The sequence below is a fragment of the Dromaius novaehollandiae genome, chromosome 3 (assembly GCF_036370855.1).
Source record: "Dromaius novaehollandiae isolate bDroNov1 chromosome 3, bDroNov1.hap1, whole genome shotgun sequence".
NCBI lineage: Eukaryota > Metazoa > Chordata > Aves > Casuariiformes > Dromaiidae > Dromaius > Dromaius novaehollandiae.
This window is the reverse complement of record NC_088100.1, coordinates 11,240,559-11,368,614: the sequence shown is the minus strand read 5'-3', so window position 1 is coordinate 11,368,614 and position 128,056 is coordinate 11,240,559. Positions and strand designations below refer to the sequence as shown.

At 39.1% G+C, this 128,056-nt stretch overlaps 3 protein-coding genes across 19 annotated transcripts; 1 reads left to right on the top strand and 2 right to left on the bottom strand.

Moving 5' to 3' along the window:
• Positions 1-9,090: 9,090 nt before the first annotated feature.
• PUM2 (pumilio RNA binding family member 2) lies at positions 9,091-81,339 on the bottom strand. 15 transcript variants are annotated; one of them, XM_026116658.2, is made up of 22 exons: positions 81,261-81,336; positions 75,144-75,278; positions 57,421-57,489; positions 51,541-51,646; positions 50,539-50,726; positions 49,720-49,892; positions 46,674-46,944; positions 46,302-46,395; positions 44,179-44,301; positions 42,940-43,079; positions 40,974-41,112; positions 34,032-34,175; positions 32,804-33,085; positions 27,944-28,180; positions 21,073-21,340; positions 20,407-20,536; positions 17,941-18,075; positions 17,561-17,698; positions 15,752-15,877; positions 14,680-14,801; positions 13,137-13,329; positions 9,091-12,040 (listed from the first exon to the last, which is right to left on the bottom strand). In XM_026116658.2, exons 1-22 carry the CDS (start codon positions 81,315-81,317, stop codon positions 11,909-11,911), a joined length of 3,402 nt encoding a protein of 1,133 aa, XP_025972443.2. In that variant the 5' UTR covers positions 81,318-81,336; the 3' UTR covers positions 9,091-11,908. The 15 variants fall into 15 exon arrangements, with proteins under 15 accessions (XP_025972443.2, XP_064364438.1, XP_064364436.1 ...); XM_064508368.1 differs by having other exon boundaries at positions 44,179-44,286; XM_064508366.1 differs by having other exon boundaries at positions 44,179-44,304; positions 81,261-81,335.
• Positions 81,340-92,002: 10,663 nt separating this feature from the next.
• LOC112993245 (b(0,+)-type amino acid transporter 1-like) lies at positions 92,003-106,589 on the top strand. 3 transcript variants are annotated; one of them, XM_064508372.1, is made up of 8 exons: positions 92,003-92,576; positions 93,945-94,142; positions 94,620-95,022; positions 96,575-96,708; positions 99,577-99,706; positions 101,124-101,248; positions 101,666-101,753; positions 103,653-106,589. In XM_064508372.1, exons 2-8 carry the CDS (start codon positions 94,111-94,113, stop codon positions 103,884-103,886), a joined length of 1,146 nt encoding a protein of 381 aa, XP_064364442.1. In that variant the 5' UTR covers positions 92,003-92,576; positions 93,945-94,110; the 3' UTR covers positions 103,887-106,589. The 3 variants fall into 3 exon arrangements, with proteins under 3 accessions (XP_064364442.1, XP_064364443.1, XP_025972454.1); XM_064508373.1 differs by lacking the exon at positions 92,003-92,576 and having other exon boundaries at positions 93,425-94,142; XM_026116669.1 differs by lacking the exons at positions 92,003-92,576; positions 93,945-94,142 and having other exon boundaries at positions 94,149-95,022.
• A 14,769-nt stretch (positions 106,590-121,358) lies between these two features.
• On the bottom strand, positions 121,359-126,332 carry LOC112993242 (ras-like GTP-binding protein RHO). The gene is made up of 3 exons (XM_026116667.2): positions 126,171-126,332; positions 124,937-125,547; positions 121,359-124,166 (listed from the first exon to the last, which is right to left on the bottom strand). Exon 2 carries the CDS (start codon positions 125,543-125,545, stop codon positions 124,982-124,984), a length of 564 nt encoding a protein of 187 aa, XP_025972452.1. The 5' UTR covers positions 125,546-125,547; positions 126,171-126,332; the 3' UTR covers positions 121,359-124,166; positions 124,937-124,981.
• Between the last annotated feature and the right edge of the window lie 1,724 nt (positions 126,333-128,056).

Sequence of the window (128,056 nt, the reverse complement as noted above, 5' to 3'; positions counted from 1 at the left end):
CGCCAGCAGCGGTGGAGCCTGCAGAGCAGATGACTGCCCGTTCTGTTGCAGTCTGGTGCTGTCTGTCCTTAGATGGTTTATTAATGGAGTGTGACCAGATGGGGCTGAGTTTGAAGCAAGCTGATTGTATTCAGGGTGCCTTCACCAGGACTGAGTTGGGCCCATGGAGTCAAGCAGGATACGTTCTCATGTAAGACCACAGTGACTTGATCTGTACACAAGCTTGTCTGAAGATATTATAGCCTGACACCTTGAGATGAAAGAGGTGAGTATACTCCCTAATACACAGGGAGAAGTTAAGAGTATACACAAAAAGTGACATTGCCTCAAGCGTACATGCTGTTGTTGGCCTGTTGGAGAAGTGGAGTTGTCAGACAGCTCACCACTAATGGGTGCCCTCTCTGGTTGCCTTGAGATTACTGGCTTCCCTGCTGATGATCTGCTTGTTTTTTAGTTGCAGCTTTTGTGACAGAGATAACTCCCCTTTTTTCTTCCTATTCAATAGCTCAGTTAACTGAACTGGGATATAAGAATGGGAAACCTACAGCTCCTGGTGTGTTCCACTTCTCTCAGCTATAAGGTGTAGCTGAGGCTTTGAGCACAAGTCTTGAGCCTGTGTGGAGACTACTTAACTCAACAGAGAGGTGAGAGGGTCCTCTCAGGCCCGCGGGGCAGTTACTGGAAACAGAGAGAATAAAAAGGAATAATGCTTTCAGAGAGGAGCCTGTCCCAGAAACTGGCTGGAGTGAGGTGGGAGAGACATCCAAGATGGTGTCTTGGGAAAGTAAGGGCTTGAAGGACTATCACAGACTGGGCATTCCCCTGCAGTGTCTATTCCCCCCCCCCCCCCCCCCCATGGATAGTGTCTCAGAACGGTGAGCTGACAACAAGTGACCTCTGATCGGTGGCCTAAAACCTAGGGATGGAACATGAAAGGTTGGTTGTCCAGGCCAGGAGGAGGTTAGGACAATGTTGCTGGTGGTCTGTTTAGAGACTGAGGACACCAGGAAGGTTTGCAAAGTTTTATTCCCTGCTAGCCTGGAACTTCTCTTCTTCTTCCCCTTTAAGTCCTTTCAGCCAGTGCTTCTATTACCTGTGACTCATACCACATCCTTCTCTTTCTAATTCCGTGCAACAATAAAAGAGCAATCCGCCTGTTCCTTAAATCAGTACTGAGTGTAAGAACAAGTCTGCAAGGGGAGCAGCCTGGCCCTTCAACCTTGTGTTACCACACTTGTTTGCCAGCATGCAGCATTTGGTATCCACTTATCCTGCTAGCTTGTCTTCCAGGAGCCCAGTCACTGTGGTCCCCAATTCCCAAGGCTGTCGCTTTTTGTTCAGGGTGGTGGTACGAAATCCATATAACTCTTCCTGTATCCTCTGATGCCTTGTTTGAGCCTTGTGCAGTTTGTTTCGGATTTCCTTTTGCACTGATGTGGAAATAACTGGGTTTGACCCTTTCAAATGCAGACTGTGATTTATAGCAGGATCACCTGAACCCACCCAGTACACTTTCACAGTGATATCTGATTTTGCTTGTTCTGTCCAGCCTTCTTTGCAGTGAGTCAGATATCTCTGAGCAATCCCATCTGCATCCTGGCTTTTACTCCCAGGAAGTGAGAGACCAAAGGAGGCTCCCCCTCAGCTCACCCCAAGGCTTTGAGTATGAATTTAGCCTAAGGGGATGTCTGTTCTGGTCTCCTTTCTTCTCCCCAATGTAATACACTGAAAGAAGGAATGACCTTGCTTATTTGGACAGGAATAAGCCTTATTGCAAAAAGTCAGTTTTGTTCAGCTTAAGCAATGCAATGTTTAATGGCCCTTGAATGGTCCAAGTGTCAGCTCAGCAGGAGTGCCAGCTTTACAGATACCGTCTGAATCAAGTCAGCTACCTCTCCAAGGATTTAGTGGCTTTTTTTCTTCTTTCCCATTGCCTTTTCCTGAGTCCTGCTAATGAGAACTTCTGGGTGGATGCTGAAAACTAAATGTGTCTGTGCCACTAACCAAATATTTCTCAGTCTAATTTAGCAGAGCTTCCTTTGGCAAAAGCTCAGATGGCAGTTGCATGCTTCTTTTGTGATAGCTTTCATAAACAGCTGTAATGAAAACAGCTGCATTTCTTTCATGCTGCATGTAGGAACCTTGTAGGAGCCTGCACACTCATTACAGAGACCTCAGAACTGGATTTCAGGCACTGGCAGATAAAAATCTATGGAGAGGTTTCCCATTAGCCTCTGCGAGGTTTGGCTGAAGTTACATGGATGTTGCCCACAAGAAAAGACCAACTCTCCCTCTCTCTTAATGAGGCCTTTTGCTGTAATACTGGCTGGTGCTTTCACTGTTCAACTGTTTTGGCCTGCCAATCTCAGGGCTTGTGGGCTAGGCAGGTATTTCTCAAGCATTCACTTAAAAAAACCACTTTTTTCTCTTCCTTGCCCAGGGAGTCTCTTCATTCTCTTCTGTATTTCTGTGATTCACTTACCCATGTGGTTAACTCAGGTCAACTCACTTGTAGTGATTAACACTGTTTTGCAGTGAGATCCCTAAACCTTTGTGACCCTAGGTCCTTTGAGCACAGAATGAGGTTTGCCTTAGCATGAAAATAAACGTGGAGAGAAGGGTATCACAGGACCATACAGAGGGGAGGCTGCTGCTGATGGGAGCTTCAGAGAAGGGGAAGAGGGACAGGGATGTTAGACAGGCACTATATCCGTGGCACCCACTGCTTAGGTAAAGCAGTATCAGTAATTACTGACTTTCTATCTAGCTGCCAGCCTGGTTCTTCCAGGTGGGTATTTCTGCTGATCTTGTGGGCCTGCAAGTGGCAGAGGCTTCTTCTGTGTCTCCGCAGGGGAAGTGATGAGACCAAGATGCACAGGTTGAGTTCCTGAGGTGCAGTCCCTCTGGCTGTGGATAAGAAGCTGGATGCTTCATAGCTGCCTGCTGTCCTATAAAATAGGGACTGTGTTTTTTAGTGCTTTTTTAGTGCCCTCATGACTATGTGAGAAAATGAATATATACAACTGCGTCTTGCAGTGCTACAGAGATACATTATTTGGCTAGGAAAGGTGGGGACTTCAGGTCAGATGAGGTACTGCCCTGGTTTGTACTCTTGGGGCTCTTGGATGCTGGAATAACTTGCATAAAAGTTCTATTAAAGCTCTTTGACAGTGCTTGTCTCTCTCTCTGACCATACCAAATATACAAAATACTGTTGAAGTTAGCTATCAATCAGGGTTTGTATAAATCTGTGCTCTATTGCTGGTTAAAAAGTTCCAAATGAAGGAGAATGTTCACAACCTTTAACCAAAACATAGAAGCACTCAGCCCACAATCTCAGAAACACGGTACTGTATGCTTTCATACAGTTGCCTTTAAAAAAACAACTTGGGTTGGGTGTTTCTACTACATGAGGAGTTTGAGTATGCACGTATAGTTACAGGAATTCTGCCAAAGCAGGTTTAATACTCCTACGTATGCAAAAACGCTGTGGTCTTGGAAGAAGCAGATGCTAGAGCAGAGCAGTTATGAGAGCAAGGTTAGGTTGCATCAGAGGTTTTGGTTCAATTTCAGTAACTACAGCAGACATAACATTTGCATCATTGTGGAAAATGCTGGGGGTTTTTTCCAGCAGGTCCATGTGATCTGGATGCAGGTCTCTGAGGAATGCTGCTCTTGGGCTAACTTAAGGTTTTATCATTTGGTCCTGCCACCAATCACAACTATCCCAAGAGTTTGATGTGACATAATATACAGGGTTTCTTCTTGATTAACCAAAAGGATGTATCTTGCTGTAATTATCCTACTTCATTTAGCATTTAGCGGCCACTCACACATTTCCGCAGGTCTTGGCTGTCTCAGCTCTGTGTTCAGTCACTCCACTGCCGTATCCCTCCAGGCAGTGCGACTCTCAGCCCTTGCTGTCATAGCATTGATTCACCCATTGATTCCCCACCCATCCTGTCTCTTCCTTCACCCTGGACCTTCTCACGCATTCATTAGGAGAACGCCTTTGCCTGGATCCTGGTGTAATCCCACTCCCCTCCCGCAGGGCCATCAGAAGGGATAACAGGTCCATGTCAAGGGGGTGTTTGTGCTCCTACCTGTGCCATGGGGATGGAGCAAGTGCCACTCCAAGGGAGAGGCTGCAGCAAAGGTGTAACACGTCTCAGCTCTGCCTGGCCTGCCCGTCAGCACGCTTACTGGTGGCTAATGCCCACCACCATGGGAACATCGGCCCCTGTGGTCACAGGGCATAGGGCAAGAGGGAGGAGAGCTGGGGAAAAGGGACATGGGAAGGGATGGGGAACTGGAAGAAGGGAGGGGAGCGAGGGCTGCAACCCCAGTTGGGCTGTGGGGCAGGTTTATGCAGTGCTGATCTGCATGTCGTAAGGTGGAGAGAGAGAGCTGGGGTTTTGACTTGAGCTTAAGCCAAGGATATGTGCATGCTGCCTGCCCTGTTCTGACGAACGCTAGGTAGCACTACCTCTGGCAGGGCAAACATTTTTATCACTTCATTTTTTTTTCCGAAGTTTGATCTTTTTTTCGGTGATTGTGAAGTTAGGTATAGTTCACAGGGAGGCCTGGAACGAAGGTTGAGTTTGAGTTTGTGGGGGGTGGGGGGGATATGTGTATTTTGTTTCTCCATCTCTCATCCCATCCTATTCTGTGATATAAAGTGGTTCTCTTGCTCCCACCCCCAATAAACCCTTCCAGCCTGTTGCTTCTTTCTACTCCCTCCCTCCCCATTTCACCACTGATTTATAAAATACTGCTTATTACTTTCTGGTGCTTTCTAGGGGAGAGGCCCATTGCCTACATAAGGGTGTCTAGTGCCATCTTATATGTCCTTTTGGAGTCCTTATATGTCCTGGAGGCTAGGCAGAGGCAAGATCCTGTGGGATGTCTTGTCTCAGATGCACCAGCCACCTACATGGGCAGTGGGACCTCTCCCCAGTGTACATGTCTGCATGGAAGTCTCTACACCTGGTAGAGTCTCACCCACAGCCTTGCTAAGGGAGCATAGCAGTGTGACTCTTGGGGGAGTATCCCTTCTTTAAGCAGACAGCAGGAGCTGTGCACCACTTCACGTAAGTGTAGCGTGAGTGACCTTTAACGTCCTGATCAGACCTCTGGGCTTTTGGTTCCCCACATGTCCAAGGGGGTGGGACACAGGTTAGGGCTGGATGTCTTACAGAGCTTCTTTCCCAGCAGAAAGCGAGCTCCTGTGACTCCCAAACTGGGACGGCTAATCAAACCCTGTGTTCTCATGAGGCACATGACATTTCAAGGAGATAGGAGACATCATGTGAATTTTGGAGTACTCAAGATAGCCAGTCTTCAAACAAAAAGGCTTTTAAAGAGTCAAATGGCCCAGCTGAATGAGGTCAGTAGCCTGGAGCTCTGACAAGGGTGAACTCTGCTCCATTCATCCCACCCCTCCATGAAGGGGGTGAATTGGTTCTGTGGCTTGCATTGAGCCTGTCCATTCTCAGCTCTTCAGCCAAACTTCAGCCCTCCATGGCGCTTGTTTTCTAAGTGTTTGCTCTGATTGTTTTATTGACTTCTGGAAGCCAGCTTATATATAAGGGTGAGGAGCAGGGAATAGCACTGAGGAAGACCCACCAGAGGTGAGCACAACAGGTAGGAATATGGGCTGAATCTTTCCCCAGGACCCTACTATCTATGAGAAGATGGTCTCCTAGACCATCTCTTCTTAAATACATACTGTGTGTAGGAGCATTGAGTATACTTTCTGGTGATGTATTTCGGCTCTCATAGACTACAAAGAAAGGGGATAAGGATTATACAGGGAAGGAAAGAAAGATGTTCATCCCTGACAGGAGAACTTCTAACATCTGGTTCTCCTGAGGTAGGACATGGCATAGGATGCTTATTCTTCATACTCATGGAAGAAGAGAATATTGCTGTGAATGTAATTTTTGTCATAATCTCCCTTGTCAGCCAGCCTGGCTGGTACTTTCTACACACCACCTTCCTATATGTTGCCTTTGCTGTAACATTCCCCTTCCTGCAGTATCCATTTGCACTCAGCAAGCAGTTACATTTCTTTGGGGATTTTAGTTTCTTTTGGGACCTACTTGAAGTGACATCTGAAATGGCTGCGTTTCTGTGATACTGTGAAAAGCACCTTAATGGGAGCAAACTGTAGCCTTGAAGCCTTGGGAGTGGACAGCAAATTTGGCCCTTAAAGAGAGGGACCTCAGCAGGCTTGGCCAACTGCTCACCAGTCAGCACAGTGACTTTCCTCTGCAGTAGTGGAGTAACACTGTGGCTCCATGCTGCTGTGGATATGATCTGTAACCAGCAAATGAAGCTAGCATTTGTGAAACCATAGTGTGTGAACATGCCTTGTGATCAGGAGCCAGGCACGCTGCATTCCCTAAACAGCCCCCACCACTTGAGCACTGCTGTGCCGAGGAAGGGTTGTCTCACTCCCTGCCTCCCTTAGGCTTGGCTAGGAAAAAGTATGGCAAGGGAGATGGGGGAGGGCTGTGGTGCTGTGCAGCTGCCAGGAAATCTGAACCCTCCAGGCAGGTCTTAGCTCAAACCAACCTTGCTATGGATGCTCCAGCTACTACCAGCTTTCTCCCTATCATGTGGTCTAGTATGTTGGCTGTGTCACCTGCAGCATGAGCCTGAATCTTCTTTGGATATCAAGATATTTTAGGGCTAGATAAGTAGTGCTCACATAGAAGAAGTAGAGGTAGAAGGCCTCTGGCACCCAGAGTACTCATGCTAGTGAGAGGGGCTGTGTTTTACTTCTGTTTTCTTAGTAATGAAATGGGATACGGTCTTTAGGAATAGGTCTACTTCTTACTTTTTTGGTTGCTCTATAAAAATCCTCATGTAGTCTCTCCAATTTATTAATGATGGAGGTACCCTGGTCCCCAGATATATTTTACATTGAGTAAGTCTCAGAGGAAGGAGTTGGAGACAGTCTCAGGAGCAGAACCTACCCACTCCCACCTGCATGCTTTAAGAGTCATGCTCCATCTTGTGCTGCTTGTGATGCAAGGAGTGGTTCAAGTTGTGCTAAAAACCCAGCCCAAATCCAGCAGAAAATGAACCCACCCAGCTCCTTGTGGTTAGGACATGGTTTTGGAAGTGAGGTGGGTTTGAAACCCTGAAGAAGGAAACTAATTCAGGCATCTCATTTGCTGGGTAAGTGCCCAAAGCACAGGGCTAGCATGCAAAAGGGGAGGCTCTGTCTGAAGGGGCTGGTGGAGGAAGGACTCCTGTACCCCCTCACTGAGAAATACCAGCAGTCTGGAAAAACCCGTATGCTTGGTGTTCCCTACTGGCTTCCTGCTCCTGATGCAGGGTGGTAGCTTTTTAATATGCTCCACATTATGAAACTTAATGTGTAACCTTGGGTTTTAGTTCACGCTCTTGGATGAGGAAGCTACCTCCCTTCCTTAATGCAGTCACTGCACTAGCAACCAGGGAACATCCCAAGTGCTGTACTGGATCCAGCCTGTGCCAGTGACCTTTTTCTGTGCTGTCACTCAAAATGACTGCTCTGCGTCAGCAGGATCTAGACCTCTGCTCGTATCTCCCAAACCTCTCTAGCCAAGTTCTACACACTATCCCGACAGGAAGCAAACATACACCACCACCACCACCCCCCCCCGCACCAAAAAAAAAAGGTGCTTGAATCACAAGTATTGCTTATGGGTCCTTCTGACATTGTTTACAAATCATGGGAAATACTTCAAATTGAAGCCCTTTGGGCAGAGTGAAATACTGTATTGCCTATACCATGCACATTGCACCAGTGTTGCCCATGGCCTAATGAAAATTTGAGATCACTTCTAGCATTACCATTAGCTTCACAAGATGTGAATCTATGTGCTAACAAACTGACAGAAGTGCCTATGCTGTTGTAGCTCAGGGACCAGCACTGGGAAACCGGAGATCAGATAGAGTAAGTATAAGTGTAGAAAAACAAAGACATTTTCAGTTTGCTGGTAAATCTGATACTGTCTTTCTTTCCTCGAGCAGCAAGTTTCCTCAAGAGCTACACAACCACTGAATAAAGCTACAAAGCATTATCTCCTGCTGTCAGGTTACATGGTGAACAGTCACTGCTCTGTGTAAAGTTCAGCATTTTGGAAAAGTGAAAGTTAAAGATGGGGCTCTAAACTGATGGCAACCTTTCAGTAGTAAATTAGCTTTTTGTAGAGTATTGGGTGTTCTCCATGATGCATGACTTAAGTGTAGCCTGAAATTTTAATGTTCAGTCACTGAGTCTTAAGATGCTTTTGCAATTTTTCTCTCATCCTTACTTCCCTGTTTACCCATTTTCCTAGTTACCAGTATGTTGAACATCAAATGTGCTAGCAGAACAGAACTGATGGACAGATCAGCTCAATTACCAGGCTACTACACAGAGTCATAAGCATCTCTTCAAAATGCCTGTTTCTTAGAGCAGAGGACAAGGGGAAGAAGAGTGACAAATCATTCTCAGTCAGCACTGTAAAACTTCTAGTTTCTGCCACCAGAAACTTCAATCTTCCAATTTGTCTGATGAAAGAGTATCAGTGGATCTAGCAGGCAGGAATAGAAGTATAATATTGCTGTTCTGTCCATAAAGAGCCACTTAGTTGGGTCAGTTTAATATTCTCTCCCTCTCCATGCTCTTACAGAACACTCCTCCTCACATCTTAAGCTAAAAAAGGTCCTTTGAAAAAAATCCTGATCAGCAATAGAAAACCCAGTGGATGCAATGACGATATGGGCAGCTAACAGTTCTAGCCCTCTCAAACACACAAGAACTCATTCTGGTCCCATCTGAGCAGGAAGAGACTGTGGTGAATCTAAAGCCTCAACAATCAGCTTGTCGACATTCTTAGCCAGCTAAATATGAAGGTTTGGCTGTTCAGGAATGGCCTCTAGAAGCTTAAATGACCTAATACAGGGTTTCCAAGTAATCAACTGATTCTCACCTGAACACTGAAGTAGAAACAAGTGCCTTTTCAAAGTTGAGCTCCGTAAGATGGCAGAAAAGTCATGTAACTGAGAATATAAAGAATGGCTGGTTTCCTACAGGAAAAACACAAGACCAGATACATTTCACACAGTGTTATTCACACATTTTCATTTTTACAGTATATACATGTGAACATTACATTATTCAATATTAGCCACCTGGAGTCAAACCTAATCAAACTGGTCCATAAACATTCTATATAAAAAAAGAGATACTTGAGCAAAAAGTCTAGTGGTTCTACCCAAACCCTAAAATAGTTGGAAGGAAAAAAACAGTGATTTTTATGTTCCTGTACATCATTTGTGCAGAATGATTTTAGGAAAGTGAGTGGATGATTATGTCCAAGCTACTGAGAACACAAAGAATGATAAGTTATCGGACTGTTTAATCCAACCATGGCATGTGTGCTACTGGGACAAAGTACTGGGACATTATCAGTTTCTGCTTGGACATCCAGAAGTCCAATTTAATATATTACACATTGAAAATAATGCCAGCTTTGTGGATTAATAACATACAGCACTTGTACACGGATAAAAATATTGAGAAGAATTAACATTTCCAAGAAAGTGTCTCAAAAGTCATCTTATGTGTGACTATGGGAAAACCCTTGTTCAAATGACAGGGCTTGTACCTCTATAGAGAGGAACTTTGTGAACTGCCATGCAAAAAATATTTGGCAATTAGAATTGTGCTTACTAAAAATAATTAGGCCTAAGACATCACTATGCAGCTATTAAGTGACAGATTCAGAAACTAAGGTAGGCCAGAAAAAAAACTTGCCCATTTGCCTCTCTGTTAATGAGTTAACGCTACCATGAAAGGAAAACAGTAGCATTTAAGATGTATGCTTTAAAAAGACTTAATGTAAATCTGATATAAACAGTAACATGACAGAATCCCTTATACAAGTTTATACCACTACTAGTTCTCCTTGTCAGAGCCCTATCATAACAGCCTTTTATTTGATCAATGCTCAAGACATCGCAGTCAACATATCTTGTTGATCAAAACTTTAGGTTATGCCATCAAAATGAATGTTTTACACAAAATACTTACTTCAACAACATACAAAGCACTTCCTTTATCTTTCAGAAACTGAATATACAAAGTAAGCTTTTTCCAAAATATTTCCATAGGCAAAGAATTAAAAAGGATTTTAATTATACACATATGGTCACAATTCTGCCTTAAAAAGATCATTGGGAAATGTACATAAGGCCGCTTGTAAATGTACATCATCTTTATGTTACTGTTACAATGTCATATGTCCAGAGAAAAAAATTGACAGTATCATACATATTTGCTTTACGTTGGGAGTAGGCTATTCAAAAATACAGTACTCTTCTGTACAAAAAAATCATGCCACATTTATTAAGATGGAAGAAGCATTGGTTTCTGTGATAACCAAATATTTCAGTTCATTTCTTTCTTACTATGCTTATTATCCCGACTTAAAATTTGAACAGATTCATTTCCCAAAGTGTCCATATTAATAGAATCAACATCTATGTTATAAACAAAACATAATGTTTCTCACAATAGATAAAAAGAAAGCCGGTTTATATTTCTGAAACCATATAAAGATAGAATTTAAAAAAATCACTCTTGATTTGCTGAAATAAATTTACATTATACAACACTATATGCCAGGAGGAGAAAAGGGAATGGGGATATGAATATACACTAAAATGCAAATTTTTGTCCCAAAAAGGGGTAAAACAAATTACATTTACAGCATGAAGGTTTACAAATGTACATCTGTACAACCAAGGTAAGCATCACTACTAAATTAGCAAGGCTTGTAATAAACATCGAAACAAGAGATTTGTTTTCAAACTGTAAACTTACACCTATTAACTACACGTATACAATGCATATATTTATAGGAAGCAAAAAAGCTATCTGAATATTTAATCAATCATGCTTAAATGTTGAGCTATCAAGTTTACTTTTCAGTGGCCCCTTTTCTCTTCATCAATACCTATTTTTTTGCATCTACAGTGAGAAAGCAAAATAAATGCTCAACACTTTCAAATCCTTACAATTCTATATGCAAAATAAAAAAATACAAATCTCTACTCTTCCTGCATTGTAAAACTGACTGTAAAGTTAATACAGGGTTCACTTCTTTTCCAACAGTGTACTTTACTGAGTGGAAGTACCACCATGATTTTATTCCTCTACCTTTTACAACAATTAAATATATAAGTATATACAGCACTTTTATTTTTAATACATTGCTAGAGAAAACCTTAGGGCACCATTAAAAAAAAGTGTCCACAGCAAGTGATGAAAGCTAGTCTTTTAAAGTTTCCATTGTTTTGTTATTCCCTATTTTAATTTGCTGTGCCCTGTTTATTATTTGGGTAGTATGTTGTGAACCACCAAAATACAACTTAACTTTTCCACATGTTAAATAATGTTTATGCAGCTGATCAATTTTAATCTGGTATAAAAGACTTCACACAAAAGGGAAAAGTAAGGATTAATTCTATATACAACTCTATAAACCTGTTGTGCTATGATGTTGGATAGACCTACCAGATTGCAAGCCAGTGTATTAAAAGAATACTGTACTTTTTCCCTTTAAAAATTATTTCAGTGACTTTACAAGGTAAAAATTTACAAAATATGTGACAGCTATTTTGATACACTTACATCATATACAGGCATTCTGTGCTTTGCCAGCCATCCAATCTGATAGGTCTCCGGATCAGGGCTGGAGATATTTTATAATTCACTCCCCAAAAATATACACAAGAATAAAAATTTTACAAATGGATGAACAAAGTCAATAAATATATTTAAAAAAATCAGAACATTTATAGTTAAGTTGTATGTTTTGATCATTCACAATAAAATTTTTCTCCCGTTCCTGTTTCTGCTCATCTTCTACAGCATCCCATTTGGTGGTCCACCAATTGGCCCCAGATCAGCACTGTTCTTCAGGTAGTACTTTTCCAACTTAGCCAGAATGTGTTTGCCATAGGTATATTTACGCAGAGTTGTGATGTGGGGTCGAATCTGTAAGAAGAAACCCATTAGTTTTTTCACAAAAACTGTAAGTCAAGTTTATACTTGTAAATAATTATATCAAAAAAATGATGAAAGCCTGTATTTCCAAATTTTGGAAGTTTCTGGAAAGATTTAAAATATGATTTTGAACCACCAGATGACCAATGTACTTTTCACATTATAAGCATCTTGCTTCAAATGCTGGCTCTCCACTTTGATTTTTAGACTGTTGTATTTCTCATTTAAAACAGACTGACTATTGTGTTCCTTTAACAAACAATGACAAAAACTCTATTACGTGATGTAACCAGGTCAGGTAGAACCACCAAGAGTGACACTTTCACATTTGACATAATCTACCAAAGCAGGTGAGATCCCACTGTCCAACTCCTGCTCCCTTCCCTGGATCTGAGCTAGTGCTTCTGTATAGCTGCAGGGCACAGTAATTCAGCAAACAGGCACAGGGGAAAGCCAAGCCCCCAGACCAAGTTTTCCCACTGGAGCAGCCTGCTGAGTTTGCTCAGCCAGGAGTACTCTGCTAGACCTAGGGGAAGGGAGGCAGCCCCTTGCGGGAGTGCCCCGTGGGTGACTGGGGGAAGCAGAGCTCCTGTAGGAATATACTGCACCCTACATTAAATAGTGTAGGCCGATAACATTTTTAACTCCACCTGTGGATATTCTTAACTAGAAAACATGCTCATATGTTAGCAAGTATGGAAATTTTTTGTTTGAGAATTGCAGAATGGATTTATACCAGCAGTTAGCAAATAAAAAAAGAAACCCATATTTCTTCTGCCGTTTTAATAAAGATGACATACTACGTTTTTTATATTAAAAATATTTTCACAGAAAAGCTGGCACAAAGAATTCAAGACACAGCTTTTAAGACTTTTCTGCACATTTTAGTTTACAAGACAATGCCCAGAGACCTGAATATATTCTGCTTGATGAACTGCCATTGAAATTAAAGAACAAAAAGTGTTTATACATCAGTATTACAGAACTAGTGAGTTTTAAGTCTAAAGGGATTCTAACAGATTAATTAAAATAGAGAAAATAGAGAAGAAATATTTCTCCAAGCCAATAAAATTATATTGGAACATACCTTATGCATTATTATCTTCCGCTGAGCGGGTTCAGCCATATCAATCATCTTCTGAACAACATAGTTGGCATACTGGTCCTTCATCATGGTGTATAAGGCACTGTGAGGACCATCATTCTGGCAACAGACCTCATCAATAAGTAAAGCTCTTTCAGCACGAGAAGCATGAGTTACGCATTTTTCTACCACGTTGCTGAAAAATAAGACAAGTGCACTGTGACTTAAGATGTAACATTGTTCTAAAGTAATTTTAAATTTATCTGAACAGTGCAAGTGTCTTAATACCACTGGAGAATGTACCGTAAATGCATGAGGTCCTGATTTCCAAACCTTTTGTCTGTAATGACTGAGATGGAAGAAAGTTAAAAGGATTATACTCATGTCAAAAACAAAACAAAAAACAAAACAAAAACATTCGCTGATACTTATCTTACAGGAAAGATTCTCCATTGGACCTATAGTAGATATACTGGACCTTGGGTTGCATATATATTCTAGTACATCTATTTTGGTTATGGGCCCGTTTCAGACTGCAAGCTGCAATCAAACAAAACTGAGAGAAAGCCAGACACAAGGCTTCCTGCTTTTTGGATGAAGGCACTTTCATAGATCGGAAAAACTGTCAAACATTTCTTTTTGTAGACAAAGTCTCTGACCTTCCAGACTCTCAAAAATTGGAAAGGCCAATTATTATAACCCAACCACAAAGTGATTCTGGTCCTGAGCTTGTGCTTTGGAAATTAAGCAAGTTCCAAGGAGAGGAATATGAATAGTTTTATATAGGCATAGAAAACTACAATCCAGATAAACTTACTAGTGTCCATATACTTTTTTTTTAAAACAAAAACCAACTGCCCCCAAAAATGTCACACTGCATTATTTCCACTTAATGTTGATGACAAGGTTAGTCTAAGTTATCCAGAATCAATTCTGAAGTATATTTTCATTAGAAACTAAGTAGCATAATCTACATTTCAGCAAAATGTATTTGAAGGCTGAGTTTTAGGTCCTAATCTTCAGATAACTGAGGACTTCTACAATAGTCCTTCAGTGTCTTCATAGTGCATAAAATCTGCGTCGGGCCGAAGCCCCACTTTTTGAAGCTAGCCTTTTTATGTTTGCAAATTGCTTGATTCAGCTGATAGAAAGCCAGGAAGTGCCAGCCCACCGGCACACTGAGCAAATTCTAGGAAAGCTTTTCATCTGGCTCTGGGGATCCTTCACATGCCCCTCCTTGGAGACTTGGAGCCAGTTCCCTGCAGACAGGGCCTGCACTTGTACAGAGTGAACAAAAAAACATTCCATAAACCAATAGACTATTGGTTATTTTACTACAGAATGGCATTTCCCCTTTCTCTTCCCCAAATCTAGTATTTCACAGATGATAAAATATCACTACTGTTCATTTCTATAAAAATATGAAATTTCAAAAAGTTATACAAAGGAAAAAAGTAACGTATCCTTTTGGTAGCATAATAAATAAATTCAATACCGCAACTTTAAAAGGTTAGTGAACCTTTAACATATGAAGGCTGTGCAATACCTGGCAAATTTGTGCTGACTCAGAGCTAGAACTTTTCCTCTTATTTCTGAAACTATTTTACTCTTGTCTTCAGGACGACCATGCTCCAGTACATGTTGAATAACGTAATTTCCGTATTGATCCTGAAAATAAGATGACTTCAATTTTCTTTTGTGTTCATACCAAGTAATCCATACAGCTTTTGTATATTTGTATAAACTTTCAAAGTACTACTTGCATGGATGTAAGGAAAATACAATCACGTCAACATTACAGAAACAAAGGGATGCAAAAAATAATGCATCAAACATTATTTATGGACTACAAAATTTAAGTCCAAAATGTAAATGATCTTTAAAAACAGCATTTTTCTAAAGAATTCTTTTTATACTCTTAAAAAAAGAAAAGTCCTCAAAATTAAGACCACCATTCTCTAACAGCTGTAACATCTTCCTGAACTTTGGTTCCCCAAGACAGATACTGCTGACTAGACATATATATACAAGAAACAACTCAGAAATAAATTAGACCTTTAAGTTAAAGCACAGTATAATTCTTGCCTTTTAGTGTGGAAATTCCTACTGAACACTAAGAATCCCTTTCTATACTTTAAATTGATTTGATTTCAAAGGCACTTATCTATAGCACTAATTTTGTTCATTCCAGACCAAAACATGAAATCATGTTGCATAAGGTCTTTGGCCTTCATTTTGAAAAGATGACCCTTCTTCTGTGAGAATATGCAACATGTATATTTTGGACAATGCATTTCTGTTTAGACATTGTTAGAAGTTATTGAAGGAGAACAGAGTGAATCAAGATAAACTACAAAAAGGTAGTCTTTGCAATAAAAAGCATATATTAGTTCTGTGCATTTACAATGCATATTCTAAGCTACAGCCAAAAGCATACAAAAAAAGGCTTTTTATATCTTCTTTACCTCCCAACTTCCAAATTCATTTTAATTAAAACTATGAGGGTGGGGGGGAAGGGACAAATGCATAAAAATTCTTTCAGACTAAGAAATAGTAACAATAAAAATAATGTAAAAACAAAGTTCTAGAATGCATAAAAAATGAATTTACACACTAACCTGCACTAGCTGTTCTGTGTGTTGATGTAGTTCTTCTAGGATTGGCAAAGTCTGCTCAGCAGTACAGTGTTCCAGAATACGCTGAATTACTCTACAACCATATGGATGAGTCGAAAGTACAAATACCTTAAAATAGGATCACAAACTGAAGTTAAACCAACTGACATTTACAGGTATACTAATAATTACCACATTTAAAATAGAACTGAATGTGCTAACTACTTTTATTTAAAAAATAAAAAAATAAAATTGCATTTTAAGTTCAATTTCCCTTAAAACTCAGGAAAAGATTATGATGGAAAATCTTTGGCTCCAGTAATCGCACAGCTATCTAAGAATCCAAGCTCTCTTCTTTCATGTCTAGCCTACTTTGCTGCCAAAAAAAAAGCTTGAAAGTTTGATCAACTGTGACACCAGTCACACATGGCCTGAAATTACGTACAAGATTGGGTTGCCTTAGTTAAGCACCGTTCACATTTCGAGCTTTCCTTTGTATTTTGTAGTTCATTTTAAAATTAAGTTTTAACTCTAGACTGACTTTTTATAAAAAGTTCAATTAGTGCAGATAATTTCCACTAATTGCACATTCCAACATACTGCAACAGGTCCCCTGTTGCAGAGATGAAGCTTGTAAATAAGTATTCAAAACATACAGTCAAGATGTTATTCCTTTGCTTACTTCCCCAGAAGCCAGATGCGTCTTTCAGGGTTTAATTAAGATGTAAGACTCAGTACTGGTCAGAACTGACCACAAAGAATCTTGACTGATTAGAAATAAGATCCAAATGATGCAGGCAGATAACAAAAATGGGTTGTTACTCAATAGTGCAAAAATGTAGTATTTTTCATTTACCACTTTACATTAGTTTATTTTAAATATACATATACACAATTAATTGCAGTAATGGATAGATGAACAGTCAATAGTCAAGGCGTTCTATTTATATACCTCTGAAACATCCACCCCATACACATTTTTTGATGTGAAAAGGAAACCTGACCCTAGACATTTCTGTATGCCATTTACTGCTGTGCAGAACAATAATTCTGGTATTGCTATTGTGTAAAACATGAGAGAATTACATTGTAGATTTTGTTAAGAAACATGTGGCTAGCCGTTAAAGTAGAATTTAGTAACACAGCCAAGTTAGTAAGATTTTTACAATTCTTCTTGAGACTAAAAAGTATATGTTTGTCAGAGTATTGAAATCTTAATTTAACTGCAGCATCTCCAGCCTACAGCACAATATTAACCTTATAATATAGCTGGGGAGGACCCCAACCTTAAATAAACAACAAAACCACACATGCACTTAACACTAGCCCAGATGTAGAGAACAGATGAATGCATTTCTTCAAAGTATTTCATTAATAATAGAAATTAATTGTGAAACACTGAAAGACAGACCTGCAAGATAAGCAATGAAAGGAAAAAAAACAGCTTAATGAACAAATACATGCTAGGGTTCAGATACGACTTAGTTAATATATCAAAAATAGTAATGGTAAAGTTGTAAAGAAAATCTGAAATGGCACATCACAAAATTCAAACAGAAAGTCTGGCCCTAAACCAAATACTTCTATTATCAAACAGGTTTTCCAGAGCCTCATCTTCAACATACTCATCTTTTTTACAGCATGTTAACTGTCTATTCAACAGTTTTACCACTCTGCTTTCCTGTTTTTATCCTGCTTAATACAAACTGACAGGGAAGTGCTAAATGCGATCTTGTTTATACAGGTGATAGGAAAAAAATGTCTGCAAGTCAAAGTAACTCTACAGAAAATGAAATGAACTATTAACATTACCTGTCCTTTGAATGCATCAATGATGAACTGGAGCGACTGTGGCTGAACACACTCAATACATTTTTGTACAACATGGTTTCCATTTTGATCTTTCACACATTTCAGAACATGACCATCCAACTCTTTCACCATTTCATTCTGGAAAAAAAGATCATCCTTGTCTTTATAGTGATTTTGCCTCAACAAAAATATCCCTTTTTAGCATTACTGTCCAATCATAACATTCACTGGTGGTCTACTTATGTACCTTATGTATGTTTAAATTTAAAGACCTATTTTGTCCCCTAGAGTATGTTGTAATGAAGGGAAAGATCAACAATTTAAGCAATTGAAAAGGTGGATGTAATGAAATAAAATAAAAAAATATTGTTCTAACTTACAATTACCTGCTGGTCAGGTGAGATAGACTCAAGTGCTTTCTGAATAACACGACAACCATACATCTGTAGGGCTAATGGCAGAACATGACCACGTATGCGTGTTGCTAGGGCTAACTTTTGATCCAGGCTTCCAAACTAAAAGAAAATAAATACGCTGTTAACAATGAAGACATATTGCAACATGTTGGGATTTATATGACTAAGAACCTTCATGATGATTACAAATTTACTCTGCCTTGCACATGATTTTTATTTTTAAATTTGATGGGTATGTTTACCAGAAACTTTTGTTCTCTAAATGCAGTATTTTATAACACATACACACTCCACATTCCAGTAAAATACCTGCTATCAAATACATCACCCTTAAAAGACAACAGAAAATTCAAGTAGTATATATCCGACTGTAAGAATATTCTGGCAAGAGCTCAGACAGTCTGCAAGAGCACATAACAGGATGTCTCTAACACCATATTTACCTGTAATAACAATAACCTACCTATTTAGGCAAATTAATTACGTCAGGATATCTCGACATACCAATCCAAGTTTATATTTTGATATAACAAATTTGTACTGGTCATTGTATCTTTCATGTGACATACAGTAAAGCAAGCTGTAAAGGGCAAAAAAGCTTTCAACCCCTAAAGCTGCTTCCTAGCAACTTCAAGTAACTTGAAGGATCGTTCCTTACCATAAGCACTTTGGGAAATCTAGAAATACTTGGACTCTGCAGAGCAAAATCAAAGCGGTTTTGTACACTAGCTGGATTAGGATACAGTTCAACTAACAGTTTTTCAGCAACAGCTAATAGTTGCCCATATTACACCCTCCACTGTGCTAGTACAACTATCTGTGCTGCTCCATGCTGTAGAAGCCAATCTGACTTAATTGTAACATATGTAATCCTGTCAGAGTTCATTTCCAGCCTGATCAGCTCCCAGATCCTGCTCGCCATGTCATGCAAGCACCTGTGCTGGCACAATACAAGAGGCAACACAAAAATGAGCAGCTGGACATCAGCTGGGTGGCATCAGCAACTTTTATACAGCACTGCTGAGAGCTGTCAAACCCCACACCCTTCCTCACTGGAGGCTATGAGGAAAACTCAAGCGACTTATCCTTCCTACTTAAATAATGAACTAAGTCCCTACTTACTAAGGGCTAATGTGGTTTTTCTTGGGAACTCTTCTGCAAAATTAAGATGAAACACACCAGACTGTCAACAACTATCTATCCTGAAGTTATGCAAAATGAACAAACAAAAACAACACCACAAAAAGAAAACCAAAAAACTCAGTAATAGATAACTTGAGTAAGGTCAAGAATGTATATTCTGTAAATAAGCCGTACCTTTTTTTTAGCACATATTATGGTTTTGTAAAAGAATATCAAGTTGGGGGAGGAGGGGGGAGGCAAATCAAGCACACTGTTTAATAGATAGCTCACTAAAAATTCCATTTCTATTTATAACAAACATATTTGTTACTGGACGTTTTCCAGCTGCACCTTGTATCCTACCAGATATGATGATTCTCTCTTTGATTTGAAGTATACTGTACTAGGTATTTTTTCTAGGTATAAATTTTAACAAGACAGAGGCATTGTTTTTTTTCCTCTGCAAGTTAGAATCTTATAGCTCTTCGATAAAGGTCTTCTTACCCCACCATTTTCAAGAAAAAGAAAGCTGTTTTAAATACTAGTCTTACTAATACTGGATGCAGAAGTACCTCATGACACTCTTTCCCTAAAATTCTTGTCTGAATACACCCATTAAGTTTTCAGTCTCTTCATTTACAGCACTGGACAAAGTTTACAACTATTTATCTGACTACATGAGCATTTTCAAGACACATTGTTTGTGAAGATGCAGTGATCAATAAATACAAGTATCCTTCAAATCTTTGTGCCACTGTCTGCTGAAAGTCTCCATAAATTAAGCTGCAAGGCTGGCAAAACTTAAGTATGCACCCTGCACAGACTTAAGAAGTCTGTATTCAGAAGAGACTACAAATGTATCATGCTGTCCTTTTAAAGTGTGCTGTATCTCAGGATGAAGTATTACATCTAAAATTACTTTACGAATTCTGTCTAGTCACAATTTTTTCAAATGATCTGAAAACTCCCATTAAAATAAGAAGCTATGTTTTGCTGTTTTCTGAAACAGTTTTTATAGCTCACATATACAGAAACCTAATTATCGATACAGCAAGAACAGCCTATGCTGTTCACCAACGTATACATCACCAGCATAAAGAGAAAACTATGCCCATTATGTTCTGGCCTGTTATGAGCAAAGCTGGGGACACAGAACTGGAAATGTGTGTGCAGTGTTAAATGCTTGGGTTCTATGGTAAAAGCCTAGGAGAATTCTGCTACTATGTTAAGAAAAAACATTTAAATTAAATCAGATTTTATAGCTTCTCATTCAGATTTCTGTTCATGCACTTGAAGTGTTATGCTTACCTCAAAGAACTTCTGTATTACATAGTTTCCAAACACATCCGTCATCAACTGATATGCTGCTTGCAGAATCTCATTAAATACCATCTGGCGCTCAGCTGGAGTAGCTCGCTCTAGCTTTTGCTGTATAAATCTAAGTGCAAAAAATACACTCCATAAACAAAAGGAAAACCTCTCAAACAGTTCCAATGAGACACCTCGATATTCTAAAATAAATATTCAACATTTATAAAAACTTATTAAAATGAAAGTAATGCTTTCAGGCAAAGGAGGCATTTTAGAATAAAGATGCCTAAAACTTTTCACTTGAAAAGAATTAAAGATGTAAAGAATAACAACAATGATGTATAGCTGAAAAACAATTTTACATTCCAGATGCCAGATTGCATTTTTCCTTAATCAATACCTTTTTTATACTTAAATACTGAGTTTAGAAGTTTAATTATGACACTGTTCCGCCACTAAAAGCTTCTACAAGGAGCTAATAAATTTATACTACTTTTATAGAGAATTCTTTCCTAGAAAGCAAAAATATCAATGTAAGAGCATCTGTCCCAATTAATGGCATGTGTCATATTAAGATGATGACCAACTCATTAAAACGTTTTATGTTAATACAGCAATACCTGAGCAGTAAAACATTACCATTAACTTTACCATAATACTTACCTAGAACCATGCTGGTCTTGAGAAAATTCAACAATATGTCCAACAAGGTCTCTTAGTTGAAGATTAGGGAAACGATTATTTCTGAAATCTTCGAGTAATCTACTACGTCCAGAAGGCATAATATCAGACCTACTGTAACGAAGACGTGAAGGAGGGAAGAGCTGACTGGTGGAGCTAAAAAGACTGGAGGTACTCGCTGCACTGCGATACTTTGCTTCTGCTCCAGGTGCTGCAGAAATATAGCGACCACTACCATTTGTCAGTCCTCCTACAAGGAAGCAGTTCTGTCAGTAAAAGCCATAACGCAAACAAACAACAATAAAATAAAAATGTACTAGAACTATGGATACTCTGGAGCCAAAGAAAGCAAAACAGTGTCATCTTGTTATTTATATTTACCTCATTTTGTTTGGAGGAGGTAGATAGCTTTATCTTCAAAGAAATAAAACCACTCTCCTCCTCATTTGTATTTTACATGAAGGGCAACCAGGAGAAGAAAACTCATTAGAAGACTATAATGGAACAGGTAAAGTGACCACCTGTTCAGACCTACAGAAACTTTAGAATTAGGTGCGCCTTAGTTTAGCGGGCAGATTTCCACTTCACAAGCATGACTGACTTATACCCTTCTTAGTAGTCTTGAAATTGGCCAATTGTTTCAAAATAGACCATGAAGTCTGAACTACCCTTCAGTCCCTACTGAGGTACCTTTCTGTTGATTTGAAGCGTGATAGGGCATTTTTGGGGAGGCATGTGTTGTGCCTCTAGTCATGCTGTCCCTGTTCTGCAGAAAATCAGACGACTTCAGCATCCCAGGCTTTCAATCTGGTACCTCTTGTAAGCACTAAATATGTCAAATTTCAAAATGGCAACTAAGAATGTACTACTTATTTCTAAAACAACCAAAGAGATTTTAAACTGAAGTTCCTTTCAGAAACATGCAGTCCTTTCCTTGTTGCAAATACATTCACTCTCACAATGCTCTGCCTTTCCTTACTTTCTATGAACAGAATTGCCTTGCTTTGTTTAACTCCTGCTCCTTTTGCTAGCGATCCTACGTATAACTATCATCTCACAGCCCCATGAATTTCTTCTCACATACTGCTCCCTAATCAGTTTATGTCATTCTGAACCTGCTCACAAGGCCTCTCTCCCTGCCACTTGACAACAGGCAGCAATGATCATCATAAACAAGCAAATATATCTTGCTAATCTGATATTTAAAAGGAATACTATTATGACACAAGCATAAATATTCAAAGGCACATTCCCACCTGAAAAACCTCAAGTCTACTTCTGCAACAAATATTAAACCAGAATTATTTCAGTATAAATTGGAATAGGAAACATTTTCAGTTTCCCCTCAAATTATCTAGAAAGTCACATATTAGCTGGAAGCCCTTTCAAGGTCAATAAAAGAAAGAAATATCTAAATTTGAATTTTTAAAACAAATTGCAGTATGTGCTGTTTGAATGGTGCTCTGTTACAAAATGAATTAAAAAAATAGCTGACAGTGCCCCAGCCAAGCCTTCTTTTGTCTCAAGTATTTACAAGGCCAGGCAACAACAGCGTTACAGAGGGCTGGTTATATATTAATGGTCAGGTATCTTTTTCAAAAGGTCAATCTGAAATAGCAGAATCCGAGATGTTAGTATTCTGCAAGACATATCAAGCATCATATTTATTGCATGGTATAGGATTATGCCTTAAAATAGGAATAATTAGTATTTATTTTATAATTAGTTTTGCAAAATTCAGTGGTAAGAATCAGCAAAGAATCAGTAAATATTTAAGTCCCAATACCTTAAAAAAACCAGTATGTTTTCTCTTTAATTAAAGCCTCTTACTTCTTCATAGCCAGAAAATTCAGGTTTCTTTAGTTTTCATTTTTAATTTCCATTGACAATCACAATTTCCAGAAAAAGACTGACAGTGACATAACAGACAAAAAAAATAGAAAGAAATCCAACATTCTGCAGGTGAAGCAGGATGCAGACACATTGGTTCTGCAGTGAATTTTCTTCTAGGAACAATCTTATGAACAGTGGAAAAACTAGGCCTCTGAAAACATGGTATTTCTGATCTAAATTATTTGGATGTATGAATGAAATCTTCTCTTCCCTGTAAATGCAGCGTAGTAACATTTAATGCCAGAGGAGGGCAGCAAAGCCCGTTTAAAAGAAAACAATAGGCTGCCTTCAAGTTACATTTGTGTACTACTTTACTTATCGCATGCCCAATTTTGTGTCCGAAACTACCAGGGTAGTTTTGATAAGCTCACAAACTGCATAGGTCTAATTAGCATAAACAATCATAGAATTGCACACATGGATTTGAATTGTTTAAGCATGATGTTTTTAAAACTGAGCTTCCATGTCAGAATGAGATAAATGCAACAATTTAATTACTGGATAAAGAAACTTGCTAGCCTTTAGCAAATATATTAAATGTATCTAATAAAACTGCATGTATATACTTCACACTCAAGAATCTAAAGCCTTTCTTCAATTCAATTTGGGGACTATCCCTTTTTAAGGCTTGCAAGAAAATTATGTTGCAACTGGGAGATTCTTGTTTAGCCTGTGAAACTATTTAAATTGATGACGTTAAGCTTGATCATAATATGGGACTGCTGAAAACAAATCCGTTGTGCCTGAACCGCTTTTCACACTTCAAAACCACATACAAAGCTTAAGCTTGTATAAAGCTGGATAGGATAAAAACAGTGATCTGATGAGTACTTAGCTTTTCTTCTGAGGTAAACTTTTAATACAGCAGCAGTACAATAATTCAGTGATAACTTAGCTGATTAAAAATAATAAAGCCCCCAAAATAAAAGCATGTTGTCATAAGTACTTATTGTATGCAGATACACTCCTGTATATCACAATGGACTATCTTCTCAAATACTATACTCCCATGAAATTCTCCGTCCAAAAACATTAAAGCATTATTATGGACATTAAGGACACCTGGTCTCCTCCCTTCTAAGCTATTAACAGTAAAAGTTTCCACAAATGAACAACTGAAATCTGAACCACAGTTTCTAAGATCCTCCTGGTTAGCCTACCCCATCAGCTGTGTTCCTCAGGAACTCAGAAAACTTTTACAGATTCTGATTCCAAACCAGAAAGGTAATAGACCATTTCTTACAAATGATTTGGGCAAGCAATTCATACCCTTTTGCTTTATTCAGTAAAGCACTTAATTTAATAAAGCACCTAGTCTAAACTTTTCTGCAAAAGCTCAAATTTTAAAAGACTGCTATCAGGTTTCAGTATAATCACACAATTACAAACGGTGCAGAGTGAAGCGCAGTTTATCTAACCACTGCAGAGAAGAATGATCATAGTTACCACTTCTGATCTCATAAAAGGGAGATATCCAATGCAATGAATAATACTAAGTTGTTTTACAGGTTAATTCAACCTCACGCCCTGTGGCTAGTCCACAGGGAAGAAAAAGCAGAGGTGTAAAGGTGATATAGGCCATCTACAACAAAGCCTTAGTAAGTTTTAAGGAGACAAAGCATGTTAAATTACTAACTCCTTAACTTGAATAACAGATGTATTTAACATAAAGGAGAACGTGACAAAAAATTAAAAACCAGATCAGGGGAAATTAATTTTTATAGTGTTAGTCTGTTAGTACTTATTATCAAAGTATTTGTTCAGGACTTTCAGACATAAAACAGATTTACTGCAAAATAGCTGTTGTTTAAACCCAGTTAGCAACCTTATTTACTAGTAAAACATATAAATGTAGTGATTAACCATCAATTTCTAGAACATTTTCATACATTTGTACAAAACAGCTCTATCTCATCCTCAGCTAAAATAAGCATTTCATCTTCACAAGCAGAACAGAAAAGGACTCTATATATAAACATACATGTGTGTGTATATATACACATACATATATGTATGTATAAGATGAATTAATTCAAGTGCTTATTATGCCTGGTTTACAGAAGTCCTACAGAGTAGGTACACAGCAGAGGCAACACAAGGTTCCCTGTACTGCCTTGCCAAGGGACCTTGAGACTCTTACCCAGAATGACCAATTCTTAAAATAAAGCAGCCTGAACTATTAACAAGCTTTGCTTGGAAAGTGCAGACAGACAATAATTATCTCTCAAAAGCCCAGATTTTAAAATCTTATTCTAGAACAAACAGTAAAAATGCTGCAATGTACCATCCAAGAAAAAAGCAAGCACTGCCAATCTAAAAGGAATCTTTATAATACAGGAAAAAATGCTTTTATTCATCTTTTTATCCCTGGGAGTGAAAGGGTAGTTCAAATTCATGACCTTGCTGCTCTAACTGTCTACAGTAAAGGAGCAGTTACCAGCAGCTGACAAATCCCTTCAGGTACAGGAAAACTGACACTAGGACATACAATGATTAGTGCATTCCTGTTTTAGGATGTTGGAGAAGAATTTGTAAGAATATATTAAAAACAGTAAAATATCATGAATTTCTTGTAGAAGGGAAATTGGTCTTTTAAGCTACAAATTGCAGCAGTGTCTGACAAAGGGGTTATAAAACCATGCACCCTTCCCTAGTACTGTGCTCTACTATTCAGGTGGCTGAAACAGGAGCAACTGAGTTTGATGCCCATTTTAAAACACAAGTTAAACTTAGCTGAACCTGTTGATACGAGCAGGCAGAACAGTAACAGCTTTGAAGGTGGAAGGAAAGCTGCATTTGACAGGCATTATCAGAATACCAGTGGAACTGCATGCAGACATGAACTTTAAAGTGTTGTTCTACTCTGAAAAGTGACTATATAAGAATCATGCCTTTCTTAAAATATACTCCCTGTTTGTATGCAGTTGTATATTGTATGGGAAAAAAGCTTTGCCTTTTCTACTTTTTTTTTTTTTTTTTAATCTGAGGAAAAAACCAAAACCTTCCAATAGTGGCTGATAAACACACCGGAATAAATTTAACAGAACAAATGATTAACTGCAGAAATACATTCTTCAACATTTTGCAATGGTGCACCTCACATGTAATTGTGCAAAGATATAAAAGGCCAGAGTGTGGGAGATGTTAAAAAAAATACTGGATTTTTGTGAAGGCCAAAATATGAAGAGCTTCAATTTCCAAATTCCAGATTCATTTGGCAAGGTAGCAATAAGTTTAGCAGTAAACAGAGTCCACTTTGTGTGGAAGATCAAGAGGCAGTCAGCATGGAAGCCAACAGTGTTGCGTCATTTTTCAGAGTACAACTGTCCATTCTGGCCTTTACACACTGATTTAGTAGATTTTAACAAAATGTTATGCTTAGTTCACACTGCCAAACAATCTAGAATAGATTAAAATCAGTATTTAACAGTTTCTGCTGATAGGGGTAATGCTTTATACTGATTGCAGCTTATTTTCTTAGAATTGGAAAGCCTTTTATTTAGCACTTAATCAAATGTGATGAAACACTTTTTTTTTTTTTTTTTTTTTTTTTTTTTTTTTTTAAGATAATGCCTTCCAAAATTTGGTTTAAGTATAGTTTTCAATAATATGAAAACTATTGTGAAAGTACTGTGAAAAGAAAGAAAGAAAAAGATTTCCATGATAACCCCATTGTCAGATGTTCAGAACTTTCTCAAAAGCCTCCATTTGGGCTGAAACTTTCCATGCTTGGTCTCAGCCCAAAGGTACACTTTGTAGACCTGAAAAAGGAAAAAAGGTAAGTAAAAAAAAAATATAAAATGTGCTGAAACATCCCTTTGCCCAGTTTTACTTCGGATATTCAGCACATAACCATGACGGGGATACTGAACTGTAAATGTAATTAAATTATTTTTAACATTGTTATATACATCACTCACACATTTTTCACTTTAAAAAAGTATATTTATGTAGGCTTTCAGTCTTTATTTTTTTCTGTTTTGTTTGTACTAAACAAAAGTATGGGGGATTAGGTTGCCTACTACATGCACAAAATGTGCACTGAAAAATTACTGAAGCAACAGGCAACTCAATCTCATAATTACCTCCAGTTTCACTGTATAACTTTAGCATCCAAATTTAACAACCACAAATATTGTCAGTGAAAAAAGGGAAAGTTTATCAAGTAACCTCAGATTAGAGGCATTGTCCTCTAAATAAATTGTAGGCTGTGGTGTGGTTTCTTTTTCTTCTTTTTTTTTTTAAACAAAAAGAATATTGAGCTACCATGTCATCCAACTGATTCAAAAATGTCTAAAATATTACTAACAATACGCCTTAAAAAATATACCTGCTAACAGAGAGCCACCACTGACAAAGCCATTGCTACTTCTTTCATAAATGCATTTTGTGTTCCTCCACCAACCTGGTGGTTAATCTCATCATCCTGGCAAAGCATCTGGGCCATAAGACAGCAAGTTTACTGATTCAAAATCACCCTTTATAATATACTGTATTGAGAGCTTTGCTCACTTTTCTATGTCTATCATAGTAAGGGGCAGTAGTGAAAGTTACTCCATTGTTAAACAAAGTTTCATCTTAAAATATCCTTAATAAAAGTGGTAATACACTGAAGTACAAACAAAAATAATGTACCTTTGCTTGTCATAAAACAGAAAGTAACATAACACAAAAAAGAGCAGTAAGTCTTACTGGGCTTTCTATCAGGCCACTTTCAGGGAAGAAAAACAGTTGTTGGCCCGATACTGCAAAATGCTGCGTGCCCTCCACTGTCAAATCAATGAGAATTTTAGTGTGCTCTCCAGCTTTCAGGAACTGGCCCACTTACTCACAAAACTGTTTAACAGCAAAGGTAATGTGACATCTCTTACGCAACATATATTTTACACATAGAAATACATACACACATACAAACAAAAAGTGTTTTTTTGTTTTTTTTGTTTTTTTTGTTTTTTTTTACCTAAATGCAAACTGGATGAGGATCCATGTGATGAAAGTGATGGCGGTGGCGTAAGTGAATGTCCTGGAGTTTGGCTTGGCAGAGGCATGCCTATTGGACTTGGAGAGGAGGAAAATCCCAGACTATTGTAAAATGGCTGCCCTACGGGTGCTAGGCTGCTACTAGATCTTTTGTACAAGTCAGAGCTAGTAGATAGAGAATCTCTCCTTGTGGCACTACTACTTGCAGAACTGCCAACTGAAGAAGAAATAAAAAGACCCTAATTACACACAGTGTCAACTGAATAAAACCTATCCCCAACTACAGCTGGGCAATAACAGATGTGATCACAATAATTACAGCAATCGCTATGACAAAGAATTACTGTGATAACCACACATGCTTTTAAGCAAATCTAAGTGGGTATAAACATACCACTAATAAGTAATTTAATCAATGCCCATGTCTTTCAACATTTCATTCTAGACTTCTCACTATAGTATTGTTGTAGTTCATTTTAATAGCCTGGTTTCAGGCTTTGGGACAAGTAAGAATCTTACAAAATTACAGATTACACTGTCACTTTATATAATAAATGGTTCTAAAAATATTCCCACTAAACTCTTTTCTTGAAGAGTTTTCCACCAGAAATTATTAGTCAGACAGTGATACATGATTTCAGGTAAAAGGCTAGAGACAACATATGTATTTTTGGCTTAAGAGTTCAGAAGATTATCTATGTTACTGTTCAGCTGTTTCTGAACTTCCTCTTGTTTGTGTATCCCTCACCTGTAGGAAAAAAATGACTACTTAAAATTCCCTGATAATTATGGTTTTCAAAGAAGTGTTTGGAAAGATGTTATAAAGTGGGAGTAGGATAAGAAGAGGATGAAGAGCAGAGTGGAGCAAGGAAAATTAAGGTGAAAAACTAGAAATGTAACTTTACTACTACCAGTATTTCTGAAACACGAATTAAAGACTAGAAGCTTAAATTAACAGAGTATTAGTGAAGGACTGGTTATCCTGCACAGCATCATTCAGCAGGGCGATGAACAGTCTAGGATAAATCAGGAGAACAACAAAGTTTTTAGAAATGTTAAATTCTAGTATCTGTTGCATACTAGTGAAATACTATGCTTCCGTAACTTTTACACTTCTCAAGTACCTTCCTACATTTTTTCATGGCGGACACCTGCTCAGGACATATTTTTGGAAAAACAAGTTCAGCCAAAACAATACAGCTGTTTCACAGAACCAGACAAGGAAAGATGCTTTACCCTTACCAAAATAAGCCAGAAACCTATTATTTGAGAAATTAATGCTGTCATGTACTCAGAACAGTGTACTAGCAACAGGGGACCTTTATTTCAGGTACTCTCATGCTGTCTATTTGGTTGAGCTAGAAATCTTAGCAAAATCACAGTACATACAAGTTCAGCAGAGACCTGCTACAGATTCACAGCTGAAAACTCTGAAACTTCTGTCCATATATGACATGTCTGAGATGGCTGAAAAAGCTTTTCCCTGCAATTGCACTTCTAGACTTCTACATATCATTCCAAAAGTGGACTCTGAAACTGCTATCCAAGATCTCATCTTGTGTTCTGGATGTCCACCATGCAGTGTGGTAAGCAAGCTATCTACTGTGAATGCAGAGGGCACAAAAGCCAAACACAAGAAATAGACCAAAAAAGGAAACCAGAACCGGGTGGAGAGTAAAGTCAGACAAAGGAGCCAATAAGGAGACTGCAAGAGAACTGGCAAGGAATTTCAAAACCAGTGGGACTGATGATGAAAAAGAAAGCAGATCTGATGAAAAGCTGTAGAAGGTGTATGCAACAGTGGGGCAAAGAGACTAGAATAGTAAGCTAATGATGGTAATATCACACAGTATAAACCAGAAATGGAAACAAACTGGGGTGGGGGGGGCGAGGGGAGAAGATAGACAGATGTTGCCTGGAACTGGGAAGGACGACATACTAGAGGAGAAGCCAGGAAGAAAGATACTGGACTAACTAGGCAAGGAGATTAAAAAATAAGAGCAGCAAATTAAGGCAACAGTTAAAGGAAGTCTCACCATCTGAGACTAGTTTTACAGGTTCTGGCTCAGCTGATGAGCCACATGAAGGTTAGTTAATATGATACTGATAGATTGTTATTTTTCCAGCTGATTTAAACTAAACAAATTTTAGATTTCTTTAGGGTTTCTTATTCAATTCAATTTCTGCAGCTTAACAAGTTACCATGAACCAGCTGAGCTGCATTTTCACTAAGCTCACCAAAAGAAAAAGCCACAGAAGATAACTGAATTAGCTTATCCCTCTTCACCATTCTCTAAGCTAATGCAATTGGCTTTGCATTTGTCACAAGCCAAAAGTTGGTTTGTAAAGTTGCTGTAGTTCATCTAATTCTCAGTTACCTGTTAAGCTGCAGTAACCTATTATGTACCTAAATCTTTAAGCAGAGTGTATATAACTTAACAATAAGATAGCAGAGGACTGTAAAATGCATAGTAATTTATGTTGTATGTTTACCTGTTTGTTTTCTACTTTACTGTTCATCCTTTCAGCTAGGACAAGCTAACTTTTGCATTTTTTGCAAAGCTACTTTTTATTTCCCTGCAGCAACTGAAAACATTAGCAATGTTTAAGGGCAAGATCTGTATTTCCATCTGTCAGTCTTCATGGATGAATTTCAATTAAAATGCAGCCCTTACACCATACTGAGAAGAGTCCAAAGAAGCTGAAACTTTGGCAAATCAAAAATTAAACTTATTTTTAATTTGTCTCAATGTGCATTAACATCATTTTATCTGTGTAATGCAGCTTATATATATACGTACGTACAGTTCACGAGCTTTTTTTTTTTTTAAATCAGGAAGCATATTTTTAAATTGCTATAAAGCAAGTACAATTTATACTTGGCAGAAGGGCACTTTCAATATACTTATACTCCAATAATACTACTAAAAATACTTTAGGTTTAGATAGCACCTTTCATCAGCACTTCTCAAACTGCAAAAGCACAGGCTTCCTGCTTCCCTGTGGAAACTACCATGCTAATTATATCACCCAGGATATTGCTGCAAGATTTCAGCATTTGCTGTCTATGCTGAGGGCTTTGGGCAAAACTCTGGATCTGACTTTTGCTACAAGAAAAAGGCTTAATCTCCTGAGCACAAAAGTGTGCCAGAAAGGACTAGTCTGCTTCTTGGTAAGTAGATACACAACTACAATTTGTACTGTTTGGATGCCTTTTTGATAATGCTGAATAAGGAGTTGTATGTTTTTAAAGTTCTCTAGAGACTTAAATAGGTGCGTATATACTTATGACCACTATCTCTCAATGAAATGAAACTGTAGAGTAAAACAGCTGCTAAAAGTTCACTGAGAGCCTATAAGCAGTTCGGGACGAACTTAAATTACAAAATACAGCACCTGTAAAGCACAATTACTTTGTAAATAAGATTTACCTTCTGCAGTACTATGGGAAATTATTATGAATCCCCTACACAATTGAGCAGCCTCTACTTTTTTTTCTTTTTTAAATTAAAGATGATATGATTAGAATCTCCTAAGCCACTCCAAACATGGATATTACAGAAGCTCAGTGTAAAACTTGGTTCTGGACTTCCTTGTATTAATTTTGTTAAAGTAAATCATTTTGCAGATTATTTTGTGAAAAACAATACTGAAAAAAATCTCTTTGTTGATATGCAGTTTATCTGATGCCACTTTTCACCTCCACTTAGTTACCAAATGAAAGGTATTATACTTTAACACTGAAGGGCATTTTTTTTCCTTCTTTTTTTCATATACTAAGCTGTCTTGTAATAACCTCCACTTGGGAAATTTCCCTCAACATTTATTTCCTGTGGGGTGTTTTACTTTAAAAAGAATACTGTTACAGTACATAAATTTTCCCCCAATTTCTATCCATCTGCAAGATGCATAAGATTGTAAATACGCTCCACTGATCCTATTTCAAAAAAAAACAAAAACAAATTAATAAGCAATTCAGTGCTGTAACTTATGGATTAATAGTCAATATTCTTCAGAAAAGATATTTCATTTCCCTTACTAACACTTGACCTGCAATACAGGAAAACCTACCTTGTATATTTAAAAATTGTGAGACTAGGAAATAACATTAAGAAAAAAATTTCTGCTGTAAACCAGAAACATGATGGCAATAAATTGTATGTTTTTTAAAAATTATTAACACAAACAGGCTGATAAAATTTGGGAGCATCTGTTGCAATAATATAAGGCCCCAAACTTGTACAGAACTAGTTATGCTTAACTGTATCTCAAGATTAAACCTACTGAAATAAACGAGGACAATTCTTGGGTATTAAAGTCTGTCCAGGGTCACAGCCTGTCCTTTAAAATAAAGTTATGAAAGAAAAACTACAATATTACATGATATTTAGTTTGTCACATATTATTTCACTTTTTCTTTTTTTAAAAAAGTAAGTTTTCCTGACATGGAAACTACAATGAAAGTATGCATATATCAAAAGTAAACAATTGTTATTTTAACACAAAATGCCTGGGGGGGGAGAAAAAAAAAAAAAAGACGACAACAAGCTTACTAAAACAATAAATAAAAGTCCTGGGGCAAAGTATAGCACTCAGCATTGAAAAATATTTTGGAGATATTTATGACTACAGGGTATTCTATAAAAATTTGTCTTTTATACAGAGGCCAAGTGAATTTAAAAAGCCTTTGGTTCTTCCCCCTATATACTTGAATAATCTGTTTTCACATTCTTTTTGGAAATGTATATAATGTATATACTATAATGTGTCTGGATACAGATACATTTTTCTCTTTAACATACCAGTCTCTCAGCATTTCCTCACTATATTAGCAACCTACCTGATGAGCCAAATCCACCAAGTGCAGAGCCGATAGCTGCTCCTAGAGAGCTGCTACTTCCAAAGCCAAGAGATGTGCTTCCTGGTTGGCCAGGACCGTGTGAAAAAAGGGAGCTGCTTTGGGAGTTATTGGTCAAAGAGTTACTGCCGTAAAATGAATTGGACTGTAGGCTACTATTTGTTTGCTGCTGCTGTTGTTGTGGCTGGGCACCAAGTGGCCGAAATAAACCGTTCGTGGCTCCCGTGAGATTGTTTGCTGTTCCTCCAGCTGAAGCAGCTGCAGCTGTAAAACATATGTTTTCAATCATCATAATCACTCGCAAATATTTCTGACTAAAAATTGACTATTCAGATCTAAATCTTATTTTCATGTATCCCTCTTAAACAAGTAGAAATGCACATATTAAAGGACTAAAAGAGACTTTGTAATACTACACAGTCTTAATTATCCAAGGAAAAAATGAAGACAACTATGTTGTACACTAATCAAGGCTATAGAATAGTTTATGCAATTGAGGGAATTTTCAGCGTAAACATAAGACATTACTGTTTGCTGAACTGTGCTTTGATAGCAGAGTTGCAGCTAAAATTTGTTCAGAGTTACCTCCATCTACTAATGTCAAGAGTGAGTTCTGGATGGAGTAAGAAGCTTGTGGATTAACTTAAAATCTAATTTTCTGAACTGATTAGTATGAGACCCTATAACTAAAAGGGGGGGGGGGGAAGCTATAAATTTTTGATATATCTAGTTCTCTGCTATCTAGTCTGTATTTCTCTCCTTGCCACACTTTTCATGAGAAAAGCATAGCAAGGCCTCAGAGCACTCCATCTTCTGCCAGCCGAAGCAATGAAACAATGCTTCCTAAAGGACACCATTTTCAGGACTGCTGGGAAGTGCATGTATATGCATGGGGAGAGGGAAGCGGAAAACGTTAATATCTGACAAGCAACAGCATTTACAGAAACATGCCTGTATGTGTGTAGGGGGCAGGGGAAGGACAGTAAGTCTGATTTGAAAAAGGAAAGCTGCATCTTTGAAAAACAGCAGTGCCTCTCAGAGAAAGGGAGGCAAGAGAATAAGACAGATGTATGGTACATCCTTCAAAACTGGAAATCTTCACAGGATGAGTAAAAACCCATATGAATAACAGAAGATATTAATCAGCTCAAATTAGCATTAAGATTCAATACAGAAGTGGAAAACTCTCAGTGGAAGGTAAAATACTTGCCTGCTTGTGCTGCCGCAGAACTGATTATAACAGGAGTTGAGGCCACCAATCTGACTGGTGCTCCAAGGCCAGTTCTTGCTCCAGGGCCTACTACTAAGGCACCAGTCTGATCATAATAAGCAGTGGGAGCTAGTACTTGATAGCCTACGCAACACAAAATACAAGAGTTAGTAGTACAAATATTCTTAAGTAGTCAGCATTTCTTCTCTTCTTGAAATTTTATGACAATGAGCTACAAGAGGTGGGGGGGAAAACATGTTTCTGCCTTAATGCCTTAGAAAGTCAACTGGACATCAAAAGGAAAAAATAGCAAAAATCTTAAAATAGCAAAGTCTTATTTTGGAATGCTTCAGTTAATTTTTTTTAGAACTGGAAGAACAGCTAAATTTAGAAGTCTAAAGTTGAATTTTATCTTCAAAGTTAATAAAACAAATTTCCAATACCAAAATTTAAAAGGTAAAGGAACAACACAAGTGGTCATATCTAGATTATCAAAACAGCTTCATTTAGCAGTTTAAAATATTTTACATTTATTCTCTTGTACTCATTTGCATATAAAATAAGTGTTGAAATCTGTGTAATTAAAGGGCTAAATTAAATGCAAGTTTGGCAATTCCACACATTCTCTGGCTAAATTACATTTAAAATCCTTCTACAATAATACATTAAGAAAGGAGTGCTCTGTGTCTACATAGGAATACTTGAACCAGAACAAAAATGATCTGCTCCCAGTCAGTTTCACAGAAAACAGATTGTAATCCAAGTATAATTTCAGTCAATTTTGACAGTTAAGTCTTGGAACTCAGAGGAAAAAAGAGAAAGAGGAACTGAAAAAGGAAGAAAAGCAAGCAGTAGGAAGAAAAACAGGCCACAAGACATGAATGAACAAGAGCAAAGATACAAAGAGAGCAAAACAAAAATATATTTTATAGGAAAAGAGCTAAAGAAGTAATTGTAAGGCTCTATTTATAATGATATGGGAGAACTGAAATAAGAATCTCTAAATGGAAGAGGAGCTCCCTTCCTAAGAAAAGGAGCTGATAATGGAAAGATAAAGCTGTCTAATGTTCAGGTTGACTATTATTAAAATACAAAAAAAACCCAAACAAGAAAAATCAAGATAATTTCTATGTTCCTCCCATGTTAAAATATATACTAATGCTATTTAAAAAAGCCAAAATTGCAAAAATCTCACAAACACCTATTTTAGTAAATGTAAGAATCAAGATTTTCCATCAGTCTCCATGCAAGTTCATCACTAGGTCCACTAGAGGACAAAACTGCTCCAGTTCTCTTTGATCCAGGTACGTGTCTGGACACAAAGGCCATGGGCTGTAATTCCAGGTGAGTACCTTAATCACCAGACTCCCAAGTCATATCCTCTCCTTTTCAATTTGTACTACAAGCTGTGAACACTCTTCTGCCCAGGTACCTTGCTTCAAAAACAAAGCTGGTAGCACCAGCAGCCTACAGTCTGGAGGGTATGGTACTCTGCAAAGAAGCTAGAGATACAGGCCCAAAATCTGTCATACTAAGAAAAAAATGAAAATATGAAGGAGGAGACTTGGATATTAACCAAACCCGAGAGGAATGACAGAAATCTAGAACCTTGTGTTCAGTTCCAGGTTCTGGAGATGAATGGACTTGTCCTGCTTATGAAAACTTGTCATTACTATAATTCCAAATCTGTTCTCACTGCTCACTACTTATTTTGCATCCCAGCAGGTTCTACCTTCTCCTTCCCAACATCATCACAGGAAAAAAGTCTTTTTACATAAAGTTCATGTGAAAGTTTGCCTAGTTAGAAGACCGAAAAAAAATGGTCTTATGATGGAATTGAGAAACCGTAGCTATAGGTGGCACCGCCAGTTCCACCTATAAATTGTGCTGTGCTGCTCCACTACCTTCACCGCTAAGACTGCTACTTTCACAAGCTAGGGAAAGGTGGGGCTGACTGCTCTCTGCTTTACTGAAGTTCTGTAAAGAATACAGAATAGGGTATTAGAAGATTATGTGACACAGTAGGAAACTCTTTAAAATACCACATACATTAGCAATATTTAATTATCATCTCTATGTACTCATATCTCTAATGTTACTCATAGCTCATCCAAATGATAACACCTTATTGGTCCTTTCATTTGTTACTGCTATATCATATAAAACCACTTTTTCAGAACTGAGAAGCGGCTAATACTTACCAGTAGTTGCTCTGTCCAACTACCCTCTTCAGATGCTCAAACACGCGGATAACGCTATAGCTACATATGATCATATATTTGCACCCCTTGTGCTCATCTGAAACTAATACACAACATTTTATATAACTTCAGGCCCACGTAATGTAAACAGGCCTATTTTTTCCAATGCCAAATACTGGGAAAGAAAAAAATCAAAAAGATAATTTGCACAGCATTGCAATAATTAAATTTACTGGGATTGGCACTAATTGGAAAAACTAAGATTAATGTATTAGACTTAAAATAATTGAATAGCGTGATTTAGGAATCAAAAATGAAAGCAATTTGCACTTGCCCTTTTGGATTACAAAATGCCAAATTCTGTTGGTACTTACTTGCTACTGTTTTATCTGTGATACTACCCACAAACTGGTGGTTTAAGATAAGTAATAAGATGGAAGGATGGAAGAATGAAAACTGAATACAATTTCCAAATCCGTATACAGAGGAAAATAGTCAGATCTTGGGAACACTGAGAAGAAAGAAGCTGTAAGTTTTCTACATAGGAAGAGAGGGCACTTCAGAGACTTACGGGTTATGCTCCTGAGTGGAGAGAGAGGTGTCAGGATGGTAGTGTTAAAAGGAGCAGAGGTCTGGTAATAATAACCTAAGTTATCCGAATCAAGATATCACCACTAACAGAAGGCCCAAGTTATGTATAAAAACCTGAAGAGTGCTTGCATATTCCTGACTTCAGAGCAAAATTTAAGTCTTCTGCTTTCCCTTTCTCCTTCATATGATATCCTAGAAAATTCTGCTTCTTCCCACCCCAGAAAGGGAAACAGACAGAAGGGAGAAAGTTGGGAAATAACATCTATTATCAAAGATATTATAGCAACTTGCCAGATGATCTTCCTCCTAATTCCTTCTCTCCTCCTGTGCCTATTCAATTTCTTGCTCAAATTAACCCCTATCAAACCTCATTTAAGTGCCTTCATATTCAAGCTTACTGTGGTCTTCCCACTGAGAATAAGAAATAAAGCATACTCTTTGCTTCCTAATCATATCCTAATCATATTTTTTTCCTAAAATTCAGTTGCTCTGTCTACATTTACTGTCTCAAGATCAGTGGGGAATATGAAAATAAACGATCTGGTTTACCAGTACTGTGCTTGCTGAAACCATTTCCAAATGTCTCCAAAACCCCACACTTTGAAAACTTTCCGGATTCTTCTCACACAAACCTTCAATACTCTTCAAGGAAGAGAGAAGGAAAGGAAGTCTGTTCTCTTGGCTCTTACAGACCTTTCTTAGTGCTCCTCTTATCCATAAAATAATTTCTTCAGTATCTTTCACTGGATACTTCATACTCTTCTCACGTATTTCTATGGAGTAACGGAGCTCTGCCCAGATCGCCTACTTCCTTCCATGCAACTTCCCTAGATGATGACAGTTTTAAGCCAAACATGTCAAAGTTTGTCACTTCTCTCTATTAAAGTTAACAACTGTGACACTTCTCACTGCCTACTCAATCATTATGTCCCTTGTTACACTATCATCCTCACACCTCTCACATAACCTGCGAGTCTCTGTAGTGCCCTCCCTATGTAGAAAATACACAGCTTCTTCCTTCTCAATATTGCCAAGATCCAACTATTTTCCTCTGCATACCAAATTGTTGGTATGTATTCAGTTCTCAACCTTCCCTCTTTCCTTAACTGCAGCAACCTTCGCTTCACTCTCCCAAGCTCACTGAAAACCAAACTGCCACAACCTTTTGTTCTGACCAAAATATACATGGCCTTATCTTTGCACCTGTCCTTTCACAAATCAAATTCAGGACTTTTTGTTCTAGCAGTAAATAATTAATTCTACTCACTACAACCACTGTCATTCTCCCAGTACTATAATTCACTGTGTATATCTGCCACAATTACGTTTGATTTCTATTTCGTATTCCCTAGAGGCATGGAATGCACAACCCAATACAATCTCACACTTCAAATTCCTCTAGGTAATAATAAAAAACCACAACGATAATAAATGGAGACTGTTGATTCTCATGTTTTATGCACTTAATTCAGACAATTCAATTTACATGTCCACTTGCATGCTAGGTGCACCGCTGTACTTAATGCTATCACTACATTTGGGTGAATTTAATACAACTAAGTTGCATCTGAGCTAGCCAATACAGTCAATGAAGCCTCCAGAGCAACTCAGCTGACCAACCACTAAGCATCTGTTTTAGGGTAAGTTCAATGGCTCTTTAGTCTCTGTACAGTGACTGTACTTGCTGTATCTCCACTGGGCATAACTGCTCCTTAAACAACTGAGGTCATATGCAGATTGCTACATGCAGACATGTCAAATTGGAGGACACAACTGAGTCCAGCCCTTTCCTGCGATGAGGACACCTTTATTGGTAGAAATGAATGTGTACTGATCATAATATGATGAAATTGGGAATACCCTCTGACTTTGCCTGGCACATCCATTTAATCAAAAACTATCTAATTCTTTTAAAAATTCTTGAAACCGAATGACGTGCTAAATTAGGACGACTGGATGAAAATGTAACTAGATAACTCAAATACAAAATGCATTTCACTTTTGATGATGTTAAAGAAGAGCCAGAGTTTTCCTGAAAATAGACTTACTCCAAAAATTACCAAAAAAGTAATCTGGACAATTTCTCTTTGCATTCAGCAAGAGATATAAGCCTCGTTTAAGTGCTACAAAAACCCCACCTCCCTAACTAATACAGAAATACTTGAACTATCAAATTCGTAGAATAAAAATATCCCGTAGTTGGGATAGTTGGTTAATTTCATTCAACATGAAGGCTGTTGCAGGGGAAAAACACTCAGCTGAAACATCCATTAAAAAAAAAAACCCATTATGGAAGAGGTGAATAATTTATTCATTTATTAGCCTGTGCTGAAGCCAAACTACAAATATGCTCTCCAAAACAGAATACTCAGAAGTTTGAAACTCAATTTGGACCTATGTCTTGCCTTGTAAGACATCCACTCTTTCTTCCTTTGAAAATTTATTTTAGCTTGAAATTAGTACTTACTAAATTTAGAAAAGATTCTCACAGAAGCCCAAATGGCACTGGCTCACTAACTCACAGGATCAGTTTTTTCAAACTCAGTACATGAAAAGTACTTCTCACATTTAAAAAAGTGAGAGTGAGTAATGGTCCACAAATTAGGTGCCATTGCATGTACAGTCTTAGCTCAAAGTTCTGTATTTGTGTTTTTTAAGGTATCCACAGATGTACACAGTTATCCACAAGCAATTCTGCAGGACGTCACTAATACACAATCATACTTCCTAGGATAAAGTTCTACCTGAGAACTGAGATTAAACTTGTTTATAGCTTTTATCATTAGTTATGTAATACCCCTACTCAGACAATTTAAAGGCAGACTATACTATTTTATGCCCCAGGAAGGGACACAGGCTTGTTACAAGACACAGTCAACTCCACACTCTTCAAGCTCCATGTCCAAAGCAAGAACTGATAGATAGCTAGAAATAAAACAAAAAACATAGCAGAACACAGCTCACCCTTTGAGGCTTTTGCTAAGATGCCTACAGCATCTCTGATATGCCTCAGTGCTTGCAGGCCTTCTCTGCTACTTTGGTAAGGTGCAGAGAAATCACTTGAAAGGTGACATGTTACAGATACCAGTGCTTCAGCACTTTGGTGATTCCTCATTTTAGCTGAAAGAGGAAGGTTCTAAAAGCTGAAGTTACTGCTGCATGAAAAGAAATAAAAATTCCAATTATAAAACAGATCAGACAGGAAAAGTACAAGAACCAGTCTGTTCTGCAGCTAGAGGTGTAAAATCTGATCGCATGAGGTGAAGTGAAGAATGTAGTCTTGGAGCATCCAGTAACAAACTATCTCTGATTTCTATAGGTTGAGAGGCATTTTCAAAGCAGTGCTGATGCCAGAGAGAATCTGTACAAGACAAACCCATCTGCAGCTACCACTGTATTTAGTTTAACTACGTTAAGATTAGAGAGGCAAAATTTAACATTCACACTGAGGAGGGGTCAAGAAGTATGCTTAAGCTGTTCTTGTTCAAGCGTACAAACGCCTGGAAATGAGGCTGAACTTCTACTCAACACATCGTGCACTTGTAACACACAGATACTGAGATTCAGAGTAACATTTAAGAACTATTCATTCCCTAGAGAAGTCAGAAGCCCTACGTACTACAAGAATCTCAGGCTCCAAGCCATGGAGTACTTGTATTTAAAAGCTCATCATGATCTTCGGTAATAAAGCAGTAATTTCCTCTTAAATGTCCTAATTTTGTATTTTGAATTCTAGATTTAGTAGTGCCATTAAATGCCACAGGCATAAAATACTTCAGAAAAACAAATTAATATTTCCAGTTGCATCAGAGTAACCATTTAGACAACTTACGATCTTTTAAGGTGGCATGTGGTTGCTTCATTATGTATTAAATTATCCTGTATGTGTAAGGGATATCACAGCTATTTTACATTTATAACAATAAATACAAAGAAAATATTATAAATCAAAAAGGCTAGAATAATTTCTTGGGCTTGGAGAACCTCACGCCAGTATTTTAACCCAACTGAACAACTTAAAACTCTACAAAACTCAATTCTAAGCAGTCCACCATAAATGTAGCAGGATTTTGTTACCTAACTTGGTATCTAATAACACCGAACAGTTTAAAAAGTGATTTTTAGTTCCCTTCATCCAATGATAACATACCTGGCATGCCTGAAGCAAGACCCTGGCCAAAAGCCAAAGCTGGATTTGCTGCTGCAGCTGCTGCAAGTGACTCTGCCTGCTGCCCTTGCTGACTCTGATTGGGAGTAAGAGGGCGTTGAGTTGCTCCAGCACGTAGAACCTACAAAAGAGCAATATGATGCCTGTTTCTCAAAAGGTGACAAAGAAAACCCACTACATGCTACAAAAGATCTACAACAGTTGCTTTATGCATTTGATGTCATTTAGCCTAAATTTAATTTTGCGAATACTCTTTTCTTATTGGTTTCAAGGATATATACATACAAGAAGTAACAAGCATAAACTAGTTTGCTAGCAAATGTGCCGATAAAATACCTCCCCTACTCTGGACAGTACATTTCACATACGTATCCTCAATGTCAGTGAGTATAAAATAATGAAGAAAATCTGCAAAAAATGCATTTAGAAATACATCATCATCCAGATTAACCAAACACTTGTCCTTCCCTGACAAATGTTTTGTTTACACTTCTTTTCAGCCAATTGAATGTAAGCCTGACTACTTCACAACTTGTGGTAACTTGACTAAATAATTTATACTGCCTTGCCAACAATGCTGTAAAAATTCATCCACAAAGCTTTAAAAAGTCACCCAACACTCCATTACCACGCAGCACAAGCTTGTTTTGTGTTCTGACAGCAAATCTTTGAGAATCAATTGGCTTGAAGAGCAATCTAAATGCTTTTAAGTACTCTATTCACCTTGGTATAGATAAGTTTTCCCAGGTCCAAAATAACAAGAAATACAATTACAATATATCCCTACAAAATATCTTACATGTGATTTTTTTTTTTAATCAACTGGATATAAATTTTAAAGACAAAGCAAAAAAAAGAAAAAAAAGAAAGAAAGAAAAGATGATACACATTCAGTTATCAATACAGTTCACTGATAAACAAGATTAGTAGGAGGGAAAGCTCCACTGGAACAGTAAAACAGTGATGGAGTGACTCAGCAACTTCTTCATGATAATTTAAAAGTCATTTCCTATATGCTGAAAATCCTATATTTGAAAATAGCACTGAAGTTAAATGTATTTCTAGTGAAGAAAAAAATTTTTTTTCAAAAATTCAAAAATGTTTCTTAAGCATCTGCTCAATGTAAGATTGTTTTAAAACCTAGGTTCTTCCTTTGGGGCAAGAGGTGATCTGTTCATACTGAAATATAGAGCGGCTCAAAAATTGCATCTAGAGTAACAACAGAGAACTAGTGTCTAAAAAAAAAAATCATTTAGAGAAAAGAATATTCCAACGAGTTCTAGCTATTGCTTACTCTTGATTTGGTTGGTGATGTTGTATTACAATTATTCTGTTACAGAAAATTATTTAGGGTAGTCCTTCTCTCCCATGAAGCAACAAATTTACTGATAGCAGCTTCATATTATTTATTTTGCTACTTTTAAAAAGATGAGTAGAAATGTGTAGTATTGCTAAATTATCGCTAAATGCAACTAATTATTAGAAGTGCAGAAAAACAATTCTCTCTCATGCCTTAAAAAAAATTTCCTCCTGAAATTACTACTCAACCTCTCCCCCATATTAGCTTGTTAGGTTAGTTTCCAGCTTTACATTAATTTTTAAATAACTGTACAGGCAGAATTAGCTACACAGGTTTAAACAAAGCACAGCAAGCAGATTCCAGGAACTGGTTTAATGTACATTTTTTAAAATTGGGATTTTAAAATAAGCCAGATACGTACTATCCAATAAATGAATTTTAAAAGACTGCAATAATTGGTAATGTAAGGAAATTGAAAAATAAAAAGAAATCAAACAGCAAATTCTTTAACATTCGCCTATTACATTTGGTAGAACACAACATTTAAATTATGTAAAATTTTCTGTATGTTGAATTTCTTTATACATGGACACACAAGATGTAAAGGAAGGACTGTAAACACACATCATCTTTATATGAAGGACATACCGGTTGCTGTCCCTGTTGTGCTTGTGATGCTGCTTGCTGATTTGCTGTGGTATTTGCTGCTGCAGCTTGCTGCTGAAATAAATTGGCTGGATACACCCCCCATGGAACACCATAATACTGAGGAGGAACCACAGCAGGACCTAAACCCAGAAAACATTATTATTCTATTTATTGCAGCTAGTTAAAATAATTGCTTGTATTGTTTACAGTATCCCTCTTTGATCTATCTTCTGAACACTAAATTTGAAAGCAGTATTAAAAAACATACGAATTCTCATACTAGCCAAAAAGATACACAAACATGAATGGGGAAATTTAAAGCACTTTTATCAAACCATACTTTCCTTATGTAAAAATAAGTATCTTTGGGAGACCTCAGGTGATAAAGGAAACTTATGCAAGTCCTGTCACTAACCAAAGCTTATCTATCATTCAAAGTCAATTTCTATTCTTGGAAAAAGATCACTTCAGAAAAATCACAGAATGAAGCAAATCCACCCTCCTGACAGTTAAATACTGAAACTTTGGCCCACTAATATTCCTCTATTTTGTATACTTCCTCTGCGTATAAATAGTTCTATAAATAGAACTACTCCTTCTGCCTCCCCTTCCTACTAGGTCATACTCTTCAGAATGGGATGAATCTTGTACACTTATCTCATTCATCCTATTGATAAAAACAACCCCTGGAAGACTGAGTTCTGTATAACATTGTATTGTACACATGTACAGCACATACATATCTTTTAATTATTTCTACTGCCTTTCCTGTAAAACAACCAGCTAGAAATCTAACCTTTTTCAAAATACTAAGCACAGCTCTGAATACTAAGCGGGGACTTGAATACTCAAGTATTGTTCTTTAACAGCAATATTTGTTTACTTTATAAAAGATTCTCATGGGTTTTGGGTTTCTCTGTTGCTAGCTTGCTTCCTTTTCTGAAAATAAAACATATTCCTAACATCAGGCCCAACCTCAATAAGGAAAAACTTTTTAAAACAGAAGAAAACGGGTTGCTGCATATAAAATTCTTGAGGAAAGATTCAGAATGCATGTAACAAGACCAGCACTCCTTTAGGCTTTACAGCAAAAAATTTCAAAACTGTGAATATTAATTTGCCTGCAAGTCCCTCCTTCCTAGAAATATATTTACAGAGAATAAATAGGATGGATTTCAGCTTTTTTCTAATTCTACTCAGTAAAATTACTGCAATGAACACTAGAAAGCATTTATTTACCTGCTAGTGTGGCTGCTGCAGCTAATCCAGCTGCAGTATACGGGTCAGTACCTGGTGGAGCAGCACTGATAATATAGGGGTTTGGCACAAAAGCAGCTGGAGCCAAGCCTGCTGAGAATACACCTGCTATATTAATAAACAAAGAGTTCAATTATAGCTAACATACTTAGCAAGCAGTATCATACTGAAGTCAACCAGATCACAAAGCATATCTGTTAAACACGAAATATTTATACTCTGGAACTAAGAGCAGACATGAGATTACATAAGTCAGCACTTTCCTCTCTTCGCACCAACCCCTTCCTACTGCTCCCAAAGCCTACCAGCTTTGAGTTGCTGGCCTACAGACCCCAAGTCCATTTTGCCGTGTATGTTCTATCTACCCTTATGCAGAACTGATTACTCAAAGTGGGGCCTACCTCATTCAAATAGCCACCTACAAATTATACTGGTCTTACAACTAAATCTCTATCAAACAAATCATCTAGTATCTTATGTGCATCAAATAGAACAAATCACCTGCTAGAGATAAAAATCCATTTCCAACGACAATAAAAAAAAACCAGATAGTTTAGACCAGATACTTGGCTTTTAAACAGCCAGTTACAAGATGTGAATCTCAATTTCAACCATCTGAACTCGATACAAGGTCTGTAATGAGAAAAGACAACTGGCGAAACCCAGAGTCATGAAACAAAGCATTGCTGTCCAGATAGTTTCCCTTACAGTCAGGTTGACGTACTCTCTACAACACTGAGGTCACCAACTGTTTAAGCAAGAACAGCATAAACTATGTTCCTCCTTCTGTTCCTCCTTCCAATAAGAAGTTTCTCGCTAAATTTCTATTAACACATATGTAGAAGGTACTGCATTTCAAAGAGGATGACTAGCTCAATCGACCTTAAAAACAGACAAACCCAACCCCACAAGGTAGGGGCTGCTTTGCAGTTTGGAAGTCAAAGAAAGCCATAAGACAGGACTGTGGTCTCACACAAGTGCCTCAGTCTGCCATGCTCCCAGCTCTAAACCTGCATTAGTCAGCTATCTAACACTGAAGAGCTGCCTCTGTATCACTTTTAACACCGAAGCTACAGGCTGCTGATCCCTGTCTGAATAGATCAGATAGCATCTAGCTAAACCAGCTGATGGGGAAACTTAGCCTTCACCTTATTACAGGAGAACACAAGAGAGGTCTCTTCTGGGATTCTGCTTTCTATTTCTTTCTGTCATCCTGACAACTTACTTTCCTCACAACCAAAGTATACAGATGCACACACTTCAGCAGCCAAGTGCTGAAAATCAAGTCTGGTGGAGAGTGACAAAAGTAGGAATCTTTAAATCTGCCCTAAGGTGCCAAAATTTGAGGAGCTCCCTTCCCTAAATGAATAACTGCTACTGTGTACCTTCCACCTTCTCCAAAAATACACAGCCTCCGTAGAGTGGCTGCTGCCTCAGTTCTGGAGAAAATTGATTCCACTGTTACTGAAATATAGTCTGTGTTGAGCATCAAGAACTTTATGCACTTAATTCATCCACTGGGCAACTTAGAAAGGACAGCAAAAATTCTTGATAAAGAGTAATTCCATCACTGGGTAGGGCTATATAGCCCAGGAATGAGCTATCTGTTTAAAAGATACTATTAACAAGTAAGAAATAATTCCTTAATCCAAACAATAAAACTCTTAAAATTCTTGCTATACAATGGTTTTAACTGGTTTATCATAAATAAACTGTGCAATATAACAGAATCACATATTTTTGTTATTTGTAGATAAAGCTGTTTCTACTTTCCATAGCAGAAAAGCTTTTTTAGTTTTTCTCCCATCAAAAGCTTTTCTCCCATCAATAGTGCTACATAAGTAAAAGTAAATTTCATTTCTTCTCATATAACAAAGTAGGCAAAAAATTACACAAAAGAAAATAAATCTAAAAACATTTAGCATTCTCTAAAGATAGAACAGTTTTATGCAGCCATTCTTAGTAGCCTTAAAAACCACCACTAAAAATGGGCCAACTGATCAATAACTATTTGAATTAGAATAGATGGCAAAATTGAAGTCAGTATACCAAAGCAACACATTAACTTTTACTATCAATACCTACCATATTTACAAAAACCTCACCTATGTGTGGCTGCTGAGCTGCAGCCAGTGCGTATTGCTGCTGCTGGGCTGCTGTTAACTGTTGAACAGTCAGAGCATTAGTCCTCTGGAAAAGCTATTAGGAAAAAAAGAAGCATTTAAGTCCTCAAGTCAGGGTTATTATTTACTGTGATTTACTTACAGAAAAACATTTTAAATCAAGTTTCTATCCAAATAAGCTACTCACCTGGGAAATTATGCACCAGTATTCTAAGTTTATATATAATTTATTTGCCTTTGACTAAGTCACAGACATTTAACCAAATGTATTTCATGTGCTTAAGTGACTAATTATTAAAAGAGGAAAACACACAACAAGGACCAACCTGGCATGTTTTCAAGTCCAGTACTAACCTGCTGTTGAGAATTGTAGTCAAAAAGTCCTACAGTAGCTCCTGAAGAGTCCATTTGTACCTGATTGCCAGGATAATCAAATTGTAGAGAATCAAGACCAACTTGTTCCATGGCATCCAGATTCTGATTTTCTGGGTTTGAAAATTCTTCTACCAGAGGCTTGTGGGTTGTAGGATTGGGAAGTGGACCTAATCCCTCTGTGGTGCTAGGATTGGGACCCAAGCGTTCAGCTACTTCTGTTGGAGAGGCTTGTCGACTTCCAGGGGTACGACTGTACAGAAGAAATTTAAGACAGACTCTTACAGTCTTTTAATTAAAGCAATCTATGGACAGAGTACAGTATTCCTATTTAAAAAGAACCTCTGAACTCAGAGACTTTACAAATGCAAACAAAACAGACTGATTTTACTAATTTTAACCAGCGCACATTGATTGCTCAAGATAAAAGACACATTTCGTTTCAAAGCATTAAAAAAAAAAAAAAAAAAAAAAAAACCCACACACGCGCGCTCACACACACACAAAAAACACCCACACCTTTAGACTACAGAGCCACTGTAATGAAAAAAACAAATAATCTTTCAGGCTGTTCTGTGTGAAATGGAGTGAACTGTGGTTACCTGTAACTTTTGGAAAGGCTCTTTATTATATTTTGGGAATGACAAGAATTATTATAAAATGTACTGAGGAAAACTAGAAAAACGAAAATAGCTAAGCAGATCGCATACAAAAGGAGAGAAAAAGAGACAAAACACACTTAAACTGGAAAAGAGAAACAAAATATAATGAATAACCTTCAAATTTCAAAAGCAAACAGAAAACTTCTCACATCTTTAACTAAAATGGACTAATAACTGTCTCATTTAGCAGCTGATTAAAGTATTTCATTTTCTACCCAGCTTGTTTAGTAGACTACACCAGATGACCGCTCAGGAAAAAAGTACTCCTAACATAATCCCATTAATTCTATCTCAGCTTCTCTATGAATAAATACAGCCTGCTTTTCCAGAGGAAAATGTTTAGGATAGAGCAAGAGCTAGGTGTTGAATTCTTCTGACAGGGAATAAGACAAATTTATTTAGCTGGAAATCATTTACTATGCTAAAAACCTAAATTATTTTTGATTCTGCAGGATTAAAGGGTCTATACCGAGAGTGCACTGCCAGATTAGTGTAGCACACTATTCACTGTAGGACAGACACAGCCTAAGTACTACCTGTTCTCCTCCTACAGGACTCCAGAGCTGAATTCTCTTTTACTGAATGAAACACAAGAATAATGTGCAAAAATCTGCTAGTACATATGTATTTTCTAATATCAACTCTTATGACAGTATAGTTAGAAAACAGTCTTTTAGTAAGTTCAGTAAACAATACAGTATGCTCTATTACTTTCAAAAAATTGTAAAAGTTACACTAGTTTTTTGAATTTAGCAAAGAATAACTTTGTAACAGTCATCTATGCGATAATCTAAGAATCCTAGCCAGAAATCAAACGTTGCTCAAACTATAATTCAGATGCTAAAGCCATTAAACATTCTTATTCATCTCCTGTGACATACAGTATTCAACAAAGTCAAGAACAAAAGGAAAAAGGCAGTTACTTCAGTACACACTTGGGGGGGGGGGGGGGGCGCGAAAAACACCTGTAAGTACGTACAATAAAATACATGGAGAAGGACAGGACAAACTTTCTTTTTTTAATAGCTATGTTTACCTAATATATATTGCTTCTTATATCGGTGCTGTTCTGTTGCTATAGTTAAAGTTGTGTCAATACTTCAATTATAAACCTCTGTTTGGAGGGCTTTGTAACACCACTTCATATGGGCCATTTAAGTTAGATGGCCTTGCTTTTTGAGAGGTTTACTGGCTTTGGATGCTTTTTTGCACTTGTAAAGTTTTTAATAATTACTCTCTTTAAATAAAGCACTTTAGCAAGCAACTATTTTTTAAATTTAAAGTTTCTGGTAAAGAAAAGCAGGACAAAAAAAGTATTCTGCATTTGCAACAAGCAATATGGAAATTAACTGCATTTATTTTGCATACTGTAGCATGCATCCGAAAGGAACTAATTATTTTAAGCTCTGTAATAAACGTAGTATCATATTCTTTTCAATAACTTGTCTTGAAAAATAGACTTCAAGAACCCCTCCTTAGCCTTAGGCAATTACACTTTTTAAAAGGGTAGGAAATACTTACGTATAGGATTCAAACGTGCATTTTAATATACTGGCTCAGTCATAAACTAATGAAACCACAACTATTCAGTTACGTCCATCACATTAATATGAATTTATGAGCAGCACACTCATTTTCTGATTTTGTTAATTTCTCTGTATGACAGTTATAAATGCATCACATAGTCATTTAAAAAACAAAGATCAGTCCTTTAAAAATACTCATTTAAAATCCAGTTTAGTATTAGAAAATCATGGGCTAGCTGTGCTGTCATACACAAGTTCACAGTTCAAAATTTCAAGTCTGGTCCAAATTTTTTCAAAGAAAACAACCAAACCACAACACCATTTTACACTGTGAATAGATGACAGTTAACTATGTGAATAGGGAAATAGGTCATTTCTCCTTAATCAAGTGACTAGTCTCTACAAAGACTTTTCGGGGAAATAATTGTGTTAGGGTACACTACCCACTAGCGAAGTTAGAAGGTAGATTAAAATTCCGTAGGACTAATTCCCTACAACAACAGTCAGATGCAAGAGTTAAAGTATTAAAAAGAAGCAGAGAGAAAGGAATTTAGTTTATAATTGTAAGGGTGAAAGCTTTCATTCCTCTTTTAATTCACCCCATTTTGCAGGTGACCATTTACTTTGAAGAACTACTGTATTAAGACGAATTTGTCTCATGGAAAGTAACACACACGCTAACAACATCTTAAGAAACATGTGGCACAGTGGGAAAGGGAGACGTGAGGTAGGAAGACTCAGTCTGCAGCTGGATAATGTTTAAAGCTGACACACAAACCAGAACTGTAATAATGCCTTAAGAGACATGCTTGTCTTCTTGAGAAACAGTTAAAAGCTTACTTAAAATCTTTGCAATCGGCATCCATTCCATTTGGCAAACCTCTGCCATTTATTTTAGTAACATCCTCATCATCTCCTTGTTTAAGATCTCTGTTTTTGTCCTCCTCAAATGGAGAAGCCTTGCCTTTCTGATCTCCTTTCTCAGGTCCATCTGTTTCAGCATCTCTAGTGCCCTGAGGAAAAAGAATCTGTTTGATTCTGAATATTGAACAGAACACAATAGGAGCACCACAAGGTGACCTAATTCTACACTATAGTGCACGTAAACAATACAACATTTTGTTTTCAAAGAAATTGCATTTGGTGGGTAACTTGGTCATCAAGTTTCAACCACATGCAATTAATAACTGCCAAAAAGTGAGAAGGAATGCCAGGATTTATAATGGAAGAGCTAACTCAACCTTAACTATAGCGGTGGTGTTAAAGCAGTAACACCTCAAATTAGATTAATTTTATTTTATACAGTTAAAACATCCAGTAGAAAACCCCAAGTAGACAACAACAGAAAAGGAAGACCTAGAATAAAGGCCATCATACACTTTTAATTAAATGATTTGCAATCTTTCTGCTACCTTGATTTAAAGGTAAGTATCGTTTTTAAGACAGCTATTTACTCAAGATTCCCAAACCACTTCCCTCTGATCTCTTCATATTATGCCCCCCTAACCAAGGACGGAAGGCAGATAGCAACTACACACTTCCTCAGCTAAAGAGAAGAGGTAAGCAAGAAAAATGGACAAGTGAAGTAGAAAATATAAGCATGTAAAACAGTAAGCTGTAGTAGGTAACTGTGCAAGCTTAACACACTCTATTACTTACAAAAGCTCCTTTCCTAAACCGGGAATCCAATTTATCAGCTGGAGAGGAACTTAACACATATTCTACCATGCTCACTCCAAGGCCACCACTTTCTGATCGTGGAGACAACACAGTATTTACTTCACTGTTTCCATGAAAACCCTGTCCAGGCTTTCTCTGTACCATAATAGGCTGGGACATAGAATGGTCTGTCAAAAAAAAAAAAAAAAATTTTATATATATATATACACGCACACACGCGCACACGCGCACACGCACGCACGCACGCACGCACGCACACACGCACACACGCACACACGCACGCACGCACGCACGCGCACACACACGCGCGCACACACACGCGCGCACACACACGCGCGCACACACACGCGCGCACACACACGCGCGCACACACACGCGCGCACACACACGCGCGCACACACACGCGCGCACACACACGCGCGCACACACGCGCGCGCACACACGCGCGCGCACACACGCGCGCGCACACACGCGCGCGCACACACGCGCGCGCACACACGCGCGCACACACACGCGCGCACACACACGCGCGCACACACACGCGCGCACACACACGCGCGCACACACACGCGCGCACACACACGCGCGCACACACACGCGCGCACACACACGCGCGCACACACACGCGCGCACACACACACGCGCACACACACACGCGCACACACACACGCGCACACACACACGCGCACACACACACGCGCACACACACACGCGCACACACACACCCCACTTAATGTGCTTTTTGAATAAAACTTATAATGCTTTCACATTTCATTACAGAGGTGATATTAAATAACACCAAAATTAAATAAAAATATTCTAAATCCCAGTTTCAAGTGTTACTGGCATAAAACAATCAGTTCAAGTATACATTTTCAGAATTAAAATGAAAGGAAATGAAAATTTATAAAAATAACATTTATAACAGTATTTTGAAATAAAATTTTGTGAGCAGGAACGACTTGTTCAATAACCACTTACGAGGAGTTCCCCATGCAGTCTCTCTCCACTCATCACCAAGGAATATGCCTTTTTGTCCATCTTTTGCTGAATCATCAGGTTCCCAAAACTTTTTGGCAGGTAAAAGCTATTTAAAAGGAAAATTACCTTGTTTAAAATGTGCATATAAATGGTGAAAAATAACAATGCAATTAAGAGGATATGTGAGTAATTTATTTTAGGAACACTATCGATAATCAGCTGTACATAAAGAAGCACATTATACTTAAGTAACAATTCAAAAAATTCAGAAGTCAAGTTCCGCTACTGAAGCTGATGCTGCATGAAGTAACTGCTCAAAATGACCCCTACAAGACTGAAATTCTGAAGTTATCAGAAGATAGGCAGAATATGGAAGCAGTCAAGAAAGCTAATCAAATAATCCCTGTATTAAACCAAATCAATTCTCTCAGCAAAGAGATCTCTAAATCTGAAACTGCCTTCTTTATATTCCAGCTCAAAAACTTGGCCTTTAACCAATACCATCATAATAACCAGAAACAGAAGATCACTACGGATATGCTTATTACAAATCAGTGACCTTCACATCTGAGTTTCATGTGCCAAACAATTCGTTCAGCTGTATGATTTTCTTGTTACTACTTTTAAAAATACGAGATGGGTATCAGAATTGCTACTTGCACTGTATTTGAGAGCAAAAGGCTTAACATGACATTACAGAAATACCACACAAACAAAAAATACCTCTACAGTCAGCATTCTTATTCTTCTACTTTATTACTTTTATTTCTCTAACTTTTAACATCAACAGCAGTATAACTGCCAAACTCTGCATATCACATTTTCTCTTGGATATGTAATTGAAACACTGTATCCTCAGGTCGATGTTATGCGCTATACAGGACCCATCAACTGAATCTACAATGAAAACACTAACTTGCAAAAAAATAGGGAAAAAGCTTTGAAGACAGCACCTTAACCTACTGTACTTTGTAAAATGTAATATTTTATTTCAAATTTTAGATTTTGTGCATATAGAAAAATGTAATGATAAAGCATTGTTTTCTCAAGTTTGTAGACAGTAGCAGCATACATTCTGCAGTTTTCGTTCTCCTGTTACTTGAAATGACTAACAAAATTGTTCTCAACTGCACAGTTGCTTTATAATACAAGCCCTGATGAAACCACTAACAAGACTCACAGTATTTTTAATAGATATTGCTTAATCTTGCATTGAAATAGTTTGTGACAAATGCTTAAGAAAAAGATTGCCATTAGCAGTCACAACACTAACAATGAAACAAACTAGCTCAAGGGAGCTCCTCTTCTGTAATTTCAGGACTGACAATTCAAGTTTTCTGTTTCCCAGAAGGCTTATCAGAAACAAAGTATTTGCAACTAGTTAAGCTACATAATGTGTTTCTTATGGCAAAATTTCATTACTGCAAAAGGATGGGGGAAGATAAAGAGCCAAAGCTCAATAAAACTATTTAAACAAGTACTATGCTCGCAACAATATCACAGTATTATGACACATGCTGAGAGAGACATCCACTCTCTTAATACACATGAGAATCACCACCACGTGTCACACATTCAGGGAACATCAGGTCATTATAAGTTTTCTATGAATTTAAAAATTGGATGTAGTATGCCATCAGAATTTAGAAATATATCCATGAAGTCATACAACTGCAATTCAACCAAAAAGAAATAGGTTATTAATATCAGCTCAACCTAGACAATCTAGTAATTCTTTCTAGCCTTACACTGTACTGAGTCTGGATTACTACTTCTCTTAATTTTGCAGGCCAGTGGTAAAAAAACAAAAAAACAAAAAAACAAAAAAAAACAAAAAAAAAACAAAAAAACAAAAAAACAAAAAAACAAAAAAACAAAAAAACAAAAAAACAAAAAAACAAAAAAACAAAAAAACAAAAAAACAAAAAAACAAAAAACAAAAAACAAAAAAAAACAAAAAAAAACAAAAAAAAACAAAAAAACAAAAAACAAAAAACAAAAAACACAAAAACACAAAAACACAAAAACACAAAAACACAAAAACACAAAAACACAAAAACACAAAAACACAAAAACACAAAAACACAAAAACACAAAAACACAAAAACACAAAAACACAAAAACACAAAAACACAAAAACACAAAAACACAAAAACACAAAAACACAAAAACACAAAAACACAAAAACACAAAAACACAAAAACACAAAAACACAAAAACACAAAAACACAAAAACACAAAAACACAAAAACACAAAAACACAAAAACAAAAAAAAAACAAAAAAAAAACAAAAAAAAAACAAAAAAAAAACAAAAAAACAAGCATTTCATCACATCTATGAAACTTCAGTTTTGAGAAAGGGAAAAAGAATCACATTCTATTTTAAACATGCTCTGACAAAGTTCAAAGATGCTTCCAGGCAAGATTAGAGCTATGGGAAATGCAAAGGTGAAGGTCAGAGCAAAACAGATGAAGCAGTATCTTTGGTCATAAAATTAACATGTACCTTCCAGTATGTTTACTGGAAGTTGGACCACAATTTTTAAACTCTATTATCTGACAAGTGTTCAGATAATACAGTCGTAAGGGCAATAATCAAATTTAATCAGAATACACCTCAATATTGCTTTTTATTCCAAAACTCATCTGCAGGATTTCTATCAACAGACTGTCTGCTGCTGGAAAGCTGTAATAATTCTCCCAGGCAAGAGTATAATGCAAATCCTTTGTGTTTTAAAATTGCTTACTCTCAAATTCCAAACACATATATTCAGTTGCCTAAGATATTATGTACTCAGGTACACAAAAACATCTTTAATATGATATAATGGATCATCTATACCTCAAGAGGCTAAACTTAAGCTGTATGCAATTTAAGATCAAACAGCCTCACAGGGAAAGTATTTTGGGGTTGTTTCACACAATGAAGTCGTCCCTCAAAGGCAGAGAGATTGAATTTTTCTGAGTTTGCAGATCTGAATCTCCTGGAAGGCTACTAGGGTGATCGGGATTTTTTTTTGACAGCTGATAGGTATGGCATATACCTCTTTTTAAGGGGATGATCTAGCTACTGGTTTGCCTTATAAATGAATATCCTAAGAGCTGCCAGCTATCTTGCAGAACTCAAAAAATAAAGAAAAAGAAAAGTAATTTTGGAAAAAACAAAACAAGCGTGTTCACAGACAAGAACAACTCATTTGGTTAGTTCTACTGAAAAAGACAAAATCAAGATCCCAAGTCTTCACAAATTAATATAAAAAATAACCATGATCATACTGTTTTACCTTTAGCGATACATCTTTTGTTCAGTATTTCCTGCATTTAGTCCAATAATTTGTAGTTGAAGAGAAGTGTTATAAAAATACATCCAATCTTGATTCAAAACAATGGAAAAAACTGTCATCTCTCCTACTATGCTATTCCAATAGAAGACACTGAAAAGTGTCTTCTTCAATATCAGCACCTATTCCTGTTACATCTCTGCTAGAACAAAGCCTTATTCTAAGTACAGATAATAAACAATTATACTAAAGTTGCCTCTTAATTGGCTCTCCGATAAGTAACTACATAGTCTCAGCTATTGGGTCTTGAATTAAGGAATTTCTGTATCAGAAGCCACTCCTATGAAGTTCTGACACGAGAAATGGACAGTGTCCCTAAAGTTAAATTTGTATATGCTTTGACCCTCCTTTTAAGGTTTCTGTAAGACTAGACATTACTAAAAGATTTTGTTTTACATTCTGTTTGGCAATTAATTTTATGCATGTCTGTAGTAGGTCAGCCTAAAGCTCCCGAAGCCCATTATGCTGGCTCTGACAACGACAAACAGCAGATGCCTAGAAGAGGCGCAGCAGCATTCATCAGCATTTCCTCAGAATATTATCCTGACCTTAACAGTCATGATAGCTTTTGGAAGCTAGAGCTAGAAGCATCATCTGTGTTTAACCGATGTAACGGCTAAAATTTTAGACCTTTGAGAAAGATGCTTGTGACACAGCAGATCTCTTGCCAAGAAAAACGGTAACCTATTTCTTTACAGAATAAATTAGCAAAGAATTGCAAGATGGAAACTGATCAAGAAAAGAGTACATCTGGCTCATATTACACATTCATATTCACAATATCGATTTATACCAAGGTCAGTCTGAACACAGCTCAGATGGACAGTTTAGCTAAAGGATTTCTATTACATATTATTTCCAGTACCTTTCATGATACCATGAAAATAGATTCCATAGTATCTTCCTTCACATTAGCACATGGAAGAGATACTGGCTTGAGTAGTCAGATACAGTCTTGGCTTTAATAATAATGTGAAAAATAAGTCTTAGCAGCCTTTTAATGTCTGGAAATATCGAATCAATGAAAACAAAAACAGAGACCAAGAAGGATTAGAATTATGAACAAGAAGAGAAGTTCAGAGAAAAATTTATCTAGACAGAAATTGAGGGACAAAATGACCACCCAATAGCTCAAAGTGTATCAGTTGAAATCACCTCCCTTTCAAACCTTTCAAACCTTTCAAAGTAGACAGAAGACAGGACCTAAGAACGTACAACTACCAATTCTTTTTTACGTGGGTATTTATGAGGCTGTTTCCTTTAATATTGTGAAGGGCTATAAATTAACTAGAAAGAAGGTCATAACTGACATGGAATCTGTTCCATAACTTCATTATTATCTTGCAATACATTAAGAAAATTGAGTAAATCAACCCAGCTATCTGAACCTATATTAAATCAAGATACTTGGAAGACACCATTGAAATGAAAGACAACCTATTAAGTGCAGGGCCACAATACATCATTTTCGAATTCTGATACCATTCTACTGAACTAGAACTCTGCTTTGTTTTAAGCATCTTCACAGATCTGCAAAATACCATGAAGAGACACAAACAAAAATATAATCAGTGCAGAACCATCTCCTTCAATCTGAGGTAACCTAAAACCAGAAGATTTGCTCAATTTAATCATCAGGCATTTGTGCTATCCTTCACCTGCCGTAAAGTCAACTGACTGGTTAAATACTTCATGAAAAGTTAGAAAACAAAATATGAGAATAGCTCAAGTAATGTGTGTCAGTCTAGATATGTTCAGCAACTAAAATACAACATTTGTTTTTCACCAATAATGTGTGTTCCCTAAAGATCACATTCATGTACTTATTTTAAGAAAACTAAGGTGAAATATTGTTACTCATTTGGTTATCAAAAAGCTTTATCTAATGCCCTGCAAGATGAGTGGATCAGTATTTGAAATCTTCATTTGATGTGTATTTATCTCATTATCATGTCCTGCCATGACAAACAAACCTAACACATGTGGATTACTTTCTAAACATTTCAGCTCCTTCAAAGGCAGACTTCAAAAAACAACCTTCTTCTGTGTAGCTATATTACACAATAGCATCATTCATCATGGTTAAGGTCTTCTTTTGAGCAAGTAGCAGCACTAAAGGTATACTAAGTTATCACATGTCTCTGCACACTTTTTCAAGAGCCTTCAAATATCCCAGTCTCCTTGGCTTGTCAGGTAGTGATTGTTTCATTAGCTTAGATACAGTGGCACCGAAAATATGCCTCATTTCATAGAATTGCACTAAAGTTCAAAGAAATCATAGTGGTATTTCTCCACCTCTACAGGCATCTAAGAAGCCTGACATAACAACACAAGAGCTCCATTCACAAATCATCCTACTACTCTTGCAAGCTAGTCAGTTAATCTTCACCTTGAACAGAAGTCTTCAGTTGCCCGAAAAAAATCAATCTGGTGTTAGGAAAAGCTCTTTACTAAATAAATGTCTTATCATTTATGACTTCTTAAATCGTATCAAAATTTCCAAACCAACTGGATTTTCTGCACTCTATAAATAATTACCTCTCCCATTCCCCGAGATTCTAGGGCAAGAGCTTGAAACTCATGATTCATCTCATCCACAGAACGAATCTGCAAGAAAAAAAATTAGCAACCTGTTATATAGGCAAATATATTTTCAAAAGTTAAGCAAGCACATAATACTCTAAAAGATTTTACCAGATTTTTAACAATTCAGAGCACACAAGATTTGTTACCCAATCTAGGCTGAACAGGAGCTTAGATTTCATGAACGAGTACAGCTAGTGACCAATTTTGATGAACCATGCTAACACAGTAACACGTAAGACAATTCCAAAGAAAGATTTAAAAGCTATCAACCATATGAATCAGGGTGGGCAATCACCATGGAAACAAAGACCAGTATTATATTTGCAACAAACACGAACAAGTCAAATTACAGATTTGTGCATACAGTGTACTCTGGAAAAGAAATGACCTCTTGCACACAATGTTACTGAGTACACTTAACAGCAAATGTAAAGAAAAGCTCATGAGATAGCTCACAAAAGCTACTACTGACTGCAGTATCACACCTTCTCTTCCTTTCTTCCACAAAATAGCATTCTTGCTCTATGCATGTCTTTTGTTTTTGTTTTTTAAATACAAAAGGTATTACTACAGCTACTGTGACAATCTCCTTTCCCATAGCACACATACAATGGACTGCATGTATCCTTTCCTGGGAAAATGGTTTCTACAAGGAATTTTCAAAACCATGACAAGCTTAGAAAAAAGAAACAAAAATGGGAAATCCGGAGTTCTTCCTCCTCTATCCTCTCAACAGTAAGTTGCAGCAGGATAAAATAATGCAACAACTAAAAAACATAATACCTTAGGTTTGAAGAAAAATGAAAATTCAAATTACCCTCCCAAAGTCAATGTCTCCTGAGGAGTTAGTTTCACCTTCAACAAATTTTACGTAGGCATCCAAGCATATTACACGTAAGCTGCATTCTGTATACAACATTTATTTAACAAGGTATACAACTGCAGTTTTTACTTCCAAATCTCACATTTCTTCCGACCCCTACAGTTGATTATAAACATATCAAAACAAAGTAAATCTCTCTCTTTGTTTCTTGGCCTAGTATTTGAGTATTTTCCACAAAGTGATCTTAACTTGGTATTAGCTATATAGGTTTACTCTCTCTTGTTATAATTACTAACATTATCTTGTTTTGGTAGAAACAGCTTTTATATCTCTCTATAGATATCTAGATTATAGTTATATAGACAGATATAAAGTCCCATTTTCCGCCTTTGGAAAAACTTACTCACTGGACAATAGGTTTTTTTCTTCTCAAAATTCAATCTTCTCAAAATATTATTACCTCTAAAAGGTTATTAAATTTTGAGGCTGAGTGTCATTGTACTTTTGAAGAAGAAATTTCACAGCTCAGAGATGTAATATTACCTCAGAAAGAACAGTATTTTAGTTAAGACAGAATTTTAAAACAATTCAATACACTTGCATATAGTGAGAAATTGAAAAGCAAATTTAGTTTCACAGCAAAAAAATCAGCACCTTTACCTTTTTTCCAGACATGCTGATATTTAAGCCAATTAGGCTGATTTTATTCTTATAAAAAAAATGAAAACATTGTCATACATCTTTAAAAATGCTGCAGACATTTTTCAATAGAATAAAAACAGAAGATCAGTAATCTATGTAAAATAAGCTTTTATTTGATTAGCTCAGAGATAATCGAATCTTTGTGAATGCATCTGTGTAAATTAACTGTAGGAGGATAGGAATTTTTAGAAAGAAAAACAGGAAATCTAAATTTTGAAGGCATTCTGAAATTGGTAATTACAATTTCTAGTAACAGAACTTACTGTATAGATGGATGACAGATCTGATTATCATTCTATAAGCCACTCCCCAAGCTCAAGCCATGCACTTTACAGTTTCAATTACAATTAAATTTAGTGAATTAGACAATTTTGTCTCAAAAAACGTGGGTTTAACCTAACAGTATGTCTAAACTCAATTTGTAACTAATGTTTGCCAAACTGTATTCACCATAAATGTTACCCAAATAACTGTTTGATAAAAATCAACCAAGTTTATAAGTTGTGAAAGTGTTATACATTTTTTGGGGGGTGGAGGCAGGGGGGGGGGGAAAGAAGGGCTGCAAGATCTTATAGGAAATGCTCCTGTTTCAAAATAAATTTAACTTCAAAAGCATGGTCAGGCACTCCTCAAAATCCCTGCAAAAAAGGCAATCCAAAATCAGGGTAACTGCACAGCTAACTCTTCTTTCCTGAGCTGTTTAAAGTCAATCCAAAGAAACTGAAGTTTTCTGAAACTGTAAATAAACCTTAGTATGCTGAACTTTCATTTTGCTCACTTGTGCCTTTCTCACAAGCATGGTATTTAAGCTATGGCTATCTATTACTACAAGGAGCAATAAAAATACTAAAGTGCTATTTCTGTAACAATAGCAAGATGCTCTTCATTTGTATTTCCATCAAAACCATGAGCCCATGAAACACTGCCATATCACTATTACATCTTCCACAGATCAGCTTACAGACTGGATAAAATATAGGCTGCTGGAACACACGTAAAGATCTGCATTCTTTGACGCTACCCAGATCTCCGCAACAGCAGACGACTTCCAAAACGGCAGCCAAGCTAGACTCTGCCACATACAAAAACAATCCCTCTCTCCAAAGCAAAAGCATCAGTTAAAATCAGTGCTACCAGAAAGTTTCAATTTTGTTTCCTCTAATTCAATGCCAATATTCATCTAATTCATATACTCCAGAAATATGCATTTTTAATAAGAAATATTTCTTTCTCAGAACACAATTTTTTACTTCAACCAATTCAGAACATTCAAAACTGTTTGAGATGAACTATTATTCGTTCCCAAGCACCTGGAATAAATAATAAATCAAAAATAAAAGGGCCTTTGAATTTATTTTGCTTTTTAAATTAAACTTTCTCCTCAACATTTACAAGTTATTGTACAAGCTTTTCCTGGTTTTGATTGGTTATATCACCTTGTTTTTTCTCCCTGTAAATCTCTCTGAAGAGAGATTCATCAACCAACAGCTTTGGGGAGTAGTTGTTAGTTCTAATTTTAGTTTTCAGAAGTTTACACTAATAAACATTTCCAAGGAAGAGAAGCTGGCAATTGCTTCATGTTTCTAATACACATCAGATCCTCCCAAGAGCCTCCAAAGTTTTGCACAAATTGGTACTACACACCAAAAAAAATTTAAGTGTAACAATTCCCTAGGAGTTAAAATTATAAATCAGAACTACCAGTATGGCAAGTGGGAAAAAGAACAGCTTATACACCTATACAAAAACTCTTTCCCCTTTCACAGAAACTGATGATACACCATATCAACATATATTGGTCAGTTTTTTGTCATGGCAATAGGTATAAGACTTCAACACTAGGTCAAAAAATGGTTCTGTTTTTTCTTGCTCTAAATATAGACTCTCACTGTCTCTCTATAAAATTTAGAAAACAATGTATTTTAAAATCTAAAGGTCTCTGCAAAAACCTTTACTCTGTCGAAACTCCTGATAAGAGTAGGTTTTTCTCATTCCTACTCCGTACCTCACTGCTACCTCACACTACTTTCACAAGGTGTAACCCTCAATCCTGAATGCTGCAATAGTTGATCAATAAACTCAGTTCATGCTAGAGCTAAGAAAATCCAGTTAGCTGCTGGGGAACAGGATTAGTCCTTCCATCCTTCCTCCTGACAGCTCTGACCACTCCCCTTTGTAACAAACTTGGTAATCATGAAGTACAAGGCTTGACCTTTGATTCAAAAGTTTTTTCCTCCTTTTTATGTACATTAGATTTTCACCTCATCGGCCAAATGAAATCGCTAATACACCATTGCTGCCTGACCACAAACCTGACACAGGAAACGCAACAAGGAAAAACTGCTCCGGAGCAAGGCAGAATAAGAGTGCCCATGTCAGCTACAGCTAGATGATAAACTGGTAACAAGAAACTGTCTCCTTACGTAACTTGGGATAGAATTCAGGAGGCAGACTGCGGACTGGATAGACAGCTAAGATTACCAGCAAGAAACACAACTTAAAACACTATCCATTTCTGGAATCCAGGCACCTAAATACAGACCTAGCAAGAGGTATTCTCTCCAACAACCCTGAATCCTCCTACAATTAAGTTCCTAAACATTTTCCTGCAAGCAAAGATCAGTCCCTTCTTCGAAGAAACAACTGACGGGGGAGGGGGGGGAACAAAACAAAGCAAAAAAAGAAACAAAAACAAAACAAGATATGACGACTTCTTTTTATATAACAAAAGTGGGTAAACCAACTGACCAGAAAGTAGGAAAGCCACTTTTTCTGCATGAAGAAATGCTGAGTCTCACCTCTCACCTCCCAGGTGAATACCCTAAGGTATAGCCAGAGGTTATTCAGACACTGGGGAAAAGAGGGATGATGCAGCCTGCAGTTGAAGCTGTGGTAACAGGCCAAAAACTCAAAACAAAACACCCAGTTCTCACTCAGTGATTATGGTACTGCAACTGAAAAGAGAGCGAAGCTGGCGTTCTCACTGCAAATGCTTGAGGCTTTCTTCTGTGTTGGGCTAGATGATTTTAATTCAAATTACCTTTTTTACTTTGTTTTCTATGGGGTGGTTCTTCTGACGCATTTATTTTCTTATGTATGGCATATGCTTATGGCAGAGATTTAACATTATTAGCAAGTTGAACTGATTTTAAAAGCACAAAAATGGTTATATTTTAAAATGCAATACACAGCAATTCTGCCAGCCCTCCATTAAGGTAAATACTATGTATTATATAACTACGTCACAGATTTGACTAGATATACAAAAAACCTCATTTAGCACTTCAGATGGGTAGCCAGCTTGAAATGAATAAAGAAAAATATTTTAATAAGAATTAAAACAAAATTAGACACAGAGATCTAGCAGAGATTTATAACAAAAGAGAATATAGAGGAAAAATTATGCAGCAAGCCTAAATTGCAAATCAAAAAGCCTCTATTATCAAATGTTGTAGTTCTGGGTTGAATAAAGAGATTTCTACTCGAGAGTATTTTGCCAAATTTCCTAAAATTTCCTTATTCTGCTTTAATGAGCAGTTGATAGTGCCTCCTGATGATAAAAGCTATTCAGCAGCTGAGCAGGCAACTACTAGAACCATAACTGAGTTGAATTATTTTGGTATATAAATTAGCTAAAAAATATTAAACATTTTGCGTAATGTTTAAGAAAATACACTGGTCTGACTAAAACTGCCTTTGGCTAGCTGCATCTTTTCATACCTCTTTCAGATGTCAAGGAACCAAAAGATCTCGCTTGCTACCAAACAGCCTAATGAAAGTTGCTGCCTCTGAATAATTCAAAGTATACAGAGCATGCTGTCTTCTGCAAATAGATAGACCTTTTTGAGCAAAACAGAAGAAATTTAACTGCAGACTTAACTACTCAAAATGAGCTACAAAGCTCCTTGAAGAAGCAGTCTGAACATACAAGATGTTAGGCATTTCTGACAGAACACTCACGCAATCAATTTTAAGTTCAATAATCTCAAAAGTGCATCTTCCCATTGAGTACTTAACAATTTTCACAACGTTAAAAATCAGAGTTGTAAAAAACAATTAAAACTTTTAACACGTCAATCAGCAATTCATTAATTCCTATGTTTTAGGCCTCTGCACTAAAACTCTGAGGTCTGGAGTTATACTTTTGCACTACATGCCCCTTAACGCATTTAAATACTCTAAACAAAAGCAAATTCAGTGTTTAGGTGCCCCAGATGAGCAGCCACTCCAGATCTTAACCTTCTTGCGCCTTATTTCCTTAGGAACTGTGTATTTTAAGTTTGAGAAGCACTCCTATTAGTGATGAGGACAGCAGCAATACGAGGAAGAAACTAACAAATTTCAAAGTAGGGTTTCAGTAGCATATAACAAGAGACAAATATTCAGCAAAAGTACTGTTCAATCTACTGAATAAAGTAGGTCATGAAAAGGTGACACTGTATCTCAATGTATATACACATCTGACTAAATTGTTCTTTCTTTCCATTCTTTTGGGTAAAAACTTCAGTTATCTGAGAGCATGCATCCTGAAGAAATGAATTTTTTAGGTTAAGCAGAAAAATATACATACAGATACACGCACACACATACATATATTTTATTATGCTGAATAACATCTCACAAGTCCTGGCCAGGGTTGGAAATTACAGATCTAACCGCAGAGTTCTGCTACTAGACATTAGAGAATAAGTATAACAGGATACCACATCCTGTGAAGAGAAGCGGAGGAAAATGAAACCAATCACGTCACCTATTTCAGAGATACGTGATTACTACAGAGGCCTAGTAAGGCTGAGAAATCTTGTGTTCCATTCCTCCTATGGAAGGAATATGCTTTAAGAAATGTGTAATTGTACCCATTTCCCACAAACGTGTACTCTTCTATCACATAACCAACTTATCTCTTCCTTACACAGGCTTTCATGCTTGTCTTTCCACCCAACATGTTCAAGCTTTGCTCTGAGAATGGCAGAACTGTTCAGCACAAATTTTTCAAAGCTTCTGTCAGGTGTCTTCAAGCTTGGTATTTTAATCCCTACAGTCAAATGTGAGTAGAACTACCAGCCTCACACATAAATTAATAATAAACTGTCTGTACTGAAACCAGATTTTATAACTATTTATAATAGCTACACTGCTCCATTCGAGCAGTTGCAGTGACATATTCCAACGTAAGAAGGCACATAATTTGTACTAAATAACTTAACAGGTTTCTCAACCAAGTCTTTTTACCATGTTAGAAATTATCCATTCAAAAGACTGTCTAAAGAAAGCACAGAACAGGAAGTCAGGGATGACAGATGTCACTGAACTTTGTAAAAAGAAAAACTGAAAGAGAAAGACTGTTGGTAGAAAGACTTGATACATAATTTTATTCAGTAACTTAGAAAATGAAAAACAACTTTCACAAAAACTTGTCCAAAGAGCTTCTATAAACAGGAAATTAACTTTTTAAAATTTAATTAAATAATGAAAATAATATTTATACATGCATTATTTATGCATGGATATATAACTACACTACACATAAATATATTAACAGTGATCCATATTAATCTGCTTTTTCTAATCCTTTAAAGAGATAACTTAGTTCTGACTACAATGAACCAACATGCAAATACATGTTAGCAAGACAAATAATCAAAAAAGCACCTGAAACAACCAAAAAGAACTGCATTTCCACATCTGAAAGCAAGTATTTCGCATTCTGATTTTCACTTGAAACATTTAAGAAAAGCTTTGAATTTCAGATCACCTTTTACAGCTGTAAAACAAATGTGATTTAGGAAAGCCAAAGTGTGGTTTTAGTGTTTAAATGAGCTACAGGAAAAGTTTTTTTCCTCAGAAAGAGGGGCTGACTGGACTCTTGCTGCTTGTAAATCAAACTGCAAACCACCTTTCACACAAAGATTTACAGGTTTAATCCTCAATGTGGAATAGTTCAGGTATAATCTCTTCTAGTTTGGTGAGACTCTTACCCTTTCCCTTACACATGCATACATTATTCTGCATCTCTATCTCCACTGTAAACTGCATAAATATATCACAAACGTATTCAGAAGTTTGAAAACAAAGTTGTAAAAAAAAAAATTTTGAACTAGTTCTGTCTAAACATGTTTATTTTTTAATTGATACTGATTACTTAATATATTTATGTATGCACATGACAAATCTGATTTCCTGATTTTACAAATCTATGTTTTTCTTGTTAAGCTAGCTAGCATCATCTTTCTATAGCAGAGTACTACCAGTGCTGTTAGGAGAAGTTACAGGGAATTAATGAGACAAACCATTACTACTAATCATTACAGAGTTTTACTCTAAAATCAAAGGCTTTGTCAGTGAGTATAAGCACTGTAACATCTACTTCTATAAGGAAAGATGGCACATTAATTCACCGCATTACTGTTTTGGGACATTATCCATAGTTTCTTCATAATTAGCTCAAATTATTCAAAAAATAAATTAAGTTTAAAAACTTAAGAACTTGATTGCTCTCTAGGCGATACGCTATATAAATGCACAAAAGCTGCCTTTTCTGAATACGAAAACTCAGTGCAAAAACATTTACACACACTAACATGACAGTGTGTGTAACTAGTGACAATTTATCCCACCACATGGAGTAGTAATTCATGGAACACCTGACTAATTCACTCTAACAGAGTTAACAGGCTTTTATTAAATGTAATGATACAGTTCATAAGGAATGAGAACAATTAAAATGTACAGGCTTAGAACCAAGTAAAAATCTACATAAATTATCTTTCTACATTATAATCAAGATTTTTTTTGCTAATGGGTTTTCTTTAGATAGCAATCAGAAAACTGAACATAATTTAGACACCAAAGAACCAGAAAAAAATGAAAGTAAAAAACAAGCTTCAAATATTTGTAATTTATAATTTTTTTTAAAGAAACTCATAAAAAGAAGGCAATTATAAAGAATCCCATAAAACATAACTGGTTAATAAACCACTATAATTCAGGACTAAGAACAAAGGGCTTTTTTTGTTTGTTTTTTAATCTAGCCCATTAAAAGCAGGGCTGAGGAAATGACAAAAACAGCCTGGCAGAATTTCCAGAAAACAACATTATTTGTACTATTGTAGCGCCGATATAACTTATCAGAAAGGTTCCCCATTGCCCCCACCAATTCTGAACATGAAACACTCCCATTCTTCAGAGCTTTTACTCTCATCATCTTTACTCCTGAATATGGCAGATGCATTCACCGTAAAGCATACAGTTTTTGACAATTCTAGATATAAACACTTAAGTTCAACTCACACTTCCCTTTCCTGATAGCTTCTAGCATCACGACTTTTCCTCCTTCACAGCCCTGTACCCTTTGGATAAGCTATAAAACATTTTCTCAACAGGCAATAAGAAACCAACATATACCAACACTGCCTGATCTTCTCAGAGTGTTTGCTAAAACCAGAGATGAAGAAATGGAGCTGTCTAGTGCTTAGGCAGTGATTCCAATCATACCTAGTAGAAAAGAGAAATTCAGAATTTTTAAGATTCCTCTCTCCATTATGAGAGCATGAATACCAGCAGTTTGAAAGAACGTTGTTCACAGAACACCCAACTCTTCCACATGAAGACGACAAAATGACAGTGAAAGCATATATTTGAAATTTCGTTTTAAGTCCCCCCCCTCCCCCAAATCTACCTTGATTCTTCAAGTCTTTACATTCTGTGCATAACCTTGAGGACAGCCAGACAATGCTAACACATGCTTCTTCCTAATGGATTTAAGAACAACTATACAGAAGAGTGTGTGTTTGCTACTTTATCTGCCTACAGCAGGGGAATGGATGTTTAAAGTAACTGCCGTTATCAATGTTTTCAGCTGTCTAAGGACGTACTCTTTGGACAAAATGCTTGTTTAAACTAACCATAGATTCCTACAATTGCCTAAAAGCTGAAAGAAACAACTAAACAAAAACCTACAAAGAGACTACTACTAATGCAATAAGCCTCATTTGTAATTCATTAAGAGCAGCAGCTTAGCCTTGGACATTAATATCTCACTAAATGTTGGCCAGCAGAGTCCTTCGAAAGAATTCAGAAAATACTATGGTCTAAAATAAGACTAAAGACATACTGATGACAGCTAACCTACTGAAAAACAAAGTAGGCTATTTACAATTCAAATTAAAGTAATTAAAGGTATGCAGCAAAAATTAGTTCAATGACTGGTATTAAACCCATTGTTACACAGATGTGTTAAAGACAAATTCTCTAACTTTTCACTGAGCAAGCCAAAAATTTAAAAGGTAGCTATCAGCATGTAAACAGCAGAACTTTGGTAAGTAGAAGTAGTAACTGAGGACAAAAAGAGACCAATGTTTGAATTACCATCTAACAAACTAAAGAAAGTGATTTCAGGCATAATTTCTGACTAGAAGTCTAAACTGCAAGTTATTCATTTTCCTCTGCAATAAAACATTCCCTCAATCCATTTAACTTATTATGCACTCCCTGCTTCTCTTCACATACTCACCTACCACTTTGCTTTGCTCCCTGTGAATTCCAACCTCCATTGTCTTCACTAAAGAGAATAAACTTTCACAAAGCTCTAGTTATCTTCATATATAAGATACATAAGGTCTCTGATCAACCTGGCTTTAACAAACTGTACCAAACCAATGTAGTTCAGAAATCTAAATGCAGCTCACCCAGGTAATAAAGCAGTATCATAAGTTTTCATAAGCCCTATTTTTAATTATGTTAAAAAAGAATGAAAACTACATTCTACATCTGTAGATAAGAACGTATATTAAGCAAAATAATTAACACTGACCCAAATTTAAGATATTTACTTGATACCTTGAATAACAGAACTTGAGTAAGAAAATACAAAAAAATACAGTGCAAGTGCAAATACCTGAATGACCACATGCAGCCAGTTTTTCCAGAGCTAACTGGCTCTCACCACCTTGTCCTGGTATATCTGGATATCTATGCAAAACTCTCCTAGAATGCCAAAAACACTTAATAGCTTTCAGACAAAACTGCAAAACCCCATAATAATCTGCTTTGGAATGGGGCCTTAGTTGCAAGACCACCTAAAACCTGGAGCACATGGGAATAAAATGCAAAGAAACTTCAAGTGGCTAAGTAAGCAGCCAGCTCACGTCCATGGTCCCTATTGCATCAAGCTCCAGGATGCGTGAACATGGGTATACCGCTTCCAGCTCACATTATCTCTAGAAGCAGTACTATCAGATTTATGATAGCATCGATAATTTTTTCACTGACATTTGCTGATTCTGCACAGAGCTATTGCTGCAAAGGTATAATGGATTATTTGTCTATAGGTAAATCAAACACAAGCATGGACTGCCTGCCATTTGTTTTGCTGTAATATCAAATCAGAGTCCCACTATGCTAATTACTGAATTACTAAAACATAAAGGACTGCTTCAAAGAGCTTTCAGTCTAAGTGTAAGACAAATGACAAAGGTGCATACAACAATGAGTAACTGAATTAGTAAAGAAAGAATAAAGTAGCATTAAGACACTCAACATTGCACCAGAGCCAGGTATTTGGGGGCATCAGGGCAGAATAAACTTTTAAGACTAAGTGAAGGAATGTATGTCAGAAAGCAAAAGCAACCTGAAAAAAGCACAAGCATGCTTGTAAATATACTTAATAAAGAGACAATTAATACTTCAGTCCACAAAAAGGAGGCAGCAGTTAGCAACCTGATAGCATCTGAGACAGTATGCAACGTATGTGCAATTGGCCAAGTATCTCAGGAACTGAAACAATCACCTGTGGTTTGAAATAGTGGTGAAAAGGGCAGGAAGCATGTAGACGCACTGAAAATATCAACATGATTGGAAAGGGTGATTAAGGAAAAACAGTATTTGAAGAACAGAAGTTACATGGGTACAAGACTTGTCTGTGCAAGTCAGAAATGCGACTGCAATTACTTCCCTTGCCCTGACAACAGCTGACATAAAATGTCTATCCCATGCACTACATACTTGAAACTGCTAATATATATAAAATTTTCAAATACTTGTAAAATTCAACACTAATTTTCCTCTCTCTAACTAGGGAATTGAAGTATATCACAGACAACTTCTCAATGCTTTTCTTGGTACCAAAACATACAAAAAAAGTATGCATGAAAAAAGCGTACTTTGCAGTATGCCATAAATTTCAAATCAAAGAGAGGGAAAAGAGAGACAACAGTTACCTCTTTCCAGCTAGGAACATTTCAAGCTGAACGCCTCCACTACCAGAACCTCGGCAGTCACGAACAGCTACTAAGGTGATATCTCAAGTAGGCAGGTTGCAAGACATGCAATTTCTACGCAAAAAGCTACCACCTTAAAATCCACTAGAAAAAAACTAAGTCACTTGCTGCAAATTATACAGCACCAGCACAATGAAAAAATGAAACATCTCACCAAAAGCTTATTATACAAGTTTGTTATGACAAGGCATATATTTCCCAAACGAGAAATCAAATACCCTTTCCACCTCTCACTTAACAAAAAAGAAAAATCTTCCCAGACTAAGATTTCTTTTCTTATTTTGCGAGGTCTGAAAAGTCTTACTAGCTTGCAAATTTGAGAAGCTGTTTTAAAGTATAAATCTGACATTCGGAATCCAGGTTTCCACTCAAGTGGAGCTAAATGCTACTGTAATGAAGAAAATGGTGAAATAAAAAAATTAAAACCACAAAAGTTAAACAGAGAAGGACAACACTTGTAACACAGCTATTTTAGAACCTGTTGACCACAAACACAGAAATAAATGATCTCCAGAAGAGTTTCAAATTCATGCTAAATTGACTGGCACAGGGAGTCACAAATTAGCTAACCTAAAACTTGAGGTTTAACATAGTAGACTACTAATAAAAAACGACAGTACTGATGCGTTTCGTGGTCTTGTAGGGCTTAAATTCTGAAAGCTTCCATTTAAGAAAGTTATTTTGAGGAAAAAAACTTTAAAATAGATCTATTTCACAATTTAAGTTTTTCAAACTTACATTTCAAGAAGTTGCACATTGAAAGTTTTTTTTAAAAAAAGAAAAACAAAAAAACCCCCCACAACGCAAGGACTGCAAGCTTTCTTAGATTTCTAGGGATGACTTTAAGTGGAATCTAAAAAAGGAAAAACTAATGATTCAGGAAATGCAACTCCCACTGTAAGGTCAGGAAACAGATTATGTTGTTCTTAATTTGAACGATGCGCTTATGTTCATTGTTCCAAGGAATGGCTACATGACTATGAGGTCTCATATGGGAAAGTTATTTCCCAAATTCCATTGCACAAACATATTAGCATATCTTATTTGAACAATATCAAACTGAAACAATTTTACTGGTTAAAAGCAAGGCAAATTAGAAATTGTCATTTTATCCTGGAGGCAAAAATGTCAAATATTTGCACATTTTATTAGTTTAATAACATCCATGCATTTTCTTGTAGTGAAATCAATTTTAATAGATTCTCATGGAAGTCATGTTGAGTACTTGCAAAAGCTGATATAGAGTTTCTTTCCATACCACAGAAATGCTAGAGTTCTTCAAACACAGGAAGATTCTTTCTTTTGTTCTCTCCATCCCCTCAAAAAGACCCTTCTTTGTTTCAGCAGCTATTTGCAAAACTTCTCCAGAAGTTTGTAAGTTCTAACAGAAATGAGTTACAGCAACTGAAGCTCTGTACAATTTATATTAATTTTGTTTATAGCAGCACTATCCTTAGGAAACTGCGAAAATGCTGCCAAAAATGCAGCATTTTTCTGGCATTCTTCTGCTCAAGTTTATCAATTCTTGCTTCTTCAGGTTCTGACAAAACAGCTCTGGCAGACATAGGTGCAGGACTTACATGATTTCATTTGCAGTTCTTATCCTTTTCCCTCTACTGGAGGCAGGCAGGGAGCAGGAGCAATGAACAACATTTTAACTCCTATTCATAACCAATACATCAACTTAAAGTGCTGAACTGCTTAAACCCCTTTGCTATGAGGGAAGGCAAAGTAAGTTAGAAAAGATAACGGGGCAAATACCAGGGGCAGTATCAAACTGCTGTAGCTCTGCTTCGGCATATGGTAAGAGCATTTATAAGCACTGGGACATCCCAGATAATATATCCTGAACTTCCCAAAACCTCATCTCCTCTCCGTAACTCCACATATTACAGGTTGACTGCTTATCACTAAACTTTTATGATTCTTCACACAGAATTGATGTAAATTAACAATGAACAGATCCCTAACTTATTTGCAGCCACACGAGGATGTTAATGCAAGAATGATGCCACAGTGGATGGTGGTCTTCCTCAGACTGCTGTTCTATCAGAGCCTAAAGTGGTTTTTTTGATCTTGAGAGTGAGAGGGGAAAAAAAAGGCAAACCCAAGAGACAGTTTTTACACTTAGTCCAGTATTCTTCATAGCTGTTTCCAATATTAAATATTTTAAAGTAAGATTGATAAGACGCTGAGATGTTTAGTTCTAGATTAAGACACAGGAAGATTATACTTAATCCTGTCAGTCAGCAACTACACACTCCCTGCTGCTTTAATATCATGGGTGACAATGGAGGTTTCTTGACTCACAGTATGCTTTTGGCTTTGACATCTTTTATCACAGAGTTCTGTGTGCATAGCCTTTTTACCAATTTCACATGCGTTCCCTTTCAGCTAACTGAACAGCCAAATGTTTTTGGACACTGTCTCTCATGCAAATGAGTGCTTCTCTATCCTCTGCCTCCCTTATGCCACAGCTATTATTCTGTACAAGGAAAATAGTTTAACTCTTTTCAAATAGAATGTTTGCCATGCAAGTAACTTGTCTATCACTTTAATTTTCTGTTGCTATATCTGAAGCAACCTTAGAAGAGCACAGAATGTAAACATTAACAGCATCACATATTTCTGTGACTGGGGCTGTTACCCTGGTATGTTCTATAAGCCATAAACAGTGTTAGTTTTGGGCCAGTGTGGCTAGTTAATTTAGACACCAACAAGTCATGCAGGCATGCATTTATCAAAAAGAATTTTCCATCTCCATTGAGTTGAATTCCATTCAACTGTTGTGTCTTTGAAATCCCTTACTCTTCTATTAAATATCTGCAGCACCTGAATCCATCACCTCTTCATAGTTTCTAGGTCAGCATACATTAAGGATTAGCACTATCATGGAACTCTACGATAATTCACCAGGATAATCCTGATGCTAGAATGGCCTTTAATGCTACAGTTTATACGTATGAATTGCTTTCCAGCTATTGACACTTCATTGATGATTCCACAGTTCATCTATTAACAATCCCTTATAAGGGACACTGACAAAGGGAAACAATTCTTCAGTCTTTAAATCACAGAAAAAATTAAATATCTTACTAAACAAACTATTGTCTTTTACTAAAGATGTTGTCTTGTCTTATGCTTAATAGATGTTCTGCAGTTTTTTTTTTGTTTTTTTTTTTTTTTAAGACATTTCAATTAGTTTTCAGGAGACCAAAATTATACTTTTCCCTAGTCTTCTTAGGATTTAGTTTCTTGCACTTAATCAAGTATATTTACTGACATTTTATTCTGATTTATTTAGAACTAACTACACAACTTTTCTAGCAGCTCAAATAATTTCAAAATTCTTCAAAATCCACAAAGTCTTCCATCCAAGTTGATCTATCCCTCTTAAAAAAAAAAAAAAAAATGAATTCCTCACAACCACAACAACTCTTCCGACTCACTTCTACGTACCACCTCAAAGAATGAGTCTAAAGTATAAGGTATCTTCTGGTATGGAGGTGAATATAAAGTTTTTCCACATCCTGTATTTACTTTATTCTCCTGTTAATACATCAGTTCACGACAGTTTCTTGCAAGAAAACTGCCAGGTTTTACAACATAATTTATGCAATCGTCATTTCCAACATAAGAAAAATTTCTTACTTTTTTATGTGATTATTTTTGCTTGAAGAATCACTTTGCTTGAAGAACTTGCAAATTCCCATTTTGCATTTCACTTTCTATAGAATTTAAATGCCTACTGGAATCAGTGGAACTAGAGCTCCACTGTCTTAAGGAAAAAATGCTTCAGTCTTGCTATTTTTATCTAAACTGCTTGTTTGTTGTTTTGACATTGTCACAGATTTTGCAACTTTGCTATGACATGCTAAAAATTTATCTCAAACTCACCGTTTTCAGATATGCTTAGATAATCTTTGGATTCAGCATACCTTTTAGTAACTTAATTTCTACTTATTGTAATAAATTACAATTATCTACTATATTTCTATTAATGTTCTTTGTAATATCTCTCTAAATGCATCAAAATATTCTACCTTTATATGACATCTATACAGAGACCATCTGCCCAACACCTAGAGAACAGAATAGCAGTTGGTTTATTTCCTCCTACAGACTGAATAAATTTAGTTATTTGAATGTCCCTCGATCTAATTCTAACTCAAGAGTTGTCCTTGCTTTAAAAATGATAAAATAACTTGTCTTAACAAAATCCCCCAAAACAGCGGCACACAGAACACTCAAATCACAGAACAGAAACAGAAGTCTCCTGATCTGTACTTAAATTCTATTAGTTTATACTGCTAATAAAGAACAGAAAAGCAGTGAAAAATGGCAGGACATAAAGACTATACTGATCACACTAAGTTGGAAAATACTGTTTTGATATAGCTAAGAATGATCAGCAAAATATAGCAAGTTTCCCCTTCTCTGAGTCTTAACAATGCATAAAACTACTGAAGTACTTAAAGAGTTGTTCCTTCCCCCACTCAAGTCACTAATAAAAAACACATTATGTTCATAACATTTACCTGCTGGAGGAAAGCAGAAATATTTTGAAGGATTTAAGTGATTATTAAACAAGGCTACTGATTAAGATGTGACTCTGACTTCCACTGGAGATGGAAAGCCAGTGGCAGAAATATTTTGAAGGATTTAAGTGATTATTAAACAAGGCTACTGATTAAGATGTGACTCTGACTTCCACTGGAGATGGAAAGCCGGTGGCAGAAGAGAGATGCAACTGTTACTCATCAGTTACTTGTCTGTGAATAATTTTATATACACAATGTATCAGCCTTGTGAAACTGTAATGGAAAACCAGTACAGGCATAAGCATCCAGTTGCCCGTATTTTACAGACTGAATGCTGGCAAAAAAAACCCGAACATTTTCACACATCTGGGAAGCGTGTGCCCAAGTGGACAAGTAGAATATTGCAGAATTTTGCATTTACAGAACTGTATTACAGAATAAACATGATGTTGCATTAAACAGCACATAAAGGCAAAAAATTTTTATTTTTCTCTGTAGTTCAATGTAGCAGGAAGAAAAAAAGGTAAGAGTAAACAGAAAAAAATGCCAGAAGAAATAAAAAAATGAGAAAATACAGATGAAAAAACAACCGACGATAGATTTTCCTGCTTTTAAGATTAGCCAATTTACCTTTACTCACATTTGCTCCTATATTAACTACATTTTTTGGAACACATTCTGTAACTCCTTAGGCTTGAGAGTAAAAAAGCTACTGATGGACCTAAGTGTGCCACATTACAAAAGTCACAGGGAAAAGCCATTACCTTCCAAAATTCAAAATTAAATTTTTATACAAAAATTAACAAGCTGTACCAACTAAAAAGTTGGGGAGGGGGATAAAACCTTAAAATTGGAATTTTTCTAGGTTACAGTCTGCAAAAGGAACACATTAAGTTTTGATCTACACTAAATTATACTACTTCTATTTTACTTTAACGCAAAACTTTTACCTGGAAGTGTAACAAGTAAGATTGTGTGCAAATATCCATATAATTTCTCATGAAGCCTACCAGAAGCTAGTCCCTTTTCAAATTAAAACAGTTAATTTATAAATTCAAACTTAACGGTTTGATGGTATTCTGATGAAAACTAGGTACTTCCAGAAATATGAAATGCTTACACACATTAAGTAAAAGTTTCAAACTGAACATATTAAAATCATGTTACGCAGTTTAATTTATAACTGCTTTAACAAAATTAACTGAACGTTTTAGACTCTGGATTACTACAGGCTTTGGAAAACTAACTTAACTCAGATGTATCTTTCTGAAAGATGTGGATTCAACACAAAATGTAAGAACTGTTCCAATTAAAAACAAATAAGCTACCTACCGAATGATCTACCTGAATGCTATCTCCTGAGGGCCAGCGGTGTTTGCTGGAGTAGCCACTCAACTGCTCACCAGCCTGCCTCTGGAAGACATATCCAATTGTGGCATCATCCTGAGAACGTCCACTGAGGGGTACCTGGACATTGGAAGCACCTGACACTGCAGTTGCAGGGACGGTGTGAGGATTGTTTCCACCTGAATTGGGCCCTGATGTTGCTCCAACTACTGTTCCAGCTGGGGCAACCCCCACTCCAACCCCACTGGCTTCCTGACCAATGTTCGCATGCATCACTCCTCTGGTCTCCTGCCATGCCACTTCATTCATGCCTAGGAGGACACATGGAATGCTCATTCCACGTAGAAACCTAAAAAGAAAAAGTCTTGATAACATAAAAAGCTTTCCCACATATCTTCAAATATGCAGTTCTTATAATTAGGGTTTAAAAAAAATCCAAGCTATGTAAGAACAATATTCATTGCTAAAATGTTTATTTTAAATACTGTTATTAAACTAAGTCTCTAAGATAAGCATATAAATCACCACTGAGCTCTACAAGGCAATATATTTATATGTTGTAGTTCCATATATTATGAATGCTTGCCTGCATATTTTCTAGCTAAACTCAATAAAAATATGACTTTCAGATCATAATGGCAGTGGCTTCTTTTACATTATTACTCAGCATGATGTGTAAAAACATCTGTCAAATACTGTCACACTGCTATTTCTGACTTTGTACATATGCAGACTACAAAATAAAATAGCACGGAAAAGTAACTTCTGTATTTGAACTACATCTCATCCTTACACGAATAACCTCAGTTTTTCTTTCCAAGTTATTAAGCTACATAAGATTCCAACAAAGCAGTTGACATTAAACATCTCTAACCCACATGACAGTAAGTTTGAGGGTTTTCAAGAAACAAAGATTTCATGCTTAGATTAAAACAAAGTTTGCCAACTCATTTTTGAACATTTAACTCTTGGCTTGAAACAAGTATAAATGGCCATGGCAAAAATCTCTCTGCAATACTGACAAATCCCCTACAGAAAGAATACCGACCCCTGCACACAAATATGCACACTTACTGTTCTCTACATGTATTCTCATCTGCTGTAACTGATGTATTGTCAATATTTTGGTACATAAATGGTCTCAAGGAATGCTTAAGGTATGAAGACTACAAATATAACATCCCTAATATCCTCTACAATATTAATTAAGCACATTCAAGGGGAAAAAACACCTCTAGATATATTTTAATTTTCAATTCCAAGAAATGTCTCACTTTTCATGCTAAACAAGAGAGAACTGAAATCTAAACAATAAAAAATATATGGAAAGATACTTAACCAGAACAGAATGCTTAGATCTGAAGAGATAGACAAAAGGAAGCTACAGTCCTCTAACCCCTTAATACATGCGTACATTTCAAATCTAGCCTTAATGACTCCATGTTCAATCAACAGAGGGGAAATGTGTGAGTGTAAGATATAAGGCAGGAGAACTTTCTTTTATGACCCTGAATAATCTTGGTTTTCTGAGTAATATGCAATATCTAAAGCTATTTTAATTAATTTGTATTGTTATGGTAGATATTTGCCTTACTGTCATAATATGGCACTATTATCAATTTTGCAACTTCTTTAGACTACATGACTGTCATTGCTGTAACAGTCACAGAACTAAAGTTTAAGCAATATGTCACAGTGGAAATTAACAGCAATCTACTCAAAAATTATGAATCAAAACAGTAAGATTCTTTATTTTTACATGATACATAAAATCACCTCCACTAAGTCTAGCTTTAAACAATGTAGCATACACGTTTACAGATTCATGGAACTAACTACACAAACCCAGCTTGTTCAAATTCATTTCTCCTTTAAAAAGATTTATGAACAAATGCCATGTAAAACTGCAGAGCAACTGCATAACAAAGCAAAAAATGTATACAACTAGTACAATACATCAGTCTTAAAATTATTCCTTAAAGTACAGTGGATGGATGAACTCAAAGAACAGAGTTCATGAACACAGGTCTGAGACAACTTTTATTTCTCTGTTAGATTTACATATGGAGAGCCAAGAGCTTTATAATGGAGAGAAAAACAATCAGAGCTGTTACCTGTAACCAAGAGTTTTGCCCATACCTCAACAGTACTGATGAAGCAGAAGGTAACCTATCTCAGAATTATATAAACAATTAAAATAAAAAATAATTAATGAAATTTAGAAAATGTACATGAGATTATTTGTCCCAGTCTACAGATACACCTATGTTGTAAACATCTGTCTGTAAAAAGGCTTCAGGTATGACATTAGGTACAGCCTGTAAAGGATAGGGGATCATATCGCCATTCCAAAGTTTAGTCTGGGACTTGCATATTGAAATAGGTGCCTACTAGCAAAAATTTCAAATACAGATTAGTACAGCGATATTTTTGCTGCATTTTAGTTTTATGGTTTTTTTCAACTCCTAAGATGACTGCTCATAACTTCTGCAAACATGTTCCTTCTGTATGTATACAATTGCTCTTAAATAGCCATGGTTAGGAAAAAGAAAATCAGTTAACCAATAACAAAGTAGAATCTTTAAAGATATTTCTAGAGATGACACCTGGTTTTGATTTATAAGGTAAACATTTCACATACCAGCTTGAAAAGTATTTGCCTGCTATTCTAAGAGCCACAGCAGGTATTCTGAGTGGGATTTGAACTAAACCTTGCTATAAAGTTTCAGGAGTATACAAACCATTACTATAAAAAGTATTTTATACGGCTTGCCTGACAGTACACATCAGTGGTTAGAACTGAACCCATTTAAATGATCTAATGTTACTCAAAGCTCTTTTCTGCTCTATGATTGTAAAACGCCACGGACTTTGTTCTTAGAAGCGCTTCACAACTGGTATTTGTTGTTACAGGAGGAGAAAATGAGCTTTTAAGCAAAAGACTTCTTGTCCCATTTCTGTGACAAAAGCCTGGGCACTGGCTTTGTGACAACACCGGAATGGTCTCATTGTGTGGAATAATCAAGACAACAGCTATGTTACAGGTGGGGAAAATTCACATTAGATGAGGTAAGCATTTTCAACTAAATTTATTGAAGAGAACAGAAAGAAAAGTGGTAACTTTCACATACCTATACACTTAACAGTATTTATAAAGCATGCCTACTCTAGAGCTTTATGCAGTTTCCTCTGCAGCATTTCTATTAGACTGTATTAAGAAAATGCAATGTATTAATGCTTGTTTCACAGGAGATCCCAACATAGGAAGGATTTAACATCCAAGGCAGAAATTTGGTTTATTTCGTTTTACTCCAACAGACAGTGAGTTTTTAATATAATTCTACATTAAAAAAAAAACACATGAAGGCACATAAGTAACAATTCAAACCATTTACTGGATTACTTGCCTCTGTGTATAAGAACTTGGTCTAATCATTTTGGGGTTTTAGAAACCACTGTACAAAGAAAAAGAGTTGAAGTTATCAAGAATGCTTTTAGAAAATCCTGAACATGCAGGTTATTCAATACACACCCAGAAATCATTAAATCAAGGAGAAAATCTAAAAGCAAACTACAAAATGCTGTTAAAATAAAAAAAGATCAGATCTAGTTCATAGTATTCAACAAGCTAGTGTCCTGTTAACATACTTGCACCAAGCATCCACAATATAGGGCCCAATGAAAACACTGCAAAAATACTCTCCAAATAGCAATCATGAAGAAAACCCACAAAACTTCTAATGTGTATTACAATTCTATATAAAATGTAATATATTCTGTCATTGTTTAAAAGATAAGCAAGTCCAACTTTTTCAGCCAACCTCCTCTTCCACTATTAACTCAAAAATGACCTAAGTTTTTCACTTTTCAGTAATTATAATTACATCATTGTGCCAATATCCCTAACATAGATGGAAAAAATAAGAAATTGATATGCAGTGATACTGTAGAAAAAGGTATTTTTCTATTAATGTAGGAAAAATACTATTCAAATACTTTTCTACATGCAATATCCGCATAACTGCAAAATCTACATTATCAAGCAGTTTCTCACATTAATTTGCCTACTAACCATTCTGCCAGGACAAATTCCAAATTTTCAACTTTCTAAACACTTCAGACAACTGTCAGGTGATCTAGTGCTGCTGCTACACACACAACCCAAACTACATCACCACAGAATTATCATTTTCCTATTTATTCTAGTTTCCTTCTCCCATCTACCTAACATATTTATACTCACACTAGCACAAATGGAGCTGTAGACCAAAGAAGGGTATGAAATAATTCTCTCAGCCTCTCAACAAAACTGCAACTACTGGCAACATTTGCTTTTAAGCCAAGACACAGCTAAATAAAACAAAGCTAAAACGGCTAAATAAACAAAGCCTTCAAAATACTAGGTTTTGTGTGTAAAAATGGTAACACGGAGGAGTAATTATATTTCAAATGCATTCATATTCCACATAGCCCAAGATCTATATCATCGACTCATAGTAACTAAAAAACCCTGACCTCTTAGCTGCGAGGCAACAAAGACCATCAATAAAAGTGAAACTAAAAATCTAAAAATATTTTGTTAATATGCGGCATATAAATAACAAACAATTAGGTGGTATAAGAAGTTTTACTGAATCTCATTTGCAACGACCTATATAGCTTCTGCATGGCTTCACTATCAGAGGCAGCATCCCAAAGTCAGCTGATAAAACCTTCTTTATCACATCATGTATAAAACATACTACATATTTTGGTGTTAAGCCATCTTGCTTCATACACTAAGCCAGAAGAATACAAAAAGTGTCCGAGTATATTTACCTTCTTTAAAGAAATTAGAGTCTGAGGCTATGAAATACACAGAACAAAGCCAAAAAAAATCCCGAACACTGTAAAATGACTATCAGGGAGATAAAAAGTTAAGAAAAACATCATCTGTCCTGCGTGGACCATAGTTACAAACAACAATCTAGTTTTGCTGTTATCACTGTGCAGACACATTTGAGGAAAAATAAAAACCCCACACTTCATTGTGTGGTATCAACCATACGAAAAGCACTCGGCCTCCTCGTTCCACCCTCAAACAGTCTTCATCCTTAAAAACCATTAAAAATACTACGAGTTTTCACGCTTTCGGTCACCTTTAAAGGAAAGCCCGTTTTACCGAACTTCCACACGCGCGTCTTTACCCGCGGGGCTGCCTCCGTGACCCCCCCACGTCCTCCAGCTTTCTCAGCGCCTCCGACACCACCGAAGCCTGCAGCAACACCCGCCGTTGGGTCTCCCCCCGCCCCCGCCGCCCCCTCGGCGCAGGTACGCGCCCCCGGCCCCGCTTCCCCCCCCCCGGCTCCCCGCAGCTCTCCCGAGCCCGAGCGACGCCCCAGGGCCACCTCCCGCCGCGGGGGGGGGGGGGGGGGGGGAAGGGGGGGGCTCGCCGCCGCCCCTCCCCCCTCTCCGCGCCACTTCCAGGCAGCAACTTCGCCCTCCGCGAGCCCCGTTGCACCCTGGGATGCCAACTGCTCCCCAAGTCTCCATTTCCCTCCGCGCGCCCCGCGCACAAAGCCGCCTCCCCCCAGCACCCCCGCCGCCGCCCCCCTTGCACCCGCCGCCGCCTACCCCCCGCCCCACCTCGTCGCCGCTCCCCGGCGAGCCGGGAGGACACAAAGGCGGCGAGGCGCGGGCGGGCGCCGAGCAGGCCCCACGCCGCCCGGTGACCTGCCACAACATGGCCCCCCTCCCTCCCTCGCCCCTCCCTCGGCGCGCAGCTGAGGCCGGAGACAAAAGGGGGCTGGAGAAAGGGGGTCCCGCCCGCCCGCTCCGCCCGCCCACGGCCTAGCCTGCGCGGCCCCCGTGGATACTCACGGGCTGGCTGGCGGCGCTGCTCGCTGCGATGGAGCCGGAGCGGGGCCTGGGACACCCCTGCCTGCCCGCCGCCGCCGCCCCCCCTCCCCCTCCTCCTCCTCCTCCTCCTCCTCCTCCTCTCAGCGTCTCTCCTGTCTGCCTCCCCTCCCCCCCCCCGGCCGCGAGGGGCTCACAACAACATGGCGGGAGGGCGAGCCCGGCACGCACGCACGGAGGGAGAGGGAGAGCGAGAGCGCGGCAAACCTCCCCCCGCCGCCGCCGCCGCTGCTGCTGCTCGCCCCTGCCGCCACCACAGCGCATGCGCGCCCCAGCCCGGGAGGGAAGCAGAGAGGGGGAGGGAAGCGGCGGCGGGCCCCCGGGTCCCTTCCGCCGCGCGTCGCGCACTGCGCCTGCGCCGTCGGCTGCTCTCTCCCCCCAAGTGCCGCTGCGCTCTCCTCCCCTCAGCGCGGTCCGCGCCGTGCCGGGGCCGGCAGCCGAGAAGGTAGGGGTGCCACGGCGCCTCCCCTTCAGCGGCAAAAGCACAGTTCTGCGGGTGGCGGGGCTGGGGGAAAGTGTTAATTTTTTCACCTTCAGAGTGTAGACGGGGGGCGGGGAGCGGCGCTCCCCTGCCTTGGAGGCCGCCGTGAGGAGACAAAGGGAGAAGCGCAGGCCGCTGGCGGGGGCGCCCGGCGGCGTGCGAGGGCTCCGCTCCAGCGCGGGCCGCTGGGGGACTGCTTTGTTTTTACCATAAGCAGGGGCGCGTCACTAGAGTTATTAATTAACTAATGTGCCAGCAGTTGCTACGTGATGATTTTGGAGAGATGTAATTATTTCCTTCCCTTGAGAGAGTTAAATATAGGATCTCAAATGCAGCTGGGTGATTGCTGTTAGTCAGTTCGTTATTGAATGCTAGTAAACAGTTAGTGATGCTTTTTAATAGCCTCGCTGAATACGAACATAAATTCAACTCATTTAGCAGTCCCTGAGAAAGAAAGGCAGCTCTGCCTGTCAGTGATATTTTAAAATACGGACTTCATAATGCCTATTTTGCCTTCTTAACTGTTTAAATGAGTCCTGTTAGAGAATACTCCATTTCAGGAAATATAACACACAGATGTGATCCATAGATCAAATCAAACCTTCAGACAAAACCTCATTATCAATTATACACCAGTTGTTCAAAACAATGCCATCCAATTTTTCTGTACAAAAAAGGCAGCATGCATTTTCAGCCTGAATGACTAATTCTAGATACGACAGAACAAGATCAAATGACTTAGCGTATAGGAATACCCTAATGAATAATAAGATGTCTCAGAGAATGAAAAAACTCATTGTTTTCAATGTTTATAGACATGATTAAAAACACAGAAGTTCCCAGCTCCTGATGAAGCTGAAAACGTTTTCCCAAGAAATAAAAATGATTTCTTTGGCTTAATAGTAGTTAGCTAAGTACCCAGACGTCTGCAGTCTGCTGCCGTTCGTGTGGCTAATCCCTGTGATCCGCATGTCCTGCCACCTTTGAGCTGTCCCCAGGGAGGCTATAGGGCTGAAAAGCCAGTTTACCTGCTAACTTCATGAGAAAAGGCCTCCAAGTCACAACCTTCCTTTCATGCAGATGGGCAGAAACTGCCAAAAAACCCTGTTACCACTCTTGCTGTCCTCAACAGCTACAGCAGTTTCGGCAGTCAGCAGCTAGGCTGGCCTATGCTGCACCAGCTCTCCAGCTCAAAACCCCTCTGAGGACCCAGTTTATCCTGGATAATTCTAATCAGTGTCAAACTGTGCTTATATGAAGCACTAAAGTGTTCAGAATGAGTTCAACATGTATTTGATCAGCAAAAACTTGAAGGGCTTCCACTGCAGTTTGCGCCTCAGTACTGAAAAATCCACATGGATGAAGAAAAAGGGGAAGGAACAGAAAAAATTTTAAGTGCAATCCAGTCAGGATTTGGTCTGAGAAATAAGATTACTTGGTTACTATGTGACTGAAACATTTTTCTAAAAGAAAATAACACCACGTATATACCAATTTAATAGTAGCACTCAAGCTTTTGGCTCATACTAAAAAAGTTTGAGAAAGCCCTTTCTGTCTTATCTTTCTCCTGAGTGGAAACTTTAAAAGTACTTACAATAGTTTAACTTGGTATCATTCCATCACAAAATGCATTTCTTAACTATTCCTTTTTTTTAAGGAGGTATTAACAATTGACAGTGCTGTACTGTAGTCAGTCTCCAAACATTTTGGATAAGCTCTGTTAACCCAGTTTTGTTGTACTTGTTCTGTAAATAAGCAGCATCAATGAAAACTATTAACCATAAGTACAGTCCAGAGATTAGGATAGTAGCCAAGGGCATGGAAGACCTGGATGCTGTTGCCTTCTTCCGCAGTCTTCCTTTGTGACTTTGGGCAAGTTATTTAATTGAACGTCACCTGCTGAAATGTAAAGTTGCAGACCTGCTGAAATGTAAAGTTGCAGCCCTAACCACCCCTCTTAGCTGGTGTCTAATCCTGTAGGTCTCTGCATACGCTAAAGCCACAAACTTCGGGACCCAAAACTCCCCACATGAACAGTCTTTCCTGCTGTGCCAAGAAGTCCCCATCCCCTCCACAGTTTTGACAGACCTTGCTGTTAGATCTAGCATGGTAGTACATGCCTAACCTGAATTAATTAAAAACTGAGGCATTCCTCCATGTAAATGAAGCAACTTGATATGGTAGACCTTCTCAAAGCATTTCCAGAAATGACTGAGGTCACTACAAAAGGTTGCACTCTTAAAACAAACAAAGTGTGCAACTCTATCTCCTTTACTCCTTTACCAGGACTGGGGAGCGCCCAGATTTGATTCCCGAGCTTAATATCCACAGGTCTGACTTCCTTAGGAAAAGCAGATTATTCTGGGCTGCTTTCTGCTGCAGCTGGGCCACTGTGCAGAGAAGACTTCAAGATCCTTCGTATTAGATCCTTCACTTGCAATCTCAACTGCTACCCTCCTGCTGCATAAGGAACAGGCGTAAAAGGGTGAGCTTTGCTCAGTTCTGTGAAATAACAGCTCCAGTTAACTACCTACTACCTTCACAGACATCTGAAGCAATTAGAGCTATCTGTCTGCATTCCCAAGTAACACACCGGAATGATGATACATACTCTTAGCATATCCCTTGTTACCTGCAACTCTATAGCATATGCTGACTTACACAACAGTACATTTCGTGCATTCACAGGAGTGGCTCCTGTTCTAAAATTATTAATTTCCCGTTAACATTGCCTAACAGATCTAGGCACCTGATACAATTCTAGATTCTACTTTGTGAGCAGATGTGCAAATAATTAATTAAAAAATTAAGAATGGCAAAATACTACATTAACAAAACCTCATGATCAATGCATAGCATCAGTTGGTAGTTTGAGTGTTAGGCCTGTAGTGAACGTAATACATAGGAGGGTTTACTGAGATAAGACAATGAAAGTACCTCGGCCCAGTGGCCCAAGTGTTGCCTTTGACTAGCCTCTCCCTGGGGCCTCAGAGAGGTGTGCTCTCATGTTACAGGTTCTCCATATAGAGTGATTTTCCCGCCCACAATTACTCTGCCACATTCACTGTGCTAGCTCAGGATTGACTCTTCTGGCCTGTTGCTTTTGACCACAGAACCTGTTCTTCACTCCTTGTGCTGTATCTCATGGGGCTGCTGCTGTTGCCTTAATTCCTAAGAAGCCTCATAGCCTATTCCCATCTCAATTCCCTCTCTTCTGATACAGAAACATTTTTCCAGCTATATGCAGCTTCATCCATTGCCCAATTTTAATGTTTAAAACTGCACATATTTAAGTTATTTTTCCTTGTGTGTGGGAAGAACTCTTCTGAATTACTACCACAGTGTATTGTATCTGAATTACTGTCATACATATCATTACTTCTGAATTACTATCATAACTTTAGCCTCCTTCAAATTCCTCATTTAACAACACAAAAACAGTACAAAAGACCTTCCTTTACTATGATTCCTGCAAAATAATTTGAAAACAGCCAGGCTCTCAGTGTGCTGAAAGCCCAGCCTGCTATATCGCTCAAAATTATGTTGATTCCTCATTTCCATTTATTTCCCTACCTGTCTGTGCAACTAAAAGTATCTTTGAGGAAGACCATCCTTTCGTTTTGTTTTTGTCTAGCTAGCAACTGGCATAAAACACCAAGCTAGTACAAATAAGAATGGTTCAGTTTAGAACCAACAGAAAATTCACAGCTGAATTACAACAATTTTTGTCACTGATCCAATTTTTGGATTTATTCATTACTGCCTTTTTAAAATGTAGGGAGGCTGACTTGGCATTCAGTTACATGGTCACTGCCTCTGAACATTGGCAGCTTTTCCAAAGAAGCTGTTCTGCAAGAAGTTTAAAAAAAATGGATGAAAGGAGAAATCAGTGAATCAAGTGCACAGCCCTGCTGTACATATCTTCATCAACATGTTAGAAGAAAGAAGTATCTTTTGTGGAAGTGCTTTGCAGAGTAGGTCTGTGCTAGAACCACCGAGAAGGTATCAGCTGAACACTCGTTTCACCAGTAAGTTGGCTTTTGTCCCTGAGTCACTCACCCCCCCATAATTGGCTGAGGTATAAACAAGCTTCATAAACATACCCTCAGAGTCACAACAGCCAGAGATATTCATTGTAACAGAACAAGAGTAGCTAATGACATGACTTTATGTATATGAATGTGAATAGCTGTGGAGCAGCAGCGATAACGCCAGCTGTTTTTTAGGTTCATATTCATCTCCTTCAAAGCTGAGTGGCTATCAATGCTTATCTTTAGACAAAAAAAGCCTAGATGTGTCAAAAGGACTATATTTTTTTTTCCATTAGAGAATTAACTTCCAGGAACTCTTCACGCTGCGCACAGGCTGTTGTGTTTAGACCTGAGGATCGCATGCTATACTCAGTACAGAGAAAGGATGAAACCTCAAAGATTAGCATCAAATTGATTCTCACTCATTTCATATCTAAAACAATAATGAGTAAACACTCTCATTCTTAATAGAAGGGGAAGAAGTTCAAAGAAATGTCCCAGGCAAAGGAAATAATAGCATGATAACAAGAGTTCTGAATAAGAGACAATATTTTGTTTTGCACACTTAGAAGGGGAAGATGATAGTTCAGCCACATCAGAACAAAGGAGAGTTGGAAAAACATAGATTTTTTTTTCTCTCCTAGGGGAAACCATTCTAAAGATACTAAAAGCACATGCATCAATCTTAATTTTCTTGCATAAACAGTCCCACTAACTTAACTTGCAGAAACTGGAGGTTTTGTATAAATTTCACAAATTAGGAATAAGCCATAGTACAGAGTGCAGACTAAAACAAAGACCTGCAACAATGCTTTGTGTTTCTGTCATTTCCCTCATCTTCGTTCACCAACACCCCCTTTGCAAGTACTGACAGATCCAGTATTGATCCTCGAAACTGCAGCAGGTGCTTCTGATATGGAGCCACAGGAAGAAGCTCAGCACCAACTGGACTTTGCTTATGGTAACACAGGCCTTTGTTTTCATGGTGTAATCACTAGACTATTTTTTTCTTCTGTTTTTACCATACCTGAGCATCCCCAGAGTTTCCTGTTCTTGCAGCTAAGATATGAACTCCCATTTAGCACAGTGTCAAGAGGGATGACCACAGGCAACATATCTCTACATGACTGAACATGCCATTTGTATTCCAGAATGCAGCACAGCCGTATTAACACAGTCTCAGAGCTAGTTCAGGCATCCCTTCTGGCTTGCCATTATACCATGAAGACATACCCACTGGCCCCAGTTTGCACATAAAGCAGCCAGACCATATTCTGTGCCAAACACGCCTTCAGAGCAATGAGGTGTAGCAAGGTGAATATACAACAAAGCCAGAGATATATTCTGCCAGGAAAATCCTTGCTTGTTTCCTGCGTGTAAACAAAATGGTTGAACACTTTAATATTGAAAAGTAGGTGTCAATGTAATGCATGTATTGCACAAAGCACTACATAAATAATGACAATACGTTCATACATACATGGGCTTACCTTTAATTATATCTGCAGGTTTTACAGACTTCTAAAGTACCTTTTCTGTTTGCAGTGCATCCCTCTTCCTAGGCAGATAGTTAAAGCAAAACAAAAAAGTCATTAATATGATGAAATAATGTATTTTTTAATATTGTAAAATTCAAGTTTTTTGTTTTTTGGTTTTTTTAATTAACTCTCCTTCCCTAGCAGTGCAGGACTCCTGCCTTCAGCTAATCTCCTATCTGGGCCCAACAGCCATTCCTGCACCCACACCTCCTTAGTGCAGGGGTGGGGGCCCACGGGACAGTCTGCATCTGTAGCAGAAAGTGAAAGACGGGGCTAGAAGGAAGAGCAGCACTTTCTTTTTCTGCAGTAGCTGTTAGGGGAGGAACCCAGCACCTACTCAGCTATACCTTTACCATTCCTGTAGCAACAGGAGCAAAGAGCTTTGCAAATGGGAAGCAGGGATTAGCCGTTCAAACTGGAATAATTGATTCCCATTCCCTGGCACAGGCCAAGTAGGCATGGGACCACACCCCACAGCCTGCCACTTGCTTTGCCTACTGGCTTGAGCTGGCTCCAGATGGAAATCCAGTTCATCTGGAAAACTTCTTCTTTCCTCACAGCACATCCTCTCAGTGGACTGCAAAACAGGAAGTTTATATGTAGGAGCGCCTTTCCACTCATTTTGGTCAAGGGCTAAAAATTGGAAGACAACATCTCTAGACTCATCCAGTTTGCATTCAAGTGAACATACTACTTCAGAGTGATTCTTGGGCATCATTATGTCATGAATTTATCAGCTGACTGCATCATTGACAAGGGCAATTAGGAGGCTATTATGTGGGATGAGAAAGACTCCCCCAAGCCTTTAAGCACAGTCCTTTTCTTTGTACAATCTCATACAAAAATTGCCAAAGGAAATTAAAATCTGGTAGGATTCTTTCTCCCCTCTCCACACATACTTCCAGTGGAAGGCCCAAGAAGAGATGTGTAATCCATTTCATCTTTCCTTTTATTCATATCTATTTATGACTTTACCCATCTATTTATGACTACCCACCTACAGGTGGGAGTAATTAGAGTCTCAACAGGTCAGTATCTTCCCAAGAGCATTAGATTTTCTCTCAGTAAAATTGTACAAGATGAAATACTAACCACAAAACACATATTTATTATAACCCTTTATAAAACATCATCCAGATGTATTATAAGAGTATTATAACCTATACAACTTTTCCAGGCAAACTTTTTTTCCCTCAAGACTTGACAAAGACAAAAGGGGATTATAATTAAATAGGGTGTTAAAATTAAATAGGGTATTAGAATTAAATCCTTCCTGGCTATTTGAGAAGCTGTAAGTGGCATGGAAACAGGACGAGCCTCTTGTCCCTGACCAAACTTATCCTAAGAGATCAACTTCACAGTACTCTAAGTATGGTCCTGAGCCCGTATTATTAAGTAACTGCAGTTACTATATCCCCCTTTTCCCATATGAAAAACTAGGATGTTTTGGGCCATTAATATTATCATGGTTTTGTTGAGAATCATGTGTACATTATATTATTATAGAATGATACTTAGCATACTGAATGTAAAGTTATAGATTAAGCTCTAAGCATCCAGTCTTTTAAAACAAAAGATTGTTTTAAAAATAATAAAACCATTTAATATTAGTGACAGTATTATTATACTTCTATTCATAAATGTAGGAATGTATTTCACAGATTAAACTGAATTTCAGAGATGAAAATATAGCCAGGTAATTATTCTGTATTGATCTTGCTTGGTATAAATTTTTTAATGAAAGTGGTTGGGTGTATTTAAAATGGCAATATTAATTTGATAATGGTTCTGCAAAACAGACTTCAGATAGGGAAAGATAATCCAATCTTGAAATAAACCTAATAAATAAATGAAAAATGATTTTCAAAATTTAAAAGGAATTATTAAGAGTACAAACAAATGCAATGAGATTGCTAAGGCTAATTTAAAGCACTGCTAGGGAAAAAAAGGAAAGCAGGACAGATATGGAACACTGTGTATCCATGTAGGTATATATGTGTGTGTGCATGTGTGTATATATATATATTTAGCCTAAATGCAAGAACTGTGGCTCTGAACAGGGATGAAGGAAAAAATTCGTATAATATTCGCTCAGTGAGTGAAAGAAAATGTAACAATGACCTTGAAAAGTTATTATCTGTAGTCCCAAAATGGGGAATCCTGGAGTGAGTATCAGTCTAAATCTGTTGCTTTTTTGTTGTTTGCTATTTTGATGGAGTTGCTACTCCACCTGTCTGGGGAAGGAGCATTTACACTGAGAGGCTTTCCCATTGCTCTCCATGGGTCATTCTGGATCTTCCCTGATTGTTTTTGTTTCTGATGCTTGTAGCGTCCAGTGGTAAAAATTGTAATAGACTCTACTTCCTTTGTTTAGCATAAGAGTAGAAGAAGCATTATCTTTTCTGGTTTTATTGTAAACGTTTCTAATAAAACTATTTAGTTTTGTTTGGTGTTTCCAAAACTAAGTCATGTCTCCTGACCTTTGCAAGCAGCAGTGGATGATCAATACTCATGAAAGTTGTAATCGTTTTCTTTTCATCTGTGGTTCTTGTTTTGTGTTATTCCATTGCTATTCTCCATAACAATTCTTTTATTTAAGAGTACATACATGCAAGGTGTAAGTGTGGAAGTGTAATTGCCCTATGCCCAGCTCAGTGGGGTAGCACATAACATACACAGTATGGCCCTGTTAGCGTCCTCTTGAATACGGTAAGATGACTAAACAAAATCTTCAGTATCTGACTGGCAAAATGTGGGATACCAAACACTTTTCCATGCAGAATATTAATTAAAGCAAATTTTTCAAAGTTAAAAAGTTACAGAACCAGAATATGCCGCACCCTGGCTGAGCAACATCAGGAAGCTTAAGCTCATCTCTTAAGGCCGCTGCTGCAGGCTGCCCACAGACCCAGACAGGAAGCACTAATTCAGCTTATGGTACATTCTTGTTTTTAAATTCCCTCCTAATCCCCTGGGCTCACATATACTCTTGTAACGTGACAGGGAAAGGTAGTTTATGTCCAAAGCTAAACAAGCTTAGTTTTACTTATTGTTCCTGTTGTGAAGCCTATGGCTATCATGCCTTCTCCTCAGAAAAGACTTTTTCCATCCTACTCCCAGCAGTCCAAGCAGACTTTTTGCTAGCAGCAGCTCAATGCTTGCATTTTTAGAATCTGTTTGCCCTGGCCCCTTGTGAGGGTAACCAAGCACTACCAGCCCCGGGCGCACATGGGCTGGCAGCACCACAAACAGACCTGGCGAGTCCAGATCAGCTCCAGCCATGTTGGAAGCCCAAAGCTTTGCTGTTTGCGGTCTCAGGTGAGAGAGGAGCCAGGAGGCACTGGGCAGCAGGGGACTCGGAGTCAGGTACTCCAGGGTGCCCTTTCCCAGGCAGACCCCTCTAACCGAGACCTAGGTCCTATTTCTTTTTCCTATTTCCACATAGAAATGGACATGTTTTCCTGTGACAAGTTTTCCCTCTGCCCCAGTTTTTCTTCAGCACTCAAGATCTGCTTCTGAGTTCTTTCAGGAGCTCCACTTTTCTAGCCTTTATTTCCTCTCTCTTTTAAAGTACGTATCTCTACTTATATCCCAAGTGCAGATACTAAGACATACCTGCAATTTCAGCCCCAAACCTGCATTTTGGTGGTGAGGACATTCTCCTTGGGTATTTGAGTTTCCACGCTCTCAAGCAGAGGAGGCCATGAAAGCCATATCTTATGTCCTGGATGAATTCTCATACCTCTAGCTTATCTCATAAAACTGTTTTTTCTTTTTTTAAAAAAGAAAATCTTGATCCCTCTGCATTTTTCTGTAAGTGTCAGTAGTGATGCCTACCTCAGAAGAAAATTACAGGCTATGTCTTTGGCCACTCTATCCTTAGATTAGGGGGTATTTTTAATCCCCATTCTGGGATTTGTAACTCTCTTCTAGGCATGTTACAGGGAAGCCACACCTATAACAGCGTTCAGATACCACTCCTGGGTCCTAAAATTAAATAATTCAAAGTATTTGCCCACGTGTTTTGTCTAGTTCCTACTACTGACATTGGCCTTTACCTTAAATTAGCTGTTCTCTAGTCCTTGTAGCGACTGCTGTGATGTAAATAGTCTCAAAGGTATTCAGGAGAATTTTCATTCATGAATCCAGTATACTTTAGGGGTTTGTGTTACTTAATGTTTAAGAACTAATATTCATCGTAGGGTTTCTTTTTAATCAGTAATGCCAGATATCTAAATCAAATGTAGACTGAGCCAAGTTTTGCTGGACAAAGCTGTCTTATTTTTTAGAGGCCAGTAGATGGCAACCACCCATTACAATGTCAAAGGTAAATGAAGAGTGAGAATTGTTAAGGTAGTGGATTTATTACACGGCAGGTTGAACAATAAGGTTTCACTGCTCCACAGATGAAGAAAACAATAGTTTATTTCTGCTCCTGCTCACACATTTTTAAAGGGGAACAGTGAGATGCGGTTTTATATAGCCAGTTTTGACAAATGCATTGATAATTGTGACAATTCTTTAGACGAAAACATCTTATGGCTGCTGCTTACTCCTGACCGCAGTCAAAAAACTGAACAAAGTCAACAGAAAAAAATGTAAAGCAATCAGACTATCTTCAACAGGAATAGCTTCAAGTTGTTATCATCATTAGATTTGTTATTACTTCAGGTAAAGCAGTTAGAAATAAGTAACAATTATCCTGGATTTGGAAATAGACCTCCCTTTTGGAGCTGACTAAGGGTATTGACATAGCAGTTAATTAATCCTTGTTATCTGAGTGTTTTTACAGAAATCTTTTTGAAATGATCAAGTTTGAAGTAGTTTTGATTCTTCCTACAATATTAGATTAAAAGTTCTTTTTTTTCTAGGAGAAAGAACTTGGAAGGTTCCAAAAGACATTATCTGAGAACTTGTTATTTCAGTCTCTCATTTCTTCAACACAAAGAAGGAAAAGAATTTACACTTTAAAAAAGAAGCTCCATCATTACAACAGGAGAAAAGTTATCAAAATGTATCCGCAACCCTGTTAGAAGAATACTCAAATACCTGGAGTCACATTAGGTTTTTCTCTAGCATTGATTTAGCCATATTTTGTGAATACACTTACAGATAGGATTGCTATACATAATGTAAGTATGTATGCACACAGAAGCAGAGTGTCTATAGCACAGAAATAAATCAGATCTTTAGACCTCTGAAGGATTCCAGTACTGCCTGTCACTGTGCGATTAGCAGGTTTTAAAAGAATATACAGCAAATAGCTAAACCAGCCAAAAAGAAGAGTACCATCACTTAGTAACAGTAGAACAGAATACTCCACATTACTGAGATGCCTCCCTCTAACTTTTCTAACACTTTGGAAACCATTAACTTGAAATACATTAACTTTCATCCTTGCGGTAAAAGGTGCATATGTTTATTCTCAGAACTCACAGCTTTACTTGGGAGACTGAAAGACTACTTGATACAGGTGAAGTAACCTTTCATTCTTGTTAAAGTTACAGTTTGATCCACTGTGAATTTTTAAGTGACTTGAAATTATGAGAACTCAGCTGGGATCTGTTTCCCCCTGGATGAATGCTAGTGTGTTGGTATTAGGAGTAGTTTCTACTATCCCTTAAAAAGTAGTAGTATTCCTTTAAAAAAAAAAAAAGAAAAAAAAACCCTTTTCCCATTATTTCCTATCTGTCTAACAATAAGATTTATACTTTAAAGAAAACCCACTTACTAATGGGATTTGTGTTTTTTGCTTCTTTGCAGAAATTAAACACCTTTTCGTGGTCTAAAATTTATTCTACTTTTTATGCTTTAAAATGAGAAATTTTGTGACTTGTGTACCTTCTTTTTCTTATGGGTCCATGAGTTTTGCTAAGAGTCCTAGAGTTATCCATGGATTACTCTAAAACTAACCAGATGATTTTAAAAAAGCAAGAAAATATATGAAGATAAATCTTCTAAATGATTTAGAAAAGAAGGGATTTTTAGACAAACACTCAAAATACTTCTCTGTTTGCTTATTTTAATGATTTTTTTAGTTCAAATGCCTGAGGACGACACATAGTTTTAAAGATTCAAGATCTGCTCTTTCTATGAAAGGCTGAGGAAGGTCTCACCCCTATTTTCTGGTACTTATCACAACAGAAGTCTGGAAGAGACCACCAGGGACAGCAAATTTCCTTCTTTACAGTTGCAGGCAATGAAGTTTACTTTAAGTTCAAAGGAGCCCATATGGACATTCCCTTCTGCTCAATACTTTGTACATATCACAGATCACAAAATACACCCCCACGCACTGTAACAAACTTCTGATTTCTAGCAGAAGAAACCCCCCCAAAGTGTGAAATTTTACATGTGTTAGATAAATAGGGATCAGTGGCATTTGCAACAGCTTGTGCCTCTGCGTTTCTCTTGGGCGTGCACTGAAATCAGTATATTATGTGCAGTGCCTAAGTCCTCTGAAGGATATGGTCTGATGAGCATGCTCATACCTCATGCATGCTGACAAAAAGGACCCATAACAAAATCTAATTATAGCCCCTCTTCACTCTTTTCCTCCTGTGCTTTGTAAAGTTTGAAGGAACCAGAATTGCTTTCTACCATTTTCCATTCTGTCTCTGGACTGTTTTTAGTAGAACATTTTTGTGTCCTTGATTAAGACACTGGAAATGTTCCTTGTTGAGCAAGTAATGGCAAATTGGGTGACAGACTTGTATGATAGCTTTTTAGTGGGGAATGGAAATGTGAGTCAGCACTACAGCACTTGCCTGAGCATTGATTTTTATTCAAAGAATAAAGTACAGATTTATGGGGATTTTGCTTATCTGAATTTTTTTTTCAGATGCCATGTGAAGCCTAATTTAAAAGAGAGGTGATCTGGGTCACAGTTCTGTAAGGTGCTGAGTGCTTCTGAAGTGGTGCTGAATGCTATTGATTGCCATTATTTTGGGGCAGTCCAGGATATTCAGATTTGGCAGGATCTGAACCATCATAAATGAGCAAGATAAATGGGTAATAAAAAAAATGCAAATCAAGAAAAGTAAGTTTGCATATCTTGACAGTGTTCAGCTTAATTAACTTTGGTAATGATTAACTTAACCCTAAAAGCCTGAGATAACCCTTCTTCAAAAGACACAGTCCTATTCCATATTTTCTCTGAAGCGGCATCTCCTAATAGTTCCATAATGAAGAAAAGGAAGACAACAGAGTCCTCTACAGATCTGAGTGAAGGAAGGGAGAATTTAAGGCTGAAGCAAGAGGTCGGCCTGATTAGTGGAGTGTCATTAATTGCAGGCACCATGATAGGCTCGGGGATCTTTATGTCCCCTGAGTGGGTGCTGTATTATATGGGGAGCCCAGCCAGCAGTCTCCTTATCTGGGCTTCATGTGGGATCCTGGCCATGTTTGGAGCCTTGTCTTATGCTGAGCTTGGAACGATAATTAAAGAGTCTGGAGGAGAATATATTTACATCTTGAGGATTTTTGGTTCTTTTCCTGCTTTCCTTTTTGCCTACAGTTCTGTTATCCTGGTGAGACCAGCTGGCTTGGCAGCTGTCTGTCTGAGCTTTGCTGAATATGCTGTTGCAGCGTTCTACCCTGGATGTTCCTCTCCTCAGATTGTCATCAAATTTACAGCTGCTGCTTGCATCCTGCTTTTAACTATCATCAACTGTCTCAACGTGAGGTTGGCGACATCTATTATGAACATTTTTACAGCTGCCAAACTCTTGGCTTTGCTTGTGGTTGTGGTGGGAGGATTGGTGCTGCTTGCCAAGGGACAAACTCAGAGTTTTCAGAATGCTTTTGAAAACACGACTGCAGGTATTGGGCCCATTGGAGTGGCATTTTATCAGGGACTGTGGTCCTATGATGGGTGGAACAACCTGAACTACGTAACTGAGGAACTGAAGAAGCCTGAGGTGAGTGAGTGAGCTGGATTTTACTTACTTAGTATTTCTGCTAAAATGTTTGTTTCTATCTATTATTGTGTTAAGAGGGGTAATCAAGGGATTAGATCATCAAGTAAAGAATACTGAGCTTTCCTCCTGTTTTGCTTTGTGTTCTGGGGCAGGACACCTTTGGATGTGTCCAAAAGGGCTATGGAGACAGCAAAAATGGGTCTTTAAGCAAAAAGCAGCCTACATACAAGAAAGCACTAAAACAGCTCAGTGATTGGAAAAAGCTATTAGGTGTTTGGATGTTTTGGGGATGAAGTCTTGCCTTAATATTCACAGGGTCTTACTCTAGGCACCTAGATTTATGCAGATAACCACTGCCACCTCACTTCACCTGTAATCTGTAAAGTTTTATAATAGCACATACTCCCTAAGAGACTTAATCCATAATGTGTGCTTCAAAAACATCTCTCCTCATTGCATGGAGGAGCCTCAAAGCAAGCAAAGCTGTATTGGAGAGGGCGCTTAACTCTGAAAAGTTAGATCCTTGTCTTTAAAATCTACTTCTTAGGCATTGTGATGTCTGTGTTACAGATACTAAAGTAGCTCCCTTGGATCTCACGTTGGTCTTCTCCTTGCTACATTTCCTCTTCTCACAGATCAGGCATTACAGCACAACCCTGTGTTAAAAAGAGCTGTGTGAGTGCAGAGGGTATAAACTGTGCTTTCTAGCAGTGCAGCACACATGATTTTACAGACTTAAATGAAAGTGCACAGTTAAATATTAACCTAAATGACAACAAATATCCTAGGGTCACGTTGCATATTCGTCCAAAGGACTGTGAGCACTGATATTCAGACCCTTGCAGGGTGAAGGACAACAGCATAAGAAATTGCCATATCCTGTCCTACAGTGGGAATGAGGAATGCAAAAATTGGTTTCTCAGGATTTCAGGTGTATATAGTTGCACTGTGGTCACTCGACTAGCTACTCTTAGTCAGTTCCTTCAGCTGCACAAAGCCAGTTTGTTGATTTTCCTGAGCCTTAAAATGGCCTATGGAGTTCCAAGATCGTATCCTGTTACTAGGAATAAAAAAATAAATTCCTTCCTAGAGCAAATTTCCCTTGTGCTGCCCAGCTTTGAACCTTTTGAACTGTTAAATGTGCTGCAGTACACACTGGTACTTCATCCATGTCAGTGAGATATTCATGGGAAAATGCAGCACACCAGGAGACATGATGGGCTGACAACAAACAAACCAACATTAAAATAATTAAGAAGTATGGAAATGACATAGTGGGCAGCTGTAAGCCAGAGTCTTTTTTGAATAGGATTTGTTTTTTTTCAAAAGACTAGCTTTTTACAATATCACTGTTTACCTGACATTTTTTGAAGATTGGTGTAAAAACTGCCTTGAGGATATGGATCTAAGTCTATTGTGAATGTATTCTGTGGGAAAGCTTGGTGAATGAATGAGTTTGAATGAGATGCAGGCATCAGCAAAGACAAAACCCCAAAAATCCTAGTGCAGGCCTAAATATGCTACAACTAACATGCTTGTCATCTCTTTCCAGGTGACCCTTCCAAGAGCCGTGATGATTGCTATTCCTTTGGTGACATGCCTGTATTTACTAGTAAATGTGAGCTACTTTGCAGCCATGACTCCATCTGAACTGCTGGCTTCAGGAGCAGTGGCTGTCACTTGGGGGTGAGCTCTGCTCGTGGTAACCCCCAAGATGGTCCAGTAACAAATGGGTTCCCTCTTGGCATTCAGAAGATTTCAGTGCTGTTCCCAATGGGAATGATAGCACTGCACTGGTCAGGCTGGGAAGACCTGTCGAGCATTTCCGTGTTACAGGGAAGCATGCTGTCAGTCAGCTCTCTGTGACCTTCAGGGCAGCGTGCAGCCTTTCCCTCACCAGAGGCCAGGCTGACCTGCCTCGTGGGGCCCATGGAAACTGAGGCACACCTTGGCTGCCAAGCCGAGGTGCTCTGCAGTGCGCTTCTCTCGGCCTGCCCCATCATTGACACTGGGAACCTGTGGCTCCCATCTAGCCCACGTTTTTCCCCATGGAGGCTGGCTGTAAAGAGGGCATAAAGTGTACAGTGGAGCATCTCCTCATAAACATTGACTCTGCAGCTAGGCTGAATATCAAGAGCTGGGGACTGGGAAATGTCCCACAATTGAGGCACTTCCAGAAAATGTGGGAAGACAATGTGCTGCCCCATTAATGCAGAGGCAGTGTTGTGGAAGTGAGACAAGAGCCAACTGGTTGAATCCTGTCCACTCAGCACCTGGAAGTTAGACCAGACCAGAGTATGTTGGTTATATTTCCCCATCAATGAAAGGGAAAATGACAGTGATCTCCTCTACAACATGCTCTGCGAAGGACAAGTGTTATGCATGAATTAGGTTGCCTTTGGTAATTATAATTTTAAGTTGGCTTGTGCTTTTCCAGAGTTGCTTAAAAACTATTTTTATCTATCACCATCTGAAGGGTAGGGTGATGTCAAACAGGCTCTATGCAGGACAAGGATTTCAGGGTGAGAAGGAAGGGACTGCCATGAGAGATGCAGGCAACAGAATTCCACCAGTGACTTCTAACCAGCTGATCTTCCACCAGAACATCCAACCTCTGTCTAAATATTTCCAAACATACAAAATCAACGATAGCCCTAAATGAGTTGTCCTGCAGAGACAATGACACATTATATCCAGAGATTATGTTGCTGCTCTTCCTCTTCCTAAAAGGTCGTTAGTGCCTCTGTGTGCATTTCACAAGATCTCCAATTTGAAGATCTAACTGAACTCTTGCTTGATGTGTCCTCCAGCAGCTTTTCATGTCATTATAAGCAGGTGTTTTTAAAGGTGCTTTGTTTGAACAAGTTACAAAGCCTCACTAAACTGCAGTGTCATGAGGCTTTTCTGCACTCCCTTCCCATCATTCTTGATAAACAAGTTATTTTTAAGCTTCCTTCTTTTTAACACATCTCTTTTTCCTGCCTGATTAACCTTTTCACCCCTGAGAGTGCAATTCAGGAAGAAACATTGAACTAGCAACCAGAAAGCAGGGCACTCAAAAACCTGGAGGACAGGTAGACAGCTACAGGCTGAGAAGGATGCAAAGTTTGTGGTGCATGAGCAAGAGATGCAGTAGCATAATTAGGCCATTAAGGAAGGACAGAAGGAGTATAAAGAAGACAGAGGAAGAAATGTAGCATTTCCATTTATGTATTCCCTGTATAAGAGAAAAACTGTTAAAGAGTGGTGGTGAGAGGTCCAGCCAAAAAAGGAGCTAGCACAGCTCCTCCCAGCATTCCTTTGATTCCAGTGCTTTAACAGCAACTGCAAATCTCAGTATGTTTGTAGGAAGCCACTCACAGTAGTGCCTGTAGTTCATTTTTAGCACCCAAACACCAAAGTGCCAATCTCATAAGTGCAAAGTACATTGTTACAGTTGCTGAAGATTTTATTAAAATTTTTGTGATATATGTTGTTCTCCTTTGAGATCTTGAGGTTTAGAGTCATGTGATCATAAGAAGTGTCCAGATTCCGCTATTTTGAAACAGGAAATTTTTTAGTTCTGGTTAATAACTTGAACCCTAAAGGCCCAGAACCCAGATACTAAACTAGTAAATGACATTTTGAAATTATTGTGGTACATAAGCTACCATCATGATTTTGGAAAGCCTAACTCTTGATTTTTGAACATTTGTGAAAGGTGGTACTGAAAAAGAGTACCTATGGCTTAAAGCCACAAAATTCAGATGAGAATATAAAGTATTCTAAAAAACAGTGATACTTGAATTTGGGGTTTTTAGCCAATTAGATGAACAATGTGTGTGTGTGTGTGTGTGTGCGCGCGCGCGCGTGCGCGTACTTGTGATAATTTCCCCAAAACACTTGCATTTTGTTACTCAATTTACTAATTGACTAAGAGACAAATTTCATTTTTAGGTCAGAAAATTATCATATCCTCTAAATATCTACCTCCAACTAACTTTGCAATTCTACTTCTGTTATGAAGAAACCAAGCTGCAAATGTCTGCACATGGTTCAGAGTCAAACTTCTGAAATTCAAACCGTTGTTTTGACTTAAGCATGTTTCACACTGGAGCAGAGGAATGTACATGCAGATCTTCAAGGTTAAATTCTCATGGATACTGGGGAAGAGGTTATAATGAAAGATATTCCTTCAGGTTTGGTGGCAACAGTCATTCTGCAATTTCTCTTCTAACATTGTTTGCTGTAATAGCAATACCTGCAGGATTCACTCTATAGCATGTGTATACAAAAAAGTGAGTTTTGCCTGTTGTGACAGCTTTGTACACCACTGGAATGTAGACAGATGGAGATACACAGCAGGCAGGAAGAAGAGCTGCCTCTTCTGGACAAGACAAAGTTACTAACAACCAAATATTTTGAGAACTGGAAGAAGGCGTTAAGCTATTAGAGAGAAAGACTTTGGAAAAACCTTTCAGTGAGACTAGTGAAGAGAAGCCTAACTGGTTCTAACATGAGTATTTGATACATTTATGAGCAGGATGATATGATATGAATTCTTTTCCACCTCAGGGACAAAGTCCTGGGCAGCTGGGCATGGCTGATCTCCTTGTCTGTGGCACTATCTACATTCGGTTCATCGAATGGCACGTTCTTTAGCGGAGGCCGCTTGTGCTACATTGCTGCAAGGGAAGGACATATGGTAAGGGCAAAAAAGGGTTTGCTTTGAGCAGCTTTCCTTTCATGTGACACTAAAGCAGAAAGGAAAACATGGTGTATGTTCATCTGCTAGAGCAATAGCTCTTCGGTGGTTTATTTGTTGCTCGAAGACTTTCTTCCCTTGCTTTTTCTAATGCAATATATACATTCCCTCTTGACTTCCTTCTTCAACCACAAAATTTCAGAAAGCTTCTATGGACAATACCTGACTTACATCTACCCTGAATTTTATGAGCAGCTTTGAAGTCAAACAATCAAAATTTTGCTGTATTGGTGCATCTGGCACAGGCTCTAAGGTGACCTAGCTTATACACCTAACAGTGGGTGGAAACCTGGCTGTGGTCTGGGAATAGTAGGAGAAATCCTAGCAGTCCTGGCCATGGCTTTGTTTGCCATGTCATCTCTGCAAGTGAAGGTATCTGCACGTTGGCTCCACTTCCCCTCAGCACTTGACCTGAGCTGCATTTGACTTCCTCTGCTTTGAGGAGGCATGTTGTGTTTCTCCTGGACCTTTTTACTTGTTTGGTCCTTCCTCCCTGCACCTTCGGGAATTTCTTCTCTCAGGTACAAAGGATACCACTCCACATCAGCTCCACTCTTTTTACACAGGAGAGAATCTTTTATGTACATAAGGCCCAGGCTGGTGTAGATGAGTGGGTTTATGGTTACTGGCTTCATGGTTTCTCTTACTGGTGACAGACAGTGTCTGCCATATGCCAGAAAGCCCTATGCTCAGCACTTGATAGAGAATCTGAATTTAACTGTACCAGACTGAGTAAGAGCTGAATTCTTACTGCATTTCTCAGACATCAGCACTGTAGCAGAAGTGCCTACATGATATTTTGGTTGGACATGAAAAAAACCTGAACCTACCTTATTAAAATTTCCCGCTGATCCAAGCAATGAACAGGCTAATAATTCTCTCAATGTTCTGGAACAAATCATGGTTTGCTTTGTGGTTGGTTACATAAATGTTTAAGGAGCACTCCTTCATTTCTTATTTCACAGTAAGCCCAAGAGCAGTCAAGTCCCAGAGAGATGTAACTGAGGGCAGAGGAGTGGCACCATGCACAAGGCCAAATTTGCTTACTGATGATGATCAGAAAAGCTCTGATTTGACTCTCAGCCTTAATCTGTCACGCTGGTAGTTTGAAAATCTCATCTTGTCTGCCTAAGCTAAGCAAATTTAATATGAAATCAGTGAGACACAATAAAAATATCCTTGAGGGGGGTTCCATGTTTACATTTCTCGGAGATGAACTGCTTTTATATTATGGTGCTTACTTGATGATTAAGAGTGGGTCTGGCTGCAGGCAGAACTCCCACTGGCAGCTGAGGGGGATGAATAAGTATCCCTGAGTACGTGATATGATAGTATATTGTTTTGCTTTGGCTTTCAGCCAGACATTCTGTCTATGGCTCATGTGCGATGCCTCACACCCTCCCCTGCTCTGATATTTACATCCGCTATGTCTTTAGTAATGATACTATCAGGAAACTTCACCACCATCGTGAACTTTTTCAGGTATGTGTAGCATTTCTGTTTATATCCTCTGTGATCCTGGTTTTTGAAATTGTTTTAGAAGTATTTTCTTTTAATATTTTTTGAGCCTGGATTATTACTTTCTAACTAATATTGTGGTTGGGGGGGGGGGGGAAAGAAAGAGTGTAAAAACTAGCATGCTTGCCGTGCATGATTGCTTCTGTAACTATAGACCTGACTGGACATGATTTGTCCTTACATTCAAATTAATCTGTAATATCCAGATCATTTTAAAGCTCTGATCATTTGAGCTGGAAAGGAAATGAATGTAAGAATTACTAAAGTTATATCAATATTCTCCTTTTTAATCAGAGATATGTACACCTAGCATCTGCAAGGCAGGACTGATATTGCTGCATGATCTCATCCCAAGCTTAATGATGTTTCCTTTTTTTGCAGTTTTATAGCATGGTTTTTCTATGGCATGACTATTTTGGGTCTTCTGTATTTAAAAATCAAGAAACCAGAACTGCCAAGATCTTACAAGGTGAAGTAATAACAAAATTAACCCCCCTAACCCTTTTCCTTTACTGCCCAGATGACTAAGAGAACATTATGAAGAAAGAGCACTGTGGTTGGTGCTGACATATTTTATGCGGTTGTCCTTCCTTTTCTAAATTCACATTTTGTGCCAGCAAAGTCAGTGAAGGGCAAGATAGTGTGGAAGTGCAGGCAAAAGTCAAGGTTGAATTCTCCAGCTTGATAAGCTGATAATGCACTGCCCCCTCATTGCAGAAAATATATCTACCATATCCTCTTTTTCTTAGAAATTTGAGAGGAAAATTAAGATGATTCTGATAAACAAAGCACTTGCTTGTTTATTCTCTCAGAGCTCGGTCACACTCCTCAGCTTATCCCAGATGTAAGAGCCTCGCAGAAGACAAAACACTACAAGAATGCCCCAAGTCCTTTGGCATGGCATGGCTAGGAGACAGATATGTTTCCCACAAACTGGCCTAGTGTAAGGAAATTTGGAGTCATCTGCCCTTTTCCCCTGGTGCCATGAGAGAGCTGAGCTGCAGGGCTCCCTCAGTGAGTGAGGGAAATACATACTTTTAAAAGAAAAGATCCTAGGAACAGGAGGGCTTGTGGGACTGTGAATGCAGGGCAGCAGCTTTTCCTTAAGACAGGCTGAATGAATGTCCTGGTTTTCATGGAGTTCCTCCAGGAGATGACAGGCTGACACTGCCAGGCTTTGCAAAGCAATAGTGAATGTCCTGTAGGGCCCAGCCGTGAAGCAGAAGGGCAGTGCCCTGTTAGGACTTCCAGTCAGTAGTGTTTGTGGCTCTATCCTGACCCTGGACGCTGGATGGGGATGTTTAGCCAACTTGTTGGCCTAATGGGATTCAAGCAGAAGAAGTTATGTTTCTGTAGTAATGTTTCATACACTGTGTAAAACTCCCACAGTCCTCCAGGCCAGTTCCCATAGGGTATCAACCTTTTACAGCCTTTATCTTGAAGGACTGACACTTTTCTCAAGCACAACAGCTCATATCTGAAGGTCCCAGATCAACTGACAACTTATGGCTGTTGTCCTGCAGAGTTTGTCTGTGTGTTGCAGGATTATGTCTAAGGGGAAAGATTTCCCCTGGTTTGAAAGCAATCATTTTTATTGCCATTTTACCAGAAGTGTTAGAGCCCAGTGGTGAGGGAGCAGAATGGAGCATCCCACTGGCACATGAAGCCAATGGCTGGTCTTCTCCATGCTCTTACTGCTAGGCATGAACAACATTTACATTGGTGCATTTCAGTGCCCTTGCTTTCAGCAGAAGCCACAAAAGTAAACAATGAAAAATCCCGGCTGGAACATTTATTTTTTGCCTTGTTGCGAGATTGTTTCCTCTTGTACATTCACTAACGTTTGAATGAGAATGGCTTCAAATTTAAATGCTTTATGTCGAGACTCACTGAAATAACCTCTGAGGTTGGTTGTCCACCCATCTGTGAGCACCTGAAGGCACCTTCTTGCTCAAGGGTGGTAGGATTCAGCTATACGTGATTTGTGCATGAAGCTGTGTGTTTTGTCCACAGCTCAGCTTTTGGACACAAGGCAGTAGGGCAAGCAACAGTAGGCCTGGCACTAAAAACAGCAGTTTGCATCTTCAGGTCTGGGAGGGTAGGGAAGGTGGCAGTGTGTAGTTCTTGGAGGGGTAATGAACCTTAGAGCAGGAGTGGACTGGGAATCTAGTTTCCTGGATTAATTGGGATTCCTGGATAATACCTCAGGCTGCTTCTTCTAAAAGAGCCTAAAGAGCTTCATCTAAAAATGAACCTGGTCTCACAAAGAAAGGAAATGCTGTGAAGCCTCTGTTCAAATTCCAGGATTGTCCAGGTCCTCAGAGACCCAGGAGTACATGATTCCTTACGTCGATGTTTTCTTTCACAGGTCCCAATTATCATCCCCATAATTGTGCTGATGGCGGCTGTTTACTTGGTGTTAGCTCCCATCATTGATCAACCCCAGATTGAGTTCCTCTACATCGTCCTGTTCATTTTCAGTGGCATCATTTTTTACTTTCCCCTGGTTCGCTTCAAGTGCCACCCCCGCTTTTTACAGAGAGTTACTTTACATCTCCAGTTGTTTCTGGAAGTTGCTCCAACTGCTAAGAATGCAAACTGAGATAACATCCTCCTAGGGTATAGCTGGCTGCCCCTGCTGATTTATTCCAACACCTTGGTTTCCAGGCTCTGCCGTGAAATATTTTTCTGTGAAGGAGAATGAGTACAGTGAAAGTGAAACCAAAATGTCTAGCTAAGAGAGACTAAAGTCACTACTCCTCACATGTTTCCTTGGGTCTCTCTAAAATGTGGGGACATGTTTTTCAGCTCTGCCTTGGCACATTGCATGCAGGTTCAAAAAGAATATATGCTTCTTCGTTTTCTGTCCTGGGAAGAAGTGCCCTCCAAAACCTTAGCATTTAGTTTTCAAGGCAACAGGCAACAGAAGACTGTCAATGAAATACTGTTCCTATAGCAGTCTGTGGTCCTAAGCCATTCCTGGCAATGCCTTTAATTACTTCCACCTAGTTCTGCCCACGGTGACCGCAGAGCTTCTCAGATAAATAAAACATAGGCAAAAGAGACATTTTCACAACAAAAAAAGCCTTTCCACCCAGGTGTCTGCTCTGGGACCACAGATTGTTCCTTCCAGCCTCAGATGCACAATCACAACAGTTCTTTCCCTGACTTAGCATGTGCTCCCACCACATTTTAGGCCAAATCCTCCTACATCTCCCATTAAAAAAAAGCTCTGACTGAGATTGGAAGTGCTTTAAAGCTCTATTAGTTTACTCATCTGAGAATGCATTTGTCATCTGGGATCCACCCATTCATAGTGAGGACACAGGCTACATCACTCAAGTACTGGCAATTACCCAATACCCTTCCTACAATTCCCCCAAAGACATAAAATTTCTCTTGACTGAGTGAGAAAAAGAAAATTCTACAGCATATGGGCTAGCAACATATTCTTGTTGTGAATTAGAGAAACCACATACTGGGCTACATTAGGACAAGTGTGGCCAGCAGATCAAGGAAATATACCTTGAGACTGTGAGGACACACCTGGAATACTGCAGCCAGTATTGGGCTCTCCTGTTCAAGAGGCAGTTGTGAAGATGACAGAGCCAGGTCCTTCTTGATAGTGGCAACTAGGAGTAACAGCCACAAGTTATGGTTTGAGATGTTCAGACTGAAATTCAGGAAAATTTCTTCACCAGCAAGGAAGTGCAGCCTTAGAGCCATGTGCAGGGAGGTGGTGAGATCTCAGTCATTGTAGGTTTTCAAGACACAGCCCTCTCAACCAATTGCTACGATTCTAAAGTTACAGCACAAAAAAATCATGGGCTGTGCTCTCACCCAAATCTGACACACTGCAGTCACTGTTGCTTTCCATTATCATGAATCACAACCTTCTTTCTCTTATTATAGGAGAAGAAAGATATATGCTTTTTTCCACCATTTGTGCAGATTGGTCTGGGATGGAGGCCTGGCCTGTCATAGGCTAAAAAGATCTAGATGCTAATCCCTAAAATATCTTGTGGTATCTCAAAATAGCAAATCGTTACTCAAGTCCATTCTCTGTCTCTCAGCATTTGTTCTATGGATTTGCACCTAACACTGCATTCCTGGAACAGGGTCACTTGGTCCTCCAGGATTCCTCCTGCGAATCTCAAAGAGCTGCATATCTGATTACAGGCTCATTCTGCAGTGCCACTCCCTCCATTCCCCTGAGTAGTCATACCATCAGCTACAGATATGCAAGAACAGTCTTTTTTTTCCAAATTTAAAGTATGATAATAGGATCTGGAAGTTGTTGCTCATCTTCTAAATCAAGGGATTAATTTAGCTTAAATGCCATCTAGCAGGATTTCCATCCACTGGTGTTTACATGAGTCAACACCAAAGATGAATGAAGAAACAATTTTCCCTCCTGAATCCTATGACAATGTGAAAAGCTTGTGATATAGTTGTCTGGTGACACCTTGTCTTCACTCTCTTCAACTTGATGGAGAGTATGTAGAAGGTCTATTTTGTCCTGAAAGGACCAAGAAGCTCTTCATTAACTTCCATGCTCTGCGCCAGCCTCCTCATCTGATGTCAGCCAAGCTACTTAATGTAGCTGCATCTCAGCTACTTATATAAAAATGGGTATATTATCTCTCTGATTATCATTTTTTTTTGGAAACCATCTCTGTTTCCTACACAAATTTATAAAGCCTCGCACATGGAGCCATGCTTTCTACAGTCCCATGCAAAAAAGGGAATTTAGAGGCTTATTTAAAGGTTAGACACGCACAATATTTGTGGCCTTAGCCACCTATCATTGTGCACCTAAGTACAATCATGGCTGGATTTTGTCTACATAGGATTCTTGTGGGACAAGAGTTATTACCACTGTTTGATATTATAGATGTATGGTATACTACAGATGCTGAGCAAATGAAAGGATGGATTAAGTGGCTTTCTCAAAGTGTGGAAAATGCGACTGTTTCTCCCAAGGTCCAGTCTTACTCTGTAGCCCATCCTTCCTCTCTGTGCACCTATGAAGTACAAATAATAGCAATGAATGCAGACAGACTCAACGCTTTGGATAAGTAACCTTTATATATTATTGGTTTGTGTATGGATGCAGAGGAGCTGAAAAGCAACAAGTATCATTTTTTGTACCAATTTCATTTTCTATAGCTGTTATTGTTATGAGATATTCCTTTTAATTATGTTGCCTAGGGTTTACAAGTGGAGGTATTTCTAATGACAAAACAAGATGCTGAAAGCTCATAGAATGACAAGATAATTACAATAAAATGGACATTAAAATGAAGTAAGGTTTCTTTTGGTGTGGTTGTTTCTGTTTTCCATCTAAGAAAAACAATTCCATAGAAATTTTACTGTATGAACATAAACAATCAATACCAGGCTCATGTCTCCTTGGACAGGAGATTTAAATGCATGTTTGGGTGCTTATATATGTACACAGTCATTTTCCAAAGTGATTGTTTATCTGTTTCAACCTCAGCATATGCAAATCAAGATTTCTCTTTCCTTCATCAGATCTTTGCAGTAGAAGTGTCAGGAAGAGGCAGAGTATTCTTGCTGTTCATTCCTACAGCACGGTAACAAACAGGGCAGAACTCTATATCTGTCGCTGAGCTCCATGTTGCAGGTTGTACTACACGATCATGTCAGTCACATCTGTCTCTGAGTGCTTCAGATCCCTGGGTCCTTTGCCCCTTCCTTCATGGGCCCTGAGGAAAATAAGGCTGTCAGCATTGCCCTCAACATAACCATAAGACTTGCACTCTAACTCAGGACTCTGCATATAACTGAATCTCTTGACTGAGGGGTTCAGGTGGCAACATGCAACCATCAGACAGGAGTTTTACCTTGATGCACAAAGCTGGATGTATTCCAGAGTCTTCTCCTGACTTCCTCAGAAGTACTGCAGATAAGCTACAGCTAGGGACAGTCAAGGCTGGGTCAGTGTGCGAGGTGGTACAGAAAATCCTTCTCTGGTGATTTGATGAGCCTTGCTCATATGCCCTGTTTCTTAATGATAGTTCATCATTTGTGGTTGAGGAGAAATTTCTCCTTGGGTGAGACAGAACAGAATATGTGAGGATTTTCATTTTCCTCTATGGCATAAATGTATTTCCCCTACTGGGATTATCTGGGTTTACCTTACCAGTCCTCTGCCAATGCAGAAGGCTTGGTGCTTAGTCTCTTCTGCTCTTTCCTGGGATATAAGGACTAATCATCTAAAGACCTCACGGGCGCTTCTCAGCAGTGCTAACTTGCTCTACAGGTCATCACGCCGAGGGGACTGTAGAGCTACCATTTTCAGAGGTAAAACAAAACCAGCTAACTCTGGGAATCATAGACAATTAAACTGTTGCTTGGAAGGGACCTTTGGAGGTCTCTAGTCCAACTCCCTCCTTGGAGCAGGGCTATTGCCCCCACGAGATCAGGTTAGCTGTGGCTCTGTTTAGCCACATCTGAAAACTCCAAGGATGGAGATCCTGCCACCTTTCTGCACTGTCCTCCTGGTGAAGAAAAATTCCTGACAGCCAGTCTGAACATCTGGAGCCACAAGCCCCTGTGCACTTCATTATACCATCTGCCACTACCAAAAAGAGATTGGTTCTGTTGTCTTTGCAACTCCCCTTCATGGAGCTGTAGGTTGATATCTGATTGCCTCTTATCATTTTCTTTGCCAGACCAAACAAGCCCAGCTCCCTCAGCCTCTCCATGTAGGCAACATGTTCCAGATCTCTCATGATCTTGGCAGCTACCCTCTAGACCCTCTACAATTTCTCTACCTCCCCCTTGAACTGGAAGGGGGGGGGGGGTGTCCAAAAACTAGATGCAATATTCCAGGTGTGTCCTCCTCAGTGTTAAGTATAGAGAGATACTAATGTCCCTTAATCTTCTGGCCATACTTCTCCTCATGTAGCCCCTATGTGGTTTGTCACATCACAGGCTGCTGGCTCATGCTCAGTTTGGCACACACTGTGACCCTGGCTTCTTTCAGCCAGTCAGTTCCCAGGCTGTGCTGATGCGTGGGTTTATTCCACCCCTGGCGCAGGACTCGCACTTTTCATCGTTGAACTGCATGAGGTATCTGTTGGTCTAAACCTCAAATTTCTCCACATCCCTCTGGATTGAAGCGCTAACATTTGTCATGTGAGCCACACTCCCTACTTTAGTATTGTCTGCAAATTTGCAGAGAGCACATTCTATCACATCATCCAGACTGCTAATGAAGACACTGAACAATATCTGCTCCAGGATCAACCTCTGGGGTACTCATTACCAGCTGGCAAACAGACATCAAGTCATAGATCTAGCCTTAGCTTCCTACCTAAGGTACATACTTCTACATACTACTTCTACTCTGTGGAAGGCAATCGTAAACCCTTATTTTATACAGCTTATGCTAGTATTAGAAACTTTGAATGGGCTATGATAAATCTAACCATCAGGATAACTTGTTTTAGCAGTTCAGAGGCATCTACATCTTGTACTTTAGCATTTATTGACTAGTTAGTTGAACAACATCTTGACTTGCAGACGGCATCTTGAACAGCACTTTGACTTATTCCTCATGAATGAATGATTTTTGCTAACAGAGGATTCAGACCCAGAATCATACAATAAATGGGTGGTCTTAGGTTTGTGAACTAGCAGTGAGACTAACAGGTGGTGAAATAGCCTATCCATTTTTAGAATCTAGCTTACTATATCAAGTTTATCCTGAGGCATTGCCATTAATTCTTCATTCATTAATTCTTCTTTAATTTCATGGATTGTGCTCTGGTTTTCATATGGTGAGATAAGAGGCAAAGAGGGAGCTGATGAAAGGGAAAATGGGACGTAGATTGAAAAAGAATTCCTAAATGCACAAGTCTTGGCTTGCATGTCTGAATTACCTGCAGAAAGACTAGATATGGACAATCCCTAAGTGGCAAAGTCAAATGCCCAGAAGTTCAGAAATGCTGGAATAATGGTTGTTCATATGGCAGTGATTCCTTTCTGTGTGTGCCTTTTGGGCCTATCTTTTTGTGCATAGACTATTTTTTCCATAGAACATCTTTGTCAATAACGGATAAAGTAGAACAACAGTTCAAGAATTTTTCCTGTTCCTACTGTTCAGTCTGTGGCTGCCATACTTCATTGACAGGTCACTGTTCCTATTCTACTCTGAAGAGAGAGCTGCAAAATCAACCCAGATTTTCAGCAGGAGGCATGAGTCCTGGCAGAAGGAGGCACCATCACAACTACATTGCTCCTGGCCCCTGAATTGGGCATTCAGAGCTGCCCTGGGTATCTTTCAGAGTATTGCACTATTTGTTGCAGCCTTAGTCTAGGGCTGTGCCAGCTCACCTCTCTCTCTACTTGCATCCCAGACTGTATAAGATGAGCACAATGAAACATATGAACCTTGCAGGGTTATTGTGGAGCTTCATCCGTTCATGTTTGTAAAGTGAAAGGAAATCGTCTCATTGAAGAAGAAACAAAGAGTAAAAGGCTGCCAATAATGAGGCTTTTTCCCTAGGCCGAGCAGTCCTTCTTACCTACAATCAATATTAAGTGTGTGGTACCTGCAGGAAATGCTTGTTTTCACTCTGGCTGGAGGGCCATTCCTGTAAGTCATGTCCAGCTAAGTCACCACTTCAGTGTCCTTGAAAGGATGCCATGCCTTCAGCAGCATCTAGGCAGCTAAGGCACCATGCAGGTAGGAACTGTGCCTTCAGCACAGCGAGGCATTGCAGAGGAGGATGGCTGTGTTTGAACACACCTGGGGCACACTGTGAAATGACCCTTGGATCTGGGTCCCTGGGATCCCCAAGGCCTGCAGAGAGGGAGAGAGCCCTTGCAGTGAGCTGAAAAGTTTGGACCAGACCCTGCTGGGGTTTGCATGTGGCATCAGACTCTCCATGTGCTGGGCACAAGCATGACCACAGCTGAGAGGGCAATAGGTGGCTTTTTATCCCCTGAGTGCTGCCTGGGCTCCAAGACACTGGGGGGGGGGGCAGAAATGGCCCTTAGAAAAATCTCCCCCAAGTCTTCCTCAAGTTCCCTATGGGTTGCTCTCAGCCCAGCTCTCCCCCAGCACCAAGTCTTCCTCCTCCTGCCCTGAGGGCCAAGCCAACCTGCCCAACAACCCCCTGCCTGAGTCTCCACTCTTGTTTAATTTACTTTGAGCAAAAATATCTTTCCTCAGATTTGCAATGCAAAAGACACCAGAGGCAACACCAAAATACCTTTCTCAGGAGAAGACGTGAATGTGGGGCTGATGGTAGGGACTGGGCGGTTGTGGAGCTGTGGGAATATCCATGGAACATGTGTGGCACACAGGGAAGGAAGCAGGCTGCAAGTTCACTGCACACCCTTGGGCCAAAACCTCAGCTTTGTTAGCTCAGACAGTGAAAGACACTGCTTTGAGACAGCGCAGAAATGCACGAAAGCACAGGTGTGCACATCCCCTGTGCTGTTGTGTCTAACGCATAGGCAACGATCACATTGCCATACAGACAGCTGTTGGAGTTAAGGCCTTTAGTCTGGAAGCTAAAGGCTGTGAAGATCATTTTGCAGAGGAAATATGTTCTGGTAGATAGCAGTGGCAGATATCTGACTGGTTGAAGGCCTCGTTAGCATCACCGTCTCCTGCTGCCCTGCCAGAGGTACCCTTGCTGGGAGAGTGCCAGAAGAGGGCTTGCATGGGCTAGTGCAGGCAGCGCAGGAGCTGGGGAAGCTGCACTCTGGCAGACTGTTTCCAAGAAGGACAAACAGCAAAGCTATGCTCACCCACATAGAAGAGGCCGAGTAAGGAATTATTGCCCATGCTAAGGAAGTTGTGTCATGGTACAGCTTTAGCCAACTTAGCAGCTTGCCATCTCTCCAAGTCTTGCGGCCCCAGCTCCACCAGTACCCTGCAACAAGCGTGCAACCCCCTGCTTACCCGGAGCCCATTCTAGTGCTCATATGACATCACGGTACAATTCAATTCATTGAAATGGCAGAAAAGCTCATTTGAGGGGCAGGTTAATGAGATCAATCAGCTTTGCTTGTGATCAGACAAGTGCCAACTCAGGTGCAAGGGAGAGGGGGAAATCAGGCAGCTGAAAGTGGGATGGGGAGAGGGAAAGGAGAGCCAGAGGGAGAGGGAGACAAAGAGGGAACAAGTCCTCCACTCCTCAGTAGTTGCTTGCTGTTGACTGAGCTCAGCTGCCTCCTGAGGCCATACCCGCAGCACCCTTGATCAAGTGCAGGAGGCCCACCAGAGCGGCCTGGTGAACATGCGGTGGGGAGACTTCTATTGGGCTGTAACTATTGCACTAACTATTGCACCTAGCACCAGAAAAAAAGATTCCTCTAGTGGCCATTGCCAAGGTGTTAGCCTGAAGGCTTTTTTTGCTTAAAGCAGTAGCAACTAAAAAGGAAGACAGCTTATCAGGCTAAAATCAGCACGAGTTCTTGTGAAGTCAGACACATTCATGAAAACTGAATTATTCATGGCTGTATTCAAAACATAACCATTCCCCTGCCATGCTGGAAATCCAGACAAAATGCTGTTCTGCTGGAGCTGGATACGCTAGAGGTACTCCCTTTTGTACTGCACTTTAAAAACCCAGATCTTTGTGTCGTTTTGAGATCAAAGCTCTTTGGGGAGCAAGAGTCACCTCTCAGAGCATGCATGTGCCTAGTGGAGCTCAATGCTTGCTAGAAACTCACAGAGTAAAACTGAAGGGTTAAGTTGCATAACTGAGTGCAGACTGAATCTGACTTTCATTTCACTGTCCAATCTGAATGAAAAGAGATAAACATATGGGACAATGGCTAAGGTTCAATTAAAACTGTAAATTTTCTGTAGTCCAGTGCTATAGCAGAAGAATGGTAGCATTTATTTATGGTTGGTAGTTCCATAGCACAGAGAAGCTGTAGCTGTGAATTAGGGCCTGCATTTTGCTAGGTACTGTATAAATACAGAAGCTCCCTCACCCCAAGAAAATAAGTCATTTTGCCAGAGGCCACCTAAACGTAATTGCCCTGTACAATTCCTGAGCTATGCAGAAGAAATACAGTTGTATTTTCAGTAGAATACAATTTACATGCTGGAGCCCATATTCCTGTGCAGTTCTGTGGGCTTTGGTCTATGCTGACCATCCCAACGTGCACTGAGCAGCCCACAGGACTGCTTTGTGGGACAGTATGTTTCCTTTAGGGGCATTTTCTTAGAAAAGATGGGACTAGCAAACAATTTTCCCTCTCTGACATTCCCTCAGATAGGACAGTGAGGGAGTTTGCTCATCCTGGGACAGAAGAGAAACAGTTATCAATCTGCCAGATCGGTTTGTCCACAAGGATATATCCCCCTCCCCAACAGCAGAGCAGACATCTCCTGTAGGGAATACCGGATGCTTGCTCGTGCCATGTGAGCAGCCACAGAGATGTCTTGCAAGGCACTGGCACAGCTTCAGGCAGGAATGGATATATGTAAGTTGTACTTTTAAGCCTGCAAAACAATGAATACATATGAAAAAATACACCTGCTCTCTTTTGTAAAAAGACATAGAAAAGAAAGCGCAGACAGGGCAAAGACTTTAGCTGTGTGCTCTGAAAATGTTCTGGACAGATTCAGTGAGCCAGCCATGAAAGGCATCAACTAAAGCTAATTAATTAGCTAAAAGCACTTTGAATATTAACAGGTTACTTCTACTTGATAATGGCACCGTTTTTTGTTACTGCTCAGAGCAGCAAATTCTCTGGGCTCATGATGCATTACCTGGCTTTTCCCAAGCCCCTGCCCTGGGACATGTGTTGCCCCCTGCGATTCTGAGCATCCTTTCTGTGGGAGAATCCAAGTTGTGCAAGACATCATCATGTCATGTGGGCAGCTTCGGCTCAGATTTGGGTCCTGTCTTGGGGCTTCTTGAATAGCCACTGGGCTTTTGCCTGTTTTTGAATGCATGGCCCAAAGAAACAGAGAATAAAGGAAGAAATGAGAGCAGGGGGTGAACCTGGATGGCTGTTTGCAGTCACTGGGAGAGAAAGACCAAGAGATGGAAAAGGCAGAAGTTTGTTGGAACAGGGATAACACTGCACCTGTAATGCCATCAGCCAGCTACTGGACAGAAGGAAATAAAAGATTTGGTGAAAACCGGGGTGAAGGAGCAGAGGAAAGTGGGAAGCTGAACTCAGTACACAAATGAAATGTTCTTTTTTACATCATCATATTTTAAACTAAAGAAAACTGAGGCATTTTTCCACCCAGCATTATTGCATTTAGTAAGATTTCTTATGGGCTTGGCTAGCAGTAGCTAGGGACGATACCTGAGACTGGAGCCCCTGTGTGAAATCCCTGCACAGCGATGAGACAGTCTCTGCCTCAAAGTGTCTGCAGTCCCAAAAGCAATGAGAGGGGGAGCAGATTATCCTGAATGGAAGCTGAAGTGATTTTCTGGGTCATGGGGAGAAATCTCACTTTTTACCGCCATAGCAATGCTGAAGAGGTCCATCGTGGGGAGATCAGGTAGGCCTCCTGGTCCCTCTGGGCCCTGTAGGCCTGTTGTTTGCTACCAAGCAACTTGGGTGGAGAGCAGAGGCTGCTGGGGATGGGTGCTGAGGTCAGGGGTGTGCTTAGGTGACCGGAACTGCTCTGCCACTTCTCAGTGGGATGCCACTGTCCCTTGAGTAGATGGTGTGCACCTTCCGAGTCATTCCTGTGTTTTGCACTGTGACAGACAACCCATATGTTCAATTAGTCCTTCTCAGCTGAGTAGTGAGAACATCTTAAATCAGTTGATTTCCTGCAAGCGTCTGACCTTGAAGGTGTGTGTAACAGCACCTTGCCGCTCAGTCTGGTTCCCCTGGTGTAGCCGCACACTGTCATTATCCCGGGCTACGGTGGATTGGGAGGAACAGGTGCAACCACGACTGGTGGAAGCAGGGCTAATCTGTTTAAAAATCAGCATCATTTTAATCACAAATGTTTAAAACCACCCCTCACTTACACCAGTTTTGGGGGCAGACCTGGTCAAACCCTCTGTCACTTACTAGTCAGCCTCTCTTCATAGCCAGTGCAGCTCCTTTGGAGCACATGCTGGTCTCTCTGAACTCTTTCCCCCAAGTGAACTTCAGCCACTGGTCCTGTTCCAGAGTTTAGTCTATAAAAATCCAGGCCAAATCCAGTTCCTTGTCTCTCACAGGCTGGGCGGGTTAGGGGAGCTTTCCAGAAGTCTGATATATTGCCATAGACTATGGACAGCAAATGGGATCCAGATGTGTCCTTCAGCATAAGGCTTTTCTTTCACAAGGAATTTTCCCACATCATTCCCCCGATTTTGCTGACGGGGTTTCTCATATGACGTACAGCCGCTTGGCTTCCCTCCACATCCTGGCCATCGGCATCGGTTTCCTGCGGGGAAGGTATGGCCAAAACCCTGACCAACGTGGCGGTGCTTTGCTGTTGCAGCAGCCTTCCCCTCCTCAGAGCAACCTGTCGCCCGGACATCACCTGTGCTTGGGGAGTGAGGGCTGATCCCCTCCGCACCCAGAGCTGCTCAGGACCCCCAGCCACCTGCTTCATTTCTTCCGCAAGAGTCACCAGCAAACAACTTGCTGAGGGCAGAGGAACGCTGCCAGCCTCAGCTGCTGGACTGCACCTCGTTCTCCTTGGCCTCCAGAAGGGACCCTGCTCTGACCCCCAAAATCCCTTGCTGAGTAACGGTGCGAACAGGGAGAGAGGAAGACCCTATCTCTTTGGACCTTGACCCCACATCACCGCACCGCCCCAAAAAGGCAAAGTGGGCTAGAGGCCTCTCCTCCTGATCGGATGGGGCAAGGACCCCAAAACTGCCCCCTCCTCGCATGGGTGTGCTATGCTTTTGGGTTGAGTCCTAATGTACCCTCCTGGCTGGCTGGGCTGGCTCAGCACAGCCAATCCCAAGTCCATTTTTTTGGCACTTCATTCTCTCATACCTCTAACACCTAGCCTGGGTCATTGAGACAACAGGGCACTTAAGTCCTACTATATTTACCTAAAAAGGACTTTTCAAAGCATACAGAAAGCAGAGAATGGAGCTGAGGACTGAACTTGGGTTTCTTATAGCCTTCCTGCCATACACCAGAAATTACTATGAAATGTTTATTGATTGCAATGAAATATACCTGCATTGAAAGAGCTAAAGCAGTAGTCCGCATGGCTCAACATTTCAGATCCTTTGCCTCAATATTTTTCCAAATACCAAGATGTATTTTTTTTTCCAGGAAGACATCTGGCAGCAGAGTTAAACAAATCCTAAGGGCAGTTCAAACTTAGACACAATTTTAGGAGATCAGTGATGCACAAGGAAAACTTCTGTCTTTACAAATGCTGAAAAATGCATTCGGTTACTGCGTTCTGCTTTTGCATTGAGACTTCTGGACATCTTCCAGCAAGATTACTAGGTGGGTTGCAGGTAACCTAATATCAGTGGTGTGTCATCTTGTATGTTATTCAGTGAGTTCAGATTTTCATACATTAGTGCAATAGGAAAATTCAGCAGAGAAGTCATTTGAATAAAAATATATGCCCGGGACTGCAATGCTGAGGAATTTAAATCAAAATCGCTTTCAATAAATGCAATCCATTAAGAGTCTCTTGACTGTCTATTTGAATATTCCAATTTAAAATGCCACTTAGAAAGAGTAAATAAAGTATCCTTCAGTTCTTCAGATTCAATTTATCCTCAGTTACAACCCATTGAGAGTTACCCCAAGGGTGAACTTGCCCTACATCTCATTTCTGCCCTAGAGTGTTTTCATAACAGTCTGAGTCATCCAAAGCTCCCAAGCTGAATTAATTTCTGCTGCTTTCTGAATCTCATAGTTGATATACCACAGACAAAGCCATGTCTGTGATTCAGAAAAGTGCTGATTAATACCAAACAGGAATAAGCCAGACACTGCTATTTGTTCCTGGCTGTTCCCAATCCGCTTGCTGGAATCAACATGGATTTCTGAAGGTCGTGAAAGCTGCCAGGTGGCAAGAGGGAAAGCCAGAAGCCCAGTGGCAGAGACGTGGAAGCCATGTGAGTTACCAGGAGCTTGTGGAGGGTCCTGCCCTCATCGCTCCCACCGAGGCAGGAGACAGCTCCAGCCCTGGAGCTGTTGCTTCTTAGCACACACCAGCACAGCAGGCCTTGCTGGCCTGCAACATGCACTCTCTAACATGTCTAAACAGGCAGCAGTAGGTACTTCTACTGCAGCTATGCCCCCAGCAAACCTGGCTAGCTCTCCTTTGCTCATGCACATAGCTGTAGCCTGTTACCTGTCTTCATCCCCTACTAAGGGCTCCCTGCAGTTTAGCTCCCAGATTGTTCAGCCTGTCCTTGTCCTGCAGGGAAGAGCCTCTCTCAGCTTTTTGCGTTTGTCTGCTGGTGTAGCACTGAGCGAAGTTAGGAGGCAGGAGACAAAGATCCTGTCTCTTAACTGTTCTTCAGCCCTTGCTACAGCATTGGCAGGAGCTGTAAGCTGGGGAGAGCAAGCCAAGGGATGTCCCAGCCCATCTCCAGCCTGGGCTTCTCTTTCCCCAGTGGAGAGCAGAGCAGCAGCCCTGCCTTATGCAGGCAGAGGGCTGCTTTGAAACTCTCAGCAGTCCTAGCTTGGCTATGTGGGGGCTGCAGGGAGCCCCTGGTGCTCATCTCAGATAGGGATGGTTGCTAGAGCCTCACATACAGAGACAACTACAGAGATCATCTCTAGTGGAGAGCTCTGCCTCAGGACTTCTCACATCCTCCACACATTGGCAAGGTATTGAAGAGCTACACGAACTGGTAGTGATCCCGAGGCAGCTGGATTTTTCAGCATTTTTGACTACTCTGCTCTCAGCTGCTTTTTCAGTGCCAGGCAGAAGCACTGTCCCAGCCCGTGGAGCAGAAGAAGCCCTGGTGGGCACACAGAAGAGACCCCAGTAAGCTCTGAACTCTCAGTCTCCAAACATGTGCAGATCCTCCTGCAATTTCAGCCAGGCCAGGAGGCGTTTCAGCTGTAGCAAGCAGCGTAAGCCTGGTTGTGTTTGTGCTTTGTAACCATTGAGCTGCATGTTCTCTATGGCAGGGCCCTCTTACGAGTGGTGGAGTGGTTCTCCTGTTGTGCTTTGATGCATAGGCAGATGGTGCAATCAAGTTAATTAACAGTACCGAACCCAGTTTGCCAAGAACCTATTGATTTTCCAGAAGGGTAACAAATTTTCTCCATATGTACCAGCACTAAGCCTGAAGTAATTTGCTATAAGCATGAGAGAAATCAGCTTTCAGCGTGATTTAGGGAGGGTGGTGTTGCATCAAGACACATGCCAATATGATCTTTCTTGAGAACCGTTACATGGTGCCTTAGTAATTAGAAATAAATAATATTTATCTTCAACATTAATTTGTAACTGAGTTAGGGCAGCAGGCTGAATGCCAGGATCAGGTCCTGTATTAGGTGTAAGGCTTCCTCATAAGTCACAGTGCATAAGGGATTAACCCTGGACTCTTTCTCTCCCGAGGGATCTTTAAGATTGAGTGCCTAAATGTGTAGAAAGTGACTGTGATGCTGGCACTGTATTACCTCTTTTCTCAATAGATTGAGAGTCTGGGAAGATCTCTGGTTAGGGAAATTTACCCTATGACTTGCTTTTGTCTTAAAGCGTTTGCTTTGTGGAAGCCAGCAGTAAGAAACTAAAACCCTGCCACTGCTGGGAGCTCTTCCCTCTCGCCTGGAGTGGCTCTGCCCCTCATACTACGTGCTGTACAAACATGTAACCAAAAGATGACCCTGAGTTTGCCATCTCATCTCTTGATCCCCTTGGAAATCTTCACAGAAATGTGCCAGCAAAGATGAAAATGTGTTACCATGAGACTCTCTCATATCTGTCTAATTATAAAGCCAAGTCTGTCTTGTGATGGGGATCCAGCGATCTGGGCTGTAGGAGAGGAAAATAACAAGTTGGTTTCTGAGACGCTGGATGCCACTCACTCATCAGCCCTCGGCCTCCCCTTCGCTTGAGCCTTTGCCTGGTGTTCATGGGCCTGCTTGAGGCAGAAGCATTGGCTCAGTGAAGAGGAGCATCGAGCTGCCCTCACAACTGCAGCAGAAGATGACCAAATATTCTTATGGGACTTAAGCTGCAGTTGCTCAAGAAACCACGGGGGTGCCCTTTTTCATGAGACAGTGATGAAGAGAAACAAAAGTCTGAGCTGCCTACCATATGTTTCAGAGCACCACCATCTGCTAGCAATTTATTACTAAAGCAGCCTATACCATGCTTACAGCAGGTCACTGAAAATGTACCTGGACCCATTCATCGTTTTTAGTAGTAGAGCAATGCTTTCAGTCAAACACTAATTTAAAGTTATCCTCCTGCACACAACTATTTAACAGTGGATAGAGAGCCTTCCAAAAGATGTGGTTTTTTTATTAGCTTTCTCTTCTACATCTGGCTACTGATTAATATTTATTTTGACTTTCCCTGCCAAAGGCTCGAAACACAGCCACATTTCATTTCCTTCTAGTGAGAAGTGGTGACAAACAATGGTCACTGATAGACAGTGCTTGAGGGCAAGAGCAGCAGCAAGTAAACCTGAAAGTATCTTCTAATGGCTATAAGGTCTTGTAAGTACAGGATCGTCCCTGCAAACAGCAAAGGTCACAGAGACACAGTGGCAGCCAAGGGAGCCCCACAAACAACCCAGTCTGAGAAACAAGCCCATGACCCTGCCCTAGCCCCTCCAGGGTTGCCCCAGGAGATTCAGCAGCTCCATGGTCCTGGTGTGAAGCCCAGCAAGATAGGTCAACAAGAGGGGCTGCTACAGCCTGAGGGGTGTTACTGTCCAGGGGTATGGGACACATCATGGGGTGCTGGGAAAGAGCATCTTAGGATTGTACAAAATTTATTATCCAGTGTTTAGGGGAGGAACCAAAGGGAAAATGAGGGATCAAGGTGGTCTGCGGAGGAACAAGAATGGAAAATAGAGAGAGACGGGGATAAGAGGGGCCAGTTGTGTCACTACACTTGTCTGGCCATGCCCTGAGCCTGGTCACCACTGTCTATGCTCCCTTCTTATTCTGCTCCATTTCTACCTATTTTCCTGGGTGAGGGACTCTCTGTGCATATAGGTGTGGAGGTCTACATTCTGGCATCTGGAGGGACTGGAGCACCTTCATGTGGTGTGCATTTGTGTGCCAGTGTATAATCACTAGTGAGCATCCAGCTGGACTAGCCCGTAGGTAGGATAAGAGGATTGGGAGCCAGGGATTGAAGCAGCCTGTATGTGTGTGCCTGTTGGGAATACATGCTCAGCTTCACTACAGGCAGGACCTGGGGACAAGGAGCTGCAGCAGCCTCACCTCTATCAGGCTGCCAGCTTCAGCAGCCCCTGACAATGATATGTGCACTTGGGCTAGCAGCTAGGTTTGAACCAAGGATAACCTCCTCAAAGGCAATTTCTCCTTACTGTCTGAACAACAGGATTCAAAGAGAAAAGATTGCTCTTTTTAATGTCTTTTAGCTTGAAAACTCTGCCTCAAACTAAGCTGAATGATGGCTGGCAGCTAAATCCCTCAACATCTAGGCACCTCCACGTTGTGATGCTGCTTGTGTCAGACACACCTGAGCTGACGAAGTTGTTCCTGATGGCATTGAGCTGCTCAAAACCCAGTCCTTGGTGTGATTCATGAATAAGATGTTCCTCTACTGTCCCCTAAACAGGCAGAGCCTGAGAGGTGTAGTGAGACATCCCCCAGGACAGGTCTCACTCAGACACAGGAGGCAGCTGGTGCAAAGCATGTGTTTGGGCACTGCATGTTCACTCTCAGCTCCAAAGCAGAGTAAGGACTTGAAAACATCTTGACCATTGAGTCCTGTTTCCATCTCTCACCACTGTGAAATGCTCAGTTGAGCAGATAGAGCATATACAGACATAGCAGGCTGGAGAACAGCTGAACTGAAAAGCCCATCAGATGCTAGGTGTGAGCTAAAGATATGAATACATCAGCAGGATCAAGGTAGTTTCAGTGATGCACATGTCCACTAGCAGAAATGAAGCTGGATACAGAGGCTTTCAAGGCTTTAGGACATGTAAAATTTAGATTTGGTGAATAAAATTCTAGTCCTTCTGCTCTTTCATACCCTACTCTGAGCTGCCATGGAGGAATAACATGATTCAGCCCCTTATTTCCATCAAAACACAGTAATAAATTATAGGCTCTTGTATCAGTTGTCATTCTGTGAGTGATTGCTGAGATACACTCTAAGCTTATGAATTATTTAAATCAGATGCAGTACATTTTGGAAAATGAATTTGATTAAGTGGCAAGATATTATGAAGAAGCTTGAGACAAAATCCTAAGAGAATTTATTTTCATAAAATCTAGCATATTTCCTGGCTGATGATAATCTTGAGTAAATAGGTGAATTAGTATGTAGACTGATAGACTGGCTGCTACAAAGACCTAATACTGACACAGAAGACAAATACAAAGTACAAAATGGTCTTGCTAAGCAAGGCATATTACTTTCCCTCTGTTCCACTCCCCAGAAGGGCAATGAGTATTTTATACTTCTCTTCTTCCCAAAGCTCTATATGGTGTGCTGTCGTGGTATGTTTTTGCTAAAGCACTGTAATGTGTCATTTCATAGATACACTGAAGCTTATAGGTTCTGCCCAAATCTCCATACAAAGCGCATTCTAGTTTTCTTACGGCTCTGTGGCTTATCATAGTATATAGAGTTTTACAGGAAAAACACAAGTTCTTTATCAGACAAGATCTGGAAGAAGAGCTTGAAGACATGAACGTCCAGAAGCTTGTCTGTTTTCTCCAACAAAGTCAGCTTGTCTGCAAACCTTTTCTTGATGACACTCTTACACTTCCTTCCTAGTTACTACAACACTACTGCATGAAATACATAAATTGTCTTTGCACTGAAACTGGAAAATTTTTCTCACATAACATCTGGTTATTGCTATGTATGGATATTTTCTTCCTTCTTTCCTTTCTCTTTCTCTTTCTTCCTCCCTCTTCCTTACTTCTTTTCTTTCCTTCTTTTTTTCTTTCCTTTCTTCCCTTCTTTCTCTTTCTTTCATTTAACTGGAAGCCATAAGCATCATTTATTTGCATAATTGCTTCACTGAAACTGCAAAGAAGCTCTCATTTAATTGCCATGCATATGATCATATTCATCTAATTTAGTATAAATGTCCCCTGCTGTTTCAATTGGACATCTGTCTTAAACTGTTGTGAGAGGAAAAAAACAGTGTATTTCACCCTAGAAATGGCCGTTGAATGATATGTGAATGTTCAGTTAATTTTGGTCTTCTCTTCCACAGTACTTCTTCTTTCCTTTATTTCTCCTGAACAAAAAATGTCATATTTTATATTTATTTAAATCCACAGAATTATAAAAAATACATTTGGTAAAACAGTCTGTGTTTTCCCCTTTCCCTTTTCCTCTCCTCTCCTCTCCTCTCTTCTCCTCTCCTCTCCTCTCCAATACTGGAAGAAAGACTTGCTTTAGAGGATAGTGCTTCTGGCTCAAGTTCAGCCTCAATTTTGACTGCTGGCAGTTTCCTTCCATGTGGATTCATCACTATTGATTTTTGTTCCAGATTTTAAGATATAGGCATGTATAGCCAGTCACATTCCCAATACCAGTCTCATACAGATTTTCTAGCTCTCCCATGGCTAATACTTGAGCCCTCCACATGCCTGAATACAACCCGTCCCAGCAGGCTTGGGAGCAGGAAGCCCAGCACCAGCTAGAGAGTGTGTGTGCACTGCTGACTGCAGGGGCTCACAAAGACATAATCCGAAATGGCAAGGATGAACCCGTCGAGCTCCATGCTGCCACAGGGATATGGATGGTTTCCTTCCAGCAACTTTGCAGAGTGGACATGCACAGTCTCTTCTGTACAGTCATACAGGAAACTTGTAGAGCAGGAAACCCAGATGTCTCAGGCTAATACTCTGTCTCATGTCTATGTCCCCTCCTTTCTGAATCACATGCAAGTGCTAAAAGAGAGCAGGAAACAATTCAGTCTGGGGATTTCTCATGGGAACCGTGTCCTAAAATGTGGACAACTGTCCAAAGGATTTATTGAAGAGCGAGCTGGTAACCTGCTCTTAAAAAAGTGCTCTGAGACAGGTAAAAAGAAAAAGCATTTGGATTTTTGACAAAAGTGTCAAAATCAGAATTTGGACAGTTTTAGCCTAAGTGATGACCAAAAACCTCCCAGAGATTTCCCTTTTCCAGATACAGAGGAGTATACTGTGGAAAGAGATTGCCAGCATTTTATTTCACATAAAAATATTTAAAAAGGTTAATCTTAAGAAATAGATATTAAGGTCAATACAAGAACAGTTTAATTCAGAGATATATACTGACAGTAAAACCAATTACCTTTATCTTGAACAAAGTACCCTTCTGAAGGAAAATATTTGTTGATTTAGATTAAAAACAGACGCCAGACAATGTGCTGGCCAGCACTGTACTGAGAAACACTCAGTGTAAGCTCAAAGTGGTCTCCACTTTCAAAGTAGTGGGAGCAGTAAGTGCTTGGCATCTTTGCAAAACTGTCTCTCTCCAATTCAATACCCCACATCAGAGGCACCTGAGACACCTGTGCTCTTTAACTTACCTGCAGTCTAATCCTCCCCACCCACACACAAATATATAAAATAGAAATAACAATTTAAAGCCATCTACATAAATACAGCTCTTTGAAATGCACTAATGTGTGTTATTACCTGAATCAGGAAAGCACTTATGCACAGCACAAACTCACATTCAAGTTGCAAGTGGAGAACTGGATTTCTTTTCTAAATTTGGGAACTATATCAGGTTGCACCGAGAGGATTATTATAAACAGAGGGGAAGGCAAATGAAGGTCCAGGAGGGAGAAGGGAAAGGGCAAGGAGAAATGGTCAAAAAAGGAAGCTCCGGGAAGTAAATGGTTTGCAATTACTTTAGGCAGCTCACTTAATCTTCATGCAGTTTAAGTTCCTCATTTTTGAAAACGTAGCTTATTACCAACAGGTGGGTTGATAATTCATGTTAAAAAGTGCTCTGAGATGCTTGGAAGAAAGGTACTTTTAAAACTGTAAAGTATCACCCTTGAAACATCTGTTGTTATGCCACGGTAAGACTGTGGATTTCAAAATTGCTACTGAAAACTAATACAGAAGGAAAGCAAGAACCCATTCAATAATGAATATTTGGCCAACCCTAGCATTTCTACTCATGATACCATCAACAGACAAATACTGGTGGGAAGAATGGGTAAGAAAATATCTTAAGTGCGTATTTTACTAGGTCTCTTATCTGGGAAAGCTAGTTTGCTAAGTGTACAGCTGCAGGTAGCACAATCAGTTTAGAAATTTGTGTTTACTCTCATTTTATTTCCTCCTGGGGAACTGTAACCAAGCTGCCAGCATGACAAAACCACCTCTGAGGAAGTCAGTGAAGGAAAGTGCTAGTTTATGGTATTCTCCTATTCATGACAGTCACACTCCGCTAGCTCTCTCCCTTTATTTCAGAATCCTAAGGAGTTCATCTTAGAATTTTTGTCCATCCACTTACTGACACACAGCATGTGCTCTTTCAAACCCTCCATTCACATTATTTACCAGCTCCCAGTGTTGCACCTTTAATGTGAATCTGTAACTCAGCTCCTTGTGCTGGGAGCAGTCGCTGCTTCACAGAAAGGAGTACAGAGATGCACCCCAAGCCTTTCCATTTTGGTCCATCTCTGTGCCTTTTTGAGATTCTCTGCTTAGCTTGACAGCATGTCTCAGTCTCTTTCCAGATTGTTAATGACTTGCAAAGCTGAGAGTGTAGTTGCTGGCATTCCCTTTACTTCATCTCTTCCGCCTGCAAGTGCTAAGGAAAGAGAGAAAGATTTAAGATACATTCAGACCATAGGGACAAAGAGGCTTATAAAATGAAGTCTGGTCTTTCTCACCAGAGACTCACCAGAGTCCTCAAACGTCTCTCATCTTGCAGGTAAGAATTCTATCAAAAAACAGATTATCCTAACCCAGAGCTAGGCTTTTTTAACTCAGTTTATTTCCCTGTGCCTGAAGAGAAGAGATGGAGACAGCATTGCCTTTATTGCACTCTGTAAGTGCATCCCTAATGCACTTGAGGATCCAACCCCAGGCCAGTTCTGCGAATGAGTCCTGAAGAAAGTCAGACCTGTTCTGCCAGTCAGAAATCCACTGCTATTAATACAGCAGATTATTGCTTACCTGCATGGAGACTCCTTTCCCCAAGGACATCCTTGAAGGAAATTTATCTAAGGGTCTGTGCACTAGGAAACCTCGTCATCATGGCTGCTTATCAGTGAGCCTTGCTAGCAGGGAGCTGGGGTTAGATTCACTCAACTCCATGTTCTTGTGAATGTCCCAGTAGTGCTGGTCTAGCTCCTGCTCTAGTCGTTGTACATCCCCCTTGATCGAAAGACCTCATTGGAAAACTGTAGCTTGGTCATTTCCATCTCTCAAGATGGAAATCTAACTTTCCAAATCTAACTTTTCAATTTTGAGACTTTGCAGATTTTCCATCAGCCAGAAGTGGGATTTTTTTCCTTCTATCACATAAAGAGTAGCCCCAAAAGTATCCACAGAACAGCAACAAAGACAGCTACTTACCTTTCCACATCATGAAATCCAACAGCAAAACAAAATTCACTCCTCTTACAAAATTCGGCAGGACCTATGATGCCTCTTTCTTCTTCTTTTCTCATTTAGCACACATTGGCTAATAATCTCCAGGGCTGTATCAACACCTTCTTTTGTCTTGGCAGAGCACTCCAGGTAAGCATATGCCCCAATGCTGGCAGCCAAAGCTTTTCCTTTCACAGTGCTAATTCTAACACCTTCATCATCCCTTAGGTCTATCTTGGTAGCTACCAGAATAATAGGTACTGTGGAGCAGAAGAATTTGATTTCTGGAACCCAAATATCAAGGATGTTTTGCAGTGAGTCTGGCCTGTCCACAGAAAAGCACATTAAAATAACGTCTGTGTCCTGATAGGAAACTGAGCGGAGATTTTGATAACCGGCTTCATCCTTCCCTGACACATCGAAGAGAATTAGCTTCAGGTTCTTCCCATCTACCTCTATGTTAGTGGTGTAAGTGTCAAACACAGTTGGCTCATAGCATTTGGGAAGCTGTTCGTGGCGCAGAGCAAAGAGGAGGCATGTCTTACCACAGCTGTCATCTCCAACAACAGTTAGCTTTCTCCAAAGAGCAGCCATGCCTTGAAAACCAAGATGAGGTACAAAATGAATTAATCCAGTGCCCTTTTTTTTTTTTTTTTTTTAGCTTTTGTGAAGAGTAGAAGAATGGAAGAAGAAATCCTATTATTTTGGAATTCTTCTCATTATATCATCTTTTCTCTCCATACTTCTCTCTTACCTGTGTTCCTCCTTTTTTGCCCTTCAGTTCTTCTAGTATTAGAATGTTCTGAAATTGTGATTACCTTGCTCTTGACTATTTTTACACATCAGAAGTTCAAGATAAAAAACAAGTCTAGCTGTAACCTAAATTCCTGCAGTGTCCTATGCTTCTGTTTTATCATCTCACGCACTGTTTATGGCCAGTGTTCAGTTCATAACAGATTTCATTTTCTAGATTGAATGACTTAATTTTGTAAGCGAGATGGAATATAAAACACTGTACAGAACAACTATCCAAGTAAGTTTTATTGACTACATTTTTCCCACCATGGTCACCAGTGAAATTCTACCAATGGCAATAGCTATCCTTTGTAAATCCATGCTGCCTTTGTTCATAGATCTGTTCTCATGTGGGATTAAGAAAATGTTCTCTCCTCATATATTCGCTGTTATTTTATATAAAATAGAAGTCTGTTAGACTTACAGGATAGTAATTTCCAGCATCAATCTTCCTTTCTTGATTTTCAGTATTAGATTGGTTTCTTCCAATCTTGTTACACTTCAGTTTCCGTAGGCCACAGATTCCCCTATACAGAGAACTCACCACCACTTTACAAAGACCATTATGATGAACATTGTATTTAAAGGAATAGGCTGATGTTTCTAAATTTAGCCAACCAATCTACAAAGAGAACTGAATGAGATCATGCCTCTTAAAGGAAACCCACTTTACTGACAATAAAGGGCAAGTTACGCAATCCATTAACGAATCACAGCACATTTGCTTTAGAAATTCCCTTTTCCTATTGCAAAACTTATCTTGAGTGAGCATTTCAGTACCAGGTGTGCCAAACTGGTTTTGTGCATAGGGCTGAGAACTAGAGAGTAAAACAGCAGTAGATCAAAGTCCTGCCAGCCAGATCCTCAGGATACTCTTTTCCGGATCTGCTGAGACATCTTAGAGAAATGAATCACAGAACAGCTGAGGTGGGAAGGCATCTCTGGAGATCATCTGGTCCAACCCCCTGCTCAAAGCAGGGTCAACTACAGCAGGTTCTCAAGGCTTTGTGTCCAGATGGGTTTTGAACATCTCCAAGGATGGAGACTCCATGACCTCTCTGGGCAACCTATTTCAGTGTGTGACCACCCTCACAGTAGTGAAATGAAATCTATCAAGGCAATGGTCTATAGAAAAAGAACTGTCCAGTTTTCAAGTTAAGTGATAGTGTGAACTATCTTGGACTTCAGAGATGAAGACTGAATTCCCTGCTATCCTGCTGGCATTGGACAAGTCATTTCTTTTGCCTCTGTCCCAGTTTTCCTGGTAGACAAAGACTGCAAGGTGCTCACATGCACTACAAACTAAGGACAAAGGGAACCAAGGTAGCTTAATTTGATCTCTCTGCAGAGAGAAGTGACTGCAAAGGCATTATTGGTGAGGCAGATACTTAACTGCTGGCATGTAGTTACGAGGTCAGTCCATTTTTTTCATATAGCTACTGAAGAGTTCTTCATTCCAGATGAAGGTTTTAGCCCAAAGATGGGGAGCTTCATATCTTGCTTTTTCTTTAGCTTGAGTGAGTCAGAGGCCTGAAGGCACTTTAGTTTTCTACGGTGGTCTAATTTTACTTTGCCACACCATATATCCTGAGTATTATTCGGGTACGACTCTGATAGTCTTGCCACTAAAGCCCAAATTTTATAGTAACTTGACAAAATAAAAGTCATTGGATTCTGACTTGCTTCACTTATTCTCAGGCAGAGTAATGCCACTGAGTCCCACACAGCTCTTTAAGGTCATAAAGCCATTTCTTATTTGGCATGTGCTTTCACTTGTGCTGTACTTAGCCTGAACCTCTGCTTCAAAAATACACAATTCTTTTCCACTCCCTCTTTTGAACCTTGGCATTCCAGTTTCTAGGCAGATTAGTCCAGCTTCTCTGCTGAGAGCACTGATCACAAGAAGATCTGAGAATTAAATTCTGTTTTTCTTCAAGGACACTGGAAAGCAATGAACCTGCCATGATGTACAACAAGTGTTCTGATTCCTGTACATCCTAGAAACTCTTCTCAGCCTGGAGAGCCAGAGACTCATCGTGTCTGCCTGTCCTCTCACATCTACTCAGACGTTTTCTAGCAGTGGCCTGTAAACTGCTCATATTTAGCTGGCTCCTGCTTTCCCTACTTCACTAAGAGGCTTTGCCTGCATGAGGACCAGTGAGGACTGCAGGATACTTGTTGCTAGCATTACAGGACAAGTCGGCATGCAGGACTTGGTTGGCCATTACTGGCACATACACATACTCAGCATGCTATGCCACAGTGGGCAATGTACTTACTTGCCTACTTATTGACAAAATGGACAGAAAT

Excerpts from the sequence above, each read along its gene's own strand:
- PUM2 (XM_026116657.2), bottom strand. The coding sequence starts at position 75,494 with ATGAGCATTCCATGTGTCCTCCTAGGCATGAATGAAGTGGCATGGCAG. Across the intron at positions 49,893-50,538 it reads GGTTTAGGAAAGGAGCTTTT|GGCACTAGAGATGCTGAAAC; the intron begins GTAAGTAATAGA and ends CTTTTTCCTCAG. Across the intron at positions 20,537-21,072 it reads CAAGACCAGCATGGTTCTAG|ATTTATACAGCAAAAGCTAG; the intron begins GTAAGTATTATG and ends TTTTGCACTTAG.
- LOC112993245 (XM_026116669.1), top strand. The coding sequence starts at position 94,288 with ATGAAGAAAAGGAAGACAACAGAGTCCTCTACAGATCTGAGTGAAGGA. Across the intron at positions 95,023-96,574 it reads AGGAACTGAAGAAGCCTGAG|GTGACCCTTCCAAGAGCCGT; the intron begins GTGAGTGAGTGA and ends ATCTCTTTCCAG. Across the intron at positions 99,707-101,123 it reads CTGCAAGGGAAGGACATATG|CCAGACATTCTGTCTATGGC; the intron begins GTAAGGGCAAAA and ends TTTGGCTTTCAG.
- LOC112993242 (XM_026116667.2), bottom strand. The coding sequence starts at position 125,545 with ATGGCTGCTCTTTGGAGAAAGCTAACTGTTGTTGGAGATGACAGCTGT.